At 40.6% G+C, this 130,356-nt stretch overlaps 4 protein-coding genes across 4 annotated transcripts in view; 2 read left to right on the forward strand and 2 right to left on the reverse strand.

Annotated features, from left to right (window-relative positions):
• Positions 1 to 12,341, reverse strand: part of IGSF11 (immunoglobulin superfamily member 11) — a 220,803-nt gene extending 208,462 nt beyond the window's left edge. Inside the window, exon 1 of the mRNA XM_010357444.2 lies at positions 12,088 to 12,341. The gene's annotated coding sequence lies outside the window, so the exon portion shown is untranslated. The remainder of the gene's footprint in view (positions 1 to 12,087) is intronic.
• Positions 12,342 to 12,464: 123 nt separating this feature from the next.
• On the forward strand, positions 12,465 to 17,693 carry TEX55 (testis expressed 55). The gene is made up of 4 exons (XM_010357475.1): positions 12,465 to 13,014; positions 13,111 to 14,003; positions 14,595 to 14,738; positions 17,625 to 17,693. The coding sequence occupies exons 1-4, from the start codon at positions 12,465 to 12,467 to the stop codon at positions 17,691 to 17,693; spliced, it is 1,656 nt and encodes a 551-aa protein (XP_010355777.1).
• A 33,600-nt stretch (positions 17,694 to 51,293) lies between these two features.
• On the forward strand, positions 51,294 to 83,397 carry UPK1B (uroplakin 1B). Its single transcript, XM_010357446.2, has 8 exons — positions 51,294 to 51,359; positions 64,347 to 64,434; positions 65,396 to 65,596; positions 67,846 to 67,920; positions 68,583 to 68,705; positions 71,781 to 71,960; positions 76,716 to 76,799; positions 82,166 to 83,397. The coding sequence occupies exons 2-8, from the start codon at positions 64,366 to 64,368 to the stop codon at positions 82,214 to 82,216; spliced, it is 783 nt and encodes a 260-aa protein (XP_010355748.1). The 5' UTR covers positions 51,294 to 51,359; positions 64,347 to 64,365; the 3' UTR covers positions 82,217 to 83,397.
• Positions 83,398 to 89,875: 6,478 nt separating this feature from the next.
• Positions 89,876 to 120,571, reverse strand: B4GALT4 (beta-1,4-galactosyltransferase 4). Its single transcript, XM_010357447.2, has 8 exons — positions 120,452 to 120,571; positions 115,802 to 116,018; positions 108,288 to 108,684; positions 105,240 to 105,472; positions 102,528 to 102,715; positions 97,094 to 97,216; positions 94,390 to 94,494; positions 89,876 to 90,812 (listed from the first exon to the last, which is right to left on the reverse strand). Exons 3-8 carry the CDS (start codon positions 108,538 to 108,540, stop codon positions 90,680 to 90,682), a joined length of 1,035 nt encoding a protein of 344 aa, XP_010355749.1. The 5' UTR covers positions 108,541 to 108,684; positions 115,802 to 116,018; positions 120,452 to 120,571; the 3' UTR covers positions 89,876 to 90,679.
• Between the last annotated feature and the right edge of the window lie 9,785 nt (positions 120,572 to 130,356).

A 130,356-nucleotide genomic window follows, 5' to 3' on the forward strand; every position in this document is an offset into this window, starting at 1 on the left:
ATACAGAAGCCTGGAAGAGCCACAACAACAAAAAGAGAATTTTAGACCAATATCCCTGATGAACATCAATGCGAAAGTCCTCAATAAAATACTGGCAAACCAAATCCAGCAGCACATCAAAAAGCTTATCCACCATGATCAAGTTGGCTTCATTCCTGGGATGCAAGACTGGTTCAACATATGCAAATCAGTAAATGTAATCCATCACATAAACAGAACCAAAACCACATGATTATCTCAGCAGATGCAGAAAAGGCCTTTGACAAAATTCAACAGCCCTTCATGCTAAAAACTCTCAATGAACTAGGTATTGATTGAACGTATCTCAAAATAATAAGAGCTATATATGACAACCCTACAGCCAATATCATACTGAATGGGCAAAAACTGGAAGCATTCCCTTTGAAAACTGGCACAAGACAAGGATGCCCTCTCTCACCACTCCTATTCAACATAGTATTGGAAGTTCTGGCCAGGGCAATCAGGCAAGATAAAGAAATAAAAGGTATTCAATTAGGAAAAGAGGAAGTCAAAGTGTCCCTGTTTGCAGATGACATGATTGTATATTTTGAAAACCCCATTGTCTCAGCCCAAAATCTCCTTAAGCTGATAAGAAACTTCAGCAAAGTCTCAGGATACAAAATTAACGTGCAAAAATCACAAGCATTCTTACATACCAATAACAGACAAACAGAGAGCCAAATCATGAGTGAACTCCCATTCACAATTGCTTCAAATAGAATAAAATACCTAGGAATCCATCTTACAAGTGATGTCAAGGACCTCTTCAAGGAGAACTATAAACCACTGCTCAAGGAAATAAAAGAGGACACAAACAAATGGAAGAACATTCCATGCTCATGGATAGGAAGAATCAATATAATGAAAATGGCCATACTGGCCAAGGTAATTTATAGATTCAATGCCATCCCCATTGAGCAAAATGACTTTCTTCACAGAATTGGAAAAAACTACTTTAAAGTCCATATGGAACCAAAAAAGAGCCCACATAGCCAAGACAATCCTAAGCCAAAAGAACAAAGCTGGAGGCATCACAGTACCTGACTTTAAACTATACTACAAGGCTACAGTAACCAAAGCAGCATGGTACTGGTACCAAAACATATAGACCAATGGAACAGAACAGAAGTCTCAGAAATAATACCACACATCTACAACCATCTGATCTTTGACAAACCTGACAAAAACAAGAAATGGGGAAAGGATTCCCTATTTAATAAATGGTGCTGGGAAAACTGGCTAACCATATGTAGAAAGCTGAAACTGCATCCCTTCCTTAAACCTTATAGAAAAATTAATTCAAGATGGATTAAAGACTCAAACATAAGATCTAAAAGCATAAAAACCCTAGAAGAAAACCTAGGGAATACCATTCAGGACATAGGCGTGGGCAAGGACTTCATGACTAAAACACCAAAAGCAATGGCAACCAAAGCCAAAATAGACAAGTGGGATCTAATTAAACTAAAGAACTTCTGCACAGCAGAAGAAACTACCATCAGAGTGAACAGGCAACCTACAGAATGGGAGAAAAATTTTGCAATCTACCCGTCTGACAAAGGGCTAATATCCAGAATCTACAAAGAACTCAAACAATTTTACAAGAAACAAACAAACAACCCCATCAAAAAGTGGGCAAATGATATGAACAGACACTTCACAAAAGAAGACATTTATGCAGTCAACAGACACATGAAAAAATGCTCATCATCACTGGTCACGAGAGAAATGCAAATCAAAACCACAATGAGATACCATCTCATGCAGGTTAGAATGGCAATCATTAAAAAGTCAGGAAACAACAGATGCTGGAGAGGATATGGAGAAATAGGAACATTTTTATACTGTTGGTGGGAGTGTAAATTAGTTCAATCATCATGGAAGACAGTGCAGCGATTCCTCAGGGATCTAGAACTAGAAATACCATTTGACCCAGTGATCCCATTACTGGGTATAGGCCCAAAGGATTATAAATCATGCTACTATGAAAGCACATACACATGTACATTTATTGCAGTACTATTCACAATAGTAAAGACTTGGAACCAACCCAAATGTCCATCAATAATAGACTAGATTAAGAAAATGTGGCACATATACACCATGGAATACTATGCAGCCATAAAGAAGGATGAGTTCATGTTCTTTGCAGGGAAGTGGATGAAGCTGGAAACCATCATTCTCAGCAAACTATCACAAGGACAGAAAACCAAACACATATTCTCACTCATAGGTGGGAACTGAACAATAAGAACACTGGACACAGGGCAAGGAACATCACACACCGGCATCTGTCATGGGCTTGGGGCCTGGGGTAGGGATAGCATTAGGACAAATATGTAATGTAAATGACGAGTTGATGGGTGCAGTGAACCAACATGGAACATGTATACCTATGTAACAAACCTGCACGTTGTGCACATGTACCCTAGTACTTGAAGTATAATAATTAAAAAGAAAAAGAAAAAAGAAAAAAGAAAAGAAAGAAGGAAGAGAAGACTAAAAAACAACCAGAAAATAAATAACAAAATGGCAGGAATAAGTCCTTACTCATCAATAATAATGTTGAATGTAAAGGGATTTAACTCCTCAATAAAAAAAGACATACAGTGGCTGAATGAATAAAAAGATAAACATGACCCAGTGATCTGTTGCCAATAAGAAACACACTTCACCTATGAAGGCACACATAGACTGAAAATAAAGGGATGGAAAAGGATATTCCATGTCCATGAAAATCAAACAAACAGCAGGAGTAGCTATATTTATATCAGACAAAATAGGTTTCAAGACAAATACTACAAAAAGAGACAAAGAAAGTCACTATATAAAGATAAAGGGATAAATTCAGCAAGAGTATATAACAATTATAAATACATATGCACCTAACATGGGAGCACTCAGATATATATTATTAGAGGTAAAGAGGGAAATAAACCCCAGTACATTAATAGCTGAAGATTTCAATACCTCACTTTCAGCACTGGACAGATCTAGATCTTCCAAACAGAAAATCAACAAAGAAACTTCAGATCTTTGTCTGCAGATCCAGATATAATCTTGTATCTGGAAAAACCTCGGGACTCCAAAAAGAAAAAAAAAAAAAACTATTAGAACTGATAAAGAAATTTAGTAAAGGTGCAAAATACAAAATCAACATATAAAAGTCAGTAGCATTTCTATACGCCAACAGCAAGCAATCCGAAAAAGAAATCAAGAAAGTAATGCCATTTACAATAACTAAAAATAAAATTAAATATCTAGGAATTAACTAAAGTGAAAGATCTCTATAATAAAAGCTATAAAACACTGATGAAAGAAATCGAGGAGGACAACAAAAAATGGAAAGATATTCCACGTTCATGGATTAAAAGAATCATTATTTTTTAAATGTCCATACTACCCAAAGCAATCTGTAGATGTAATGCAATCCCTATCAAAATACCAATGATTTTCTTCACAGAAATAAAAAAATCCTAAAATTATATGGAACAACAAAAGACCCAGAATAGCCAAAACTATCCTAAGCAAAAAGAAAAGTGGAGGAATCACATTACCGGTCTTCAAATTATACTACAGATCTGTAATAATAATAAAGATGGCATGATACTGGCATAAAAACAGACACATAGACCAGAGGAACAGAATAGAAAACCCAGAAGTAAATCTATACATCTACAATGAATTCATTTTTGACAAAGTTTCCAAGACCATACATTGGGGAAAGGACAGTCTCTTCAATAAATAATGCAGGGAAAACTGGATATCCATATGCAAGAGAATGAAACGACTCCTATCTCTCACCATATAAAAAAATCAAATCAAAATTAATTAAAGACAAATCTAAGACTGCAAACTATGAAACTACTAAAAGAAAACTTTGGGGAAACTCTCCACTACACTGGACTGAGCAGAGTTCTTAAGTAATACCCCACAGGCACAGGAAACCAAAGCAAAAATGGACAAATGGGATAACATCAAGTTAAAAAGCTTTTGCACAGCAAAAGAAACAATGAAGTGAAGAGACAACCCATAAAATGAGAGAAAATATTTTCAAACTACCCATCTGACAAGGGATTAATAACCAGAATATATAAGGCACTCAAACAACTCTACTGGAAAAAATCTGATAATCCAATTAAAAATGGACAAAAGATCCGAATACACATTTCTCAAAAGAAGACATACAAATGGCAAACAGGCATATGAAAAGGTACACGACATCATTGATCATCAGAGAAATGCAAATCAAAACTACAATGAGATGACATCTCACCCCATTTAAAACAGTTTTTCTCCATAAGACGGGCAACATTGAATGCTGGTGAGGATGTGAATAAAAGGGAACACTTGTAGACTGTTGGTAAGAATGTAAATTATTTTCACTATGGAGAAAAGTTTGGAGGTTCCTCAACAAGAAAAAAACTAAAAATTGAGCTACCATATGATCTACAATCCCATTGTTGGGTATATACCCAAAAGAAAGGAAATCAGTATACCAAAGAGATATCTTCACTCCCATGTTTATTGCTGCAGTATTCACAATAGCCAATATTTGGAAGCAACCTGAGTGTCCATCAACAGATTAATGGATTTTTTTAAATGTGATATATATATATATATACACACACACAACAGAGTAGTACTCAGCCATAAAAAAAGAATCGGGCCAGGTGCAGTAGTTCACGCCTGTAATCCTAACACTTGGGGAGGCCAAAGCAGGCAGATCACTTGAGTTCTAGAGTTCGAGACCAGCCTGGCCAACATGGTAAAATCCCATCTCTACTAAAAATACAAAAATTATCTAGGCATGGTGGCACATGCCTGTAATCCCATCTATGTGGGAGGCTGAGGCCCAAGAATCGCTTGAACCTAGGAGGCGGAGGTTACAGTGAGCTGAGATTGTACCACTGCACTCCAGCCTGGGCAACACAGCAAGACTCTGTCTTAAGAAAAAAAAAATGGGATCCTGTCATTTGCAGCAACTTGGATGGAACTGGAGATCATAATGTTAAGTGAAATAAACCAGGCACAGAAAGACAAATTTCACACGTTCTCGCTTATTTGTGGGAGCTAGAAATAAAAACAATTGAACTCATGGAGATAGAGAGTAGAAGGATGGTTAACAGAGGCTGGGAAGTGTAGTGAGGAATTGGGGGAAAGTGGGGATGGTTAAGGAGAACAAAAGCACAGAAGGAATGAATAAGACCTAGTACTTGCTAGCACAACAGGATTAGAATAGTAAAAAAATTAATTCTACATTTTAAATAAAAGAGTGTAATTGGATTGTTTAAGACACAAGGATAAATGCTTGAGGTAATAGATACCACATTTACCCTGATCTGATTATTACACATTGCATACTTGTATCAAAATATCTCATTTAACCCATAGATACATATACCTACTATGTAATCAAAACATATATATAAATAAAAATGAAAAAATAGGTTATACATTTCCAAATAAATAAAAACTGACATAATCACTATCAAACCATCCTGCCATATAAAATACTAAAATGAGTCCTTCAGGCCAAAATGAAAGCATACTTGATAGCAATTCAAATCCACGTAAAGAAATAAAGAGCACCAGTAAAGGTAAGTACTTAGGTATTTGATGTGGTTTGGCTGTGTCCCCACCCAAATCTCTTCTTGTAGCTCCCATAATTCCCACGTGTTGCAGGAGGGACCTGGTGGGAGATAATTGAATCAAGGGGGTGATCTTTTCCGTGCTGTTCTCATGAATAAGTCTCATGAAATCTGATGGTTTTAAAAACAGGAGTTTCCCTGCACAAGCTCTCTCTTTTTGCCTGCTGCCATCCATGTAAGACATGACTTGCTCTTCCTTGCCTTCTGCCATGAGTCTGAGACCTCCCCAGCCACAACTCTAAGTCCATTAAACCTCTTTATTTTGTAAACTGCCCAGTCTTGGGTATGTCTTTATCAGTAGTGTGAAAAATGGACTAATATAATATTACAAAAGACGTTATAAACACACTTCTCTATGTAACTCTTTCCTTCTCCTACCTGTTTTAAAAGATAACAGCATAAATCAATTATAATAGCTGTGTGAATGGGTTTATAATCTGTAAAGGTGTAATTTGTATGAAAATAATAATACAAAGAATGGTAAAGGGCACATAGATATACTGGAGCAAAGTTTTTATATAATACTGAAGTTATGTTAGCATAAATCCAAACAAGATTATTTTAAGATTAAATTAACTGTAATACCCAGATAAATCAGTAAGAAAATAACTCCAGAAACAGTAAAAAAAAACAGCAATTGAATTTAAAAGGTATGCTAGGAAATATCTATTTAACACAATGAAAGAAGGACTTGAGGAACAAAAAATATATGACATATATAAAATAAAATAAAACATGTATATCCTACTTATGAATCAAAAGGCAGAGATAGTCAGAATGGACCCTCCCCTGAAAAAAAAAATCCAACTATACCACTATGTCTGTACTGTCTACAAGAGACAAACTTTAGATCAAAAGACACAAATAGGTTGAAAGTAAAAAGGTTTTTTAAAATATGCCATGCATGAAGTAATCAAAGACAGCTGGAGTGGCTATACTACTATGACCCAAAATAGATTTTAGGACAAAAATTGTTACTAGAAAAAGTACATTTTATAATGATAAGAAGGTCAATCTATCAGGTATACATAATGATTATAAACACATATGGCCCTATCAACAGAACTCCAAAAATGTATGAAGCAAAAACTTCCAGAATTGAAGTGAGATATGGATAATTCAAGAATATAGATGGAGACGTCAATACTCCACTTTCAATAATAGAATGAACAACTAAGCAGAAGATCAACAAAGAAAGAGAAGACTTAACTAACACTATAAATCAACTAGACCTAACAGACTTCTAGAGAACATTCCACCCAACCCAGCAGAATACACATTCTTTTAAGTGCACATGAACATTCTCCAAGATAAACCACATGTTATACCATAAAACAAGCCTCAGTAAATTTTAAAAGATTAAAATCATACAAGGCCAAACACAGTGGCTCATGCTTATAATCCCAGCACTTTGGGAGGCCGAGGAAAGTGGATCACCTGAGGTCAGGAGTTCGAGACCAGCCTGGTCAACATGGTGAACACCAGTCTCTACCAAAAATACAAAAATTAGCCGGCCATGGTGGCACATGCCTGTAATCCTAGCTACTCGGGAGGCTGAGGCAGGATAATCGCTTGACCCAGGAGGCAGAGGTTGCAGTGAGCCGAGACCATGCCATTGCACTCCAGCCTGGGCCACAGGAGACTCTGTCTCATTAAAAAAACAAAAACAAACAAACAAAAAAAAGACAAAAAAAAAAAAACCATACAAAATATATTCTGCAATCACAATGAAATTAAAAGATAAATTGACAGAAAAAAATTTAGAAAAATCAGAAATATGTGGAAATTAAACAACACATTCCTAACTAACCAATGGATTAAAGAAAAAATCACAAAAGAAATTAGAAAATACTTTCAAAGTATTTTCTAAAGCATAAAAGTATAAATCCAAATGAAAACACAACATACTAAAACTTATGGGATACAGGAAAACAATGCTTAGAGGAAAATTTGTTGCTATAGAGGCCTATATTTTAAAAACAGCAAAGTCCCAAATCAATAACCTAATTTTCCACCTTAAAAAACTATAAAAAAGAGCAAACTATACCCACACCAAACAGAAGGAACGAAATAATAAAGATTAGAGAGACGTTAATATAATGGAGAATATAAATGAGAATATAAAAATGACAGAAAAATAATTTAAAGGTGTTTTTTTCAAAATATCAACAAAATTGATAAGCTTTTAACTAGGTTGACCACATTAAAAAAAGACTCAAATGACTAAAATAAGTAATGAAAAAAGGGACATTACAATATAGATTATCTACATTATCTAATATATATTTCTAATATCTATATGTCTAATATAGATATACATTATCTACACAAATGGGCACATTCTCAGGCTTAAATATCAAAACTACTGTGCTATCGTGTTTATTGCAGTATTATTGTGAATAAATAGCCAAGATATGGAAACAATCTAAGTATCCATCAACAAAACTCTGTCAGGATGGAAAAGTGGCTACAAAGAGAGCATTCCTCAAAAACATTGAAACGCAACCTGCTGGCATCTGGGTAAAAAGACTAAAATCATGGTTAAGTAATGGACATACTGAAAGCTTGGGAGGAAAAGCTGGGAGACAGATTATTTGAATAATTAGTTTATCAAAAAGTTTCTGCATGTATTGGACATCCAGAAAAGCACATGCATGCCCAGGGAATGATGCATGTAATATACAAACTGTCCAGACTTTACCTTTTGGTTTTTTATTATGAAGTATGCAAAGAAACAAGAAAGTATGGCTAGGAGAAATTAAAATAAACTGCTACTAAGGAAGCACAGATACTGGACCAAAACTTTAAATCAACTGTCTTAAAAATGTTCAAAGAGCTAGGGGAAGATAGGTCAACTGAAATTGTTCAGCCTGAAGAAAAGGAAGAAGAATGAAGAAAAATTTATAGAGCCTCAGAGACCTACAAGACACCCTTAAGTGTACCACTTATGCATGGTGGGAGCTCCAGAAAAAGAGGAGAGAGAAAGGGAAAGAAAAAATATTTAAAGAAGTAATGGCTGAAAATGTTACAAATTTGATAAAAGAAATGAATGTACACATTCAGGAAGCTCAATAAACTCCAAAAGAATAACATAAAAAGATCCACACTGATACATGACAGTAAAACTTTCAAAAGAGAAAGATATTTTGAAAGAGAAAATCTTGAAAGCAGCAAAAGAGAAGTGATTCCTCACATATAAAGATACTGAAGATGAACAGCCAATTTCTCAGCAGAATTCATGGAAGTGAGAAAGAAGTGAGACAACATACTTACAGTTGAAAAAAAATACCATCGACCAGAAATTCTACATTCAGCAAACTACCTTTCAGAAATAAAGAAGAAATTAAGACATTCCCAGATAAACAAATCCTAAGGAGTTCATCTAGAGTAGGCCTGCCATACAAGAAATTCCAAAAGGATATCCTCAAGTGGAAATGAAAGATACAATAACTTGAAGTCATATGACGAAATAAAAAAAATACTGGTTTTGGTATCTATATAGGTGATTTAATAGCCAGCATCATATGTTTGGTTTGAACCTCTTTTTATGAATGATTCAAATGATGGATGTATAAAATAATTACAATAAATCTATGTTAATAGGCCCACACTGTATAAAGATGCTATTTGTGACAACAATAACACACAAAAAAAGAGACAGACATGTATTATATAAGAGCAAGGTTTTGTACACCATTGAAGCTAGGATGGTTTTAATTCAAAATAGGCTGTTATAAGTTTAGGAGGCTAATTGTAATCCCTAACTAACCACTAAGACAATAACTAAAAATATATACACAGAAAAGGAATGAGAAATGAATCAACATGATACACTATAAAAAAAATCAACTCAACACAAAGGATGGTAGTAACGGAAGAACTGAGGAACAAAAAAGATATAACATATAAAAATAAATAGCAAAATGACGGAAGTTCTTCCATAGCAGTAATTACTTTAAATGTAGATGGATTAAGCTTTCCAACAAAAAGACAAAGATTGGCAGAATAGATTTTTTAAAATGTGATCCGACTATTTAGTGTGAGATTCTTTTTAGTTTCAAAGACATTAATAAGTTGCAAACACAACTATGGAAAAAGATATTCCATGCGAATAATAACCAAAAAAGAGCAAGAGCTGCTATACTAGTATCAGACAAAATAGACTTTAAGTCAAAAACTGTTATGAGGGATGAAGAAGTGCATTATACATTGATAAAAGTGTCAATTACACAAGAAGACTTTATTTCTTCTTGTTTTGTAATATTTATTTATAGAAAATAATTATTTGTAGAAAACAACAAGCTCAAATTTTGTGAAGCAAGCATTGACAAATTTGAAGGGAACGGCAGACAGTTCTACAATAATAGTTGGAGATTTTAATACCCCACCTTTTTTTTTCGTGAAATAGGGTGTCACTCTGTGGCCCAGGCTGAAGTGCAGTGGCACAATCACGGCTCAGACAGCCTCAACCTCCTGGTCTCAGGCAATCCTCCCACCTCAGCCCACCAGTAGCTGGGACCACAGGTGCATACCACCACACCCGGCTGATTTTTGTGTTTCCCACTTTCAGTAATGAGTAGAACACTAGACAGAAGAGCAGTAAGAAAGTATAGGACTTGAACAACACTATCAACCAATTAGACCTAACACCTATGAAGAACATTCCACCCAACAATAGCAAGTACACATGCTTTCCATGGAATATTCTCCAGGATAAACCCATGTTAGGCCACAAAACAAGCCTTAATGTATTTTAAAAGATTGAAACCATACAATGTATCTTCGCTGAACACAGCAGAATGAAGCTAGAAATCAACAAGAGAAGGAAAACTGGAAAATCATACATATTTGGAAATTAAACAACATACTTTTAAACAACCAATATATCAAAGAAAAAAATCACAGAGAAAATGAGAAAATATCTTCAGATGAATGAAAACATAACACCAAAAACTTGAGAGATGCAGCAAAAGGATCAGCTCAGAGGGAAATTTGTAACTACAAAACAGCTACATTAAAAAGAATAAAGATCTCAAATTAATAAATCATCATTTTGCAAAATATATACATACCTATAGATATAGACACATAGATTTGCATGGGGGTATTTCCAGAAGGATACACATCAAAATGTCAAGAAAGGTTATCTCTTGAGTGTTTGGGAATTTTTTTCTTTATGCTTTCTTTTTTATATTTCTACGATTATTACATTTTATTACATTTAAGTTATAAAATGGAAAAATAAATCTCCAAAACCAATAACCCTTTGAAGCTACAAGCCATAGCCCAAGAGCTATTTTACTCTAAATACAGTATCCAATTGTGTCATACGTTTTTAAATAAATAAGGTAGATAATTCATAAAGTTACATTCAACAAGCACTTCTTGAGCACCTGTTACGTTCTAGGCACTGTTACATAAATGACTTTACTTCAGAGTAGTGTGCTTAGATTCCCCTTTCCATTCCTAAGTATGGTGTCAAGTGTATCCACTCTCCCTGTCACACTTTGATCACAAGTATTTGAATTTGGATTTTAAGTTTCATTTCTAATTGTTTAATGCAGTTAAATCCTTACTAAAGGAATATCTGGCATCACACTACCAACCCTTGGCCTGCCTCAGTGATTTCAGGCTTTGCAAGGTCAAATATGTCTCATCAATCACCACCTCTGTACTGGCCTACTCCTGAAAGTAGACAGCCTACTGACTCTGAGGTGCATTCTTAAGGTTGATTGCAAAGGGGGAGGGCCAAATCTCAAAACCTAGGCCCCACTGGCCGACACCATCAAATACAAATTCTCCACTTGCTAAATATTCCTTCTGGTATCTTTCTCCACTTTCCTTACTCCCTTCCTTTCTGGAACTCTGGTTTGGCCTCCTTCTAACTCGCCTCTCTGCTGTAAGACCACTAGATGGTGCAGTTTTAGAACCCATTCTCACTGGATCTTCTCTCCTCTCTCTGGCTCTCCCGCCATAAATCACATGTCTAATTCAGCAAGAAAACACCTTGGGGCAGGAGTTTCCACTGCCAAGACAGCTATACGTATCCAAAGGGGATGGAAAACAACTGGTGACCTGTCCTTTGGATGGGGGAGAGGACGCTCCTGCAGGAATAAACTGCCAAGGGATGTGTTGAGGTGGAGAGCAAAACTCTTTTCTTTACACTCTTTTCTTGTGAGGGCAGATCCCTAAGATTGTAATAGCATGAGTGTTAGTAAGACTAAACTCTTCCTGGTACTATTGAAAACAGCATTACCTCTGTGATTAGAGACAAACTCAGTACCAAAGTGTGAATCTGAGTTATTGGCAATAGCAACAACCTCTGTTCAGGTTTGTGGTCCTCGTGCAGCTGGTTGTGTGTTCATCTGCTAACATTTGGAGGTGCGGTGGGGGATGTTAATCAGTGTAGCAGTACCTGAGAGAGGGCCTTTTTCTCACATACTGCCGAGAACCTCCGCGAACAAGGAAGAGGGTAAATCTCGAGGTGGCGATGCACGGAGCCCCGTGGCCTGGTCGCTCTGCGCGGGGAGGAGAAGCTCTAGCTGCCAGAGCCTGGGAATGGCCTCTTCTCAGGAGATGGCGTAGTCCCTGCGCTCGCCTGCGCCCTGCAGGGTCAGCTGACGGCCATCCCTCCACTTACAACAGCGGGGCGGCCACTCGCCCTGACGCGCGCAGAGACCCGAACAAAGCCCTTGGGAATCATGTGGCGTTTCTGAAGGGTCTCCTAGACGACCCAGCCCAGCTCCACCCACAGTGCCTGGCAACCTAGACCAGTCAGGGACGCGGCAGGAAATGGAAGAGCCTCCGCAAGAGGCTCTGGCTGAACCCTTGGAACGTGAAAGCCCAGCCGCTCCCTCAAGTGCTGGCCACACTAATGGCCAGGAAGAAGACGACCAGAAGAACCAGGCCGAAAGGAAGGCAGATAACCACACTGCTCACAGAATAGCTGATCAGACTGCCCTAAGAGTGCCTAGCCAGGCTGAGTCCAACATATTTAGCCAAACTACCAATGGAGTAGCTGAACAAAATGGGCGTAGTACACCTGGTCAGGCTGGCCACAGAGCATCCAACCCTGCTAATGTTTCTGACCTTAGAGCAGATGATCAGGTTGACCAAACACCATCTGAACAGACTGAAGGCAAGGCATCTAGCCAAGCTAATAATGTACAGTATGAACAGAGTGATGGTCAGGTGTCTGGCCTGACCGAGGAAAGAACTGTGGAACAGATTGAAAGAAGATTACCTAGCCAGGCTGAGAGAGTAACTTCTGGGCAGATTGATGGTAGACTGTCTATGCCATCTGACCAGAGAGGTTCCAGACAGACTGATCACAGAATGTCAGGCCAGTCTGAGAGAAGAACTTCTGAGCATTTTGGTGGTAGGTTATCTACACAGTCTAACCGAAGAGCTTCTGAACAGACTGACCACAAAATAGCAGGCCAGTCTGAGAGAAGAGCTTCCGAGCAGATGGACTGTAGAATATCTGACAAGGCTGAGGGAATAACTTCTGAGCAGATTACATACACGTTATCCAGACTATCTGAGAAAAGACCTTCTGTGCAGATTGATAGTGGGTTATCCGTACCATCTGACCGAAGTCCTTCTGTACAGATTGACAGTGGGTCATCCGTACCATCTGACCGAAGTCCTTCTGTACAGATTGACAATGGATCATCCGTACCATCTGACCAAAGACCTTCAGTACAGATTGACCGCAGAATGTCAGGCAAAGTTAGGAGAACTTCTGTGAAGACTGACTACAGATTGGCTAGCCTGGCTGACCAAGGAACTTCTGAGCAGATTGACCTCAGATCGCATGGCCTCGTTGACCACAAAACATCTGTAAAGACTCACCACCAAGTGTATGGCAAAGCCACTGAACTAGCTGAACACCAGACTATTGACCAAGCTCATAGTAATGCTGATCAACCTCCAGTTGACAAGGCTGACTACAATGAATCTGACCAGATTGACCACTTAGCAGACAGACAAGCTAATCACAAAGACCAACTGTCTTACTATGAAAGACGTGGCCAGTCTGAAGACAGGATATTTCCCCAGTTAGGCAACAGCAAGGAGGACAAAGAGGCTGACTACAGAGTACAACCCTGCAAATTTGAGAACAGCCAAGTAGACCTCAATTCCAAGCTTTCAGTTGAAATGGAAACTCAAAATGCAACCACTATCCCAGCCTACCACCCAGTTGATGCCAGATTCACCAGTAATTTCCAAGCAAAAGACCAAGCCCTTTTCCCAAGACTCCCCTCCATCTCATCCAAATTGAACCATATTAGTAGTCAAGAAAAAACTCAAGCCATAGTAACCAAATCTGTAAGTTAAATGGGCATTTCATACCTACCTGGGAGATCAGAGACCTAGATGGGGCCTGGAGAGTAGAAATAGGGGTACAATGGAAGGGCATATATTGCATCAAGGATAAAGAAAAAACCCACATGTTGTGGTATGCGTGACCCATAATTTCAGGAAGGGCAAAAGAAGGATAGGAAATAAAAGAGAAGTATTGCCTTCTCTACTACCCAAAGGCCTTTCAGGAAGGATTAAAAACCAGGATTCAGGAAACCTGCATTTTAAGTCCTGGTTCTGCAATTAACTCTGTGATATTAAGTCATTTTCCCTCTCTGGGCTTCTACCAGGAGACGGGAATTTGGAGTTGATTAGAGATCCCTGCAAAGGGAAAAGTATTTGAAGTTGATTGGCAATGCCTAGGGTACCTCCCAGGACATGAGGTGCATTATATTGCACCTGGAGACCTGGAGGATTATCCAAGTCTCTCTTAAAAATATGTCTTTTCTCCACCTCCTGGTGTTAAGATCTCATTGACATCAGATTTCACTGATAATGACAATTCCTAGGCCCTTCAGGTTTACTAAGGATTCTTTGGTGGGGGGATTTAAATTTCAGGATGAATTTTCAGAAATTGAGCAAGGAAAGAGTTATCATATACGCAATCAAACTTGTAGAAGGTTCCCTTCTATAGTTTATGAAGATCCTTATCAAGTTTCACTCCAATACATGGAAAAACACCACATTCTGCAAATATTCCAGGTAAACCTCTCAATTCCTCTCTTTAATTTTAAGTTTTTCAAGAGGTACAAGAAAGGGCGTATTCTGTAAAAAGGGATATATTCTAATTGAGAAGTTAATAAGTGCATTAACATGTAGTTACCATAAGTAGTAAATGATAAACACCAAATAGATGATACCATTGTATGAAGCCATTCAGAGGGATTATAGATCAGGTAGGTTGGTTGATAGAGAAAAACTTGGCCAAGGGTTAAAGAGCCAGTCTAGGAAGGAAGGACAAAATATTATCAATTGAAAAGAAGAGAAAAAGGCAATCCAGGCAGAAGTATTATACCATCACGTGTTGCTTAATAATGAGGATATGTTCTGAGAGTTCTGAAACATGCATCATTAGGTGATTTTGTCACTGTGTGAACATCGGTGTACTTACACAAATCTAGATGATATAGCCTACCACACACTTAGGCTATATGGTATAGCCTATTGCTCCTAGGCTACAAACTTGTATTGTACATTATTATAATGAATACTGTAGGCAATTGTAACACAATGGGAAGTATTTGTGTATCTAAACATAGAAAACATACAGTAAAATTACCATATGAGAGATAAAAATGGTACACCTCTATGGAGTACTTAACTATGTACGGAGCTTGCAGGCCTGGAAGTTGCTCTGAGCGAGTCAGTGAGTGAGTGTGTGGTGAGTTAGTGTAAAGGCCTTGGATATTGCTGTACAATACTGTAGACTTTAGAAACATTGGCTACACTAAATTTTTTTAACATATTTTTCTTCAAAACTAAATTAACCTTAGCTTACTGTAGCTTTTTAACTTTATAAACTTTTAAATTTTTTAATCTTCTGACTGTTTTGTAATAACACTTAGCTTAAAATATACGTTGTACAGCTATACAAAAATATTTTTCTTTACATTCTTATTCCGTAATCTTGGTTCTATTTTTTAAATTTTTTTTACTTTTATTTTTCTACTTTTTAAACATTTTTGATTTAAAACTAAGACACAAATACACACTAACCTATGCCTACAGGGTCAGGATCATCAATATCACTGTCTTCCACCTTCACAACTTGTCCCACTGGCAGGTCTTCAGAGGCAATAAATGCATGGAGCTGTCATCTCCAGTAATAACAATGCCTTCTCCTGCAATATCCCCTGAAAAACCTCCCTGCTGTTTTACAGTTAACTTTTTTTAAATAGGTAGACAGAGTACATTCTAAATAAATCACATAGCAAGTACATAAACCAGCAACACAGTCAATTTATTTTCAAGTATGATGTACTGTCATAACTTCATGTGCTATATTTGTATACGACTGGTAGCAAAGTAGGTTTGTTTACACCAGCATCACCACAGACACATGATTAATGTTTTGCACTATGGCGTTATGACAGCTATGACGTCACTAGACAATAGGAATTTTTCAGCTCCATTAAAATCTTATATATGGAACATGACTATACTTTCAAAAGATGACCAATCTCGTAACCATCTAAGAATCCACATGCTCTAGAGGGGAAAAGAAATACTTTAAAATTCCTTCTAATTCTTCAAATTACAAATCTCATTGACCTCAGTATGTGGTGCTGGAATTTGTGGTTAGAAAGGTGTAAAATAAGAATGTCTTACCTCAAATGAAAACCTTTAAACTGAAAATTTTTGAATGTAAAGAAGTAGAGCATAGAGGAAAGAGAACAGATTTTGTAATCTGTTAGCCCAAGGCTCAAATCCTAACTTTGTACTTCTTGTCTTTGTGATTTGGGAAAAATTACTTAACTTTTGTGAACCTAAGATTCCTCACATAAAATAAGGATAAGTGATGTCTACTTCATTAACCTTGGTCTATGCCTTTTCCTTTTTCAAATGTCTTTTTGTTGGAAGAGTACTAATGTCTGGGTTTCTGGCTTTAATTAAAGAACTACTAATTATTAAACTGAAGGATGAAACCTGTTGAGACTTCCATTGAGACAGTAGAGTTTTAATCATTTTATAATTTTCTTCACCTGTGAAGAAAAAATGCTTATGCATACAACATTGTTATACGAAAAAATAGTAATTAAATATATGTTCAACAGAAATAGATATAAAACACATAATGGAATGATGTTGGCGCCTTAGATAGACCTGAATATTTTATCCTGAAATCTGCCTGATTGTTATGCCCTGCAAGTGAGAATTGTGCTTACTTTATTATTATTTTTTAATTTATTCAATAACAACAAAAGTATGGAAGTGAATCTAAAGTTTTATATATACTTTTTCATAATATTATAATACTGAACATCATTTTTGCCATTTATAATCAAATGTCTCAGAAGGAAGTTTCTATGCAAAATTGTGCAGTGTTTTAAAATTTTTATTCAAAAAGTTTTTCTCATACTGTTCTGTTCTTCAAAGCAAATAATTTATTAATTTCTCAATCTAGCAAGATCACAATTCTCAAAACAAATATTTTCTTCCAAACTTTCTCACTATCTCTTTGATCTTGGAAACTAGTGAAAATATCAATTGCTATTTATACTAAATTTTTATTTCTCTAAATTTTACCTTAATTTGCCTAATTTTATTAGTAATAATAAAGTAAGCTGTTACTTAATTTCTTCAAAATACCATAGTGAGCCGGAAATAGTGGTGTGCACCTATAGTCCTAGCAACTCAGGATGCTGAGGCAGGAGGATTCCTTGAGCCCGGGAGTTTGAAGCTGTAGTGAGCTATGAACTATGATAGTACCACTGCATTCCATCTTGGGTGACAGAGTGAGAACCCATCTCTGAAAAAACAAAAGCTATGGTATGTGTTAGATTAGTGGGAGAGATAGCATCAAATATAACCTGACCACATAACTTTTGTGCAGAGCCATAATGTGTTGCCTTATGCTCTCTCTCTCAGCAGATTACTGAAAACTTAGTCTATGAAAAGCCAGAGGACCCCCTGAATTTTATGCTGTGCCAGGTATAGAATTGGAGAAAAAGAACAACCTTTTAATTCTCTTTATTGTAAAATACAGCACATATACAGCAAAGTGTATAGAACAAAGTACATACAACTCTGAATTCTTATGAAGTAAACATACCTTTAATTACCATTCATTTTAAAAAAATAAATAAAACATAACCAGCATCCCAGAAGCCCCCCTCCTTTCCCTCACAGTTATTACTTTCCACAAAAGGATTCTTTATGACCTTTATGGCAATGACCTCCTCACTTTTCTTTATAATTTTATCACTAAACCTGAATCATGAAACACTGATGTTTATATTTGTCAGCTTTTGAACTGTATATAAAGGGAACCGTATCATATGTAATCAATTGTACCTGGTTTCTTATGCTCAAAATTATGTCATTGGGATTGATCCATGCTGTTGTATGTGGCAATAGTTCATTCATTTTAATTGGCAGGGGTGTCCAATCTTTTGGCTTCCCTGCGCCACTTTGGAAGACAAATTGGGGCCACATGTAAAATACACTAACAATGATAGCTGATGAGCTGATGAGAAAAAAATAACGCAAAAACTCATAATATTTTAAGAAAGTTTATGAATTTTTGTTGGGTCTCATTCAAAGCTGTCCTGGACCACATGCAGCCCACAAACTGCAGGTTGGACAAGCCTGCTGTACAGTATTCATTGTGTAGAATACGATAATTTATCCTACCTTCAATGGGAATTCAGGTTGTTTCCAACTTGGAGTTATTACAAAAATTTTTGCTGTAAACCTTCTTGCACATGTCTTTTGGTAACACGTTTCTCTTGAGTGCATACCTTGAAGAGTAACTGCTGGATCATAGGGTATGTGTTTCCTCAGCTTTAGTAGATTATTTCAAACAATTTCCCAAAGTGATTATACCCATTTATGTTCCCACCAGTAGTGTGGAAGAGTTCCAGTTGTTCCACATCCTTACCAATGCTTACTACTATCAGTGTTTTTAGCATCAGCCATTTCAATAGGTGAAGAGTAACATATGATTGCAATTTCATTTTGCTTTTTCCTGATTACTAAGGCAGTTGCATATCTTTTCATTTGTTTATTGGCCATTTGGAAATACTTATTTTTCTATTGTATTGTTTGTCTTTTTCTTAATCATTGGTAACAATTTTCCATATATTCTGGTTATGACTTCTTTCTTAATTATGCTTGTTGCAGGTGTCTTTCCACTGTGTCTTCCCTTTATTTCTCTTAAATGTATCTGTGTGTGAACAGAAATTATTAATTTTAATATAGTCAAATTATTTTAAAAAATAATTTTCAGTGTCCTATTTTAGAAGCTTCCCCTTAGCCCAAGCTCTTGACGGGCTGGGTCGCTCAGACTGGAGTGCAGTGGCACGATCTTGGCTCACTGCAGCCTCCACCTCCCAGGTTCAAGGGATTATCCTGCCTCCCGAGTAGCTGGGACTACAGGCATGCGCCACCCCGCCCAGCTAAATTTTTTGTATTGTTAGTAGAGATAGGAATACACCATGTTGGTTAGGCTGGTCTTAAACTCCTGACCTCAAATGATCTGCCTGCCTCGGCCTCCCAAAGTGCTGGGATTACAGGCATGAGCCATAGCACCCAGTCGACCATAGTTTTCCGTAATATCTCATGAAAGTTTCTTTGTGGTTGGTCTTTTTAAAGAGCAGGGGGTGGGGGTTAGTTTTGTTTGTTTGTTGCCTTTCACATTTATATCCACAATTGGTCTGGAATTGATTTTGTGCAGGGTGTAAGGTGGGGTCGAGTTTCATTTTCTTCCAGTCAGATATCGAGTTGACCAAGTGCCTTTTAGTAAAACAACTATATCTTCCATATTGCTCTACTTGAATTATATAGTATATTTGTCCATCTTTGCTTCAAAACAAGACTGTCTTATTGCTTGTACAAAGTACAATTAAGCTTTTTGTTGATCTTATATCCAGCAACCTTACTAAACTCAAATTATTAATTCCAATAATGTATGTGTTTATTCTTTAGATGTTTCTACAGATATATGTAAATAGTAGCAGTTTTATTTTGGCCTTTACAATCCTTTTCCTTTTTTCCTCCTTGTTTTATTGCATGTATGATATATCTTCTCTTTGACTCTTCAGATCCAACTTCCTGTCTTCTCTACCACAAAAATACTAACTTGGAATTACCAAATCAACAGGCTCTCATTCCTTCTGACTTCCAATTGGGTTAAGCCAATGGAAAACCCTGGAAGATGATTATAAGGAGGAAACGAGGTGAAATCAGGTTTATTCTCCTGGCTTTCTCCCCTAAGAGGTCACCTTCATCTGTCTGTCTTAAGCTGTCTCACAGTATCTTATTTTATATGACTATTTTCTTCTGAATTCCAGCAATGTTCTCTCTCCTTGACCCTTCAACCCTAAAGTAAGTTCAACTGCTACTAGCTTTGGATTATTATATTGTCCCATGTGACTCCCCCTGCCTAATTCTTTTCAAATAGCCCATTTATAAATAAACTCTTATTGAATTCTATTATAAGTATGCCATCCATTTCCTGTTGGAATGCTGACTGATACAGTACACTGGTTAGGGATGTCCTGTTTAATTAATGCTGAATAGAAGTAGCTACAGTGGTTCAACTTACTTGCTTTTGTACTTTTCTCACTGATATATAATAGTTCCACATATTTTTAAGGTGCATGTGATATTTTCATACATATATACAATGTGTAATGATCAAATCAGATAATTGAAATATTTACTACCTAAAACATTTTTCTTTTTTTTTCTTTTGGGAACATTATAATTCTTCTCTTCTAGCTATTTTGAAATATACAATAAAATATTATTAACTATAGTTTTCTTACTGTACTAAATACTAGAACTTATTCCTTTTAACTGTACTTTGTACCCCATAACCAATTTCTCTACATCTTCCCTTCCCCTTTTCCCTTCCTAGCCTCTGGTAACCATGAATCTATTCTGCCTCCATGAGATCCACTTTTTTAGATCTCATATGAGTGAAAACATGCAATATTTGTCTTTCTGTGCCTGGCTTATTTCACTTAACATAAAGACCTCCAGTTCCATCCATGTTGCTGCAAATAACAGGACTTCCTTCTTTTTATGTCTGCATAGTATTCCGTTATATATATATGCCACATTTTCTTTATCCATTCATGTGTTGATAAACACTTAGGTTGATTCCTTACCTTGGATCTTTCGAATAGTGCTGTAGTAAACATGGGAGTGCAGATATCTCTTTAAAACACTGATTTCCTTTCCTTCGGAAATGATAGCCAGCAGTGGGATTGCTCGACTATATGGTAGTTCTGTTTTTACTTTTGTTTAGGAAACTTGATATGTTTTTCATAATGGCTGTAATACTTTACATTTACACCAATAGTGTGCAGTATTCCTCTTTCTTTGTATCTCCACCAGCACTTGGTTTGTTTGGTGGTTTGGTTTTTCTTTTTTTTTTTTTAGTTGTTTGTTTGTTTTTTGGTCTTTTTGATAATAGCCATTCTAACTGGGATGAGATGGCATCTCATTGTGGTTTTGATTTGCATTTCCCTGATGATTAGTAATGTTGAGCATTTTCCCATATACATCTTGACCATTTGTATATCTTATTTGGAGATACGTATATTCAGATCTTTTGCTTATTTTATGTTGTGTTATTTTTTGCTGAGTTGTCTGAGTTCCTCTAGTTATTAATCCTTTGTCAGATGAATAGTTTGCAAATATTTTTCCCACTTTGTAGGTTGTCTCTTAACTCATTTTGTTTGCTGTGTAGAGCAGCTTTTTTTAATAAGGCTAGATTACTTGAGATGACTTGATGTAATCTCATTTGTCTAGTTTTGCTTTTGTTGCCTGTACTTTTGAGGTCTTACCTAAAAATCTTCATTCAGATCAATGTCCTATTGCTTTTTTTCCAATGTTCTATTCTAGTATTTTCGAAGTTTCAGGTTTTACATTTAAGTCCGTAATCCATTTTGAGTTGATTTTTGTATATAGTGAAAGATAGGGATGCAGTTTTATTCTTCTGCATATGGACATCCTGTTTACCAAGCACCATTTATTAAAGAGTCTGTTCTTTCCCCCAATATATGTTATTGGCATCTTTGTCAAAAATTAGTTGACTGTAAGTGCATAGATATATTTCCGAGTTGTCCATTCTGTTCCATTAGTCTATGTATCTGTTTTTATGCCAGTACCATGCTGTTTTAGTTACTGTAGCTTTGTAGTATAATTTGAATTCATCTGCTGTGATACCTTCTAGTATTCTCTGATGGTTATTTGTATTTCTGTGGTGTCAGTGGTGGTATCCCCTTTATAATTTCTCATTGTGTTCATTTGAATCTTCTCTCTTTTCTTCTTTATTATTTTAACTAGCAGTCTATCTATTGATATTTTTTAAAAACCAGCTCCTGAATTCATTGATTTTTTTTTTTTTTTTTTTTTTTTTTTTTTTTTTTTTTTTGAGACGGAGTCTCGCTCTGTCGCCTGGGCTGGAGTGCAGTGGCCGGATCTCAGCTCACTGAAAGCTCCGCCTCCCGGGTTTATGCCATTCTCCTGCCTCAGCCTCCCAAGTAGCTGGGATTACAGGTGCCCGCCACCTCGCCCGGCTAGATTTTTGTATTTTTTAGTAGAGACGGGGTTTCACCGTGTTAGCCAGGATGGTCTCGATCTCCTGACCTCGTGATCTGCCCGTCTCGGCCTCCCAAAGTGCTGGGATTACAGGCTTGAGCCACTGTGCCTGGCCAAATTCATTGATTTTTTGAAGGATTTTTTTGTGTCTCTATCCCTTTCAGTTTCACTCTGAGCTTGGTAATTTCTTGTCTTCTGCTAGCTCTGGGGTTTGTTTGCTCTTAGTTCTCTAGTTCTTTAAGTTGTGATGTTAGGGTGACGATTTGAGACCTTTCTAGCTTTTTGATATTCATTTAGGGCTATACATTTCCCTCTTAACACTGCTTTAGCTATATCCCAGAAGTTCTGGTATGTTGTCTTTTTGTTCTCATTGGTTTCAAATAACTTCTTGATTTCTGCCTTAATTTCATTATTTACCCCAAAGTCATTCAGGACCAGGTTGTTCAATTTCCATGTAGTTGTGTGGTTTTGAGTGGGTTTCCTAATCTTGAGATCTAATTTGATTGGACTGCAGTCTGAGAGACTTTGTTATGATTTCACGTCTTTTACATTTGCTTTTAACTGTATTTTGTACCCCATAACCAATTTCTCTACATCTTCCCTTCCCCTTTTCCCTTCCTAGCCTCTGGTAACCATGAATCTATTCTGCCTCCATGAGATCCATGAGATTCACGTCTTTTACATTTGAGAAGTGTTTTACTTCCAATTATGTGATCAATTTTAGAGTAAGTGCCAAGTGGCACCAAAAAAATGTATATTCTGTGTTTTAAGGTGGAGAGTTCTGTAGATATCTGTCAGGTCCAGTTGGCCCAGAGCTGAGTTCTAGTCCTGAATATCTTTGTTAATTTTCTGTCTCAATGATACTGACAGTGGGGTATTAAAGTCTCCCACTATTGTTGTATGGGGCTCTAAGTCTCTTTGTAGGTCTTTAGTAACTTGTTTTATGAATCTGGGTGCTCCTGTATTGAGTGCATATGTATTTAGAAGAGTTAGCTCTTCCTGCTGAATCAAACCCTTTACCATTTTGTAATGCCCTTGTCTTTTTTGTCCTTTGTTGGTTTAAAGTCTATTTGGTCAGAAATTAGGATTGTAACCCCTGCTTTTTTCTGCTTTCCATTTCCTTTGTAAATTCTCCTCCATCTCTTAATTTTGAGCCTGTGTGTGTCTTTGCATGTGAGATGTCTCTTGAGTTCAGCACACCAATGGGTCTTGTCTTTTATCCTGCTTGCCATTCTGTGTCTTTTAATTGGGGCATTTAGCCCATTTACATTTAAGGTTAATATTGTTATGTGTGAATTTGGTCCTGTCATCATCATGCTGGCTAGTTAATTTTGCAGACTTGTTAACATAGTTGTTTCATAGTGTCATTGGTCTGTGTACTTTGGGGTATTTTTATAGTGGCTGGTAATGGTTTTTCCAAGTTTGTGCTGCGAGGTCTGCTGCTAGCCTGATTGGGTTCCCCCTGTAGGTTCCTGATCTCTCTCTCTGGCTGCCTTTAAGATTTTTTTCTTTTATGTTCATCTTGGTGAATCTGATGACTATGTGCCTTGGGGATGGTTGTCTTGTATGGTATCTCACAGGGGTTCTCTATTTTTCTTAAATTTGTATGTCCACCTCTGTGGTGAGATTGGGGAAATTTTTGTGAACTATATCCTCACTCTGTTTTCCAAGTTGTTTATTCTCTCTCTTTTTCTCTCAGGAATGCCAGTGAGTCATAGATTTGGCCCCTTCACAATCCCACTTTTTTTGGAGGTTTTATTCATTTTTTTAAATAAAAAAAAAACTTTTGTCAACTGAATTGATTCGAAAAACTGGTCTTCCAGCTCTGATATTCTTTCCTCACCTTGGTCAATTCTGCTGTTAATGATTCTAACCGTATTCGTCATTCTTGAAGTGAATTCTTTAATTCCATAAGTTCAATTTTGTTCTGTCTTAAAATGGTTATTTCATCTTTCAGTTCCTAAAATGAATCATTTTAGTGGATCCCTTGGGTTGGGTTTCAACTTTCTGCTGGATCTCAATGATCTTTCTTGCCATGCAGATTCTGAATTCTATGTCTGTCATTTCAGTCATTTCAATCTGGTTTAAAACCATTGCTGGGGGACTAGTCTGTTAATCTGGAGGTAAAGGGTCACTTTGGCTTTTGGAATTACCAGAGATTTTGCATTGATTCTTTCTCATGTGTGAGGGCTAGTGTTTCTTTAACTGTGATGGGAGTTGAGTATAGTCAGTTGGCTTCATTTCTGCTTGCTTTCAGAGGGCCAATGCTCTGTGCAGGATTTTTGTGGCTGGGTTTTTACTTTAGGTTTCACAGATGCTGTATACTGGCAAAATATTTTTAGTGTTATAATTTGGGCTGAAATCCAGTAGTGGTGCTTAAGAGTAGTAGCCAGCAGATAGGCTGTTAGCCCTCTGCTCTTTCATATTTTGACACATTCACAGTAGTGCTCTGCAGTAGAGGGGAGAGAGATGACCACTCCCCCTCAACTAGGTTCACTCCTGGAGTTTGGGGTAGCTGTCACCAATCACTAGCTCTGTACCTGCCTTTCCTTTGTTAGGTGTTCTGGACTGCAGGACTCCCTCAGGCATGGGGCCACAGCTGGCAGTCAGGCCATACCCTTCCCTAACTGGCCCTGTGGAGGGAGGCACACCTGCTCCCCCACCACCCTGAGAACCTGGGCGTCTCACCCCTTTCATTGTTCTGAGAGTTTCCCCTTGCTTGGGAGCTGCACAAATCAGTAAGTCTCACCTAGCTAGGAATAGCAGGGGTGAATGAAGTCACCTGGTCCATTATCCAGGCATATCCCGGGGGAACACTAGAGCTATGCCCACCCATAGAGTTCAGGCAGAGGTGTGGCCACTGTGTGGAAGCCCCAGCCAGGGAGTGTTGCACGTCTAGGAGCAGCAGTTGGGTGGAGTAATCTGGCCCACCATCCAGGTGCTTCCTGGGAGAACACATAGCTGCACTGCCCACAGAGTTTAGGCAGAGGCAGGTCTTCTCTGCTGGAAGCCCCAGCTAGCATGTTACACTTGCATAGGAGCAGCAGGGGTGGGTAGAGTAACCTGATCTGCTGTTTGGGTGCTTCCTGGAGAAAGGCAGGAACTGTGTCTCCTGCCAGAGTTCAGGCAGGTGTGGGACCACTGTGCTGGAAGCTGACACTGAACCTTATCTGGTGAGGGCGAGTGGAGCAATCTGACTACTCTCTGGCATCATGACTGTGGCCTTTATTGGGGCTATGGCAGCTTGCACCAGGCTGCTCCAGCACCCAAGGCCTGTGGGTGTCTCTGTGGACTTTAGTGTTGCTTCTGCAGAAACTCTAGATGGCTCTCAGTATCAGTCTAGAGGCCCTGTGGGAGTCATGGGTGTTCTTCCATTCCTAGGATTGCATAAGTCCCTGTGGGTAGTGTGGATCCCCTGGGGATTCTCACCCCTTCCCCTTATTGGGGAGCTTCTCTTGCCTCCAGGCCAGTCCCAGGTGACTGGCTGCTCAGCTTTGCTCTTCTCTGTTTTCTATGTCCTCTCACTCCCTTGATGGATCCCCATGTGGTTTCTTCAGTTCATTTTTTTTTTTTTACTTTCTATCTGTCTTCTATTTCCTATACTTTCCTTCATTTCTGGTGTATTTTCCTTTATTTGATTGAGCATAGTTAATTATTACAGCTGCTTTAAAGTGCTTGTCTAGAGCCAAGTGCAGTGGCTCATGCCTATAATCCTAGCACTTTGGGAGGCCAAGGTGGGCAGACCACTTGAGGCTAGGAGTTCAAAGTCAGCCTGGCCAACATGGTAAAACCCTGTCTCTACTAAAAATACAAAAAATTAGCCAGCTGTGGTGGTGGGCGCCTGTAGTCCCAACTACTCAGGAGGCTGAGGCAGGAGAATGGTGTGAACCTGGGAGGCGGAGGTTTCAGTGAGCTGAGATCGCGCCACTGCACTCCATCCTGGGTGACAGAGCAAGATTCTGTCTCAAAAAAAAAAAAAAAAATTAGCTGGGTGTGATGGCGTGCACCTGTAATCCCAGCTACTTCGGAGGCTGAGGCACTAGAATCACTTGAACCCAGGAGGCGGAGGTTCCAGTGAGCCAAGATTGCACCACTGCACTCTGGCCTGAGTGACAAAGTGAAACTCTGTCTCAAAAATAAAGTGCTTCTCTAGTAACCTCAACACCAGATCATCTGAGAGTTGGCATCTGTTGATTGTCTTTTTCATTTAAAGTGAATTTCTATGCTTTCTACAAGTAGAATAATTTTAGACAACCTGGGATATTATTATTATTATATTGCGTAGTCTGAGATTAGCTATAGTTTTCTGATGAACATTGATTTTTTTTTTAATGGCAGTTAATATGCTTAAATTCAAAGTGTAAGTTCTCTCTTGCCTCATGTAATTAACAGGTCATCACTCAGATCAATTCACATTACTTTGAATCTATCCTATGAGTACATGTTCTAGGGGTCAGCCTGAAGTTTATACTATTGGAGAATCTTTTTCTCCTTTCAGAATTCTCCCTCACTCTTCAGAAACTGTTCATATTTGGCCAGGCTACTTCCCCTGATTCTTCCATACAGAAAGATAGCAGGATTTCTTATCAGAGTTTTAGGCATTCTTACACTGCCACAGCTGTCTATGACTGTGATTTCTATTGGGTCAAAGCTGAAAAAATGAAGAACTCATTTTGGTCACTTGGTCCAAGTTTAGACTTTCCTTTAAAATATATCTGTCTTTGTTTAGGCTCCAGAGCCTTCAGGAAGTTATGTTTTGGTTTGGTTTGATTTTTGCATTGGTTTGTTTGTGGTAGGTGAGGTGGGTGTTGTATGTTGTCCATTGTATACAGCTGTTATCTGCAGGACTCATTTTTAAGTGCCTTTTCCTGTATTTAGGAAGCAGAACCTCCTTGCTAAAAAATAATGTATGCATTTAAAGTTTTATCACATAAATTTAATTATATATTTTCATTTAATTTAGTTCTAAATAGTTTCTAATATGTATTCTAATTTCTTCTTCAACTCATAGGTTTGGGGACATTATATTATTTGTACAAATTATTAGATATTGGATTTTGCAGTTATCTTTTGGTTTCTAAGTCAATTGCACTTTGCTTATAGAACATACTTTGTATAACATCAAATCTTTGAAATGTGTTTACTTGCTTTATGACACAGCAAAACCATATATTTATGGTTAATAGTTGTGAATAAATTTTTTGTAGTTTTAAAAAAAGGTTTATTCTACAATCATTGGTCAGTGTTCTGAATGTATCAATTAAGTCAGGCTTACTAAACATGTTATTCAAGTCTTCTAATATGATTGTGAATTTGTCTATCTCCCTGTAGTTCAGTCAGTTTTTGCTGTGTATATGTGCTTGGGGTTATGTTATTAAGTGCATATGAATGTAGAATTCTTATTTATTTCTGGCAAATTGAACTATTTATTACAAAGAGGTATATCACGTACTCTGACTACTTGGTTCAACATTATTGTGGCTCTACCAGATTTATTTTTGTTAACATGTAAATGGTATTATATTTTTCTATTCTTATTACTTTTAATTTTCCTCTGTTCTTAGGTTTCAGATATGTTTTCTATAAATAGTATATAGTTGAGTTTTTGCTTTTTATCATTAATACTCAAATCTGGTAAGTTTTTAACCATTTACAACCAATACAATTAAAGATATATTTGAGGTTAAATCTCTTGTTTTGCTATGTGCTATTTGTCCTACTTGGTATGTTTCTTTTTCTTTACTTTTAGCCTTCTTTTATCATTCCATTTTCCCTCTATTGGCTTAGAAGTTATCTACTTTTATTTTTTGTTGTTTTTTATTCGGGAAATTTTTTAAATTAGCAAACTTTATTTTTAGAGCAGTTTTAAATTTATAGAAAAATTGAGCAGAAAGAACAGTTTCCATACATCTCCTTACCCTTCCCTCATCTCCCACCACGAATTTCTCCTATTATTAACATTTTGCATTAGTGTGACACACCTGTTACAAATTGGTGAGCCAGTATTTGATATATTATTATTAACTAAAGACCATAGTTTACATTAGGGTTCTTTCTTTGTGTCGTACATTCTATGGGCTTTGACACATATATATGATCTACTGTGACATGGATCTACTGTGACAGGCTTATACAGAATGTGGTCACTGTTCTAATAATCCTCATGATATTTTATAATGGTTCCCATAGAGACTGTAACATATGTCCTTGATGCATCCAAGTGGAAGCTTGCACCTGGTTTCTCTTGACCTCACCCCATGTGATATGTGCTGTCTCCCTTTGCTGATTTGAATCTGTATTATTTCATTGCAATAAACCATGAATATAACAAAAAAAAGTACAAATTATTTGCACCAGCTAAATATATGGATTTCTGTATTTTGAATCTCTACATATTTTAGCCTAACAAAATATGGTAATTCCAAGTAAACCAAAATTGCAAGTGGAAAAAAATTGTTTTTCATTCTCCCTAGGTGCAGGAAATGATGAAAAACAGAGACAAAATGTGAAATCTACAAAGAATGAGCCTCTCTTCAGTATTGTTTACAATCATGTGTCAATACTATGTTCTGTTTTCCATCTGAAAAAAAATGGTTTTGAATAGACTTTGGTGGTGACTCTACCTGAATGTGTTCTTAATTTTTAAGTAAAAAATCTATAGGATATCTATGTAAACTTTACATAACAATTACAGATATCTCTGGATAATCATACAAAAATATACACATTATACATATGCATTCAATGATATTTCAATACTCATTCCCCTAAATCCCTGAATAATAAGTTCACAATCACAACTAGCAATTTATATGTACTTCTTATAAAGCATACAAATCTGTCTCCAAGCTATTTACAAAATGTGTAATCAGAAAATGTATGAAAAAGAATTTATGACAGCATTTTTTCTCTTAATGAAAGATTATTGTTGTAATATCTCTTTTTTATTTTTACTGTTTCTTCTTTAACCTTGTTTGTTATATTCTGCCATTAGTGGATGTGATTCTAATTTTTTCCCATGGATAGCTCACTTCTGATTTTTAATCTACAGCAAAACTCAAACATGTTATACTACTCCATACACACCTGTGGGTGAGGCAGAACATCACCTTCTCATTACCATTTCCCCTAAAGAGTATCTGCATTATGTGGAATGTATAACCAGTTCAACTGGTATTTTAATGCAAAAAACCTTAACTTGGTCTGTCTGGTATGAGTGTGTCTGCCTAAAGATCATAACTGAGATGATCATCTGATACTACTTTTGTGATATGAACCTTCCATTTAATTTCTATTTGAACATGACAGGAGACTTGATTTTTTATATTGTTTAGTTGATGAATTGGTATGGTCATATGATTGAATTACAATAAATTAAGCTTCTGTTTGAACAATCATGCACAAACTCTACTTTTTTATATCTTTCATTTCTTAAAATTACATAAAAATCATTTTATAATTTCAAAGTTTACTTGTTTTTTTTTTCAGTTGTCCACAAAATGTATGTGTACTCAAACTCAATAAATTGTTCTTATTCAAACAGATAAGGAGCTCTGTTGACTGTGGGCTGGCAAAACTAGGTGAAAGCTGATAAATTTGCAGTAAACCTGTGGGAAAAGTTTGAGTTACACACTAAGGTCCTACCAATTAGTTGGGTGAATAAAATAATCCAAAGATAAATGGACCAATAATATTTTAGTGATTAAAAACTCAAATGTTATCAACAACAAATGAAATTAATGATTAAATTTAGTTCACTAGTTTTCAATCCTAAGACCAGACAGTTTTGCTATGTTTCTTAAAGCAGAACATTTAGGACCCAACCACACCAGCCACTTTAGCCTTTCTTGTTGGCTTTCTGGGATGCCTTTCACAACTGTCATTTTTGACCTTTCAGAATGAGGCAATGGATCAGAGGGATGGGCTTGGTATGGTACAGCGAACCTGTCTGAAGATGTTTGTCTAAGAAGAAAAGGGAGAAAATGAAGATCAAGCTTCATATGCGATGACTCAGGCTCTCTACTGAAAGAGCTATCTAATATGGAAGCTCAATCAGCTAAAAGTGTATTCAGCGCTTAGTCCCTAAGTGGAATGAAGTAGTCCCAGGCCAGGAGTAAACACTAAAGAATCTGGGTGGAACTTACTGTCAAGCAGAAAAGAAAGAGGCGTCTCAGAACTGACCCTTTTGGAGTAAAACTGACAGAGGACATGGATGGCTATGTTGAATATAAAAGGAAAATAAATGTTTCAATGTCAGAGTAACTGGAGATCAAAACACATGACCTCCCTTGAAGGAATCCTTTAAAGAAGCTTATGAAAAACAGATTTTTTATACAGCTATGAAGTATGAGCGTCTCAAGTGTTGTTAGAGATGTTTATGAAAACACTTAGAATAGTAATGGGCATTGCTAGTCCTGATTATTTTAGTAATATTATTATCAACAATAGTAATATGGGATTTTACCCGAGCAATTCTGATTACCCTCACTCAAATAATTCCCCAGCTACCCTGATTTCCTCACGGTAAGAGCAAAGCTACTTGAGCAGTTTTCCTTCATCTTTCTCCTCCCTTCTTCCATTTAAAGAATAAATATGACACCATTAGTCATTTGAAAAATGTAAATCAAAACCACAATGAGAGATCACCTTACACTCACTATAATCAAAAAAACAATAAGTATCAGTGAGGATGTAGGGAAATTAGAATGCTCATATGCTGCTAGTGGAATGTAAAATGGTGCAGCCACTTTGGAAAACAATTTGGCAGTGCTTCAAAAAGTGAAAATTGTATTATTACATGACAGTAATTCTACACCTAGGTTGATAGGGTTTGGCATGTCCCCAGTCAAATGTCATCTTGAATTGTAGCTCCCATAATCCCAATGTGTTACAGGAGGGACCCAGTGGAAGGTGATTGAATCATGGGGGCAGGATTTTCCCATGCTGTTCTCATGATAGTGAATGAGTTTTCATGAGATTTGATGGTTTTATAAAGAGCAGTTCCCCTGCACATGCTCTCTTGCCTCCCACCATGTAAGACATGCCTTTGCTCCTCCTTCTCCTTCTGCCATGATTGTGAGGCTTTCCCAGCCATGTGGAACTATGAGTCCATTAAATCTTTTTCTTTATAAATTACTCCATCTCATGTATTTCTTCACAGCAGTATGAAAATTGACTAATACATAAGTATATACCTGAGAGAATTGAAAACATATGTCCACAAAAAATCTTGTTCACGAATGCTCATAGCAACATTCATAATAACCGAAAAGATGGAAACAACCCAAATATCCATCAACTGATTAATAGATTTTTTAATATAGTCTATACATACAATGGAATATTATTTAGCCTTAAAAAAAGAAGGAAATCTTGTCAATTGCTACATCATAGATGAACCTGGAGGACATTATGCTAAATGAAATAAACCAGTCACAAAAAGCAAATATTATATGATTCTACTTATATGAGATACCTAAAGTAGTCAAATTTACAGAAACAGAAAGTAGAAAGCTGATTACCAGGGACTAAGAGTAGGGCAAATAGGGAGCAATTTAATGGATTTACTTTCAGTTTTGCAAGATGAAAAAGTTGTGGAGATCTGTTGCACAACAATGTGAATATACTTAACACTACTGAACTGTACACTTTAAAATGGTTATAATGGCAAATCTTACTTTATGTGTTCTTACCACAGTCAAAAAAATTTTAGTTCAAAATGAAAAAATGTGACATATCTATACAATGGATTTTTATTCAGCCATAAATGTGGGGAAAAGAAAGAAAAATCAGACTGTTACTGTGTCTATATAGAAAGAAGTAGACATAAGAGACTCCATTTTGTTCTGTATTTGAGATGCTGTTAATCTGTGACCCTACCCCCCACCTTGTCCTTGCAAGAGACATGTGCTATGGTGACTCAAGGTTTAAGGGATTTTGGGCTGTGCAGGGTGTACTTTGTTAAACAAGTGCCTGAAAGCAGCTTGCTGGTTAAAAGTCATCACCACTCTCTTAATCTCAAGTACCCAGGGACACACACACTGCCAAAGATCGCAGGGACCTTTGCCTAGGAAAGCTAGGTATTGTCCAAGGTTTCTCCCCATGTGATAGTCTGAACTATGGCCTCGTGGGAAGGGAAAGACCTGATCATCCCCCAGCCTGACACCCGTGAAGGGTCTGTGCTGAGGAGGACTAGCACAAGAGGAAAGAAGGCCTCTTGGCGGTTGTTGGCAGTTGAGATAGAGAAAAGCATCTGTCTCCTGCCCGTCCCTGGGCAATGGAACATCTCGGTGTCCAATTGTATGTTCTGTTTACTGAGAAAGGAGAAAACTGCCTTAGGGCGAAAGGCGGGACTTGCAAGCGCAGTGCTGCTCTTTATGCACTAAAAAGGTTTATGGAGATGTTTACATATGCATATCAAGGCACAGCACTTTTCCTTAAACTTATTCATGTCACAGAGAACTTTATTCATATGTCTTACTGCTGACTTTCTCCCTATAATGATCCTATTATCCTGCCACTTCCCTTTCTTTAAGATGGTAAAGATAATTATCAATAAATACTAAGAGAACTCAGAGACCGGTGCCGGCGTGGGACCTCTGTATGCTGAGCGCCGGTCCCCTGGGCCCACTTTTTCTTTCTCTATACTTTGTCTCTGTGTCTCATTTCTTTTCTCAAGTCTCTTGTTCCACCTGACGAGAAATGTCCACAAGTGTGGAGGGGTAGGCCACCCCTTCACATAAAAAGGAATAAGGTACTGATACATAACTATGACTTTTATAAGCCTGGAAAACATTGTGTTAAATAAATGCAGCCAGACATAGAAAACCACTTGATTTCATTTCTACGAAATGTCCAGAATAAGAAAATCCACAGGGACATAAGTAGATAAGTGGTTGTCAGGGGTTCCAGTGAGCGGGTAATGGGGAATGACTGCTAATGGGCATGAGGTTTCTTTTGGGGGTGATGAAAATATTCTGGAATTAGGTAGTGGTAATGATTGTGTAACTCTGAATATTCTAAAAACCACTTAAATTGTACACTTCAAAAGGGTTAATTTTATGGTGTATGAATTATATATAAACAAAGCTAATTAAAAAAAAAGAAATGTGGAGGTTAATATTTTTAAGTTCCACCTTATAACAGGGAAGAAGAAACAACAAAAACCGAGTATCTTAACCTTCCGGGAGAATTATTCTCCTATTTCCCCTACTCTTTACAAATTCCCTTGTTTTATTCTTTGGTCTCTTGAATATGATTTCCTCCTAGTATTTCATGACTAGTAACTCATTCTCAGCTCTACTCACCTACTCTTCTCCACCTATCTTCTTTGCTCTTACGTATTTAACCACTTTAATAACTCTATTCAAACTCGTCTATTCTTGTGAATAAGTTATGAGTACATAAGTGTAATTATGTCTGTTAGTGTTTTCTGCTCACATGTGCCTAGATATATGTGTGTGTATAAGGATGTGGACAAGTGTGGTTTCAGGTGATTCTGTGCCTATGCTTCAATCTTCATGTCAATTTTTTGGTTGGAAACATTGTAAGGATAAAACTCAGAAAACTCTGTGTTTTTATTTGTAAGGATAAAACTCAGAGAACACTGTGTTTTTATAAGGGACAAACAATATGCTAATATTGCCAGTGTGCTAGTACCTTAGAGTCTCAGGCTATTTTCTTTTTATACTGTTGGCAGAATTTGTAACACTCTAATACCAGATGGAGAGTAGTACTGTGGCCTATTATTATGAACACCTAGGGGATTCCAATAGGCAGAATAAATTGTTTGCCTAATTCAGTATTTTAATTTTTTAAGAAAAAAGTCCTCCTCAAACTCCACTAAAACTTCAGTAAAGACTTACAAAAGGAAGTAAATTCACTGTAATACTCAAAGCAGAAGGGAAAGAGACCAGAGATTTTTATGATTTCTGATAACAGAAAGCAGATGGGATAGCAGTGACAGATAAACTAGAGCACAAGCCACTGCTCAGAATTCACAAGGGTAGCTAAGTGGAGGCAGAGCCTCAGAGGACTCCAAACTCAGTAGTGAAGGATACAGAGAAGTACGCTATGAGTATCTAAAGGACTGTTCTTTTCCAATGACCTTTACACTGTTTTAGTCACCTTCTACCAGAGCCACGGTTGGTCATCACCAAAACTGTTCCACTTATGAAATCACTCATCTAGACAGGCTATACTTCCAGAAATTGCACTGAACTTGGTGAATTTTATAGGGAATAAAAATGTGTCAAATTTTTATAATAAGAAAAAAATGGAGCTAATTGTCCAACCACACTTTGGTCAAATTGTGGCACACCCATGCAATTTAATTCTATCCATACAATAAATGTTTCTGTAATTGTTGCTTAATTATTTGGATGAATACAAGTTGATCTACTCCATATCATATAACAATATAACTCTACATACATAACAACATATTTACACATGTACACACAAAAAGATTCAAATGGGGAAAGAGACAAAATGAAAGGAATAAAAGAATAGAAAAAAATATAAAAATATGAAATCTTGAGTTGTGATGCTTTTTCTAAACATAATACCAAAGGCAGAAATCACTAAGAAAAATAATTACGTAAGTGACATGAAAAACAAACAAGAAACTATGGAAAAGGGGCTTCAAGATGGCTCGCTAGGTACATCTGGTACTCACCTCTTCCACAAGAAAAGAACCAAAACAGTGAGTGGAGAATCACACTTTTTGAAAATTGTCTAAGACAGTGGTCCCCAACCTTTTTGGCACCTGGGAAATGGTGCTATGGTTTTGCTGTGCCCCCACCTAAATCTCTTCTTGAATTGTAGTTTCCCATAATCCCTATGTGTCATGGGAGGAGCCCAGTGGGAGGTAACTGAATTATGGGGGTGGTTACCCCCATGGTGTTCTTGTGAGTTCTCACAAGATCTGATGGTTTTGTAAGGGGCTTTTCCCCCTTTCCTCAGCGTTTCTCCTTCCTGCCACCCTGTGAAGAAAGTGCCTTTCTTCCTTTTTGCCTTCTGCCATGATTGTAAGTTTCCTGAGCCTTCTAAGCCATGCAGAACTGTGAGTCAATTAAACCTCTTCTCTATAAATTACCCAGTCTTGGGTATTTCTTCATAGCACAATGAGAATTAACTAATACAACTGGTTTCATGGAAGACAATTTTCCATGGACTGGAGGAGGGAGATGGTTTCTAACTGAAACTGTTCCACCTCAGACAATCAGGCATTAGTTAGACTCTCATAAGGAGCATGCAATCTAGATCTTTCGCATGCACAGTTCACAGTAGGTGTCGTGCTCCTATGAGAATCTAATGCCACCACTGATCTGACAGGAGTCACAGCTCAGTCAGTAATCCTTACTCACTGCTGCTCACCTCCTGCTGTGTGGCCCAGTTGCTAACAGGCCACATACCAGTACCAGTCTGCTGCCTGGGGGTTAGGGACCCCTGGTCTAACAGAGAACACTGGAATCCAACAGAGAAGTGATAGGAAGCAACAAAGGAGAGGGAAGTGAGGCAGCCTGCTCTGCCAAGATCAGCTGGGAACCTGGAAAGGCTCCTCAATGTGGGGAATGGGTAACTGTGAGATCCCCAGTGGTCCACATTTCCACTGTGGACTCCTTCTATTCTAGCCATGGGAGAACCTTTTGACCATCACAGGCCCTGAAACCAACATAGAGAACTGCCTGGAGACCACACATTGCTCCAGAGAAGGAGTTCATGCTGAACTCCACAAACCTCCACATTCTATGAAGCTACAGATGGTGCCATTTTGAGAACCCAGCCTGCCCCCAACTAGACTACCCTGCTCTGGAGCTCAACAGGCCATGCTATCTCCACATCCCTGGAGCCCCAACTGAGATTCCCCAACTGTAGCAGATGCCACCAGGGCAGAGGCAGTAGCCATCAGCAGTGATCCCAACCTCCAACAGAGGAGCAACTGTGCACTTTCATGCATCCCAAGCACAAACTTCACTACCTGCAGCTGCTGCTACCACACGCTACTGCCGCTGGGGCTGAAGCATGACAGAAGCATGTGCCCCTCCAGCTGCCTGCCTATGGCTGCTCCCACTGAAAGCAATCATACCCTCCCCAGTAGAAAGGCAGTAGCACAATTGCTGCTGCCTCCACATGAGCATTCCAGTGGCAGCCTGGTTATCACTCCAACCAGAGCTACTACCAAGGAGCCTAAGGACATATCCAATTAGCCTGGCTCTACCTTTCAACCCCCAGTATCCAATCTTGCCATCTAGGGCCTGGGGATCAACCAGAACAGTTTAACACCTTTGGCACCTGAGCACTCCTCCCAGGAACCTGAGGCCAGAACCACCCAGCCTGTTGCTACCACCATAGCTAACACACACCTTCATGCACCACCTACAGGCCTATGGATGGGCCCACCCAACCCACTGCAATAACCACCAACACCAACACAGACCACTTGGGACTCAGAGGATTGTCCCATCACTGTTACTGCCATCACCATGCCACACCCACTTCCCGGGGATCAGAGAATCTGCCCACCTGCCCTGCCCATTTCTGCCATTCCTAAAGCTGTCTGGAAACCCAAAAATCAGCCTGCCGGGGCCTGCTAACACCAGTGCCAGTGTATGCTGCTCTGAGGCTCCAAAACAGGCATGCTTCACTTACTGCTGCCACCACTGGGGCCCAAAGACTGGCACACCTGATGTACTAGTCCTCAAAGAAATCATACAGAAGCTATACTACTGCACACAACCGGAACCAAAGCCAATACCATAAATCCATCTTCAGGAATAAGTCCTCTCCTATGAAAGCAAATTTTGAAAATTGAAAGAAGTGATATTACATCCAATGCACAGATATCAAGGTAATGATATAAGATGAAAGTAAGGAAATATAACAACTACAAAGGTACGTAATAATTCTCTAACAACAAATTTAAATCAAAAAGAAATTTATAAAATCCCGAAATTATTCAAAACATTGATACTAAAGAAGCTCAGTGAGATACAATAAAATACTGAAAAATAATGCAAATAAATCAGAAAGACAATTCAGGATATTAACGAGAAATACATTTAAGAGTATCATTAAAAGAACCAAATAGAAATTCTGGAAGTGAAGAATTTCTTTAATGAAATAAAAAATGCATTAAAAAGTTTCAATGATACACTAGATCAAGGAGAAGAAAAAAATCTCAGAATTTGAAGACAGGTCTTTTGTGATGACTCAGTAGACAAAAATAAAGAAAACAGAATAAAAAATAATGAGCAAAGCCCATGTGACACATGGGAGAATATAAATTGACAAAATACAGTAGTTTTGGGCATTTTGGAAGGTAAAGAGAAAACTAAAGGGTTAAAAGCCAATTTAAGAAAATAATAGATAAATATTTTCCAAGTCTAGTAGGAGATGTAGACATCCAGATACAGGAAACCCAGAGATCCATTGTATTGAATGGACACAATTCAATAAGGTCTGTTCCATGGGACATAATAGTCAAACTGTCAAGTCAAATACACAGACAGCATTCTAAAAACAGCAAGAGAAAAGGTGTCTAGTCACTTACAAAGGAATCCCCATCACACTAACAGTGGGTTTCTCAGCAGAAACCCTGTGCATGCTAGGAGAGAATATGGATGATATATATTCATGGTGCTGAAAGACAAAAAAAAAAAAAAAGAACAACTGCCAACCAAGGATACTACACCTAGCAAAGTTCTCCTTCATCAATGACAGAGAAATAGTCTTTCCCAGACAAAGAAAACCTGAGGGTATTCATCACCACTAGACTGGCACTGTAAGAAATGCTTAAGGGAGTCCTACACCTGGAAGTGAAAGGACAATATCTACCATCATGAAAACAAAGGAAAATGTAAAACCCACAGATAGAGCAAACACATAAACATGAAAAAGACTCAATTATATCACTACAGAAAAACCACCAAATCACAATAATAAACAATGAGAAAAAAGAATATGCAGAACAACCAGAAACCAATTAATAAAATGACAGGAATAAGCCTTCACATATCAATAATAAGCTTGAATATAAATGGATTAAACTTTCCACCTAAAAGATACAGATTGGCTGAATGAAAAAACATGGCTCAATTATATGCTGCCTACAAGAAACTCATCTCACCTATGAAGACCCATACAGACTGAAGTAAAGGAATGGAAAAAGATACCCCATGCAAATAAGAACAAAAAATGAGCAGGAGTAGCTAGACTTACATCAGATGAACCAGACTTTAAGTCAAAAACAGTAAAAAGGACAAAGATAGTCATTACATAATGACAACGGGATCAACTCAGTAAGAGGATATAACAATTCTAACCCTATATGCACTCAACAGCAGAGCACTCAGATATATACAGTAAATATTATTAGATCAAAGGGAGAGACAGACTTCAATACAATAATATTTGGAGACTTCATCACTCCACTCTCAACATGAGACAGATCATCTAGACAGAAAATCAACAAATGTCAAAACCTTGCTATTGTCAAAACATTGTTGAAGGCTGGGCATGGTGGCTCATGCCTATAATCCCAGCACTTTGGGAGGCCATGGCAGGTGGATCACTGGAGGCCAGGAGTCCAACACCATCCTGGGCAATATGGCAAAACTCTATCTCTATAAAAAATACAAAAATTAGCCAAGTATGGTGGTGCATACCTCTAATCCCAGGAGGCTGAGGCATGAGAATCACTTGAACTCAGGAGGCAGAGGTTGCAGCGAGCCAAAATCATGCCACTGCACTCCAGCCTGTGTGACAGAGCAAGACTCTCTTGGTGGGAGTGTAAACTACTACAATCACTAAGGAAAACAGTATGGAGATATCTAAAAAAAAAAAAAAAAAAAAAACTAAACTAAAAATAGAACTACCACATTGATTTGGTTTGGACGTTTGTCCCTCCCTAAATCTCAAGCTGAAATGTAACCCCTAATGTTGGAGGTGGGGCCTGGTGGGAGGTCTTTGGGTCATGAGGGAGGATCCCTCATGAATGGCTTTGTGCCCTCCTCATGGTAATAAATGAGTTCACACTCTGAATTAACATGAGATCTGGTTGTTTAAAAAAATGTGGCACTTCCCAACTCTCTCTTCCTCCCATTCTTACCTTTTGACACTGCATACTCTCTTCCACCATGATTGTAAGCTTCCTGAGCCACTCTCCAGAAGCAGATGCTGGAGCCATGTTTGTACAGCCTGCAGAACTGTGAGTCAATTAAATCATTTTTTTTTATAAATTACCCAGCCTCCAATAAATATTTCTTTATGGCAATGTAAAAACAGACATACTTTCCAGCAATCCCACTACAGGATATTTATCCAAAAGAAAAGATGTCAGTATATCAAAGGGGTACCTGCATGTGCATGTTTATTGCAGCAATTGTTCACAAAACCAAAGATATGAAATCAACCTCCATGTCCATCAACAAGATAAGTGGATAGAGAAAATGTGGTACATATACACAATGGAATACTTTCAGCCATAAAAAAGAATGAAAAATCATGTCATTTGCAGCAACACGGATGGTACTAGAGGAAATTAGGTTAAGTGAAGTAAATCAAGCACAGAAAGATGAATAGCACATGTTCTCATTCATATGTGGAAGCTAAAAAGGTCAATATCATGGAGTACAATGATAGATGCCAGAGGTTGAGAAGGGCAAGCAGGTGGGAGGAGGGGCTGAAGAGAGATCAGTTAATGGATACAACCATACAGTGAGATAAAAGTGTAAGTTCTAATGTTGAACAACAGAGTAGGTTTGATTATCTCAATTCCAGGACTTGACTCTTGGGCATTTCTGTACTTTCCCTGGGCCTGAGGGAGTCTACTGCCCTAAAGGGTGAGTCCCAAGCCAGGCATCATTCATAACACACTGACTTAAGAGACCCTAGGGCTTAAGGGAATACCAGCAGTAGTCTGGCAGTACTCTTTGTGGCCTGGGGAGGCAGTGACAATGGGGTGAGTCTCCTCTGCCTTTGGAAAGGGGAGGGAGGAGTGGGAAGGACTTTCTTGTGGTTTGAGGGCCAGCTCACCTGCAGTACAATAGAACACCAGATAGACTTCTAAGATTTTTGACTGTATTCCCTGAGTCCTGGACAGCACTTACAGACCCACCCAGAACCTGGGGGACCTCATTGCCCTGAAGGGAAGGACACAGGCCTGGCTGGCTTTGCCACCTGCTGACTGCAGAGCCCCAGGGGCTTGAGCAAACATAGGCAGTACCAAGGGAATGGTTATAGTAGGCCTTGGGTGAGAACCAGTGCAGTATCGGCTTTAGGTCTGATCCAGTGCAGTCATAGTAGTGGTGGCCACAGGGCTGTTTATGTCATGCACCCCAGCTTTAGGTGGCTCAGAACAGAGGGAGAGACTCTGTATGTATGGTAGAAAGTAAGGTAAGAGAACAGGAGCTTCTGCCTGATAATCCAGAGAATTCTCCTGGATCTGGTCCAAGACCAACCAACAAGGTGGTACCTCTAAAAGTCTACAAAAACTACAGGCTTGGGATGTCCCCTAAAGTAGATACAACCTAGATAAAAACTCCAGAGTCATTTAAATATCTGGAAAGCCTTCCCAAGAAGGATGGCTACAAATAAACTCAGACAGTGAAGACTACAATAAATACCTAACTCTTTAATGCCCAGACACCAAAGAACATTTACGAACATCAACACCATTCAGGAAAACATGACCTCACCAAATGAACTAAGGACCAATCTTGGAGAAACAGAGACATGTGAGCTTTCAGAGATTTCAAAATAGCTGTGTTGAGGAAACTCAAAGAAATTTAAGGTAACACAGAGAAGGAATTCGGAATTCTATCAGATAAATTTGACAAAGAGAATGAAATAATTTAAAAGGACCAACCAGGAATTCTGGAGCTGAAAAATGCAATTGGCACACTGAAGAATGCATCAGAGACCTTTAACAGCAGACTGGATCAAACAGAAGAAAGAATTACTGAGCTTGAAGACATGTTATTTGAAAATACAGTCAAAGGGACAAAAAAGAGTAAATAATATTGAAGCACACCTACAGCATCTAGAAAATTGCTTCAAAAGGGCAAATCTAAGATTTATTGGCCTTACAGAGGAAGTAGAGAAAGAGATAGGGGTAGAAAGTTTATTCAAAGGGATAGCAACAGAGAATTTTCCAAACCTAGAGAAAGATATCAATATCCAAGTACACAAAGATTATAGAATAACAAACAGATTTAACCCAAAGAAGACTACCTGACACATTTAATAATCAAACTCCCAAAGGTCAAGGATAAAGAAAGAATCCTAAAAGCAACAAGAGAAAAGAAACAAATAACATACAATGGAGCTCCAATAAGTCTGGCAGCAGACTTTTCAGTGGAAACCTTATAGGCCAGTGGAGAGTGGCATGATATATTTAAAGTGCTTCAGTATAAAAACTTTTACCCTAGAATAGTATATCCAGCAAAAATATCCTTCCAACATGAAGGAGAAATAAATACTTTCTTAGACAAACAAAAGCTAAGGTATTTAATCAATGCCAGGCCTGTCCTACAAGAAATGTTAAAGGGAGTACTTCAATCAGAAAGAAAAGGACGTTAATCAGCGATAAGTAATCACCATAAGGTACAAAACTCACTGGGATATTAAGCACACAGAAAAACTCAGAATATTAAATGCTGTAACTGTGCTGTGTAAACTACTCTTATCCTAAGTAGAAACAATAAACAATGAACCAATCAAAAATAATAACTACAGCAACCTTTAAGTTATAACTAGAAACAAAAAAAAAAAGTTAAAAAGTTGGGGGATGAAGTTAAGGCATAGAGTTTTTATTAGTTTTATTTTGCTTGTTTGTTTTTCATGCAAATAGTGTTGTTATCAGGTGAAAATAATGAGTTATAAGACAGTATTTGTAAGCTTCATGTAACCTCAAATCAAAAAAATACAATGGACACAAAAAAATAAAAAGCAAGAAACTAAATCATATCACCAGAGAAAATTACCTTCACCAGAGAAAGATAGGAAGGAAATAAAGAAGGAAGAAAAGACCAGAAAACATAACAAAATGGCAGGAGTAAGTCCTTACTTATCAATAATAACATTGAATGTAAATGGACTAAACTCTCTAATCAAAAGACATGGACAGGCTGAATAGATGAAAAAACAAGACCCATTGATCTTTTGCTTACCAGAAACACACTTTACCTATGAAAGACAAATACAGACTGAAAATAAGGAGATGGAAAAAGATATTCTATGGCAATGGAAACCAAAAAAGAGCAAGAGTCACTAAATTATATCAAACAAAATAGATTTCAAGACAAAACTATAAGAAGAGAAAAAATAAGGCCACTATATAATAATAAAGGAGTCAATTCAGCAAGAAGATATAACAATTTTAAATATATGCCCCCGAACACAGGAGCGCCTAGATATATGAAGGAAATATTCTTGGTAAAGAGAGAGAGAGAGGTCCCAATACAATAATAGCTGGAGACTTCAGCACCTCACTTTCAGCATTAGACAGATCTTCCAGACAGAAAATCAACAAAGAAACATTGGACTTAATCTGCACTATAGACCAAATGGATCTAATAGATGTTTATAGAACATTTCATTCAATGGCTGTAGAACATTTCATTCAATGGCTACAGAAAAAGAAATTCTTTTTCTCAGCACATGGATCATTCTAAAGGATAGACCATATGTTAGGTCACAAAACAAGTCTTAAAATGTTCAAAAAACTTGAAATAATATCAAGCATCTTCTCTGACCACAATGGAATAAAGTTAGAAATTAACAACAGAGGAATTTTGGAAACTATACAAATACATGGAAATTAAACAATATGCTCCTGTATGACCAGTAGGTCAATGAAGAAATTAAGAAGTAAATTGAAAAATATCTTGAAACAAATGATAATGGAAACACAAGATACCAAAACCTATAGGACATAGCAAAAGCAGTACTAAGAGGGAATTTTACACCTTTAAGTACCTACGTTGAAAAAGAAGAACAACTTCAAATGAACAATCTAACAGTTCATCTTAAAGAACTAGAAAAGCAAGAGCGAACCAAACTCAAAATTAGTAGAGGAAATAATAAAGTGCAGAAATAAGTGAAATTGAAATGAAAAAACAAAATACAAAAGATTAATGAAACGAAAGTTGGTTTTCTGAAATGTTAAACAAAATTGACAAACCTTTACCCAGGCTAACCAAAAAAAGAGAGAATGCACTAATAAAAAAAATCAGAAATGAAAAAGAAGACATTACAACCGATACTTGAGAAATTCAAAGGATCATTATCAGCTACAATAAGCAACTATTTGCCAATAAATTAGAAAATCTAGAAGAAATGGACAAATTACTAGATACATACAACCTACCAAATTGAACTGGGAAGAAATCCAAAACCTGAACAGACCAGTAACAAGTAATGAGATAGAAGCCATAATAAAAAGTCTCCCACTAAAGAAAAGCCTGGAACCTGATGGCTTCACTGCTGAATTCTACCAAACATTTAAAGAAGAATTAATACCAATTCTACTCAAACTATTCCAAAAAACAGATGAGAAAGGAATACTTCCAAATCCATTCTATGAGGCCAATATAACCCTGATACCAAAAGCAAATGAACAAACATCAAAAAAAGAAAAAGCTACAGGCCAATATCCTTGATGAATATTGATGCAAAAACCCTCAACAAGATACTAGCAAACCAATTTCAGTAGTACTATTAGAAAGATCATTCATCATGAGCAAGTGGGATTTATCCCTGGGATGCCAGGATGGCTCAATGTATGCAAATCAATTAATGTGATACATCATATCAACAGAATAAAGGATTAAAACCATATGATCATTTCAATTGATACCTAAAAAGCATTTGATAAAATTCAACATCCCTTCATGATAAAAAACCCACAAAAACAAACTGGGAATAGAAGAAACATACCTCAATGTAATAAAAGCCATATATGGCAGACCCGCAGCTAGTATACTGAATGGAGAAAAACTGAAAGCCTTTCCTCTAAGATCTGGAACATGACAAGGATGCCCGTTGTCACCACTGTTATTCAACATAGTACTGGAAGTCCTAGCTAGAGCAATTAGACAGGAGAAAGATATAAAGGGCATCCAAACTGGAAAGGAAGAAGTCAAATCAACCTTATTTGGAGATGGTATCATGTTTGGAAAAACCTAAAGACTCCACAGAAAAACTATTAAAATGGATAAATTTAGTGAAGTTGCAGGATACAAAATTAACATACAAAAATCAGTAGCATTTCTATATGCCAACAGTGAACAATGTGAAAAATAAATTAAAAAGTAATCTAATTTACAATAGCCACAACTAAAATTAAATACCAAGGAATTAACCAAAAACGTAAAAGATCTCTATAATGAAAATTATAAAACAAGGCTGAAAGAAATTGAAAATGACACCAATAAATGGAAAAGCGTTTCATGTTCATGGATTATAAGATCAATATTGTTAAAAATGTTCACACTACCCAAAGCAATCTACAGATACAATGCAATTTCTATCAAAATACTAATGACGTTCTTCACAGGAATAGAAAAACAATCCTAAAATTTATATGGAACCACAAAAGACCCTAAATAGCCAAAGCCATCCTAAGCAAAAAGAACAAAACTGAAGGAATCACTTTATCTGACTTCAAACTATACTACAGAGCTATAGTGACCACAACAGCATGGTACTGACATGAAAACAGACACATAGACCAATGGAACAGAATAGAGAACCCAGAAACAAATCTACACACCTACAGTGAACTCATTTTTGACAAAGGTGTCAAGAATGTACACTGCGGAAAAAATAGTCTCTTCAATAAATGGTGCTGGGAAAACTAGATATCCATATAGAGAAGAATGAAACTAGACCCCTATCTATCACCACATGCAGAAAATAAAATCAAAATGGACCAAAACTTAAACTAAGACCTCAAACTATGAAACTACTATAAGAAAATATTGGGGAATATCTCCAGGATATTGGTCTGGGCAAAGATTTCTTGAGCAATACCCCACAAGCACAGAGAACCAAAGCAAACATGGACAGTGGGATCAAGTTAAAAAGCTTCTGCCCAGCAAAGGATACAATCAACAAAGTAACAAGACAACCTACAGAATGAAACAAAAATATTTGCAAAGTACCCATCTGACAAGGGATTAATAACCAGAATATATAAGGAGCTCAAACAACTCTACAGGAAAAAGTCTAACAATCTGATCATGAAATGGGCAAAAGATTTGAATAGACATTTCTCAAAAGAAGACATACAAATGGCAAACAGGTATATGAAAAGGTGATCAACATCATTGATCATCAGAGAAATGTAAATCAAAACTACAAAGAGATATCATTTCACCCCAGTTAAAATGTCTTATATCCAAAAGAGAGTCAATAACTAATGTTGGCAAGGATGTAAAGAGAACCCTTGTAGACTGTTGGTGGGAATATAAATTAGTACAACCACTGTGGAGAACAGTTTGATGATTCCTCAGAAAATGAAATATTGAACTACCATATGACCCAGCAACCCACTGCTGGGTATATATTTAAAAGAAAGGAAATCAGTATATCAAAGAGATATCTGCACTGCTATGTTTGTCGAAGCACTGTTTATAAAAGCTAAGATTTGGAAGTAACTTAAGTGTCTATCGACAGATGAATGGATAAAGAATAGGTGGGTTGGGCACAGTGGCTCATGCCTGTTATTCCAGCACTTTGGGAGGCCAAGGTGGGTGGATCACCTGAGGTCAGGTGTTGGAGACCAGCCTGGCCAACATGGTGAAACCCCATCTCTACCAAAAATACAAAAATTAGCTGGGTGTGGTGGTGCACACCTGTAATCCCAGCTACATGGGAGGTTCTTTTTTTTTTTGAGACGGAATCTCGCTCTGTCGCCCGGGCTGGAGTGCAGTGGCTGGATCTCAGCTCACTGCAAGCTCCGCCTCCCGGGTTTACGCCATTCTCCTGCCTCAGGCTCCCGAGTAGCTGGGACTACAGGCGCCCGCCACCTCGCCTGTCTAGTTTTTTTTGTATTTTTTAGTAGAGACGGGGTTTCACGGTGTTAGCCAGGACGGTCTCGATCTCCTGACCTCGTGATCCACCCGTCTCGGCCTCCCAAAGTGCTGGGATTACAGGCTTGAGCCACCGCGCCCGGCCATGGGAGGTTCTTAATCCAATCTATCATTAAAAAGTCAGGAAACAACAGGTGCTGGAGAGGATATGGAGAAATACGAACACTTTTACACTGTTGGTGGGACTGTAAACTAGTTCAACCATTGTGGAGGACAGTGTGGCAATTCCTCAGGGATCTAGAACTAGAAATACCATTTGACCCAGCAATCCCATCACTGGGTATATACCCAAAGGATTATAAGTCATGCTACTATAAAGACACACGCACACATATGTTTATTGTGGCACTATTCACAATAGCAAAGACTTGGAACCAATCCAAATGTCCATCAATGATAGACTGGATTAAGAAAACGTGGCACATATACACCATGGAATACTATGCAGCCATAAAAAGGATGAATTCATGTCCTTTGTAGGGACATGGATGAAGCTGGAAACCATCATTCTCAGCAAACTATTGCAAGGACAGGAAACCAAACACCACATGTTCTCACTCATAGGTGGGAATTGAACAATGAGAACACTTGGACACAGAACGGGGAACATCACACACCGAGGCCTGTTGTGGGGTGGGGGGGACAGGGGAGGGATAGCATTAGGAGAAATACCTAATGTAAATGATGAGTTAATAAGTGCAGCACACCAACATGGCATATGTATACATACGTAAAAAACCTGCACGTTGTGAACATGTACCCTAGAACTTAAAGTATAATAAAAAAGAAAAGAAAAGAAAAGGAAAAGTGTCCACCAAATTTGGCAAAGTAGAGGTTGTTCATAACTTGATAAGCAGTTTCAATGGATTGGTGAGAATGGAGGCAAGATTGAATTTGATTGAAGTTTAGAGTGTCCAATAGGTAAAAACAAACCAGTTGCTTAGGAAAGTGTAATTCTTCCAGACACTATGACCAAAAATGTTTTCCCTTGGGGCCTCTTATGCCCAGAATGTAAGGTTGTACACAACATCTTCAACAACATCTCTACAATAAACACGATGTTTTATAGAGTAGCCCGTTAATATTGGACATCAGAGATATCATAGAGGGCTTTCTTCATTGGGTGAAAATGTGAGCTAAATGATTATGTTATTGGTATATAGCTATTACATATAATAATTCCATATAATTACCATATATGCCTATTGAAATGAACTAAAAGGATTTAGTTCAATGCAAGAGTCTATTAATATTGGGATATCTCTTTCCCGGAAAAGGCCTAGACATACTTTAAGAAGTCATCTTGTAGTGGTCATAACCTAAACATACGAACTAAGTTAAGTATTTATCATCTCTAGGAGCTGAAGGAAATATGGGAGTGTCAATTATAGTTGAGTGAAAAAAATAGCTGTGTAAGAGAGAAGACACATTAAAGATCAAAACCCTAAATATATACACATTTCGGGAAAATTGTCAAGGAAACCACACCAAAAATTTGTCAAGACCAACTGGAGAAAAGGCCCTAAAGAATTGCACGGACCAGGACACTTCAGGTACATAGGTTGCTGGTTTGATTCAGCTGTTTTCAATATAGAAGCTGAGACATGATCAGTAACCTGCTTTCCTCCACAGGGAGCCTGAGTGCTCAGGCAGACTTACTCTCCAGCCAATAAGAAGCAGAAGATGGCTTCTTACATATCCCAGGAAAATATTCTACTCTCTATTAACCTCATTGAGCAATTAATAGACAAAAAATCATATTTGTGATTTTAAATTTTAATACCATTTTAAAAGTTACACAGATCATGTAACTGCACTCTAACAGTAAGAGTGCAGACTGTAAGGACAGGTTGATTGCAGTCTTCACCTTTAAATGGCTCTATAACAGTGAGCAGTTAGCATCCTTAGCCTTCAGTTCTCTGATCTGTGAAATGGGAGGATAATAGCATATACCTGAAAGGGATATTGTGAAGAGTAAATCTGGCAGTACCTGGGACTGTTACTATATGTTAAAAATATTCTAGACAACATCATGTTTTAAGAAGTATTTTTCCTGAAATTGGTAACTAGAGAAAGCAAAAGGCATTAAATAACCTACTTTCTAAACTTCCAGTAGGGAGGCAACCTCTTTCTCACCCAGTTTGCACTACAACTCCCTCCCTCGCCATAGGAAAGTCAATTTGAAGTGAGGGGTCTGTTAGGGAATGCAGAGAAGACAAACATTCCAGTGGTTCCTTGCCCCAAAGATGACAGAGGAAAGCCTTATGAGGATTGAAAAGTTTCAGTGTGTATATAGGACCAATTCTTTTAGTCCAGTTAAATATCACGAGTCACCAGGCCTGCTAACTTGCGTTGGAACTACCACAGAGAAGGAAAAACTTCGGAGGGTGATGGTGCAGTGGTATGGCCTGACAGACAGGGGGTAAGAATACCACCTTTACTTCTAGGTTCCTAAGATGTGCAGAAGGTAGAACCCAGCCACTTGAGAGCTGGGGTCCTGGAGGGTAGGTGAGATTGAAGGACAAAGACTGACTGCAAACCAATGAAAGAGGCAGAGCACCCTCTGGGGCTTAGGGGAACTGGTGGGGTTCAGTAGGCCTCTCCTCGGTCAGCCCTATGCACTGGCCCCTGTCTACACTGCTGCTGCTGGTGGTGAACTAGACAGTGGGGATGACCCACAGAAAGGGATACAGTCTCTCTCTGGCCACTCACACAGGACATCATTTCCCTCTCAAATGAATATATACAGGGAATTGGGGGGTAATAAAGACCTCACCTTCTCCCCAAAACTACCAGAGTCTCTAGTTTGAATTGCGGCGATAGGAGGAAAATATCTAAGTGTTTCTAACAGAACTGAGATATTAGTAATGGGAATTCACTGATGAGCTTGGAATGAGGTTAAGGTGTGGTTAAGGGAGCCACTTAGCCAGAGAGAAAGAGGGATTAGCAGAAGAGAGTTAGAAATCAATTAACTGGAAAAATAAGCCTGTCATACATTACAGATTCGACATTCCTCATCTATTCAGTTGCAGTTATTATCCGAAAACTCATCTTCCTTTTCCTAGCTAGTCTCTTGTCTCTTGTTATTGGGTTTGTGGTCACATTATCTATTTTGAAGATTTTCAAATCTTTTTGTTTTCTCCCCATATAATCATGGTAATGGAATATAAAATGCCTAAGACATGAATAGAAATTCATATGTCCTTGTTTGCTTCCTTGCTACTTTATCACAAATCTTTCCAGGACAGCACACATTTTTAATAACTTATATGTTCTTATAATTATAATATAGATCCTTTGTAAATATATGAACTGCAAAAATAGAAGACTGTAAAAGTCACCCGTATTTTACCATCCAGATATACTCTGGTTAATGTTTGCTGTATATTACTCCTAACTTTTTAAGTCATAGGTAAACTTTCTTAAAAATTAAAATGTGTCAGATCACACAAACTATTTTGTAAACCGCTTTTTCATTTTCAGCCTCTAGAATAGTGCCTGGCACATCCTAAGTTTTCAATAAATATTTGTTAAGTAAATAACTGAACTTATTTCCATGACATTAAATGTTTATCTGTGGTGTCATTTTTAACCATTGCACAGAATTCCATTGTGTGAAATATGATAATTTATCTAATCAGGCCCTTAAGAGCTGCAGAGGAATAAGGCATTGTGATGGACACAGAGGTGCTCCATGCAGTCTCCCTTCAAGGGGGAGCTTGCCCTGCTGCTGGGAGTACTTGCAACCTCCAGCCTCCAGTTATCAGCCCCTTTCAGGACTTGCCTCAGCTGCAGAAAGCTGCCTTCCCAGGGCAACCCACATTGAAGGGCAGATGATAGAGGAGCCCAGTGGCAGAGCTATATTGACAGGCCATCTTCCTCCAGAGTTTCCCAAGGGGGACTCCTTCAGACTGTCCCACCTATATTGCAGCTCAACTTCTTTCTCTGCCCAATCCTGTTTCTTCCCTGACCCTGCCATGGGTGTTAATCTCAGGACACTCCCTAATAAATATATTGAACACTAAATTTTTTCTCAAAGTCTGCTCCTGAACAATCTAACCTGAGACAGAGATGATGCTGACCCTTGAGGAACTCCCAAGTCTATTGATTAAAGCACTCAGTAAATTCTAACATTACTGCTGTTACCAACTCCTAACTCAGGTTAAACAAGCTATGGTGCATGTATACTATGATAGGTTATGCAGCCATTAAAATAATGCTCTGGGTGCCCATGTATAACACATGATGGCTCCAGAAGTCAGAGAAGAAGGAAAAAAGAAAGGAAGGGAAGAGAAAGGAAAGGAAAGGGAGGAAAGAAGAGGGGAGGCAAGAATTGGACATCAGATAATCACTTGAGCCCTCTCTCTTTGCCTGAATTTTTCACAATCTGTTTCTTTCCACATCTCTTGCTCCTTATTGGTCTTTGGTCTACCTACAGTATGAGCATTACTTGGGCAATGACTGTCTCCATGAATTTGGCATATGCAAGGGTTATAGAAACTAAAACTGGACATGGCCCTGCACAGGTAAGCACATATCAGTATCTCTGTCAGCGGTCAGGACTAACAAGCCTTCAACACACAAAAGCAGGAGTAAGGATCAAATTACACTAATAGAATCAAATCAAAATAAAAGCCCTGAGTTTGTATTCCAGTAAAGTCCAGACCTAGGAGGGATCCAGGAAAGCAATGAGTGTGGCTGTCAAGGTGCTTCCATCTGTCAGAGTCACACATTCCAAAGCAGCAGAAATCTACTGACAGCCTCCGGTTACTCCCCCGTCTCAGCGAGGCAGGGCAGGCAGCGGCAAGCTCAGCCCATGTGAGGTGCCTCTTGCCAATCACAGACCACCCTTCCCTGGTCCTGGAGGTTCAAAGAATTGCAGGAGGGTAGAAAAGCACCAGGGGCTGGTGCAGACTGCGGAGCGGGCGGCACCCTGTGTGCAGAAAGAGGAGTCGCTGTGAGTAGACTGCTTTCCCTCTACGGGGAATCCCCGGGGCTCAAGGGTTGGGTTGCTCTCCTGGGAGGGAAGCTAGTGGTCTGGGAGCGAAAGGGGAAGAAGTTAGATACCTGATTCATAAAGTCTGTCATTTTTTTCTTCGTAATTTAGGGTATTGTGACTGTCCTGTTCTCTTTTACTTTGAACCGTTCAAACTGCTTTCTTACCTTTGATATAAGTCTTGTTCTCATTAAAGTTCTGGAGATATTACGCAGCCATCCTGCTTTTAACCTGAAATATCCCCAAAGAAAGAACAAGAAAATCCAAGCACCTGAGAAACCCTGTATCTCCTGATTAAATCGCACATAGACAGACACATTTGTAGACCCCCAATTTCCTTGTGGAGTCAGAAAAGCAGTAGAAAATTTAACGAAATAGTTTGTGTCATTTCTTAATAATCTGTTCAGGCTAGCAGAGAGAAAGTTTCTTGGTCTTCTTGTCAGAAATCATTTGGTCCTGCCAACTTGTAATGAAATGTGTGAGGCAATTTACTCCCAGTTATTCTCTGCAAACACTTCTGCTTATTAAATGTGTCAGTTGAAGTAAGTCAACAAAGTAGCTTTATCTATGCAATGTTATTTTTACATAATTTGTTTTTACTCCTTACCAATTCTCTGTTCCACAAGGATCTGCAGGACATAAAGATATTTTTTGATCTAATGACATTTTCATACAAAACACAAATTTAAGTTTCAAATAATGCTAGTATTATTTTATGTTTGCATTTGTTTATAAACCTTAAACTCCACTTCTAACTAGTTTTAAAGATTTTTAAACCATTTAAGAATTTGTAGCCAGTTGCAGTGGCACATGCCTCCAGTTCCAGCTATTTGGGAAGCTGAGGCCATGGGATGAGGAGTTCTAGTCTAGGCTGGGCAACATAGTGAGATCCTGTCTCTAAAAAAATAGAAATACATTTTTAAAGAAGTTTTGTCAACTTGATTGTCTGCTTTTAATGAAAGACAATGTTTCTTGACTATTTCTTGCCTGAGTTGCTAAGCACAACAGGAAATAACTTGCTAGGTTTTATAGATATATATATACTTTGAGTATAAATAAAATTTAGGTTACATAGTTTTCAGACTCTGTGAAGAAGTGGATTTTCTTTTTATTTACCTTCTCAGTGAGGAGAAAAATTTCTTACTTTGCCTTCGCTCCAACAGATTGTTTTGCTTTCTGCTATAAAATAGTCTTTAAAATCAACTCACCTATTTTTTTTTAACTGCTGGGAAGAATCATAGACTTTTACATTCAAAGGGGACCTTAGACATCATTTAATCAAGGAGAAAAAAAAAAGAAACTCAGAACTGCTTTTTTTTTTTTTTTTTTTTTTTTTTTTTGAGACGGAGTCACTCTGACTCCCAGGCTGGAGAGCAGTGGTGCGATCTCAGCTCACTACAAGCTCTGCCTCACGGGTTCACACCATTCTCCTGCCTCAGCCTCCCAAGTAGCTGGGACTACAGGTGCCTGCCACCACGCCCGGCTAATTTTTTGCATTTTTTAGTAGAGACAGGGTTTCACTGTGTTAGCCAGGATGGTCTGGATCTCCTGACCTCGTGATCCACCTGCCTCAGCCTCCCAAAGTGCTGGGATTACAGGTGTGAGCCACAGCGCCTGGCCAAAACTCAGAACTTTTTGACTTCTCCTGCTTACATTCTTAACCATAGTAAACACCAGTCAGGCTTTAAATATGCTCTGGAATTTGGGCCTGATAGCCATGCAGGCTGCCCACAGACTTGATGGGCCACCATTTGCCAACTGGGACAGAGACCACATTGGTGAGGGGGCACCGTCATCACATACCGCCCTCCCCGCCTCGTCCCCCCGCCCCAAGGATTCTCCATGGTATTCCTTTCCTGGAGCTGGGCATCCCTCTGGCAATGCCCACACCTGAGGCCTTCATGCAGCTGAGTGCTCCTGAGCCATTGCTTACAGCTAGTCCCTGATTTCCAATGGATGGATGACTCCCATCATACTGGGAGCACCAGGAATCAAGAGCAGTGCTGTCCAGTAAAACTTTCTGTGATGAGGGAAATGTTCTAGGCAATAGACACTAACCACACGTATCTAGGGAGTGCTTGAGATGTGGTTGGAGCAACTGAGGAACTGGTTTTTACTTTTATTTGAATTCATTTGACTTTAAATAACCGCACGCAACTACTAACTACTATATTAGTGAACACAGGTTTTGAGCTTTAAAGCAAGAAAAACTTATGGGCACTGTGAGCCGTGGGTGACGGCCCTGGGAGAACGCTCCTCTTTTTGTTATTTCCAGGGACTTATCCTACCTTAAGTTGAAGGAGACCAGCAATTGTTGTGACCTACAGTCTCCACACCCATCTTTACTCTGAGCCACGCAAAGTGTCTGTTCTTGTCCTGAGTTTCAGGGTCAGGGCTGAGGTAATAGCATATTGTGTTTCTTCATTTCTTCCTCTCCTATTTTTCCTTTTCTTTTTTTCTCCTTTGTTAATTCAAATTTCTCTAGCATGAACTAGAGTTTGAGGTGTGGTTTGTGTGTTCTCTGGTGCAACAAACTTCGGTGAGGAAAAGAGGTAATGAACTTGAAAAATGATCTCATGCTTACTGAGCGAGTCACACTTCTTTTTCTTCTGCTTTGCAAATTGGTTTGTTTAGTGAGCAATTGTTTTTAGACCTTGTCAATGTGTCTGGAAACATCAACACTATGGGTATGATTAATTTTTATAAGAAAACAAACTGAATGAAAGCACAAGAAAGAAAAAATAGGAAATATAATTCTAGCTTTTAAAAAATCTGTACTCTTTAAAGCAAAGGAACTCCCAGGGTGTTGAGCAATTTGAGTAAATCATCATCGTACCAGGCCACAGGGCAGTTTTCCCACAGGGCGGGGTGCATAGGGGCTATTCCTTTACATGGAAAATATTTCTAGGTGAGTTGCGTACTTTCAGTCTGGGGCGTTCCATCTCTAACGTGGGCAGTTGCTGCTCTGCCCTCTGCCTTCCACCACTTTCCACTTGTTAAATTTATCTCATCCCATTGGTTTCCTTCCCACCCCTGCCAGATAAGTAATCCAATATATGTGAGGGAGGCATTGTTTTAGAATAATGTGGGGACGGTTCAGAAGACCACATATTTAAAACAGCTTCTACAAACTGTGGGCTAAAAAAGAAGGCAGGAAGGAGGACACATCATATCATTAGAAGTCAGTCTAGCCACAGAGACAGACCCAAACCCCCAAATCTTAAGTTACAAGGTTTGTCTTTTTAGGCTCTACCCTGTCCTTGGGTCTCTTTCCTTCTCATGGTGTCTTCCCTCACCCTTTGAAAATTAAATAAGAGAAGGGAGCTGATAAATGAGGCATTAATATGGATGGCTCATGAAACTCAACATGCCTCTTTTATATGAGCTTGTATTTTAATCAGGAATGAAGGAGTGAGTCTCAAGTTGTGGCATTCAGAAGTTAGGGTAAATGGTGAGGAAGCCTTTGAATGAAGGAAGAGGAGAGAAGGCTTTCTCCCTGCCAGCTTTGTTTATGTGGCTCCCTTTCTGGCTTACCTTGTAGTGAGTCTCATGGGTAGGCTCACGGGTGGGAGGCCAAGAGTTTCTCTTAATTTAAAGAGACAAAAAAGGGAAGTGGATCTCCCTGCCTTAAAAAGAATAACGATTAGTGACAAACCCAATAGAAGGCTGGGTTAAGAGTTATGAAACCTGGACTTGAATCTTAACTCTTTTAATAACACGGCATGATCGTGAACAAGTCGCTTCCTCTCTGTGAGCCTTAAACTCCTCACCTGTACAAAGCCTCCAAGTTTGCAGCCGGAACTGATGTATCATGCTATGAACAGGCACCTGGCCAATAACTCTCCTAGGATAAATGACACTTTAATTTCTCTCAAATTACATATCTTCTAAGACAAACAAAAACTTCCAAAAGTGTAGTCATTGACTTCTAAGTGTGACACCCATCAATTAATTTAAAAGTTTTTAATTTTGCTTTTTAATGCAATTCTTTGTCAAATTGGTTTTTTGATAGCAATCCATTTTTGTGGGTTCAGAATATCTTATTAAACAAACTTGAGTGAAGAAAAGACGTAACAACATACCAGACTATATTGCTGTGACAGAGGCTAGTATGGAAGAAAAGCCATAAACACATATCCACAATGGTTTGAGCTTCCTTGGAGAGCTAGTTGCTAAAGGCAGAGAGAGGGATATAGGGAAGGAAGGATAATTCTGGGAAGTTGAGGAGAGAAGAAGGTTTTTCAGTTGGGCTTCAGAAGATAGTAAAGAGTTCGATAAGCAGAAATGGGAAATGGGATTCCAAAGACAGGGACACCCTAAGCATAGCATGGTGGCATGACCAAGGGGGGTGGGCAGTGAAAAATGGCAGGCAGGCCATTTGGAACCTGGACGAGTACTGCCTTGAATACAGGCTGAGGAGTTTGTACTTTATCTCTTAGGTGGTCCAACCCCTCTTCCACTGGCTGAATGGAGAATAAAATAGTTGACTCTGGCCAAATACTATAGACTGGTCTTTCACAATGGAACAGGAGCAAATCTGGATTCAAAGAAACTGGTCAGCAACAGAGAGTGGGTGGACAAGTGATGCACCTGGCAATAGGAAGTAAGAAGCAGCTGGTGCTGGGGTCATGAGTGTAGAGGGAATGACCTAGGGCTCTCCTTTAAATTTAGGCTACAGGGAACCTTTGAAGGGTTTTAAGCAGCGGGGGAGATATAAATTCAGAGCTGTGTTTTAGGACAATGGATCTCAAGATTGGCTAACTGGCTGGCACTTGGAAGCCATGTTTATCTTTGTGGAATACCAGAACCTTTTGGTCTACTAAATTTAAAATAAGTAAGTAGATCATTTTGGCCTAAATTCATACCAAAAACTAGATTCTAGCATAGACAGGTGGTAGCAGCATCCACAATTTAAGAAAAATGTATAAGAGGAAAATGTTTAAAATGACAAATTTTGATAGTAATTCTTCCTCAAATTAGGAAATGACTGGAATCATTCAATATTGGCATTAAAACATGTTGTTCCGGTAAATGGAACATCTGTGCTTTGGAGGATCATTTGAGAACCTCTGCTTGAGAAAGTTCACCATGGAAGCTCTGTATGGAATGGAAACAGAAAATGTTTAATTCATCTGATCCAGAAGTTAGGGGCTGGCAGTGGGAATTGGTAAAATGGTATCAGGAGACATCAGAAAATGATCATATGTGCTTCTATCAAAAATATACATCAATCCCAATTGGGATGGTGTGTTACTCAGGGTTCTTACAGAGATAGAACCAAAAGGAGATACATAAAGAGAGAGGCAACATATGGTGGCTCACACCTATAATCCCCACACTTTGGAAGGCAGTTCCACACTTTGAGGACAGGAGTTCAAGACCAGCCTGGGCAACATGGTAAAACCCCTTCTCTACAAAATATTTAAAAATTAGCCAGACATTGTGCATGCACCTGTGGTCCTAGCTACTTGAGAGGCTAAAGCCGGAGGATCACTTGAGCCTAGGAAGTCAAGGCTGCAGTGAGATATGATTGTGCCCCTGCACTCCTGGGTGACACACCAAGACCCTGTTGAGAGGTTGAGAGAGAGACAGAGAGAGAGAGAGATTAATTCTAAGGAATTAACCTATGTGATGTGATTGTGGGGGCTGACAAGTCCAAAATCTATACAGCAGGTGGGCAACCTGAAAATTTGGGGAAGAGTTGATGTTGCAGTCTTTTTTTTTTTTTGAGACAGAGTCTCGCTCTGTTCACCCAGGCTGGTGTGCAGTGGTACAATCTCGGCTCACTGCAAACTCCGCCTCCCAGGTTCACCCCATTCTCCTGCCTCAACCTCCCAAGTAGCTGGGACTACAGGCTCCTGCCACCACGGTTGGCTAATTTTTTGTATTTTTAGTAGATCGGGGTTTCACCGTGTTAGCCAGGATGGTCTGGACCTCCCGACCTCATGATCCACCCGCGTTGGCCTCCCAAAGTGGTGGGATTACAGGCGTGAGCCACCATGCCCAGCATTTTATTATTTATTTATTTATTTATTTATTTATTTATTTATTTATATTTTTGAGATGGAGTTTTGCTCTTATTGCCCAGGCTGGAGTGCAATGGCACAATCTTGGCTCACTGCAACCTCTGCCTCCCCTGTTCAAGCGATTCTCCTGCCTCAGCCTCCTGAGTAGCTGGGATTACAGGCATGCGCCACCACGCCCAGCTAATTTTGTATTTTTGGTAGAGACGGGATTTCTCCGTGTTGGTCAGGCTAGTTTCAAACTACCAACCTCAGGTGATCTGCCTGCCTCAGCCTCCCAAGGTGCTAGGATTACAGGCGTGAGCCACCGTGCCTGGCCTGATGTTGCAGTCTTAAAGCTAAAATCTGCATACTGAAAACCCAGACAGAGTTTCTATGTTACAGTCCTCTTAGGGCAGAAATGCTGCTTATTCAGGAAACATCAGTTTTTGCTCTTAACGTTTTCAGTTGATTGGAGGGGGCCAGCCACGTTATGGAAGGTAATCTGCTTTACTCAAAGTCTACTGATTTAAATGTTAATCACATCTAAAAAATATCTTCACAGCAATATCTAGACTGATATCTAACCAAACAACTGAACACCATATCCCAGCCAAGTTGATACACAAAATCAACCAGCACAAGGTGTTCATTACAATACTTCTTTATCACGCAGGCAGAGACAAAACTCAAGAAGTTATTAACAAAGGCAAAAGTACTACCAGGACCTACAGAACACCACAGTTTATATTCTGTGTGTAGAGAAGTCACCATTTGTCCTTCCCTTTTGTTCTTCCTCCGTGCCTATCCTCTCTGGAAAGGTCAACAAATTCTTAATGTCTTTTTTTTTTGTTTTAATATCCATTAGTGTGGAACTGCATCAAAGCTTTTCTTTTTTAACCTAAAAAAAAGTGCATTACTCTACCCCTTTGCACAGGCATTTATTAGTCTTCAAAGAACCCTAAACATCAGCCAGGCCTCATCTTTTCCTTTTGTAGAAATTATGTCACCTTTCCTCTAAGCATGCCAGGAAAGCAGCTCTTCCTAAAGATCCATCCAGCTAACGCACTATAAAAGTAAACTCACTTTCCTCAGTTTTCCAGGACTTTTCTAGACGTCTTCCATTGAATGGGGGGCAGGGGGAGTCTTTGACACAGACTTTGACACAGTCTTTGACACTGACTAAGGTCAGCTTACACGTTGTGACCAGAGTTTTTCAACTTCACTCTTGAGTGTCCTCTTACTTCTTGGGTAACTGCTTTCTGAGCTCAGTAATTTGCCTATTTCTTTCTTTTCTTTCAGTTCTAGAATAGCAGTTTTCAATTGCCCTGGGGCTAGCTATGTGTTTAGGAGGTTTAAAGCTGGTGACAAGATGCTCTGTGAGCCCAGGATTCCTACTCTTGTTTCAGCCAGAGAAGTATCATTCTGATCTAGTTTCATATATTAGAGTTCCCTATTGAAATCATATTTCCCTATTGCCTTTGAAAATGTTTCTCTGGATCAAAAAGATAATAATAATAAATCACTGGTTTTAGGTACCTTCACCAACCACTGGGCTATTAGCTCTAGTCTGTCTCCTTTATAAGACAAAAATAAGCAAAATGAGTATTGGGTAACTAATATTGTATTAAAACTTAACACATATTCTCATTTAATTTTCGTAGTAACCCTTGAAGTTAAGTATTACCATACTCATTTGAAGATAAAGCTCGAGAGACTAAGTAATTTCTTGGGGCCGCAAAACTAGTAAGTGGTAGAGCTGAGATTCAAACCTAGGTCTATCCAAAGCCCACATTCATTTCACTTCACCATATTCTCTAACTTGCTCTTCAACAAAGCTCTAGGCAAATTATTAATCTGCACACTCATTTATTCAAATAAACATTTATTTATTTACTTTATCCTTTTATTTAGCAAAATAATTGAGTGTACCTACTATATGTCAGGTACTATGCCACTTTGGACCTAGAAAGACAAATAAAACAGGGTCCCAAATACCTCCTCCTACTTTGGAGACTCTTGCAATAAAGTGAAGGATGCCCTCCACAGGTTGGCAATGGGAGGAAAGAATGCAAAAGGGCAGCAGAGCAGAATCCTCTCTGAGTAATGTCTGTGTCAGGGAGAAAGTGGTCCCAGGACAAGGACAACCTCAGGGGCCATCTCTGTATCACCTCGCAGTCTGGGGCAGAGGCCTCAGAGCTGGCCAAAGCCAGAAGGATGAGGCCCAATGGTGAGTGTTAACTGTTCAGGAATGCTAATGGCATGCAAGGCGGGCCCCTCCCATGTGGATGTGCAGCTTGGTACCTGACTCTGGCCTCACCCCAAGCACAACTAGGAAGTGTTTTTCCTTTTCTCTCATGAATTCATCTATGAAAATAATAAGAAGTACAAATGGGTATCTTTGTGTAAGGCCTCCCAATCCCTCAAGCAGAGCAGGCCCTGTGCAGTGAACAGAGAGAAGGTGGAAGGAAGGCTGCTTCTCCTCAATCTAAGAGCCCTTGGCCTGTGACCAGTCACTGTTAAAACCTCCCTTTTATCCCCCTGGGGTCACTGATGCAGAAAACAAAATCATAACCCAATACCCTCCCTTCCTAAATATCCTCTGATTATAATTAATAGTTTCTTACGTGTGTAAACAATCTTAGTGCTTACCTATTACCTTTGTATCTTTTATCTCATTTAGTGATCACAGCAACCCCATCTAACAAGTTGTAGTCTACTAATTTTATAAATCAGGAATTAGACACAAAGGAAAATAATTGTCCAACTTTACACAGTAATGATAATGACAACACAAAGCTGGGACTTGAACTCCGGCATTCTGATGCCAAGTCCAGTGTGGTCACCATTATACTGCAGACATTAGACTATGCTGTGAGCCACTGGAAGCCTACACTTGGCTCCCTCTTGACATTTGTGGCCATTTGGGGGATGCAGCAAATGTTTTAGGTCCTCTAGACACCAACCTAGTCTAAAATACAAGTGGCCAAGTAGAAGCTATGAAATGCTAACCTCTCATTGACTTGTACATTGCACCTTTTACTTCTTAGAATTCTGGTCTTGGGGGCAGGTGGATGAGCTGTAGATTTTTGATACATCTAGACAGGTTTTCTGGAAAAGCATACGGGGGGAGCACCGAGTTTGGGGGAAGCATGCAAATATGAGCATCATATCAAGGGGTTAAAGAGACAAGAAGCTGGAGATGTGAGTGAAGAAAGGCCTAGTGTTTCTGACCTTTGCAAAGGTAGAGTCTCCTGAGCAGGGAAATGTATCTGTTCTCTCCGCTCCAGGTGTTTCTATTTCCACTGAAAGCATTTGCTATGTAGCAGGACTTGTAAACTGTAGAGTGTTTAGCAAATGATCTGGGGCCAGGCAGACCTGTGTTTCAGTCTCATTCAGTCTCAGCTTCTGCACTTTTTAGCAATGTGGCCTTGGGCAAATTAATCTCTCCAAGCTTCTTTTTTTGTGTGTGGAGACGGAGTTTTGCTCTATTGCCCAGTGCAGGGGCCCAATCACGGCTCACCACAATTTCCACCTCCCAGGTTCAAGCGATTCTTCTGCCTCAGCCTCCCGATTAGCTGGGATTACAGGCATCTGCCACCATGCCCGGCTAATTTTTGTATTTTTAGTAAAGACAGGGTTTTGCCATGTTGGCCAGGCTGGTCTTGAACTCCTGACCTCAGGTGATCTGCCCACCTCAGCCTCCCAAAAGGCCGGGATTACAGGCGTGAGCCACCGCGCCCCGCCCCTTTTCTTTATACAAACAATGACAAGACAACAGATTCTCCCCCTAGATCCTTCGGAAGAAACACAGCCCTGATTTTAGCCTGGTAAGACTCATTTTAGACCTCTGCCCTCCAGAATTGTAAGATACATTTCTGCTGTTTTAAGCCACGAAGTTCATGGTCATTTGTTTTGGCAGCAATAGGAAATGCAGACCTGAAATACCCATCTCTCAGGTCTGTTGAGAAGATGAATATCAAATGCCTAACATAGTGCCGAGAGCATTGTAAGTACCCAATAAATGGCAGTTTTCATCACTATTTCCTTATCTTGGAAGATAAGAGTAGCTAAATTATCATGTGCCATTAATACCAAAGGTCTAAGGGAGAAGAAGAGAACGCATAGTGAAAAAGGAGAACATTTTAGTGGCCAACAAATTCAGAGTATCTTGCCCACCGATATATCCCCCCACCTTCCAAAACCCAACCCACAGCTGGGCTGCCTCCCTGGCATTTTCTGTCATGTCCTTGCCTAGGTTTCTTCAATTTATGCTTTTCTTTTTGCTCAGAGCAAGTTTCTACCTGTCTTCCTTCTTTTCTCCCACTTTTATCTGCATTTTCCACCCTAATTCTGACTCCTGCAGTTCTCCCACAGAATATTCATTTGCTCTTTCCCCTTTGTAAGGACTAAACTCTGTATGGCAGAGTCATCTCTGGAAAAGTCTGTAAGTCACGGGGCATAATTGAGTCACCCAGACCACCTCCCTTGATCAGGGCCCCTGCAGTTCCTTTCGGGACCAGTAAAGCCCCTCAGTAGTGCCTATCTAACTCTGTCCTTCTCCACAGCCTTCCTTGTCCCCTTGATGTGCACGGTCATTTTTGCTTTGAACCCATGCTGTAATCACACTTTAAACTCCTTGAGGTCAGGCACAGTGGCTCACGCCTGTAATCCCAGCACTTTAGGAGGCCAAGGCAGGAAGATCACAAGGTCAGGAGCTCGAGACCAGCCTGGCCAATATGGTGAAACCCCATCTCTACTAAAAACACACACACACACACAAAAAGCTGGGTGTGGTGGTGGGCGCCTGTAGTCCCAGCTACTAGGGAGGCTGAGGCAGGAGAATAGCTTGAACCTGAGAGGTGGAGGTTGCAGTGAGCCAAGATCACGCCACTGCATTCCAGCCTGGGTTACAGAGTGAGACTCCGTCTCAAAAGATAATAATAAAAATAAAAATAAACTAGTTAAAAGAAGAAATTGTCTTCTTTCACATGGTACATAATCAGCACAAGTTGATATCGGTGCTGAATTGAATTTGGCCTCTATTGATTTCTGCCCTTTCCTCTCTATGCTTCTGTTATCTGAACGCCTACCTTTCACAGTCTATTTACTGTTGTCTCTAGTTTAGATACTAACCCAACTGGTCAGGAATAATGTCTGTACATACCAGTAATGAACTTTACAATGTGACTCAACCAGGTACATGAGTAAGTAAGTCTCCGCCTTGGCGGAGTTTGTGCAGTCTAACACGCAACAATAACTGGCAAGAATGAATGAAATTTCTAAGCAGAAAGAAATGAATGGCATTTCTAAGCAGAAACTACACAGAGACCCAATGGCCCAGATTCTTCCATGTCTCCAGCAAACATGAATTGAGTACCCACTGTGTGTCAAATTCTGAGCCAAAAATGCTCATAAATTTTAACTCAAATTGTCACAGCTACCCAGGAAACAGATAAAGGAAAATATTTACAGATGTCTAAACTTACTTGGAAGGTTGTTAATACTTATAGTGTAACAACGAGGTTAAAATTAGCAAGGCTTGAGACACATGGAAGGTTTGCCTCCCACTGCTACCGTACGAAACTAGGACTTTGGCCAAATTGACTGGTTTGCTCTCTTGTGGGCACCTTGCTCTTCTATCTCTACTCCCTAGCTTTCCCTTTCTCTTTACCTGGAATGTCACCCACCCCCACCTCACTCCCACACATATCCACCTCCACTCTATGTATCAAACCATACACATCCTGCAAGACTTACGTCTTCCCGCCTCAGGACTCCCACGATATTTAGTCTCATACATGTAGTATAATTATGCGGGAATGCATCTTAGTTTCCCTACTAACACAAAAAATCCTAGAATACAATAATCTCCCTTACATATCTTTGTATGCCTCAAAATGCATATTGAACCATTTAATACATTTTTTATTTACAGCAGGAATGCATGAATTGATGAATTAAATGTTGAGAGCTGTAGATCGCTTTTCTCAAGGTGCTTCAAGTGCAGAAGCCCAAGTGATTGACCCACACGCTTACCTTTGTGCTCCTTTCAGAAAACCCTCAGGGAGGTGAAAGACCCATGTTCAGCTGTGTATGGCACCAAAGTCTATAAATAGTTTCTGGGAGTCATTGTGGGCTGTGGTGAAGCGCATGGACTCTAGAGTATCTGGAGTCCACACACATCAAGGTCTCTAGCCTAGCTCTGCCACTTACTGGTTGTGTGACCCCAGGGAACTTAATTGACCAATTTAAGCTTTAGTTTCCTCATCTGCAAAATGGAGCCTCCTCACCTTTCTTCTTTTTCTACCTAATTAAGTTATGAGAATTAGATGCGTGCATGCAGAGCACCTGGTAGAGTGGCACACACCTGGTACAAGGAAGTAAATGCTAGTCCCCGTTTTTCACTTCCCCTCATATACAACAGGGCACTTTTCTATTTGCCAACTATTTCTTTGAAGATAATAAAATATTCAGAAAATGATATTTTTAAAAGCAACCTACAGTCCACATGGGAACCAACCACTAACTCTGGCCATGAGTTTACCCTTTGGGTTTCCACTTGTCATGGCCAAGGGCAGTGAGGGCTATGCCAGTGACCCTCAGTGTGCTTTGGCCCTGCCCAATCACCACCTCAGGTCCACCCCTTGTGCTTTCCACCTTGCGGGGCTCAGTCTACCACTCAGAAGGATGCATTCTGCACACTCCTTGCCTGAAAGAACTCCTGAAAGGCACTGACCAGGCTCTGGAAGGCTATATTCTTTTCCTTCTCTATAAAAGTTATGTGATTACTAAGCTCAATAATCAAATGTCCTTCATTGCTAAAGGATTATATGGCTTTGGTTTGGTTCATTTGGGAACAAGGAGGCAATATGCAATGGCATGGATTACTCATGTTACGGAAACTGCAGCAGTTATTTGGTAATGCTTTCAACTGTGCCTTCAGCTTGTGGGAAATCCTGAAGATGGCCAAAGACGACTCCACTGTTCGTTGCTTCCAGGGCCTGCTGATTTTTGGAAATGTGATTATTGGTGTAAGTAATGCTTATTTCTCAGGAAATTCTGCTCTTCCTGTAATCATAACTCTAGATTAATCAAAAGTAAGAGTTTAAAGGAAAATAATGCTGTAATTACTGGCTTCCTATATTTTTGCTTCATTTTAAGAAATATGTTAGTAAATATGCTAGCTAGAATTTAACCATATGTCAAAAGATCATGGTTGAAAAAATAGATATTTCCCTCCCAACTTGAAAATATAAGTATCTAAAAGGAGTCATGTCAACCACAGTCAGTGTCTAAACACCCTGACTACAAACACACTTCAGTGTTTCTTTTCTATGTCACCTTGGTTTGATTTCCATGGGACTCTGCTGTTAAGGTTTTTTGGGACAGATGTTTGCATCTTCTTGTTCTTATACAGAGGCTAGTACCAGGGTGTAAGAATAATACAGAGGCCACACTGTGTGGGTCTGATGGCATAGAAGAACATTTGTTTTGGAGTCCAGAGCTCTTGGCCCAGCTCTCCCCTGACTCCCCATATGACTCTAGCCATCACCTTTCAAGGCTGAGATTCCTCATCTATAAAATGTGGGTGTTGGCAAAGATAAGCAGCAAGGTTCCTCCCAGCTGTCATTGATAAATATGACCAGGACCAGCTCAAATATTACAACCCAGAAGTGTGGATCATGTCATGGGGGCAGGGGGAGATCATTCTCATACCAGAAAGCATTGTTTGAGTGATTCATGCCCCAAGGACATTGTGGATGGTCTAAAATTGTGTGGGTCTGTTTCTAAATAGACAGAATAACATGTGAAGGGATGTATGCAACCAGTTAGTAGGATGGAAGTAGTTGTTTGATTTTGTGGCAATGGGGAGTTTAGATTAGTTGCATAAAGTCTGTGCAGGAAAGGGAGCCAGTCTCCTACCTTCCCCGCCCTCCACCCCCTTTCCCAAAGCTGCACTCCTGATGGAGCCTACCCTTCATTTGCCCCCAGTGTTGTGGCATTGCCCTGACCGCGGAGTGCATCTTCTTTGTATCTGACCAACACAGCCTCTACCCACTGCTTGAAGCCACTGACAATGATGACATCTATGGGGCTGCCTGGATCGGCATATTTGTGGGCATCTGCCTCTTCTGCCTGTCCGTTCTTGGCATTGTAGGCATCATGAAGTCCAGCAGGAAAATTCTTCTGGCGGTAAGACCTCAAATTTCTCTGGAGTTGTCTCCCTGAGCCAATTTTAATGGATTCTTTCTTCTTTACTGAGCAATGCTTTGGCTTTCGGTGGGGAGCAGCAAGTACCAGATGAGGGGTGAGGAGAGAAACACTTTCCCTGCAGTGAAATTGTCCACATGGAGGCAAAGATGCCCTCCACTATTCCAAGTCCAGAAGACTCCAGTACAGAGAAGCCAAAGAGGAGACACCTGGGGGTGGCCTGATGAGTATTTTCCATATTGTGCTTCTACAGCTGGTGTCTGCGTACACCCACGTACAACTAGGAGCTATACAGGCCAAAGGAGAGACACAGTGAGAATTCATTCGTTAGATTTTTTCTCTTGGCAGTAAGTTGTTCAAAACATTTTGATATTAATTAGGCATTAATATATTGGGATATAAAATATAAAATATGCATACATTTTTAAAAGAAAGTATGTTTTCAAAGATTTTTGAGCTCAAGGTTGATGATTCTGTATCATAGCCTATAGTCCCCACATTATCATCCAATCTGCTTTTCAGGGACCCCAGAAAACCTTGATAAGCACCACTGTAGAGTTAGCCTTCAGCTCATACCTGCCTGTGGAGGCTTTACCTCTGTGCATCAAGGAGAGGCTTCTGCCCCAAACCATAGACAGCAAGACCATGCCCTGCCTTTGCAGATGAAAGCAAATTTGCAGGCAGCAGAGCTGAGAAACCTCAGTGTTAGGCCTGGACCCCTACTCTCTGCCCCAATACTTAGGGCAGCAGTTTCACACTATGATGGAACACGCCTCCAATGCCCCACCCCTGAAATAAACCTTTTATTCAAATGCTGCAGGACCTCAGTTCCCCCTTTATAGACTCAGTCCAGCAACGTAAGGTGCTTTTTAGTTCACTCTTTCTTTGAACTAACCATTGTCCTGGTTCCAGCAGAATACAGAACATTTACATTCTCTGGTTCCTTAGTGTGGGTAAGTTCCAGGGCAGAAGTACCCACTTCTGGTGGGTGGGGAAAGGAATACAGGAAAAAGGGAGAGGAGACACAGGTGTTCCTAAAGACAAATTCGCTTGCATCCCAGCCTCACTTTGGGCCATCCATGTGCGTGCCTGACAGCCAGGAGAAGTGAGCTGGGGAGGCAAAGGGGCTAAAGGAGGAAACTCCTCACTGTGTGCCTCCTATCTGGAGTGTCTTTATGAGCAGCCAGCAAAGCTCTTGGCAAGGAGCAAGGCAGCAGCTAATACAGGAAAAAAATGTTCTGGGGCCTCTCAAGGTGTTCCTGCTGTTGACTGCAGCCAGAGCTTTATTCTGGGCTAGGTAATGAGGGCGGCAGAGGGTCCTGCTCGGAGAGCCTCCCATACCCAAAGAGGACAGTTTTCCCTGCCTGCCCTGCTGACACTGACCACAGTGCCCCTTCTCCCAAGAGTGTGTGCAAGGCTGAGGAAGGCAAAAATGGAACTCTTGCAAACAGTCCCCATCCCAGATTCAGAGGTCATTTGGTGTTTAGATATTTTCCAGCCAGAAATTTTCCAGTACTGTCATGTGAAGACATCACGTGCACATGCACCCATGTGCCCACGCACCCATGTGCCCATGACCACGCACACACACACACACCACCACTACCACACACAGCAAGTGCCACTTCACTAACCTGAGCCAATGTACTTTGAGTGCAGGTGCATGTGAAAGAACACCCGGCAAGTCGCTGTGCACTTGGAGGCTGCCTCTCCTCTGATGAGACTGGATGCTTGTTAGGAAGGACCCTAGATGTTCAACATGATCCAGTTCATCTTTTTCTGAACTCTGTGATTCTAAATTCTCAGCAAATTGTAAAGAAAATTTCTCCAAAATTCCAAAATCAAAGTGGATTTATGAGGCCCTATATTGTATGTGATACACTAAGACTCTCCTGGCAGGCACTGAGCATGCACATGCATGTAAATGCACACACACACACACACCAGTTCATTCTCTTGTACTTGTTTTTCCCAGTTAAAATAGAAACTCAGAGAACTGGACTGAGGAAGCTCTGTATTCAATGGCTATTTGTTCTCTGGAGAAAGGGAGAGAAATGAGCTGACTAGCACCAAGCCCCAATCCAAGCCACTGATCAATGAGGGTTTGTTGAATAACTACATGAATGATTACATGATTATAGGATGAATTTGCTGAAAAATCATAATTATTTGGGCAAGTCGCTCTTTGACAGGTACATGTAATTATTTTATCTCATTTGTTTCCTTTCCAGTATTTCATTCTGATGTTTATAGTATATGCCTTTGAAGTGGCATCTTGTATCACAGCAGCAACACAACGAGATTTTGTGAGTACAACCTCAAAAAGCAAAATGATAATATGAATTATCATTATTATAACAACCAACATGTATTAACCCCTTACTGTGTGCCCAGGCAATCCAATATGCATGGTAATAATACATATATCACTTCACTTAATCCTTATAAATCTATGAAATAGGCATTATCACTTGTCATTTTAGAAAAGAAAAAAATGAGACAGAAAGGTAAAGTGACTTGCCTAAAGTGACATAGTTGGCAACTGAAAGAGCAAGAATTCTGAACTCAAACAGCCTGACTCCGAGGGCCCAAGTTTGTAATCCCCCGTGGGTTTCACCATTCTGCCATGGCCATGGGCCTTCCAATGGGAGGATCTCTATTCTACCTCAGCTAAGACTTGCTCTCGATTCTGTGTATTTCTTTCTCTCACATTCTCTGTTGCCCTAGCCTAAGGCACCCTACAATATGTGTTCCCCTGGCCTCATAGTGATTTCTTTTAACACGGGAGTCTCTTCTCTGCATGGCGACTTATGCCAACCTCAGCCAGCTGTACTTGGTGTCTCTGAGTACAGTTTTGCTCCAGGAGAGAATGCTCAGTGTCCCCAGGAACTGACAGAGAAAAATATTTTCCTCTCCTTGAAAATTAGTGTGCTAACTCTCCCTCTTGTGTTGCCTCTTCTTACTATAGTTCACACCCAACCTCTTCCTGAAGCAGATGCTAGAGAGGTACCAAAACAACAGCCCTCCAAACAATGATGACCAGTGGAAAAACAATGGAGTCACCAAAACCTGGGACAGGCTCATGCTCCAGGTAAGACCTGGGGTCTTGGGGAGATGCCATTTTTATTTACTGGTGGGAGTGGGTGTCGTACACATGACTCAGTGGGACGCTATATTTTATTCCAAGCCATGATGATTAGCTTACATTCGTTGGAATGATTTTGTCAAGAAATTTAGATTAATCATATACTCTCCCTCTTAGAACTCGGGTATCATTTACATTAAAAGAAAAATATTTTCTCTGCCCCACAGTGAACTTGAGTGATAATTACTGCCTGTTCCGCCTTTTTGGCACCTCTTCACAACCACTGTGAGCTCGTCTTCCCAAGGACCAGGCACTATGTCTTGATTTGATCACCCAATTTTCTCCAACTGGCAATCATAGTTTATGTCCATGTTTATCTCCAATGCCATCAAAAGTCCAAGTCTTCCAGAATATCCATCATCACCCCCACATTGCCCTCTGTACACAAATTGTTATCCTCTACATAACTACCAATCTGACCCAGCTTCCTCACTGGCCCCTGCTCCTACTCCACACCCCATCACCAACTTTTTACAGTCTATCATCAGCAAACTCCCTTATAGCCATCACTCCTTCTATGAACTCTTTAGTATCTTTTTCTTGCTTCATTGGAAATTTGGCTATCTCCTGGGAGTACTGCCTGCGCTTCATTTTCCTCCCATATCCATGTACCATAGGACCTGGAAATTGGCTAGGCTCCTTCTTGCTCCCCTTGGCTGCCATACTATTTGCTTCCTCGATCTACATCACCCTTTATCCCTCCTTGTCATTACTTACCAGCCTCCCTACCCCCAGTTGTTCTCCTGCCTTCGTTAGGGATTTCAATATCTCACTCACTGTCTACCTCTTCAGTCATACTCCTGACATCCCACCTAGAAACTTCAGCAGCCACGTGGATGACTCCACAACATCTGGTCTCACAATTCCTTGTCCTACCCCGTTTCAAAGATTTTGTCTTCCACCCTACCTCCACCCTCTTCCATGACCGTAGCCAGCATGCCATCACCAATAACTGTGCCACTAAGAACATTCTACTCTCTGACCACTAATTTCTATTATTTATTTCATTTATTCTAATATCTCAATTCTAATAATTTTACCCCATTAGGACCTCCAATTAATTGACCACTTTTTAACTTTCTATCACCCCTTTCATGTTTTCTCTTTGCTCTTTGCCTAACCCATATTCAAGTCCAGCCCCATAGCCATTCCTTCCCTACCCTTCTCTGTTGGTCACTCTTTCCTAACCAAGCCCACTGAGTAGAATACAGCTTTTTGCTCACTCTTCGTTTATACTCTAAGAGTTAAACATTGCTGAGAAAAGTCACACAACTGTGATAATTTCAATTTAAACTTGTGACCACAGAGTTCAAATGGGCAGATAATATTTCCTAGTATATTTTCCCAGAAAATTCACTTGTCACTATTTCACATGTTCTTCCTTCATGCCTGCCACATCGCTCCTCACCCTCCCTCTCAGCTGATGACCTGACCTCATATGTTTTTAAGAATATAGAAGCAATTAGACAAGAACCAGCTCATCTTTCTCATCAAATCTACATTGATCTACACCTGTGCATTTTGCCTTCTCTCTTGTTATGACACATGGGCTGTCCTTTGTCTAGCTCTTTTGCTTCTGTTCTGCATTCCATCTCCTTTGCCCCGACAGTCTTCCCTGCTCTGATCTGCCTCATCAGTTTCTCCCTTTCATCAGCCTACATGGATATCTTAAATTGTCCATCTTATAAAAAGACTCCCTTGTCCAACATTCACCCACTCTTCTGTTCTACTACTCTTTTGTTTTATTCCACAGCAAATCTCAGAAGAGACGCCTACACTTGTGGTCCCCATTTTCATCCCCCTCATCTGCTTTCATCCAACTACAATTGGCCTCTGGCCCCACCACTCAACAAAAACAACCCTGGTCATCATTACCAATTACCTCCATCCTGCCAAATCCAATGGCCAAGTTTCTGTCCTCATCTTCTTTGACATCTTATCAGCATTTGTCTCACTGGCTACTCCCGCTTAGTCTCCTCTGCTGGGCTGTCACTCTTTACCCAAATCTGAAGCTTGGAGCACTGCAGAGCTCAATTCTGGATGCTTAACTCTTCTCTGTCTCCACTTAAATCCTAGTTTGAAATAAGCCTGGCTTAGACTTAACCATTTTTTCCCAGAATGCAGAGTAATTCTTTTTCTTAGTTAGATATTTCCCATAATATAGTGACAAAATTGTACATCCTTTAAAGATGGTTGATTTATCATCAAGCTTACTTAAATATATTCATTCTAAAAGTTCCAAGATACCCATAGTTTTAACTTCCTCCCTTTTGAAGGATTTTAGCAGAATTGATAATAAAGAAGGAAAGCTATATGAATTGTGTTTTGTCCTGTATTCTCAATTCTATCCAGAGTGTAAGGGATGTATTAATTGATCTCCCTTCCCTATGTGGAGACAGCTGTGTGTCACCAGGTTATTTTTTTCACTTTATTTTCTCCCATTATAAAAATAATACCTAATTACTCTTAAAAAAGTTTAAATGCACAGAAAAGCAAAACAAGAACAATTACTCATAACTTCATCACTAAAATTTTTAATTTTACAATTCTCAATTTGCTCATACATCAGAATAATTATTCCTCTCTCACATTGTTATATCAAGATATTAGTACAGTATCAATCATAATTAACATTTATTAAGAGTTTACCATAAGCCAGGCACTGTATTGCGCACATTAAGTAAATTAACTCATTTAATCCTTAAAAAAACTCTATGAGATAGGTACTATATTCCAATTTTACAGTTAAGGAAACTGAGGCTTAGAGAGTTTAAGTAACATATCAATGGCTACAGGGCTCACTAATGACTAGTAAAGTAATAAGTGTAAACATTATTTTACAAACTGTAAACTGTAAGTTGTAAGTTATCAACACCTTCAGCTGTCATTTGGGGACTTCTTAGTAAATGTAAGATATGGTACACGTTCCGTATCTTCTTTCTCTATAAAATTTCAGTTGCTACATTAATGGCTCTAGTAGGGACCACGAAAGAGAATTTTGTATCTCTTATCTGCTGACAGGACAACTGCTGTGGCGTAAATGGTCCATCAGACTGGCAAAAATACACGTCTGCCTTCCGGACTGAGAATAATGATGCTGACTATCCCTGGCCTCGTCAGTGCTGTGTTATGAACAATCTTAAAGAACCTCTCAACCTGGAGGCTTGTAAACTAGGCGTGCCTGGTTTTTATCACAATCAGGTGAGTCCTCTCTCCTCCCAAGACTTGCCAGGAGGTTCTGCTGCTCTTTATGAGGAAAATATTGGTCAACTGTAGGAAATAGTCTTTCAGTAAGGAATTCTACATTCTTTTCCCTAAACCTCATGTTAACTATTTCCTTCTCTGTTAATAAACTGCAAATGCTATACTGGGACTGATGGGGCAAGTCAACTGTAGGAAATAGTCTTTCAGTAAGGAATTCTACATTCTTTTCCCTAAACCTCATGTTAACTATTTCCTTCTCTGTTAATAAACTGCAAATGCTATACTGGGACTGATGGGGCAAATTTACATTCTAATAAAAGTAACAGAACATGAGAATTGCAATAGCGGAATCCAACTTCGTTTAAATAAAGACAATTTGTACAATGTATAGAATTGCTATTTCAAGAAATATTTACATTAAACAAAGTTTTCCTCTAGTTTTGCAAAATGTAAATTGGAAGGGATGATGTGCAAAAAGAATGTTTTGCCAATTCCAAAGCAATGACTATTGCTGAGGATAAATGTAGTAATTACACATCCACATTCCTTATTCAATGGTAAAGTAGTACAGTCTTAATAAACATTAGGTTGGTGATTTGGATGGAAGGTAGTTTAAATACATACAGTTTTTGAAAAAGTTTCCAGGCTGATGAGGATAATGTGATTACAATCATGAAAACAAACATTTATTGAATACTTACTAAATGCCAAACACTGTTTCAAGTGCCACGCATATACTATCTCCTTTAATGCTCAGTAGTAGGTGCCAGTAGGATCCGTGCTTTACAGATGAAGAACTTAGATATAGAGATGCTAATAAATACCTTGCCGAGGCCACACAACTAGTAAATGTCCATCTTTTCAAAAAACCCTCTGGCTTTTGAAACACGAGTTTTCTGGCTTCAAGCACAGACTCTAAGCCAATGAAGACTTACTAATATTCCCCAAAAGTCCTGGTGAGAATCCCCATATACTTGTAGTCAGCATCTGCTGACACTGTACACTGAAACGCTGTGCTCTGCTCAGGAAAGCTTTCTTTAAGGAAAGCTAGTTGTGTACCAGCTCATTAAATAATTGAGAAATGTCAGGCTCTTTTGTTTGGGAGTAGAACAAACTGCACTTTCAGATTGAGGGACATGGCACTGTTGATCACCACATACCTGGCAGGGTGACTGGACTGGAACTGGATGCATTATTCCAGAAAAGGGCATGGGAGTGATCTAGATTATTTTGCAGCAGTGTCCAAAGCAACCCTCACTGAGCTTGACTGCAATATTGTCTGGCACTGTTTTAATCAATTATATTCAGATTGTTATTAAAAATTAAATTTGCTGCTTATAATCATGCTGTGCAATATAATTATTCTCAGGACTATAAAAGGCTTTTGATATTTCAACATTGGAACTGGCTCATGCAAGTTGGATTGTAATTGTGTACAATTGATTGATTGTAATTGTGTACAAACTGTATTACCTCTTTGAAAGGGAAGAAAATAAGACATTTGTCTTCATATAACCAGTTTATTTCATAGTTACACATTTTTTTCCTAGCACATATAATATTGTAGTTATGAGGACAAACCTGAAGCAACTTACTTTTCTCAAGTTTAGATACATGAGAAATTGAGGAAAAGATACAATGAACTCTTTTCCTCTATCTTGGGACCTCCACACCCATTTTGACAATGCTTCTAACATGTTCCCTTGCAGTTCCCTGGCCTCATCTGTTCTAACAACTCCACCTCCACTGCCTCCCAACTACAAATTCGTCATCACTCAGCCCTACTCCTCCACCAAATTCCTGAATTCTGAAATTCCTCTTTTTGTTCCTGACATCCTGTGCTCCCTGTTTCTCAACCTCACTCATTCTCCTCCTTTGACATCATCTCTTATCTATTAATCCTTTCTGATACTCCTTAGCCCAGCCTCCCAGATTCCCACACACCACCATTCTCCCTGGCCCATAGGTCTTGCTAAGTCCCCTCTTGCCGTCCTTTCCCACCAAGCAAAAGGTGCCACCCCAAGACCTGGTATACTTTATTTCTATTATTGCATTCACCACCTGGAACTATATTTGTTCCCAAGTCTATTTTTTCTGAGTCTCCTTGAGGACTGTGTATTTTTCGATTCTACAGATTTGATATTTTTAGTACTTAGCATAATGCCTGGCACAAGGCAAGCACCAATGTTTGATAGATGGGTGAATAAAGAAGTGAATAATGAATGGTTTTCCTTTTCTTTTCTTTGTTTTTTCTGAGACGGAGTCTGTCTCGCTCTGTCGCCAGGCTGAAATGCAGTGGCACGACCTTGGCTCACTGCAACTTCCACCTCCCAGGTTCAAGCGATTCTCCTGCCGCAGCCTCCCAAGTAGCTGGGACTACAGGTGCACACAACCACACCCAGATAATTTTTGTGTTTTTAGTAGAGATAGGGTTTCACCATGTTGGCCAGGATGGTCTCGATCTCTTGACCTTGTGATCCGCCCACCTCAGCCTCCCAAAGTGCTGGGATTAAAGGCATGAGCCACCGTGCCTGGCCTGGTATTTGTTTTGTTTGGTTTTGTTTTGTTTGAGAGACAGGGTCTCACTCTGTCACCCAAGCTGAAGTGCCATGCCACAATCACAGCTTATTGCAACCTGGAACTCCTGGGCACGAGTGATCCTCCCTTCCACCTCAGCCTCCCAACTAACTGGGACTCCAGGCATGTACCACCAGACCTGGCTAATTTTATTTTTTGTAGAGATGAGGTCTCACTGTGCTGCCCATGCTTCACTTTTTCACATCCATATTGTAGGTTTTCAGGATCTACAATGCACAAAGGTGCTGCTACAGCTGTGAAGACTAATGAAATTAGGGAAGTCACTATAAGCTTGGTAATAGTAGAAATTAACTAGAATTTCACACAGCATGTCAGATGCAAATATATATATTCTATGTTATGGTTTATGTGACTCAGAAATGCTATATGCAAATTGTCATCACTATACCCCAAAAATGTTATGATGAAATGAAGGAAAATCAAGTAAAGAACCACTAAATTGACTAGCATCACGAAAAGGCACTAAATGAGAAGAGGTGAAAAAAATGGGGCTTCTGTCTGTGAGCTTCATGAAGGCAAGGCCTACTTCTGTTTGCCACAGCTAAATGCCCAGCCAGTACTTGGTACCTGGCATAAGAAGGCTCTTATATATATATAATTAAATGAATGCCCACCTCCTGGGATTGTTGGGAGGACTCAGGAGTAGCAGATATGGGAGTGTTCTGTGAACCATCAAGTGTGTTGCAAGTTATACTGTTGTAAACATTACTTAATGTTCCATTCATTCTATAAATGTTTATTAGGTGTCTACTATGTGCCAGGCACTTATTCTAGGTTCTAGAAATTCAACAATGAACAACATAAAATCTCTGCCGTCATGGAACTTGCATTCTAGCATGGGAGACAGAAAATAAACATGTTACCAAACAAATACATGATAAAATTCCAGGCCCAAAAAGGCCATGAGCAGAAATAAAGCAGGGTGAATACAGAGTAGGATGGAGAAAGGGTCTTTTTCTCTGCCACTGTCAGGAAAGGCTTTGTTGAGATGATATTTGCAGAGGTCTGAATTAAGTGAGAAAATGAGACCCTGGAAGACTGGGGAGGAAAGTTCTACATGAACGGAGCTGTGAGTGCAAAGGCCCTTAAGTGGGAGCAGGCCCAGCTTTTTGAAGGAGCACAAAGGAGATCAGTAGGACAAGGCCAGAATGAGTGAAGGATGAGTAGAAGGATGGAGGTAGATTTTTTGTGGCTGGAACCCCCCACCCCCACCCTCACACACAAATTATAGGGAAGGATCCTTCTTAGGAAAAACAATAAAAATATGCATACAAAAGTAGGCACAGGGCCTTGAAAGGGTTTTTCAAGTAAGGGGCCCTGAAGCTTAAGCTCATTCGCTTTATAGAGAAACCTCCTCTAGTAGTGGAAGATGGGGTGAGAGGCGGGGCCGCATGGTCCATGGAACCAGCCCTGGTTATAGAATTTCCTAGGCATTCCCTTTGGTTCCCAGAGCTTTGGTAGAGGCTGCTCAGATGGCAGCTCTAGCCTTACACGTGTGTATCACTCCAGAACTTAGCACAGTGACTAGGATAGAGCGTGCCACGTATAAATACTTACTGGTTTGTAGCATGCATGAATGAATGATTTGGTGAATAAAAAAATTATTCTTTTGCATGCTCACTGTGACCCTTCAAGGTCTCATCAGAATCCAGTAACATTGAAATATAACATCAAATGAGAATTCAGGGAGCATAATGCAGGGGTTCCTTTAATGATTATTAAAAATGGCAACAGGGGATCTCTGGTTTTCATGGACAGAAGCATTTTTATTTAAAAACAAACAAATCAAAAAGTAACTGCCTCCAAATCAATCACCAATAAAACCTTTGGGGAGGGAAAAATTGAATTAAGATTTTTGAATTTATTGTCCACGTATTCAGTATAGAAAGAGTGTTATGCTAAAATAGCAGTACTTTGTAGTGAGATTAAGTGATAAAGACACAAATAAATGTGATGTAGAATCATTGTTCAACAGTATTGTTTGTGTTCCCTCAGTAAAGCACTGGCTGTCCCCAGAGATGTGGAAATAGCCTGGGTATATATGAAATCAGACTCTTGGGCAGTATTGATTCCAAGAGGAACCTGCTTTCCCATCAACCTCTTCTTTGCTTTCTGGTTCTTCTCACACTAATGCGGAATTGCCTACTCCTTCAGGGCTGCTATGAACTGATCTCTGGACCAATGAACCAACATGCCTGGGGGGTTGCCTGGTTTGGATTTGCCATTCTCTGCTGGACTGTGAGTATTTCCCAGTACATATTTTATCTCTGAGAAGATGATAATAGGGAGAGACCTTGAGAGTGCCACTGGTTACCTCAACCACACTAGAAAGTCTAGAAACAAAACCTCAGGCCTGAAGGCTAGTCAGGAAACTTCTGGCACTGGAGGAAGGACAGTGGGTTCCCTTGAGAGGCAAGGAGTTAACTTCCCCTACCAGGGAAAGGCTGTGCCCTGCCCACCAGCTCCTTCTTCCGGCTGACTGATGCGCAGGTGCCTTTAGAAGGCTGGAGAGCCTCTTTCCCTTGCCAGAGTTCTTAGTGAACTGCTCCTCCCGGTCTCCAGATCTTATTAATTCATTTCATCCACATATCAAAGACTGTCACCTATCTAGATGGCCCCTGCCTGACACTAATAAGCCCAGATCCTTCCAAAGAGCTGCCTCTGACAGATTCATCCTTTCCTACTGCCCACTTTATCTGACGCGTATGCAGCAAGAGGTTGGAGCAGTGGTTCTCAGCCCCGGCTACACATTAAAACCCTGTGGGGAAACGTTTTTTAAAAAATTGCTTGGACCCCAACCTCTGAGACTTTGATTTAGTTGACCTGGGGGTTGAGCCAAGGCATTTTTTATTTCCCTCAGATGATCTGCTGTCAGGATTGAGAACCATTGCCTCAGAGAAGCAGTCACAAACTTTTGATTTCAGAACCCCCTTACGCTCTCAAAAATTATTGAGGACTCCAAAAGGCTTTTCTCTATGTGGCCTATATCTATTGGCACTTACCCCTTTGGAAATTAACATAGAAAAATTTTAAATGTTTATTTATTTTAAAATAATAAGCCCATTAAAAATTATCACAACATATTTTTGTGGAAAATAACTATTTTTTTTTTTTTTTAGTTTTTCAACATTTTATTATGAAAATGTTCAAACATACATAAACCTTAGAAGGAAAATAACTATTTTATAATAGTTACTTTTTTGTAAATCTCTTCAATGACTAGCTAAATAGAAGACTGCTAGATTCTCATATTTGCGCCTTCATTCAATCTGTTGTAATATGTTGCCTCGGTTGAATGATTTGAAGAAAATACATTCTAATTGAAAAAAATAGTGTTTTAATAATATTCACAATTATCTGAACTTGTGAAGTGCAATCTGAAGATAATTGTGAATGTGAAGAAAATTGTGAATATTCTTCAATGCTACACAAAACTCCACAAGTAGTAGTTCCATTTCATTTCTTTTCTTTTTTTGAGTCAGAGTCTCACTCTGTCACCCATGATGGAGTTCAGTGGCACAATCATAGCTCACTGTAGCCTCCAACTCCTGGACTCAAGTAATCGTCCTGCCTTGGCCTCCCCAGTAACTGGGACTACAGGTGCACACCATTGTGCCTAGGGCTTGCTTTGTTGCCTAGGTTGGTCTTGAACTCCTGGCCTCAAGCAATCCTCCCACCCTGGCCTCCCAAAGCACTGGGATTATGGTCATGAGCACTGCACCCAGCCCACAAGTAGTAGCTTCTTAAAGATCAGGTGCAATTTGGAATCTGAAATTCTGTTAATGAGCTTTTCATACTGTTATGTTCAAAATACATTACATTGGTTTGTCTTGCACTTTGCATATATCTTTCAGTCATTTATAACTCTATAACATCATAGATTGCTTATTTGGAAAAAATATTAGTTCATTGTGTTATGTAGATCTTCCAAATGTTAACTGATTTATTTATGCAATATCCAAAAAATCACATGTGGCATTGATATTGTCACATCAGAAAATACCTTAAGCAATGGGATGCTATCAAGTTCATGGTGACAGCTACAAGTTTTTCAGGGTTCTGATTTTTGCTTGAAAGCTCAAATTTATCATCAGCAATGAATATTGTCAGTTGTTTTCCTTGAAGTGACAGGCTCACTTTGTAAATTTTCAAGAAAATATCTGCCACTTGTCTAAGTCTGAACAACCATAGCTTGTCTGTTCGTCATTTTTTCAAGTAAAAGTGGTGTTTCCTTTAAAAAAAAAAATTCAGTACACAACACAATCATGCAAGTGCTTTTAAGACAACCATATTACACTATGCAACAGACTCCTTTATCAATGAATACTTCCTTTACTGTCATGCAGAATATTTAAAAAGATGTGTACTCAAAGACCAAAATGTAATAAAATTAGTAGTTCTTACTGCTTCATTGAGGACAATCTCAAGTGAAACTGGCTTTTCAAATGTTTTTATTTTTTGGCTGGGCGCAGTGGCTCACGCCTGTAATCCCAGCACTTTGGGAGGCCGAGGCGGGCGGATCACGAGGTCAGGAGATCGAGACCATCCTGGCTAACATGGTGAAACCCCATTTCTACTAAAAATACAAAAAAATTAGCCGGGCATGGTGGCAGGCACCTGTAGTCCCAGCTACTCGGGAGGCTGAGGCAGAAGAATGTCGTGAACCTGGGAGGCGGAGCTTGCAGTGAACCGAGATCGAGCCACTGCACTCCAGCCTGGGTGACAGAGCAAGACTCCATATCAAAAAAAAAAAAAAAAAAAAGTTTATTTTTTTTTACTGCAAATGCATAGCAGTGAAGACACAATGACCACTAACACAGTTTAGTGACTCTGCCTTGATTCTTGCTGTTACTCCAGCAGTTTTACTTTCTACTGCTTTTACACCATCAGTGCAAATAGGAAAACAGTGAAAAGGCAAATAAGTTCTCATTATTATTCAGATAGTCTTACATAATGGGCTCCTGAACCACCCTTCAGGTGTTTACTATGTGTATTAGTCCATTTTCACAGTCCTATGAAGAAATACCCAAAACCATGTACTTTATAAAGAAAAAGAAGTTTAACGGACTCATAGTTCCACATGGCTGGGGAGGCCTCACAATCATGGCAGAAGGCGAAGGAGGAGCAAAGGCATGTCTTACATGACAGCAGGCAACAGAGCGTGTGCAGGGGAACTGCCCTTTATAAAACCATCAGATCTCACAACACTTATTCACTGTCAGGATAACAGCATGGAAAAAACCCACTCCCATGATTCAATTATCTCCCATCAGGTCCCTCCCATGGCACATGGAGATTATGGAAGCTACAATTCAAGATGAGATTTGATTGGGGACATAGCTGAACCATAACACTATGCTTTAAGAAATGTTGGCCTTTGGGAGGCTGAGGTGGGTGGATCACGAGGTCAAGAGATCAAGACCATCCTGGCCAACATGGTGAAACCCATCTTTACTCAAAATACAAAAGTTAGCTGGGTGTGGTGGCATGCACCTGTAATCCCAGCTACTCGGGAGGCTGAGGCAGGAGAATCACTTGAACCCAGGACACGGAGGTTGCAGTGAGCTGAGAGCATGCCACTGCACTCCGGCCTGGTGACAGAGCAAGACTCTTATCTCAAAAAAAAAAAAAAAAAAAAAAAAAAAAAAAAGAGAAAAAGAGAAAGAAATGCTGGCTTAGGGGGTGATAAATTGAGTGAGGCAGGAAGGAGAGGGAAATCAACTCCTTCAAGGGGTCTTTCATGATCCCTGAACCCAACCTGTTAGGAGCTCTCACAAGATGCTGTGCACACCTCTATGATGGAACGTGTCCATGATGACGTATTTGACTGCAAAAAGCTGAGAACCAGCTGTTCTTTGTAACCCCAGTGCCAAGCACAGCATGTAATAAGAGCTCAATCATTTGTTGAATGAATGAAAGGTAACAGTGAAGTTTCTATTTGTGCCATATTAGCAGGAAGAGTGGGATAATGTTTAAAGGCTTTGAGTATCTCAGAACTCCAAACCAGTTGTAACCCTTGATTTTCCACAAGTATCAAATAAACTCTGTATCTAGTTAATTCCCTCTTGAAATTCAAAAGAGGGAAGGGAAGGGAATTAAATGATTAAATGTATTGAGAGCTGCTATAAACAAGGCGTCATGTCAAATATTTTCAATATTAAATCCCCACAACAGTAGCTAAGCAGGTAGCCAGTCTCCCGTCTTACAAGGAACAGAGAAATTCAGTGGGGCTCTCAAGAATTGTGCTTAATGAGAGCTTTTAAGCATGCTCGTTTCACTGTTGCTTGCAAGGGGCTTTTTCTTAGTGATTAACTAGATAAACTCTGAAGCTGACTGCCTGGATTTGAATCCCAGCTCCACCACCTACTAGTTCTATGACCTTGGATAAGTTACTTCTCTGTGCCTCCATTTCTCCATAGGGTTTTGGAAGCATTAACTTCAGTTACATGGGTAACACTTAGAACAGTGCTCGATGCATAATAAGGTATTCTAATAAACATTAGATCCTGTTATTTTTTCATTATCTCATTCACTGCTCTAGCTCTGGGGTAGGTAGAGATGTTACATTTATTTTATAAATGTAGAAACTGGAGCTCAGGAAATTTAAATGACTTGGCTAAAGTTACCCAGGAGTAAGTGCCAGATCTAAAACAGAGCCCAAATAAACTAAAATAAAACTCAGCCCTTGCCTAAGTCAGGTATCTTCAGTTCTGTGGCTTTCTTCAGAGGCAGCCATTCCAGGTCACAAGCATTTTAGGAAAAAAGAGAAGTTCCCTGGGAGAAGTTTAATACTAGAAGCAAGGAATGCTTACCCCAAAATGGTACATACTAGAAACAGGAAGGCATTGGAGGATAAGTGGCCTTGATGGCAAAAAAAAGTTTAGCACAGACGAAAAGGGCAACCCCAGAAGATAAGGAGTCTAGGATGAGAACTGGGATGAGAATGTGGGGAACAGAGAAGCTGCCTGAGTGGCAGGTGATAAGTGATGCTTTGGAGCAGGATGGATTTGGTGTCACATCTGGCCCAGTGATGTTGCTTATAACGAGATTACTTTTAAAAATCTGTTGTCTAACAAAGACATGGAACCAACCCAAATGCCCATCAGCAATAGACTGGATAAAGAAAATGTGGTCCATACACACTAGAATACTATGCAGCCATAAAATGGAATGAGATCACGTCCTTTGCAGGGACATGGATGAAGCTGGAAGTCACCATCCTCAGCAAACTAACACAGGAACAGAAAACCAAACACCGCATGTTCTCACTCATAAGTGGGAGGTGAACAATGAGAACGTATGGGCACAGGAAGGGGAACAACACATACCAGGGCCTGTTGAGGGGTGATGGGTGAGGAGAAGGGACCTTAGAGGATGGGTCAATAAGTGCAGCAAACCACCATGGCACACGTATACCTGTGTAACAAACCTGCACGTTCTGCACATGTATCCCATTTTGTTTTTTTTTTTAAAGAATAAAGAAAAACAAACAAAAATATCTGTTGTCACCTAAGCCTGAATGAACCTAACATCATTTTTTTCCAAGAATGAGGTGTTTGTAAAACAATCCCTTATTTATTTTTCCTTGTTTTTTTCTATTCCAGTTTTGGGTTCTCCTGGGTACCATGTTCTACTGGAGCAGAATTGAATATTAAGCATAAAGGATTGCCACCATACCTCTTTCCCCAAGTGACTCTGGATGTGGTGCTGGAACCAGCTCTCTCCTAATATTCCCAGTTTGTGCCCCACACTAACATGTGTGTCTTACATTGCCAAGTCAGATGGTACGGACTTCCTTTAGGATCTCAGGCTCCTGCAGTTCCCATGACTCCTACTTTTCATCCTAGTCTAGGATTCTGCAACATTTATATAGACTGTTGAAAAGAGAATTTGAAAAACGCATAATAACTACTTCCATCCCTGCTTATTTTTAATCTGGGAAAATAAATGCATTAGAAGGAACCTGTGTTATCACACTAACCCAGAGCTGCATTTGGCTAGCAATCTGCCCGTATCTCTTACCGTTATCTAAAAGAAGCTTCCAAGGCTTCTATTCATCTCAGTGTTGTCAGGGGAACAGAGAAGCCAGGAAAACATTACTGAAATATACCTTTTGCATTTCTTTCTAGAGTAGCTCCCATGTACGGAGATAGGTGATTCTCTTCATGCCACCTTCAGATCCTTTTATTCTCCAGAATAATTCTTAACAGTGGTTCAAATTTTCTTTCATACCTTGCAGAGTGGTACGTGTTTAGTAGCCTCAGTTCTCCGGTAATTATAAGTGTGGGCTGGGCGTGGTGGCTCTTGCCTGTAATCCCAGCACTTTGGGAGGCCGAGGCGGGCAGATCACCTCAGGTCAGGAGTTCAACACCAGCCTGGCCAACATGGTGAAACTCCATCTCTACAAAAATACAAAAATTAGCCAGGCATGATGGCAGGTGCCTGTAATTCTAGCTACTTGGGAGGCTGATGCAGGAGAATCACTTGAACCCGGAAGAGAGAGGTTGCAGTGAGCCGAGATCGCACCACTGCACTCCAGCCTGGATGAAAGAGCCAGACTGTGTCTCCAAACGAACAAAAGAAAGTGTGGGGACTTCTGTGGACAGACAAGGTGCCTGTTATATATTTACTCAGACTTTGCCCTGAATGGTCTCAGCTTGAGACCATTTCAAACTGGAGAGAAGCAAGCCAGCCAATAGAATGGGATGATTTACAGGGATTTCTGTTTACTGTCAAAATATTTCTCATCTGAACTGTTTCCATTTGTGGTCCTGAAGGAAATTCTTATAACTCAACATTTGTCTAGTCTTATAAATAAAGAGGGCTTTAAAATCTGTTCACTTTCATTTTTACCAATGTCGTATATGAGTCTAACAAAATAGTTTTCCAACAGAAAAGCCTAAAGCCTGGGAATTAAAGTGGAGGAGGTAGAAACTGCAGACACAGGGTGTGGCTTCCTGCTGGATGCTGGCAAACCCCGCCATACAGTTGAACGGTGGGAACTTCTATGCTCACTTTTACTTTTCGCTCCTGCTACACTTACCCCAGAAGCAGTGATGAAACTAAGGCTCTTCAAATCCTTTTCCTCTTGCAATTGGAAGCAGTGGAAACCTCACCAATGCTAACTGCAGAACTGTGTGTCCTTCATGAAGAAAACATACCTGTCACCTTGGCGTCCTGCTCCCAGCTGACTCAGACGCAGGCAGCACCCCCATCCCATGTCCCCACCAGGTACCTGTGAGTGAGGCTGAGCGGTGGGGCAGCAGAGGGACAAGGATTGGAGGGGACTTGCCTTGGTTGTAAAGCAGGTGCAAGAGCCCAATCCCTGATTCCCAGGAGAGGGAACCAAAGGTCCATGTCCTGACAGCACAGCCAGCTCTCCTCTCCTTGACCCCCTTGTCTCTCCTGAATGAAGATCATGGGATATCGAGATAAATGACACCTGTGCTTGGCTGAAAAGGTTCTCTCTGTGGTCCTTGAGAAGATGGAAGGAGAGGGAAGGAACTTTCTCTGGGCAAAGTTTGAAACAGCTGTGCTCTCATCTCCCTCCCCACACTCTCCCCTGTGTATTCTGGTGCCTTTTGCCTCCACCACTCACTGGGCTTTCCAGTGCCCTCATCTCCCCACTGCCTAAGCAATTCCTGTCCCAAACCCACTCCCAGCTTCCCTTGCAGGGCTTCATGCTCCAAGATTCTCTCTACATGCAAAATTCCCATCTTATGATTGGATCTCGGCTAGGTCAGGGGAAGGCCTTTTTGGAAACCAATTCATACTAAGGAGTGGGTGACAACTCATCTCCACTCTCTCAATCTCTATGACATGTTCTTGATAACTGAGGTTGATCTCTAGTTGGTGGATTCCAGCACAGCAGTGGCAGCGTGAAAGACCCATTGTGGGACAAGATGGCCCACCTGCTGCTCCTTCAATCTTACCCCCTGACTTCCTTACCAAGCAATAACTAAAAGAGAAAGGGCCTTCAGTGAGCTCCTGCCCCCTGCCCCCTCTCCAGGTAGCTTCCTTCCTGGAGCCTCAGCCTCCTCCTTTATAGAAGGTGCAAAGTCTGCTGTAAATGGAGGTAGGCTCTGCTCCTTCCAAAAAAAAATGAGGTCCTAAACACAGGCACCCACTATGTCCTGGGGCTCCAACACTTAAGGAGGACACACTTTTCAGCTAAGACAGAAACGAGGTCTGAGGATCACCCTGCAGAGTCCGGCCATTCAGGACTCCTGCGCTTCCCTCTACAGGGCTCTCCTGTTTTGACCTCAGGACAGTTTCTGTTCTGCCCAATTCCTGCTCCCATCTCCCTCCACCTTCCCTGGAGTCCCAGCCTTGCCCCTCTTCCTTCTGGCTCCAGGGACTGGAAGTGGTCCCAAGCCAATGCTCAGGCAGGCCCAGGCTCAGCCCCAGCCCCAGCCCCAGCAAACCAGGGAGGCAAAGAAGAGCCAGGCGGCTTGGCTCTAGGGACCTGGCAGCTTGCTGAGCATGAGACAGGCCCAGACACAACTCTCTTGTGAAGTTTCCTTCTTCAACAGTTGGCCTGCTTATCAGGTGGGCAAAAAATAATTACTACCTAACACCAAAAATGTGTCAGGCTAATTTGCGCAAGTTTTACTTGATTGCAACACCAGGCAGGTCATCATGCTCTCTTGGCTGGCCATTTCCCTCCCTAGATTGCTCCACAGGCTCCTGGCAGGCAAACAGTTTGTCATTTAATGTTTACAAGCCCACTGCTCCTACTTGTCAGCTTTGGAGCTTTTCTTTGTCTACATCAGCTGGAATAAACAGGAACTGCTTCTATTTTAAGTAAAAGATCAGATATTTTCTGGCTACGCATAAAGAAAAGGAATACTAGTCATGTGAACTTGAAAATCTAATCTCCTCTCAATCTCACACCCCCACCCCAACCAATCTGACAACCTGTGTTGTGGTTGAGGAATTAGAAACTAAGCTGGTTTCTCCTTTCTATTGATGGAACAATTTCCTTTCTCCTTCTGGGTCTAGTATTTCCTCTAATGCCTCTTCCAGTTCCTTCTCAGCTTGTACAAGTGAGACCGAATCAAAGAAGAACCCCAAAGGAGGGTAGCTATAGACTATTGTGTTTGCTATTGTATTATAAGGCTCAAGTGGCCAGATCCCATGAAGGGATCCAGAAACATTGCAGAGAAACGCAGCCTTGCCGAGAAACACAGAGATCCCATATCCTTCTTCAACCAACCCTTCCCCCAGCACACCCTCCCACTCCACATTGTTAAGACACAAATAGCCAAATCCTGGAGTTTGGAGAAATGGTACTGTCATGCCCTACTATCTAGAGGTTTCTACCCTGAGTTCCTCTTGAAAAAAGAACAGAGCAACAGAAGCTGGTGAGGCACTCACAATTAGGCTCAACTATTCTCCCGTTAGAAATAAACAATCTCACAGAATACCAGCCTCATAGGGTCACTCTGAGACCATGATAAAATAAGGCAAGCCAAGGCCACTGCATAATTTTGTCTACGCACAAAAACAAGGTCACTGTGCCACCCACAAAAAACCAAACACCTGCTTTCTTGGCTAAAATTAGTGACTTCTATGTCTTCCCAATTACAGCTTTATTCTCTTGCTAGTCTCCCTCCCAACAAATAAAACTTACTGAAATACACAACCATGGACTTGCCCCTGCTTTCTGATAATATCCAACACAGCAAACCCTTTCTTGGACCCTCCCCAAATGACCCAACCAAAGCCCAAATGCTGTAATAGTTCTAACTTCCTTCTACTGAGTTGCTTCGTGGATCCCCCATGGGGGATCTGCAATGTTTCTGGATCCCTTCATGGGATCTGGCCACTGCAACGATTGCAACTAGTCACAATCCCAATTTTTTTCCAAATAGAGCTCTTGAATTTATTCCTCCACTGAAATTTTGTACCCTTTGATCAACTCTAACCCAATTAATTTATCTGCAATGTGTTCCGGGGGGGGGGGGGGGGGGTTGGCTGAAAGACATTGACACTCTCCAAGTTAGTTTTCCCATCCTTATTTCCTCAAGGAAATAAGGTTTATTTATTCCTCCCTGGTGTAGGTATATTTACTTATTTATCACCATGAAGTGGTTAAGAACATGAACTTTGGAGTCAAAGTACTTGGCTCCAAATCCCAGCTCTCTGACAAGTCACTTAGCTTCTTGGAGCCTGCTTCAGAGAAACTGGTCTCTCCTCCCACAGGACTGGGAGGATTCAGTAAGATACGTAAAGTGTGCATCATCCTATAAGAAAGGCCAATCAGGAAGTTATATCAGGGAAACTGATACAGAGCAAGCACTTAGTTTATTATGTCCCACCCTTCACCAACCTCTGCTCCAAGCCCCCACATCTCTCTCTCATTCTCTCTTTCTCTCTCTCTCTCTCTCTCTCTTTCTCTCTCTCACACACATATACTCCACACATGGGCACACAAGGTTTGATAATTTTATTTAAATCTTAAAAATTATCAGTGGAACAATGGAGCCTTTACCTGTACAGGTGTACTTCCTAGGGGTGGAGTATATTTTTAGAATGATCATGCCCTCTCAGCAGGTATAAGATGGTTATGCATATACAAAAAAATCAACGATGGTAGAAATAGCATAAAATATGGAAGGCACTAAGGATAGAGGGTTTTTTAAGTTATAGAATGTGATTGGTGAAAAGGAACTTATGAAATGTACCTGAATATGCTTCATCTTGCAGAATATGTTAATGGTTTTTGGTAGGGACTGCATATATGAATAGGATTGGGGAAAGTGAATTTCAAGTCTGGGAGAAAATGCCTTTTATCTCACTCAAGTCCATTCACAGAGAATTTTGGGGCTCCCAGGAAATCTATCCATTGGGGCTTGAGTGGAAGTGACGGGGGTAAGGGCAGAAAAACTAGGGAGGGAGTTGGGGACAAAGTTCTGAGAGCAGCTGAGAACAGGAATGCACTTTTCAGGGTCCAGCCCATACTAACCCTCTGCAGGAATTCCGACAAGGACATACATTCAGGAAAATTACTGCAAAGAATAAGAGAAGCCAAGAAGGCGGCAATATGGTGTAATGGTCTTGAAAGTCAGATGGCCTCAGTTTGGCTCTGACTCTGCCATTTGCTGCCTGTCAGACTCCTGGCAAGTCACTCTCCTGGCTGGGACCTCTACTTACTCGTCTGCCCTCTTAGCTCAAGAGTCAGAAGCATCGGCCAGGCACAGTGGCTCACGCCTGCAGTCCCAGCATTTTGGGAGGCCAAGGCAGGCAGATCACCTGAGGTCAGGAGTTCGAGACCAGCCCGGCCAACATGGTGAAACTCCATCTCTACTAAAAATACAAAAATTAGCAGAGCATGGTGAGGCATGCCTGTAGTCCCAGCTACTTGAGAGGCTGAGGCAGGAGAATCACTTGAACCCGGCAGGTGGAGGCTACAGTGAGCCAAGATTGTGCCACTGCACTCCAGCCTTGGTGACAGAGTGAGACTCTGTCTCAAAAAAAAAAGAAAAAAAAAAAAAAAAAAAAAAAGTCAGCAGCATCAATAAAGTGTGTGTAAAGATATCACAAACTGTAAAGCACTATAGAAATGAATGCCAGTATAGGTGAGGAAAAAAAAAAATCAATAAAAACTTCAAAGTAACACACTCTTTGTGTTAGGCAGTTGTGATATCCAAATAGCCTGCCCCCATATAATCCTTAGAAATTATAGTAGGCATAGCTATCTCTACAATATTTAAAACGGTAGGCCTCTTTGTGGCAACTATGAAAAAATGTATAGGGCAGGAACTGGAGGAAGCCAGTTCCTTTGAAGCCTAACCCCCTGCCCAGCGGAGAGGCAAGAGCATGGAGGGAGGCAGCAGTGAATGGGCAAGCAGCTTCATGCCCCATGTCACCAGTTTTTGACGCTCCAGTGCAGGGAAAGTGCCACAGTGGCAGTGTCAAGGTCTTAAAAATCTATCTTCCATCTCAAGAAGTTTCATAACAAGTCATTTAAGGGACTTTTAGATTATCTTGGTTGGAAGAATTACCTGAAGAAAAGTAAAAGGCATCGTTTGGTCATTTCCAACACTGAAAAACTGCAGATGTCAAAAAAAAAAAAACAGAATTTCTGCATGGTACTAGCTATGTTCCATTTCCATTGAGTAAGAAATTGAGTTCTCAAATACAGATCGTCAAATTCCTTGCACACACCATTCTCTTCCATTGCCCTTCCCAACCATGATGAGGGAGGGACCTACAACCTCTCAATTACCATCTGTTAATATGGTCATGGTCAAGCAAATTGGGACAGAGCTCTAGAGAAAGGTTCTATAGAAAAGAGAAGGGACAGTGAGGGGGAGATTTACTCAGTACACTCAATACAGCCCCATTAGCAACTCTCCCAAGAAAGAAGCTCCTTTACAAAGCTTGAGCAAAAAACATGAAAACCCTGAGTATTTCTCTGCTAAGTAAAGAAAAACCATGGCCAGGCACTGTGGCTCACACCTGTAATCCCAGCACTTTGGGCACCCCAGGCAGGTGGATTGATTTTGAGCTCTAGAGTTCAAGACAAGCCTGGGCAACACGGTGAGACCCCAACTCTACTAAAAAGACAAAAAAATAGCTGGGAGTGGTGGTGAGCGCCTATGGCCCCAGCTATTCGGGAGGCTGAGGTGGGAGGATTGTCACTTGGGCCTGGGGAGTGGAGGCTGCAGGAAGCCGAGACTGCACCTCCACACTCCAGCCTGGGTGACAGAGCAAGACCCTGTTGCCAAAAAAAAAAAAAAAAAAAAAAAAAGGAAAAGAAAAAAAAAACACTTTTGCTCTTTTGCTCCCTGTGCTGAGTTAAAAGCTAAACCAAAACCAAGCCAGCCCTAGGTAAACCTGTCATGTCTATAAAGTGTATTGCCCTTTCAAATTCTCTTTCCCCATTTGGGTGGTGATAACTCTTTGTTTTTTCTTAGCACCAAACCTTCCTACTCCCTCTCCCTGCTTGGGAAGGATTAGATATTATTTAAACTTCCTGGCTGGCACTCATTCATGTTAAAGTTTAACTGTTGAGGTGTCTTACAATAATCATGGATTGAGAACCCCCAGAGCTTGTGTGATAAGCATAATGCATTCATGGAGGTGCCCCGGGAGTGAGACACAGATGGGCCTATCCTAAGACTGGAGCTGGTTCCACAAGGAGGTCACACATGAGACGAACAAGAGAGAGGGACAGAAGGATGGGAGACAGAGGGAGTGGAGGGCTTTGTTTCATTTGTTCTGTTTTTAACCTCTTTAGAATTATGGATACTGAAATGAATATATCTGTAGGCCTCAAAGATAAAAAAACACGAAGGAACACTCAAAGTTTTTTCACATTTTACTACAGAGGTATTTGATAGACGTACTGATTATCAGTTAATATGTAAACTTGTAAACTGCTAATTCATATCCTACTTGTACAAAATCATTTTACAAAAACTCTAAAAACTAATAGATAATGTGTCTCTGGTGGGCATCACTGGAAGGCATACCTGGGCAGGTGCCTCCCCTGCAGGCTATCAGCAGCTGAAACCAGCTCAGCTGCTGCTGCCTCTGCAGGAGATACTCTGCCCTCCTGCTACCTCTTCATTCCCAAGTTCACTGCATCTTGATTCGTCACGTTTTCTCCCCTCTTTTGTGGCCTTCTTCTCACCTGGGACCCACCACCTCACAGACGATTGTACAGGATAAATGAATAACAGTATTGTATCTTCGTACCTTTCTACACTGGACAAGAACAACTTTGGTTCTCTCAGACATTCAGCAATCTTATTTCCTGTGGCCTTTTATCCCATTACATATCACTTCAAATTTAAATAAATCTCCTTCAACCAGAGTCCTCAAATCGCATTCATTTTATCCTGTGAGTCATCGTTTTATATAAAGTCCTTCAAGTATCCATATTACAATAGTTAACCCTCATGATCAAAACGACTAAGAAAGCTGTCTTGTTACAACTGTTTTATACTCCACATCACCAGGAGCTCTGCTAAGAAAATACAAAAAGGAAAAATTCAGCCCAACAATGAGCTGAAACAGGTTCTTAATGTGTGCTACTATTGGAAGTCTCTAGGCCAAAATTATTGCAACCAAAGAATCAGTTCTTCCAAACATCACCAAAAGATCCAGGATCATGTACCAGACCAGAAATCCACTGTGATGTTGACATACAAAGGGTTGTGTTCCACGGATACTAATTTATAAGAACAACTACTCAACCCATCTGTTCTCCAGACTCGTGACACTTGGTGTAAGAGCTTCATCCTAAAGATAAAAAGAACAAATGTGAATGATAAGACAAGAATTTAATGTATGTCTCCACTGCATTTTGCCTTGCCCCGAAATTTGGCAAACATATTTTTGTAAATTATTGTACCTGTTGTGTTTCCTATTATTACAAAGTTTGTTTTCCCCATTGAAGGTGACAGACGTGATAGCCATGTATTCATGTGTCAGACTACATGTGAGAACCCAGGGACCCATGATGAAAAGGGTCACTGCACTCAGTGAGCCTCTAGTCTACAGGACAGAAGGATGTGCAAGGAACACAGATACAACAGGATATGTGCCATCCACTGCTAACTGATCCTCAGCTGAGCTTCAGGGGATCTCTGAATCTTCCTGTGTTATAAGGAAAGTTTGTGTCTGTAGGTGGGTACATAGCTTTCACAAGCCTCCAAAAATTTTGGAATGTATGTAGATGAGGATGAATGAAGGGCGACCTAACCTAATGAGGAAGTCTGGCGAGGCGTCAGGGAGAAGGGAAATTTCAGTAAGGTTAAAACAGAGAAATTCAACAAGTGAAGAAGGTGAAGGAAAGAGCACTCCAAGCAGAGAGACCACCCTGGGCAAGATGCACAGACACGCAAAAGAGCAGGATGCATTTAAAGAAGTCACTAGTGTGGCCAGAGCCATGGAATCTGGGAAGACAAGCGGGCAGTGAACTGAATAGGTTCTACTTGCGCAGCAGTGAAAACAATAAATGCTGGTTACCCATGACAATAGGGATGGGGATCAGATGCATCACGTTCAGCTAAATAAAGTCAGACAAGAATAAATGCAGTGTGATTTCATTTACATAAAGTTGAAAAACATGCAAAACTAAGCAATCTTTTGTTTAGGGATACAAACATATGGGAAAACAAGAAAACCAAGAAACAGCAGAAATAACTATCATTATCACAAATACTTATCACAAAAATTCAGAGAGGTGTTACCTGGGTAGGTGGATAGGGGAGATGCAAAGGGGGAGACTACAGGATTAGGAGGGACCACACAGGTCATGCACTCAGAGTGGGGGTGGGAGATACCAGCAGTGCTCATGGCATCAAGAATCTTCACACTTTTCATACAATTTAGGAGCACTCTTGTATCTATTCAATAATTAATTTTTTAATATAAAGAGAAAAATGCACACCTATGGACAATGACTAGAAAAACGTAGAAAATAGAAACAGCTATTTTGTTGGAGTGGTTGACTCTACCAAAAGGGCAAAAAGTCATTTAATAATGCTTTAAAATATAAACTTTAGGCCAGGCGTGGTAGCTCATGCTGTAATCCTAGAACTTTGGGAGGCTGAGGCAGGAGGATTGCTTGAGCCCAGGAGTTTGAGACCAGCCTTTGGCAACACAATGGGACCCTATCTTTACAAAAAATTAAAAAAATTAGCCAAGCATGGTGACACATGCCTGTGGTCCCAGCTACCTGGGAGGCTGAGCTGGGAGGATTGCTTGAGCCTGGGAGGTTGAGGCTGCAGTGAGCCATGGTCACGCCACTGCACTCCAGCTTAGGTAACAAACAGAGTGAAACCCTGCCTTGAAAAAAACAAATAAACTTTAACAGGACTCTTTAATATCAGGCTGAAAGCACTTTAATATTGCTTTAAAATGTAGACTATAACAAAAGCACAAAAAGCCCCTTAATACTGTTTGAAAATTTAAGGGGAAAAATCAGAATAAAGAAATACAGATTCTTCAATCAAAGCCTCATAAGAACTGGCTTATCTGCCAGGATTCCTTGGGGAATAGGCCAATTCCCAAGGCATGAAAAGTACAAGAAGAACCTAGAACATCTCGTCACGGCAGAGCAGAGGGAGGGAAGCTCTCGAGGACTACTGGGATTCCGGACCCAGCTTGAAGAAGATCCCATTGGCCAAAGATGAGACAATATGAGTACCAAAAAGTACAAGAACTACATCCTGAAGGATGCTAGGAAACACCAAGTCATCAGTGCTTGACTCTTGCAAGTATTTAATCAGTGCTTGACTCTTTCTCTTTATTTTGCCTTTCCTATAAAAACAATACCCCAGAGTACCCAAATACATGAGAAGAGAAAGTACTTTGCAGAACAATCTAATAAATGCAGAAGGAACAACAGAATTAGAATATTACAATTTTGCAACTCCTAATTAAATAATACATTTAGAAATCCAGCATCAACAACTGCTGAAGTCATTAGGCAAAAAACTGATGGGGAATCTCACAATGCATAGGTTAGACTGGCGATATCGAAACTCACAGATCAATCCTAACATCCCAAAATGACACAACCAGACATTACATCCTCCTGCTGTGACACTGGAGGAAGTACACAACACCATAGATGAAAATTCTTGCCCACAAATAGTATTCAGATTCTGTTCAAGTCTCCAGAAATGAAGAGAAATCCCAGTATGACGGTTAATACTGAGTGTCAACTTGATTGGATTGAAGGATGCGAAGTATTGTTCCTGGATGTATCTGTGAGGGTGTTGCCAAAGGAGATTAACACTTGAGTCAGTGGACTGGGAGAGGCAGATCTACCCTCCATGTGGGTGGGCACCATCTAATCAACTGCTAGCGTGGCTAAAATAAAGCAGGCAGAAGAAGGTGGGAGAAGCCGACTTGCTGAGTCTTCTGGCCTTCATCTTTCTCCTGGGCTTCCTGCCCCTGAACATCAGATGCCAAGTTCTTCAGCTTTAGGACTCTTGGACCTACACCAGTGGTTTGCCAGGGGCTCTTGGGCCTTTGGCCACAGACTAAAGGCTGCCCTGTCGGCTTCCCTGCTTTTGAGGTTTTGGGACTTGGACTGGCTTCCTTGTTCCTCAGCTTGCAGAAGGCCTATTGTGGACTTCACCTGGGGATGGTGTGAGTCAATACTCCTTAATAAACTCCCCTTCATATATACATCTATCCTATTAGTTCTGTCCCTCTAGAGAACCCTGACTAATACACCCAGTTTATGAGAAAACAGAAGTCAGGAGGACATATTAAGTTATGCTACCAGGATGCAATTGGAAAAATCCATAATGCGAGGAATTCTATTGGACAAATAATCTGGCTTGTTCCACAAATAAATATCAAGGAACACATAAAGAAGGGGAGAGGGAACCTACAGATTAAAAGAGATCATTCAAATGCCATGTGGACCTTGTTTAGACACTGATCTGACCAACTGGTTTTAAAAATAAAAAAGCTTTTAACACTGACTAGACATTTGATGACATTAAGGAGATATTGTTCATTTTATTCTAGGTATGATAATGGTATTGTGATTCCTTTTGTAAAACCGCTTATATTTTAAGATACTGAAGCAGTTACACATGAAATGCCATGACATCTGTGACACGTTTCTAAATCCAGTGGGGTAAGAAAAAAACTGAGGGAAAGAAGAGAGGCCATGAATTGAGAACTGTGGACGTGAGGGTTCAGTGCACCACTTTCTCTCCTTTTGTGTTTGTTTGAAAATTTGCAAATCTTTTAACACAATGAACTGGCTCAAATCGGATCAAATTCAACATAGTCCTTATTGACAGAACACACTAGGGAGGTAGCCTGCCAGGCAGGTGAAGCCAGGACTTACCGTTCCGCGTTCACCTCATTGCCTTTGTCTCTGGTGTGGAAGACCATTGTATATTTACCCACTTCAGGCAGGGGCCGGGATATTTTCATTCTATGGAGCTCAACCCTAGAACAATAACAGAGATTTTTTTAAAATCCATCCTATTCATCTACCAGTAGGCAAATAAAAAGCATCATTTGCGAAAATTTATACACACACACAGAGTGTCACAAACAGCTTGACTACTGGGGTATTAAAAAAAGAGAAACTTCTAAAATTTTCAATTTCTTATAATGGTGGAACTTCAGGTGATAAGCCCACAAAAGAATGAGATTTAACACTTATTACTGGGGTACAAAGGAGATGCGTTAATTTATACTTAGTCATTTTCAAAAGAAAAAAAAAAACTGATAAAGTAGTTATTTCAAAACATCCTGAAGAATAGGAGAATTAAGTCTGTTAGGATCGGCCGGGCGCGGTGGCTCAAGCCTGTAATCCCAGCACTTTGGGAGGCCGAGACGGGCGGATCACGAGGTCAGGAGATCGAGACCATCCTGGCTAACACGGTGAAACCCCGTCTCTACTAAAAAAATACAAAAACTAGCCGGGCGAAGTGGCGGGCGCCTGTAGTCCCAGCTACTCGGGAGGCTGAGGCAAGAGAATGGCGTAAACCCGGGAGGCGGAGCTTGCAGTGAGCTGAGATCCGGCCACTGCACTCCAGCCTGGGCGACAGAGCGAGACTCTGCCTCAAAAAAAAAAAAAAAAAAAAAAAAAAAAAAAGTCTGTTAGGATCCCCAATTTACTTAGAGTTGCCTTCTTTTAACAAAGAAAGGAATGGCCATTTATGGTCACAAGCTTTAAAGCTACAATCCTAGGTTCAAATCTGGACTCTGTTATTTACAACCTCAGTAAGTCAGTTCACTATTCCAAAGTCTCAGTTCCCTCATCTGTAAAATGACAATGGTGACAGGGAGTTGATTTCAAAGATTCAAATGATATAATCTGCATGGAACATGCTTGTACTCTGTAATGTATCATATGTATTATATAAGTACAAAGAAGGGTAGTGCCTGTTGCACAGGCGAATAAGTAAGCAGTAAATCTCAACCAACTTTCATATTCAAATCATCTTAGCTTATCCACCACATTAGTCAAAAACCATTCTGAAGGCCATGATGGTCTTTTCAAATTAAAGCAAAATTGGAGACTCCCCTCTACTTTGAAGCTGTAGCATAGCAGGAAAGAAGACAGTGAAGATATGTGATCAGGGCAAAATTCTACTAATCACCCCAGTGAAGTAGATTTGGGGAAGATAATGGGGATTGTTTATCATTAGCCTTTGCTACTGTTGTCCTGAAATGTAGCAGGTACCCTCTGTCCAGTTCCTAAATCATGACCACATAGGCTGCTGATGGGCTGGGCTGCGAAGAGCTGTTGCCCATCACTACAGGCATTTCTGTAGAGCCCTTGGTCAGGGAAATGCACTCCCTCCTGCTAGAAACATTCCAGAGGCTCTCAGGCTAGACATGGGAACAAGACCAGCATGGAGCTCCTGGGTTCTTTATCATGAGGCAAGAAAAAAATTTCTGACAGTCACATATCTAATAATTCAGAACCCCAGGTTAGAAATTTCCTTTCCAGCCAGGCATGGTGGCTCACACCCGTAATCCCAAGACTTTGGGAGGCCAAGGCAGGCAGATCACCTGAGGTCAGGAGTTCGAGACCAGCCTGGCCAATATGGTGAAACGTGGCCTTTACTAAAAATACAAAAAAAATTGCCAGACACGGCAGCACACGCCTGTAGTCCCAGCTACTAGGGAGGCTGAGGCTGGAGAATCACTTGAACCCAGGAGGTGGAGATTGAGGTGAGTCAAGATCGCATCACTGCACTCCAGCCTGGGTGACAGAGTGAGACTCTGTCTCAAAAAAAAAAAAGAAATTTCTTTTCCAAGAGGCAACAGCAAGAGGGAAGGGAGCCTCCTGACACCCAGATGGCCCTTGTGATGACAAGTCTAAAGATACCAGCCCAAGCTCGTGAATAATCACTTATTTCTGCAAGGCAGGGATAACTATAACTATCTGGCCCCCAAATCCAAGTTCAGGGGAAGAAGCTGTGGGTGGAGGCCAGACTTATTCCCTTTGAGCCCCTCAGAGCAGAAAGCACTCCAAGACAACTGAGGGTAATGCCAACAGCCCAGAGTCAGGCCTGGGGTCAGGCCACCTGCAGTCCCCACAGTGTGCAGGGCTGTCTAAAGCTTGAGGAGAGGACCTCTTTGCCTGCTTCAACATGTGCAGCTCGCCAGAGGCTGCTGGCACTCCCTGCGGGGGACACTGGGAACTGTGTGTGAGGACCCCCTGAGGTCTGACAGAAAGCATGAAGCTCTTAACAACCCGGTCTCCAAACTGCAGTTCGGCAGACATCTTGCAGTTTGAGGTTTCTCACCCACTGGTGTCTCAGTAAGTCTTTCCCACTGACAAGTCTATGAGGCCTCCACCAACACTTCTGAACCCCAAATGCCCCCAGGCCAGGAGTAAACTGTCACTGGCACAGAATAATGTGGGCCATCCTGCCTTCCCTCCACCCCCTGCACCCTTCAAGCCCAAATCTGCAGCCTAGTGACCTGCTGGACTGGCATCTAAAGGAATAAATATAAATGCAGGTCTCCGGAGCCACAGATCTCCAGATCGCAGAGCCCCGTGAAGGGGACCTTTCTGTGTTGTTCACCTGAGTCTGAGGTCATCGTCTTCGCCTCCCCATCCCCAGTAGTTGTTAGAGAATCCATTCACCTTGAAAAACTGCTCTCTGCTTAGGGCAGTAACACCCCCAAAATATCCACTGTAACGTAACCTGGAGCAAAAGAGATGAGAGAAATGGTAAGAATATTAGCACCACAAGTCTCTGATTTCAGGGCTGGCATTCTAGGAACACCTGGGAGACCATGTACTTCCAGCCACCCCCTCCTGCTTCTCCTGCTTGACACCCACCTCCCAGTGCTCCTGGCCTTCCCTGTCTTGTCTTTTTTCCTCTATCTAGACAAACGTTCACCTCTGCTCACTGAGCAAGGTGCCACCCAGCTGTTAGTGGTGGTGTTTGTGTGTAGAGGCCTACAGAGATACCTGTCAATGTGAACCACACCGTCAGATATTGATAACAGAATTCATCTCATGTGCCAATCCAAGGAATGGTAACAGTTGCCAAGGGCACTGGGTTAAGAAGGATTCTGAGGCTGCATCCGGGTTCTGCATGAATGTGTGTCATGATGAATGTACCTTTTTTTCACTTTCACTTTTGCAAGGGAGGGTTGAAGGCAGGAGACAGCTCCTGCACACACACTGCATGCACACACTCTGTATGCAAATCTCCACTTCTCAGCCTGCATCTCCAGCTCAGAGTCTGTTCCCTGGATAACCCAACACATGTCAACCCCCCTGAAGATTCTGGCCTGTCAACCAGATAGAGTCTAGGTAGTGCTTTCCATGAAAATAGGCTGTACAGAACAAGAATTAGGTTTTGAAAGGAAGGACAATGAATCATGCTTCAGATAAGCTGATTTTTAGATACACCTGGGGCTTTGCCAGTTGGCAAAAGGATACAGGCTCCAAGGTCACAAGAGAGGAGTGACTATAGATATGGCTTTGGAAATAAGCTGTTATCATGTAGTACCTGAAGGCACAGGTCGAGAAATCTCCAACAATCTAGTTGGTGAGAAGAGTACAAAGGGTAGACCCAAGGGGCTCAGCTCTGTGGAACCCTAGGAATACCGAAAACAAAAACAGGCAAGAGGAGAAAGATCAGGAGGTAAAAGTAAGAGAGCACCTCCCAGCCTCCCAGTTACACAGGACTCTTATTATCAGTGAACAAATTTGTAAATCTCAGAAATAAAGGTATCCCTTAAATATAACATTTCAACAATCCAGAAATGCAAGTTAAGGTAGCTTAACAACTTGGATGTTACTAAATAAAAAATGTGAATATCTAGAGAATTTTAACTTTAACTTCAGGTCAAACTGTTCCAGGACCGATAAAATATTTATGATTTTCTAGATAAAAAGAAAAATCGAAAGGAAAGATCAATAAACATGTAGACACTGGCCAATGAACAAGTGGCATCCCAAAAGCTAATCTGTAGTTCAGATGTTTCTTTCTATGTTCTGAGAAAAGACTGGGGACTCTGTTTAACCCATAAGAGAAACAGATTTACTTATATGCCCCCAACTTAAAATTCTGGGAAACTGTATTTTTGCAGCCTATAATAAAAAAAAAAAAAAAAAAAAAAAAAAGGAAATAAAGTGCATAGAAGGTAAATACCACTGACCAAGACATCTACTAGCAGTGTCTCATTACCATGGTTATCAGAATGCATTTTATAGAGGGGAGAGATTCTTAGCTGCCTGAACAGGACATGGTGATAAGGCAGGCATAACCTGCTGATACCAACAAGCAATCAGCATGAGAACCAGGGCGATGATGTGGTAGCTTATCACAACCAATATCCACCCCATGCAAGATGGCTGGCTAAACACGGGAATGTGGAAGCCCTGCCCTCAGAGTTTATAACCTAACAAAAGAGGTGAACATTATCAGGGTTCTGAGGAGAGAGGTGTCACTACATCAGGAGGAAGGCACCTGGAAGGATTCAAATAGGCAGAAAAATGGGGGATTTCCTGGTGACCATAACTCTGTGAGGCAAAGCACAGGAGGGAGAAAGGCACAGGCTGCCCGAGGACCACTTGGAGAGGGGTGAGCTGGAGTGGGGAGGGACAGAAGAAGGCAAGTCAGCAAGAAGGGTTAAAGAATTGTTTCTCCACGCCTGTAATCCCAGCACTGTGGGAGGCCGAAGCGGGTGGATCAAGAGGTCAGGAGATCAAGACCATCCTGGCTAACACCGCGAAACCCTGTCTCCACTAAAAATACAAAAAATTAGCTGGGCATGGTGGCACGTGCCTACAGTACCAGCTACTCGGGAGGCTGAGGCAGAAGAATCGCTTGAACCCGGGAGGCGGAGGTTCCAATGAGCTGAGATCGTGCCATTGCACTCCAGCCTGGGCAACAGAGTGAGACTCTGTCTAAAAAAAAAAAAAAAAAAAAGAACTGTTTATTGTCAGATGGCAATAATCTGACAATAATAAGATTATTGTCAGATGGCAATAATCTCTGTGTTTATTGATCTTTGCTTTTGGATTTTCTTCTTACCCGTAAAAGCATAAATATTTAATTGGCCCTGGAACCGTTTTATTTATTTTTTAAAGTGCTGTAAGGCCCAAGGGTGGGGAAAACGTAGTCATAAAATAACAATAGACTTCCTTGTAGGAAGGAGGCAGGTAACGAAGGAGTTCTTGCCAGTAAAATTTGCCACCGGCTGGTCCACAGCTTCATCACTGACCCCACAGTCAGTGAGAAACAAGATTTGTTTCTGGCTTCATCAGAGTCTGAGACACTTAGGGCAACTTACTTTAACTTCTTCACTCTGCATGTGTGTAAGGAGAAAACTTTTTCTGCACTTGTACTCATGGGGCTGGTGTGACAGTGATGAGGCATGTGCTGACTTAAGCTCTGTGGCACGGGGGCACACAGTTGCCAGCACGGGGCAGACACTCAGCTGCTTGGAAATGAACTTGCCTGCCACAGGGACTTTGCTCAGAGCAACAAAAGCAAGTAGTCCAGGAGGAGGGCAACTTCTACCTACATTACTTATACATACCTCTCTCCAGCCACAAAAGATGAGGCTGCTTACATGATACATACAAAAAAGAGAAAATCATAAATGATAAACCAGGACTCTAGAAACATTTAAATCAGAACAGAAAATTAAGATGGGAAATACATTAGAACTCTGATCTGCAAATAAGATTCTTTTCAATTTCTAAAAGAGGGCCATGGATTTGGCTCAGAACCTCTCGATCAAAACATTCAATTACCTGAATCATATAAAGAAAACCTGTCAGTTACTCAACAAAGGCTTTCTGATACCTAGTTATAAAAGAAACATCTGGCCAGTTAGAATGGCAAGTTAGAAACAGCAAGAGTCATACATGCGCTGTATCTCAGAGTGAGCAGCATCTGATGAAATCCATGACTGTGACACCAAAGCATGAGTGAAAATCAATTCCTGGCAGGATGACCAAGAGCTCAGTCTTCTTACGGTTCGACTTAATAGAAAGATAAAATCTAGAATCCCAGCAAAAAAACCTGTCCTTAAGCAATCCTCTGTGATTGCTTAGAAATGAATGGTGCAACCAGGTGTTTAAAAAAATCTGGGCAATGGGAAGTTTAAGATTATCATCTATGGCAAGTGTCTGAGGTATAGGTGTTCTGTGTTGTAAATAGTGACATCTTACTACAGAAAAAGTGAACAGATAGTGACATGCTTCTGAAAAAACCAAGTTGCCCAGCCATGATGTGCTGTTTTCCTCAATGCAGAAGTGACTCAAAGAAACCAGAAAACAAAACCCCTAGATAATAAGATTAGATCCAAAGATCAAGTTTCCCCAAAGAGAAAAATCGTGGGATTCTCTCCCTGCCCTCTGGATCCACAGCCCCCACCCTAACTCAGACATGTAGCATCTCTCCCCTCAGTTTTCCCCTCTTCCCTTGCTTCATCCAATACATTCAAAATCAGCTGAACCAAGCTTTCTCCTGTCCTTCCCCAGCTGTAACATGTGTCAACAGTTCCCCAGCCCCTGTCACAGCAAATTCGAACTCTATCAGACTAAACAAGGCCTGCGTCATCTGGCCCCTGCCTAACTTCAGTTCTTGCCTCTCCTTGCAGACATTCCTTCCAAAGTACCAGTGAACTACCTGCATTTCCCCAAAAACTGTGCCATGCTCTCTGGCATGTCTTGGAACTCTGCTGAGAAGCTCTTGTTGGTTCCACAAGATTAAGGTACCACCTTACCTGGGGAACAGCTTTAAACCCTTCCCTTCAATGTGTTTCTTAAAGGCACTGTGCCCTCACCCACCACAGTTTGTTGTAGGTGTTTATGTCCTGCAGCTTACACAAGGCTTGGGTTTAAAGTCAGTACCTGAGGCAACAGTCACTTATATTAATGTTACTTAAGAATTCTCTTTAATTGCCCAATGTGAGGGAGCAACATGGAAGCCCAGAACAAATGAGGTATCAAGAGACTCACTTTCCACTTCACACTCACGTAGAGTATATACTGGTGGAATCTCCAGCACTATTTGATAGTTTCACAGTTCTCTCTCTCCTTCTGCCTTCCTCTTCCTCTCTTCATTTGTCCCTCTCTCTCCTCCTTACCAAATGCTTATAATTTTATTTGCAGAAATGCAAAATTAACACAACTCCACTGTAGCTACCTGTCCTTCCCACACTGACACTCAACAGGGAGCTCTGTGAGGGCAGGTGCTCTGCCTTATTCAAAGTGGTCTCATGGCCTCCACCACAGTCAGCACCACAGATATGAGCACCCATGAACAGCAGGGCTTAGGGAAAGCTGACAGGTAAGTGTGCACACAAATGAGGGAATATAGTGTTTCATTTGCAGAGAAACATTCTGGGTCACTATTTCCCCTTGATTGTGCTTGAATAGGAGCTGGTGTAATCAAATAAGGCTGAAAAGCAGCTACACCCTTCTTAGAGGTGGAAGGGATAGGGAATGAAGAGACAGATGATGGCATCTGGCACTTCTCACAGTGGCTTTGAGAGAAACGGACTTGTCCTGGGTGTCCTGGCTCCTGAGAAGACTACTCAGAGGCTATGCCCTCCCCATGCTCTAGAAAGAGGCCACAGTCTGGAAAGTGATATCTCAACAGAGGTCTCACTCAGGGACACCAGCTTGTTGCCTCCTAGAGGGGGAGTCGGTATAGACAAATAAGTTACTTGCATTCCAGTCAGTGTGGGAAAGCTTGCAAAAGTCCCCGACAGGGGCGCTGTGGGTGAGGCTGGCCACCACCTGCAATGCTTGGATGTTTCTCTCCAATGCTTTCCCTTGTCTTGGTGATCCTCTGCCAAAGTTGTTGTAGGGTTTTTTCCTCATTACATTCTCTCACTTCTGTTTTGCACTTTAAGTGATGTATATATCATGGAACATTCTTCCTGTTTCTCATTTTCTTAAGACACTCTGGATGCTTGTTCCACCCAGTCTTGATCACAATAGTTGAGCTTCTTGACCTAAGCCACCCTCAGCAGACCACCTACCTGTACCCAGTGCTGTTCCTGCCAACCACCAGATGCTTGGGATGCTCCTCACACTTGTAAAGGTTAAAGTCATTCTCAGGTACCAGGTCCACGTCATGGAATATAAAGCAGTCCCAATTTTCTTCCTTGAGAGCTTCTAGATAGCCCACATTCAAGAGTTTGGCTCGATTAAACTTTTTACCTTCAGCCTAGAGATATGAAAATTAAAACTTGAAAAGCTCCTGAGATAAAGTTTCATATTGTTCCCCTCTTACTTAGGATTCAGGAGGTGATATTATTCTTGTTAACGCACAAGACTATACTTGTGACATAGAGATCTGACAGAGAAGATGCAATGGCAATAAAAGACCATTTGATTTTTTTCTTTGTGCTTCACACATATTTATATTCCAGAACTTAGAAACATTCCTTGAAATCTGAAGAGCTGTTGTTTAATGATAGAGAGTTCCAGTTTTGCAAGATTAAGTTCTGGAGATTGATTTCATAAATACACTTCATATATTTATGCAACCAATATATTGCATAATTATGCATAGATACATTGCATGTAAATATTCTTAACATTACTAAACTGTACACTCAATACTGGTTAAGACAGTAAAAATAAATAAAAGTTTTAAAAAAAGGTTAAGATGGTAAATTTTCATTGTGTGTTTTACCACAGTTTAAAATTTTTTAAATGCAGCTTTAAAATACAAATAACTCAAATAATCAATAATAATGTATTGTACACTTAAAATGTATTAAGAGTACAGATCTCATGTTAAGTATTCTTACCACAGTTAACAAAAATAATTTTCACTTAAAATTTTACAAATACCTCTATGTCTTCTGTATAAAACTATAAAACCTTTCTTCTATACTAGTCATGTCGATTAGTATTAGTGATTCACAGTTCAACCCCAGGTAATCCCAATCTTACCCTCTGTTATGAATTTACACTAAGCTTCTAAGAGACTTAGTTAACAGCCTGCCAGAAAGGATCAAGAAATCTCGACCTATAAAAAGAGAAGGTTATTGCTAACATTTCTAAGCTACTTTAAAGTTTCTTAGAAATCCCTGTAAGAGAATCCTGTTATAATGCTACTGGTAGAGGCTAATCCTCCCAGTGGCCTTATGGAGAGAGATTCGTCACTGGGTAATAAAAGAACACAGTTCGACCTGTGATATGATTGAAGCTGTAATAAAAATTAAATAACTTTTTCATGGCTGCTTCGTTCAAATTCCATCAGAATGAATTCCAGTTAAGTGGTTTATCATAAAAGTACAAGTATTTATCAGAAGTTACCACAATGTTTTCCTGATAAGAATAACACAAAGCAGACATATTTTTCTCTTTCTCTTTGTTTTTAATTTGAGATGGAATCTTGCTCTGTTGCCCAGACTGGAGTACAGTGGTATGATCTCAGCTCACTACAGCCTTCACCTCCTGGGTTCAAGTGATTCTCCTGCCTCAGCCTACCCGGGTAGCTGGGACTACAGGCATGTGCCACCATACCCAGCTAATTTTTTTTTTCATATTTTTAGTAGAGACAGGGTTTCACCATGCTGGCCAGACTGGTCTCAAACTCCTAACCTCAAGTGATCCACCCACCTCAGCCTCCCAAAGTGCTGAGATTACAGGCATGAGCCACCAGGCCAGGCCCAAAGCAGACATGTTTTTCTATTCATAAAAATAGTACTATACCTTGTGGGTTACCGTCCTGAGCAAAAACTCAGAATCAAATAAATCATACCTATGACCAACAACCTTAAAAACAAAAATAGCTATAAAACAATATAATAGTAACATTTTGTTCCAAGTACTAAAATACAGACATAGATGTGCTATATAAGCACACTGATTTTCAAGAGCCCCAGTTTATCACCAAGTCTATACTGAAGAGCTGGTCCTCTGAGTTGTCCAAAGTTTTACCTAAAAGAAATATTACCAGTTCTAACAGTAGTCATGATTTTGCTGACATTCTTAGAATTTGTAAGAAGTTGAGGGGGAATTATTTGGATGGCCAAGGATAATTGTGAAAAGTTTAGACACTGATGTTTAAACTGATGTCTTAGTTTTTTTTCAATAAACTTTAACGCCAAATAGAGGTATCTTTAATCACCCACTCCACTGACCTCAGAGGTAAGCTCTTTAAAAGTAGCCGATGATTATGCTGTGCTCCTACCAAATCATGCTTCTGGAAGCCAAATAAGTGAATCCAGAAAGTGAAAATCAAACATAACATGTTTCACATAATAAATAGTGGCAAAGTTCAGGACAGAAATGTGGGGGCAGCCATAGCTACTGATACAAAATATTCTTTCAAATCCTCTGTCTAGATCCCCATTGAGTAGCTATGGTCGATAATGACAAGACAATTCCAGAATCTCATCATGTAGTGCACGTCACGCACAGAAAGAAACAGAAGGGGCCAGGAAGCCTCCGGGGAAATCTGAAGGCAGTCATTGGCTAACATGGAAGGGTTCACAAAACAGGCTTCCTCCAGAGGTTCCTTTAAGGGCAGTAAAATTTCCCAGAACTTGAACCCATAACTCCACATTCTGAGACAATAATTTCCTCTACTCCTTTCAAGGATAAATGAGGTAAGAGAACTCTTTTTTGATGATAGTCTGATGTTCCTTTTACCCAACATAGACAAAGAGTCACATGGCCAAGTCTGGCAGACAGAGAAGGGTCTAGGGCAGACCCTGGTCTGCCCCCACGCTCACCTGGTGGATGACGTAGATGCCATAATCCAGCTGCTGCCTCTGCAGGAAGGGATGCAGATGTTCCAGCAGGTACATCAGGTGTTTCTCTCTGTTCCGGTGGGGAATGAGGATGGCGACCCTCTGTAAAGCTTTACATTCTTCAGGGCGATACCGGCCTCTGGACACCTTGGGATTTTCTGCCTGTACCTCTTCCAAAGTGAGATCTGGTTTGAAAATGAGCTTGCTCTGGCCTCCTACAATGAACATAGAACACAGACAATAACAGTAGCTACTTCAAAAAGTGTTGAGGTTTACACGAGCTAATATGCATAGAAATAACACTGCCCAGTTCACAGTGAGCGCTACAAAGGTCAGCTTTTATTATGATTACTTTAAAGGCTCATTTAGTCATGACGATAGCCAGAGCATCATGTCACTAAGGTTACTGGCTGCAAAAGCAAGAGGTGGATTTATAATATAAGCACTTCCTTGTGGCTGGTAATCAACTTGCTCTATGATCCATCTGTAAGAAGGAATATCCTGGTGAACCCTGGTAAGAGCAAAGGTCAGGGCTAGACAGAGTAACTTCAACTTTGGGCTATCCTCTTTTCCTTCTCCCAATTCCAGAAGGATGGGAAAATCTCTTAAATGTCAACAGCATTCCACAGAATCAAGCTCCTGGACAAGGCACTCTTCCTACCCCTTCCCTAAACTCTGGAACTACCCTGGTTCCCTGTAAGCAAAGCACTAAAAAGAAGTAGAAACCAGTCTGCCTCCCTAACCCAGCTGTAACAGGTATGTGTGGCACTGCAACAACTCTCCCATTTTGCCACCACAACAGACGTTTCCAATCCAGCACAGCATTTGCTCAGTGTCTGGAAGCAATCCAAACAGACGAAGCCCAAAGCCATCCACAGGAGGAAACAGCTCAGGTTTTTTGTGGTTGTTGTTGTTTTCTAAATTCCACGTATACTGGTCAGGCTGTAAAATCTCAAGATGCTTGCAAATTGAGCTATCCCCTTCTGAGTAAAGCAGTCATAAGCCCTTCCTGTGCATAAGTCTCTATGCCTTGTTCCATGTAATCATCCCCTACGCTGGTCACGGCTGCTTAGACCAGGCTCACGTATCTAATGACACCTTGGGGCTCTGCCCAACAGCAGGTAAGGTAAGCAACTTCTTCAGGCCACCCAAAGAGAATAATTGGCCTACAAGAGCCTTCCTGAAGGGTCTGCAGGCAAGACACAGCAGTCAGTAATGCCCTAAAAACAAAGAGTAAGGAATGGAGTTACACAGATGACAAGTACTACAGCTGATGCTGGGCTATCGAGCTACCAGAGAAAATGGGGTAGCTGTTGAGACGGTCTCCCGTGTGGCCTGTTCACAACTCCCATCATTAACCTGACCGTGTCTCCGTTCTTGCACCCTCAAAGAGCCTCATGCAACAGGTCTAATATAAACTAGTCCCCCGGCTTACCTTCTCATTGTCATAGCTTTTTACATGCCCTAATCTAGTATCTGCTTCCATTTACCCTCTATTAGTCTCCCTATCACTCCCCCTACTCCAACATCTTCTCAAGATCTGCCCCTCCTTGGGTCACAATGGCCCATTTTAAGTCATCACCAACCACATCACCTTTAGTCTAGTACTTGCCCAATAATGCATCACTGCCCCTCTATTCCTTATGAATGAGTTCACTGTTTAAATATACTGTGAACATTTTAAGCAAGGGGAATAATCAGCCATATCTGCATTTTACTGACTCATTTTTACATCTCAACTTGTACTATCTGTGAAGGAACACACAATCAGGAATAACACTTTGGCTCTTCCACAAGTAAAGAGAAGCAGCATGCCAATATGAATACGATACAGGACTGTGACTTAACTAGGAAAGGGGTGCACAGACTGAACGTTTGTGTCCCCAAAAAGTCCTATGTTGAATCCCTAATCTCCACTGTGGGGCCTCTGGAAAGTAACTAGGTTTAGATGAGATCATCATAAGGGTGTAGCTGCCATGTGGGATTAAAGCCCTTATAAAAAGAGCAAGAGACATGGGATCGATCTATCTCTGTCTTTCTCTCTCCCTCTCTCTTTCCCTTTCCCCCTGCGTGTATGTGTGCACGCACACACCAAGGAAAGGCATGTGAGGACAACATCCAGTAAGAGGGCCCTCACCAAGAAACTGACCATGCTGGCACCCTGATCTTAAGACTAATTTACTGTTTAATATAAGCTGAGAGGCAAGACATAAAAGGTGAACCAAAATATACAACATATTTAAGAAATAAACTACTAAAGACCATATTGAAAAACTTACCTCGTCTGTCCCTTGACTCCATAGTTTTGGCCAAAGGAATACAACAGATGTGACCCCAGTGAAGCTTGAATGTGCTTGCATTTCTCCTCTCACGCTCTGGTGCTCTGCCAATGCCATGAGGAGAACATACCCAGGCTAGCCCACTAGTTTCAGCAGGAGAACAGGAGGCACATGGGGCAGAGCCACCAGTCTAGATCAATGGACCCTATCAATGTGTGCTGCTGAGACTTTTGTGGCTGGATAATAAAAGTGGGTCTGTTCCTATGGCGGAATACTATATGTCAAGGAAAATGGACAAACCATAGCCACACGCAACCAAAAGAATAGATCTCACAAAAATAATGTTGAGCAACAGAAGCCAAACACAAAAGAGTACACAACATATGCTTCCAATTTGTAAAGTTCAAAAATAGGAAAAATCTAATGTGTAGAGTTAGAATCTTGAAGCCAGAATGGCGACTGAAAGAAGCATGGGAATTCCTATGGTTCCAGCAAGATTCCATTTCTTACTTTACAAGCCAGTTAGACAAGTATGTTCATTTTCTGAAACTTAACCAAGTGGTACACTTCTGAGTTTTGTACTTTCTTGTACATGTCACAGTTATTTTATTTGAACTGACAGTTTTTGTGACACAGGAGATATATATATTTATGGGGTACATGAGATGTTTTGATACAAAGCAAGTACCTGTTATTTTTAAATAAAAAAAAAATGCATACTACTTAATCAAAGGAAAAAGAGAACACTTACTGAGGTAAGGAGACACAGAAGGGCAGTTGTCAAGTTCTGCGTTCTTCGTGGATGCTTCATTAGTCAGAGTTTTTCCCTTCCCCAAAATGAGGGTCTTATGGAAATTAGCCACAATCTCCTTTGCTTTAGGAATCTCTAGAATGGCACCCACGAAGTAGTTACTGGTGGCCCACCCAACCACTGTCAGGCACAAAGTCAGAAGCAACAGTAATCGGAATTTGTAGGAAAGGTGGAAAGTCAGGTTGAAGCCCATTTTTTTATTACGTGAATAATATGTATCTCTCTGCTTCACTGCGGGCAAGAAAGCTTCAAGTTGAACTTTTCCAATCTGATTGCGAACTTGATGACAACTGAGGATACAATGCCTGCTTTTGCTCAGTAGTTCTGCTCCAACAATCTAAAACGCAATCACAAAAGACACGTTGTTTCAAATGAAAATTCTATCCTGAAATGATTCACTCCAGCACAAACTGAAAACCCATCCCCGATGGACCTTGACTAACCGTAATGGTAGGTCTCCCACTTAGGGTTTAGAGATCCGAAAACCAGAGGTTTTAGAGGTTCTAAGCATCGATACATCACAGAAGCACTCTCTAGGTTATCGGTCAAGCTGCCTGTCACCCAAGAAGGGAAGCCATTTCCAGATGTTGGACAGAACAAATAGGCAAAAGAGACAAGGGAGACTGCAAATGCCCTAAGACCTGAGCTGGGCACAGCCTAAGATACAGCCCTAATGGTTCTCTGCCTCAGCTGCCCCTTCCTGGCACAATTTTAAGGGAGGATTTAAAAAATGTGAAGCCTTGTTACAGAAGCACATTTTGACCCAAAGAGAAAATGAAAAGGGAAAAAAGTCCTTCTTCCCTGTGAGAGCCAGAAAAACACAGTCCTCAACAACAGGGAATGAATGCTATATTCTCAAAGAGGCACTGGCACAGGCCACATTGCAGTGGGGGCCAGAAAGAAGTCTGTCAAGAAACATAGAGAATCCCCAACAGGAGGTCAACAATCTATCTGTAAGAATAACAAAACTACAGCATAGTGTTTCAGATCAGGAGTTTGGACTTAGACAGAAACTATAGTTCTACTACATAACAGCTACATAACCTTGGGCCAGTCATTTAACCAAGCCTCAGTTTCCTTATCTGTAAAATGGGGATAAAAATAGTATCTACCTAGAAAAGTTATTGTGGGGCTTAGATGACTTAATTTATTAATATATAAAGTGTTATCCCACCTTGGCCAACAAGCAGACACACTGAAACACCACTTTCTGTACTGTATTTCTCACTGTCAGCTGACAAATTGCCACTCTGATTTCATACTTCAGCGGCATGAGATGGGATAATATGAATTCACCTCGAAGAGGGGGCTATGCCCTTAATTATTGACAAAAATCATGTTTTTAAGATCACCAAGCTGAGGGCCCACCCTGGACCACAGAAAATACACTAAAGTGGTAAAGGCTACCTGACAAGGATCCCTGGGTTGCCGCCAGCAACATCCGCTATATCCTCTCTGTGTGGACAAATCACGTCTCTCCTCAAATTCTAAACATGTTCTCAGAAGAAGACAGAAAATGCTAAAGCTAAGGCATAATCTCCATAGACAAATATATTCTCAATTAAACAAATAAAATGGAGACCAAAATATTTTCTATGCTAAATAATCACACGGAAACACTTATGATTAAATCTTAAATGACAAAAAGAAAAACAGAAAATAAACCCTATATCTGTGCTATGATTACAACTAAAGACATACAACTAAGGAAAGTCTAGAAAGAAATATACTCAAAAGCTAATAATAATTATATTAGGAGAATGGGATTAGCTAGGGGTGGTTTTTTTCTCTTTTCTTTTTAGAATTTTTAATGATATAGTTTTTATATTATCATATATATTTTTGTCATATATTGTCATATTTACATATATTTTACATGTATCATTTTAGATACTCTTACAATGAAAACAAAGTGAATTTTTTTAATGGTGAATACAGAGGCAGTAAGTAACTGTAAAAAACAACCACCACCTCAGAAACTCTCAAGATAGTGTCACACTTACTAAAGGATACAATTCCAAAAATTTAGTTTCAGGTTAGTTTGAAGGAAACCTAGAAACTATTTCTCTCTAAACACAATGCTATAGATGAAATGGGAGGTTAGGTTCTTGGGGAATGTTTGACTCAGGAAGCAAATAAACAGTATGGCCTGTGTTCAGGGTCCTGTGAAGGTATCACAGGAAGTCAATGCTGAAGGCAGTAACAATTAATAAAAAAGGGCAATTTATGTGTGCATTTACTCTGTGCCATGCAGTGGGGTAAAATCACTTGTATTAACCTATTTAATTCTCATTTAATCATATGATATAAGAATTACTAGTCTCCTCATCTTACAGGTAAGAAAAGGAAAGGAAGGTTTGGACAGATTTAAGTACCTTGCCAAAGCCCAAACAACTAGTAAGTGGTAGCATGGGCTCTCAGCCTAGGTGCTCAGCTCCACATCCTTCACATCGATATTTCCTCTTTTCTCCCCTTGGTGCCTGGGTCGTCCCAACACAAACCCTTGAATATTCAGGTTCCCTTGGGGGCCTTCTACCTCTCTCCCACATCTACCTTCCCTTTCCTAGGGCCTGTCTGTTCAAATGCCTTCCTAGAGGTTTATTCTTTTCCCACCTGCTGACAGTAAGTCATCAGGTTCCTGAGGCCAATCAGACAACCTCTTGCAGACTTAATTGTAGGAGGTTTAAATGCTACGATTGGCAATTTTTAAAATAAAGATCTCAATCTTAGAAAATTCAGACTGGGAACATTGCTTTTCTTTATTTTTTATTTTTATTTTTATTTTTTGAGACGGGGCCTCACTCTGTTGCCCAGGCTGGAGTGCCGTGGCGCAATCTCAGCTCACTGCAACCTCCACCTCCTGGGTTCAAGCAATTCTAGTGCCTCAGCCTCCCAAGCAGCTGGGATTACAGGTGTGCACCACTACGCTTGGCTAATTTTTGTATTTTTAGTAGAGCTGAGGTTTCACCATGTTGACCAGGCTGGTCTTGAACTCCTGGCCTCAAGTGATCCATCTACCTTGGCCTCCCAAAGTGCTGGGATTACAGGCATGAGCCATTGCACCCAGCCCTGGGAGCATTGCTTTTCTAAGAACTATTTTCAGAGGAAGAGTCCCCTGGAAGAAAGAATCGCAGAGTGGAAGGAGGTTATGACCATAAAATTACTGCAGTGTTGAAATCAGAAAAGATCTTGAAGAACACACATCGACCTCCCTCATTCTACAGAGGGGTAAGAGATTTAAAAACCTACACAAGGCAGGGGATACATGGGAAATCTCTGTACTTTCTGCTCAGTTTGGTTGAGAATCTAAAACTGTCCTAAAAAATACAGCTGAACCTTGAACAACATGGGTCTGAACTGCACGGCTCCACTTACACTCAGATTTTTTTCAAGCAAATGCGGACTAAAAATACAATATTCCCGAGATGCAAAACCTGTTATACAGAGGGCCAACTTTTCCAATATGTGGGTTCCTCAGGGCTCACTACAGTACTTGAGCACACATGGATGTGGGTAGATCCAAGGATCCTGAAGCCAATCCCTTCCATATACTGAGGGATGACTATAACTTAAAAAAACAAAAACAGAAACACCTACCCAAGAACGAAATAGCTGTGAATATTCATAAACTAGTATTGCTCAACTGCAGCTTATGGACTCTGTTCAAAGGTAAGACATTTATTCTAAAAGCAAGGAGCCTGGCCGGGCGCGGTGGCTCATGCCTGTAATCCCAGCACTTTGGGAGGCCGAGATGGGCAGATCGCGAGGTCAGGAGATCGAGACCATCCTGGCTAACATGGTGAAACCCCATCTCTACTAAAAATACAAAAAAGTAGCCAGCCTGGTGGCGGGCGCCTGTAGTCTCAGCTACTAGGGAGGCTGAGGTAGGAGAATGGCGTGAACCCAGAAGGCGGAGCTTGCAGTGAGCCGAGATCGCGCCACTGCAGTCCAGCCTGGGGGACAGAGCGAGACATCGTCTCAAAAAAAAAAAAAAAAAAAAAAAAGCAAGGAGCCATTATTAATAATTACTTAAGTATTAGTTAGGCCTTTATTACTAATCCTGCTTTTGAGACAACATCTGACCCAGTTAAAAATACTTACTTACCTATCTTTCTAAGTCTAAGTGCTCTTCCAAAAACTGTACAGAGAGCCAGCATAAGGAAGTTCAGGGGTAAGATTTCCTTAGCTCCTGTGAGTAAACATCTGAAGTGTGAAGGGTCTGTCATCTGTCTGTCCATCTATGTTTCAAGAGAGACCAGCCAAGTGACTGGAGGCAACCCCTCTCAGTGTGTGCCCCAGCGATAAAATGATGAAAAATACTTATCTCACAAAATTGCTCTAAGAATTTAATGAGATGATGCACCCAAGTACACTGGCACACCTCGTACATTTCCAGGACACAAGCTTTTTTCTTTTTTTTCTTTTTTGAGATGGAGTCTACCTCTTGCTGCCTGGCTGGAGTGCACTGGTGTGATCTCAGCTCATTGCAACCTCCACCTCCCAGGTTGAAGAGATTCTCCTGCCTCAGCCTCCCAAGTAGCTGGGATTACAGGCTTGCGCCACCATACCCAGCTAATTTTTTTTTTAATTTTAGTAGAGACAGGGTTTCACCATGTTGGCCAGGCTGATCTCAAACTCCTGACCTCAAATGATCCACCCACCTCAGCCTCCCAAAGTGCTGGGATTACAGGTGTGAGCCACCGTGCCTGGCCAGGAACACACGTATTTATTGGCTCTAATTACCAATCACGTTCAGATGTTATCAGAATATTGCCCAAGATAATGTTATCTCTGGAATTAATGAGATGATTTTTACTTTCTAACTCTGTAATTTCCATTTTTTCTTTTAATGAGTATGTAATATTTTTATAATCAGAAAAACATAATGACTTTTTAAAGAAAGTTATTTTTAGGGGAAGTGACTCCCGACTGGTGTTTGTGAAAGTGCCATCATATTGGATTTATTTACACTAATGTTTAAATAATTGAGAGACCTTTAATTGTCACAAGAGTCTCAGAGTTTTCTTTTTCAGTCATGGCTGTCTTGAAGTGGCAAGGGAATCATCATGACTATTGAGAACAAATTCAGGCAACATGAAAGAAGTTATTTAGGGCAAGATCTACCACTCTTTCCCTTTCTAGAAGTCTGCCCTGTAGTTAAAAATGATCATGTTCTCATATTTGGTTTTCTTCCACTCGATTCAACCAGTCTTTTCTGAGTACCTGCTATTTTCAAGCAAAGGGGATATGATATAAAGAGAATGAAAGCCCAGTCTTTGTACTCAGAGTTTATTTCTATCTTTTTCTAGATCTCAATGTCTGTAATTTCCTGTCAAATACGAGAACGACTCCATCCCAAAGTGGGAGAACAGATGAAATAAGATGGATAAAATACTGAGAAGTCTTGAAGAGGCCGGGCGCGGTGGCTCAAGCCTGTAATCCCAGCACTTTGGGAGGCCGAGACGGGCGGATCACGAGGTCAGGAGATCGAGACCATCCTGGCTAACATGGTGAAACCCCGTCTCTACTAAAAAATACAAAAAAAAAACTAGCCGGGCCAGGTGGCGGGCGCCTGTAGTCCCAGCTACTCGGGAGGCTGAGGCAGGAGAATGGCATAAACCTGGGAGGCGGAGCTTGCAGTGAGCTGAGATCTAGCCACTGCACTCCAGCCTGGGCCACAGAGGGAAACTCCGTCTCAAAAAAAAAAAAAAAAAAAAAGTCTTGAAGATAGGTGATAGGTACCTGAGAGTCCATTTTCTTTCTCTCTACTTTTGTGTATGCTTGAAATTTCCCATAATAGTTTTTAAAATCTGGCAAGGAAGATAAGCTATAACAAAGGAAGGGCAATGTAAGTGCTAAGTATCATTCTTGGAGAATCTCTAACCACACACATCTTTACTCCACCAAAGTGGGTGGGGAGGACACCATGTATCACTCTATAAGTATTTACTAAGCATTTGCACCAAGGAGAAAGGGGATGTTCATTTGGCAGCTAAGAACACCAAAATCAGCATTCCAATGTCTCTGAACCTATCAGGTAATTTTGCAGACACAGGGCATGTGAGTGGGCTTGATGTTATCCCACGCACATGATCCTGATGCCTTGGGGCTCCGTGGGGCAACACCAGAAGAAAGACTGATTATTTTGCTACTCTTTTGAGTCCTGCAGAGTTCCTAGGAGTTTACCTTTTACACATGCATTGCCCCACCTTCCTTAGGCCTTGGTATTCATTATCCCAATTACAACTCCTTTAGGAGGCTTCTGAATGATCACTGGCCAGATTCTAAAGGGGCAGTGGTTCCCTGGGCAGGGTAAGGAATGGGATAAAAATGATGACAGCCATTTACATGTACAAGTCATTTAAACCCAAAGATTAAGCTCCTAATGGCCCAACCTACAAGCATTTGAGCAATACAAAAAAAAAAAAAAAAAGATGGCAGTGTATTTTAACCCATAGGATAAAGTGAATATCACTAGTCTATACTGATAAAAATGATCAAACAAATAAATGAATAGCAGAGAAGGGGCGGCTCTTTTCTTACGCAAATTAAAACTAGTAAGAAAGTGAGAGATGGAAAAAAAAATCACCCTCGGCAAACACCACTTAATAACTGTTGCAGACAAGGTTCACCAATGGATGCTAAACTAATAGGCAAAAATCTGAGGATAAACAGTATAGTCTCAAAGTATGTCCCCCAAGGTAATTCTTAACTACAAAGGGAAAGACAGTAACTTTGTAGTGGAGAAACCCAATCGCTCACCACAAGTTCATTCCACAATATACCTAACTGGTACTCTTCAAAAGAATCAAAATCATGAAAGACAAGGAAAAAGTGAGGAACTATTTCAGATTGGAGGAGACTAAGGAGAAAGAAAAACTAAATAACATGCAGGATCCTTGATAAAATATAGTGGGAAGAAAAAAAAAAACAGACATTAGTAGGAAAATTGTTGAACTTTAAATAAAGTTTGTAGTTTAGTTAATAGTATTGATCAATGTAGTATGGTTATGTAATGGGTTAATATTAGGGGAAGCTAGGTGAACTCTCGGTACCATTTTTACAACTTTTCTGTAAGTCTAAAGTTAACTAAAAATAAAGAGTCAGAGACTAGGTATAACCCAAGTCAACAAATGCTAGTAAATTAACTTACTTCTCAAGGAGTATCATTGTTTTTGTATTTCTAGTGCCTCAAACCAACCTGACACACAGCAGGTACTCAATTTAGTAACAAATGATGGACTAGGATATACTAGTTGAAATACATAAGGACACATCATAATTCCAGGCTACTGCTAAAAGGAATGAAACATAAAGAAGGTGGGAAATAAAGATTAATCAAATGAGTGCAAAATTCCATCTAAGGAGGATTTTAAAAACTAAAAAGGCTCACCCTGATACTAGCTCCCTTCAGTTCACTAATATCAACACTTTTCTAAGGGTAGGGTCCTCACCTTTAATAAACGGCACTTTTGGTCACGTCCACTGCCTTCCGCTCCTCTGCCTCTAAAAGTGCTACTTCTCCTTGCCTTGGGGAGGAAGTGTTGCGTGGCCTGCCTCTTCCTTCATGAAGCCACAAAGTGCCACTGTGTGAGTTCCATGGCACACTGGAACACAGTGTACCCGCCTCTGAGCAAGACCGTGGAAATCCACACTTGAAGCCAGGTGGTCCTGCAACACCCAAACGACCAAAGTTATTTTATGTAGTATATGTTATGCAGCGTAATACAGAATTCACCAGAATTTCTGATGGGAAGTTTCAACAGAAGTTCATTGTGTACTCATATGTTACTTTCAGCTGTTCCTAAGAAATCAACAGTGGAGTCAGTAGGAGTTTACTTTCTGCAGTCATTAGGGGCACCTCACCCTAAACCTTCTTAAAAAGGTTTAGGCCGGGCGCGGTGGCTCAAGCCTGTAATCCCAGCACTTTGGGAGGCCGAAACGGGCGGATCACGAGGTCAGGAGATCGAGACCATCCTGGCTAACACGGTGAAACCCCGTCTCTACTAAAAAATACAAAAAACTAGCCGGGCGAGGTGGCGGGCGCCTGTAGTCCCAGCTACTCGGAGGCTGAGGCAGGAGAATGGCGTAAACCCGGGAGGCGGAGCTTGCAGTGAGCTGAGAACCGGCCACTGCACTCCAGCCCTGGCGACAGAGCGAGACTCCGTCTCAAAAAAAAAAAAAAAAAAAAAAAAGTTTAAAAAGCTCTGAGATCATGGGTATAACAGGGCTCTGAAGTCACAAAGAGCTGAGTTCAAATTCTTGTTATCAGATGCATGAATGGCTTTTGACAAGTAACCTAAATGTTTTGAGTCTCTTTGGCCATTTATTTAAAAAGCATTTCTCCACATCTGGTTCCAAGAGTGCCTTTATCAAATACATAAGGGAATGTGTTAAAACTGCAGATTCCTGGGCCCCACTCCAAAGCCAACAGGTCAGAACAACAGCCTCTGGGACTCAGAAAAATGAAATTTTAACAAGCTCCCCAAATGATTCTTATCTGCATTAAGGTTTGAGAACCACCAATATAGGAGAATGGACCTGGAATGCAATAGATCTTTCAGATATGTTAATTTTCTCTCTGGTTAGGAAGAGCAGTAAGAAGATACGTCAAAATGAGATTTTAAAAATGCATTTGAAAGGTTTTTAATTCCATCATTTAGAAACTTATTCTAAGAAAACAATCAGAGAGGTACACCACGATATTCAAACCAACATTGCTAAAATAACCAAAAATTGAAGAGTCTAAATATTAATAGCGATCTGATTTAATTAATTATAATATATCCATATGATGGCATATATACTTCCATTAAAATGTTTACAATAACTACATGGAAAAGTGCTCATAATAGCTAAGTAGAAAAAAGATATAAAGATGTATATAAAATATAGGCTGGGTGTGATGACTCATGTCTGTAATCCCAGCACTTTGGAAGGCAGAGGTGGATCACTTGAGGCCAGGAGTTTGAGACCAACCTGGCCAACATGTTGAAATCCCTTCTCTACTAAAAGTACAAAAATTAGCTGGGCATGGTGGCGCATGCCTGTAGTTCCAGCAACTTGGGAGGCTGAGGAAGGAGGATCACCTGAACTGGGGACACGGAGGCTGCAGTGAGCCAAGATCATGCCACTGCACTCCAGCCTGGGCATCAGAGCGAGACCCTGTCTCTAAAAGAAGAAGTATATAAAATATAATACCAATTATACAATACGTGTGTGTGCATACCTTTTACATACAAAATGACAGAGTCACTGGTGGTCATCTCTTAATTATAGGATTAGGGAAAAACTTTTATTTCTTCTGTATCTTCTAATTTTTCTAAAATGGAGTTTTCATCAACAGAAACAATGCTGTTTTCTGATAAAATGACTACATAGTTTTCCTTTAAAATACAGTAGTCCTTGGTTTCACTTTCTGCGGTTTCAGTTAACCGCGATAAAATACAGTAAGATATTTTGAGAAACAGATGACATTCATATAACTTTTATCACAGCATATTGTAATAACTGTTCTATTATTAGATATTATTCATCTCTTACTGTGCCTAACTTATAAGTTATGCTTTATTATAAATATGTACATATATAGAGGAAAAAACAGTGTATATAAGGTTAGGCACTATCTATGGTTTCAGGCATCCACTGTCAGTCTTGCAACATATCCCTCAAGAATAAGGGGGATGACTGCACATTAAAATTTAAAGATAACATCACAGTCAGGAATTATAACTTTTAGTTACATAAGTTTGACAATTCATTCATATAACCTTTAAGAAAACCTGTTCTAAATAGGCCAAAAAGCCCCAATCTCAAAGAAAAACTTCAGAGGCTGTTAGTTATCTTCAGTGCCAGAGAACCCTGTGGTCTCTGTTTGAAATGCCTATTCCCAGGCTCCAGCCCCAGAGATTTTTATTTCAAAGGCCTGAAGTGGGATCAAGAAATTGATAGTTTTGCCTGGGTCCATGACTCACACCTGTAATCCCAGCACTTTGGGAGGCCGAGGCAAATGAATCACTTGGGGTCAGGAGTTCCAGACCAGCCTGGCCATCATGGTGAAACCCCACCTACCAAAAACACAAAAATTAACTGGGAGTAGTGCCCTGGGCCTGTAGTCCCAGCTACTTGGGAGGCTGAGGTGGGAGAATTGCTTGAACCTGGGAGGTGTAGGTTGCAGTGAGCTGAAATCGTGCCACTGTACTCCAGCCTGGGCCACAGAGCCAGACTCCGTCTCAAAAAAAAAAAAAAAAAAAAAAAGTATATTTTTAACAAGAACCTAGGTAACTCTGACACATGCAGCCAGGTTTTAGAAACCACTATTCATTGATGGCTTAAAACAAAGAATAGAAAACCATCACTGACTTGCTTTGGATGTTTCCACTGAATAAAACATCTTCAAAGAGAAGGTTAGTTCCCAAAACATGTGCAAGCATTTCTGGAAAAGGCAGGCATTACTATTAGCTCGGCTTAAAGTAGATACTAAATACTTATTATATTAAGTGGCATATAAACTATAATCACAGAGCTGATTTTATTGCCCTCTCTACCCACTTCCCCTTAGATTATGTAGTCAGACAGTTCAATTCAGGTCAGTACTTCTTCACAATGTATGTTTTCTTTTTTTCTTTTTTTCTTTTTTTTGAGACGAAGTCTCGCTCTGTCGCCCGGGCTGGAGTGCAGTGGCCGGATTTCAGCTCAGTGCAAGCTCCGCCTCCCGGGTTTACGCCATTCTCCTGCCTCAGCCTCCTGAGTAGCTGGGACTACAGGCGCCCGCCACCTCGCCCGGCTAGTTTTTTGTATTTTTTAGTAGAGACGGGGTTTCACCATGTTATCCAGGATGGTCTCGATCTCCTGACCTCGTGATCCGCCCGTCTCGGCCTCCCAAAGTGCTGGGATTACAGGCCTGAGCCACCGCGCCCGGCCACAATGTATGTTTTCAATCCGATCAAAGCTATAGGTAGACGAAACTTATTGCAGTTTCATGGGGTTTACAATTTCCATAAAGAACAAACTGCTCTAGAAGACAAAATTCCAAAAACTTCTGAACTATATCCAATCAAGCGTTATCTCCTCCTCCAAGAGAGACCTTCCAGCACTCTCCATCTGGGTCTCGGGAATAGCTTTCCGCATCCTCTTCTGAATCCCAATTTCTCAATCTGGACCCTGAATCCTATTCATCCTGATCTCTCCTTGATTTTCTAGGATCTTCAAGGTGTTATTTTCCTTTCTTTAAAATTAAAAAAAAAAAAAAAAAAAAAAAAAAAAGCCACGACTCCCCTCCACGCTCAAATTACCATCTTCTCATTCCTCCTCTTCATCACCAAAGGGCTGAGGAGGTCTACCAGTGCCCTCACCACCTCCACGTCCCCATCCCTCACCCACTCTGGAACACTTTGCAACAGGATGCACACCCACCCTCTGTTGATAACTACTCTCCTAAGGCTACCAACCCACAGGCCTTTTCTCGGTCCAGAGCCCCTGGACTTGTCTGGTTTTTTTCAAACCAAGAGTTAACAGCCCTTATCTAATGGAAGACAGAACATCAAGAAATACAGATCAACAGACACTGGATGGCTGTCTCCGAAGCCCTTTATAATCCAGGTGAGCAGGCCCTTCGGAGAAAGCTCAAAGGTTGCCGGCCCCTCGCAAGACTGGGGCTGGGGTCAGCTGATCAGTTTCCCCGTTGAAACGCTGGAGAAAGAGGGTTTCCAGGAAGAAGGGGCTTTTTCAGGTTGATGCACCCAGCGGAGAGGTGCTGGGGGCGACCCCGGAATCGTGCCCTGGGTTATGAGTGAGCCTTGGATCTTTTCCTACCTGGCAGCAAGCACCTCGCCTGGCTCCCGGCTCGCAGCAGAGGCGGGGCCGCGCGGGATGCCAGCACCTGAGCCGGTGCCTCCCGCCAGGCTCGGCCTCCGCAGGCCCCCGGCCCGGCCCACCGCTCCAGCTGAGGAGGGACGGCCCACGGAGGCCGCGCCATCCCCACGGCCGCCCCGCCCCAGCCCCGGGACCGACCCCGGCCGTCGCCCGGCCACCCTCGCACGGCGCCAGTGTCCAGGGAACTGCATTTCCCGAGCTCCGGCGGAGCCAGGGCCGCGTGTACTCACCCCAGACGCGGCCGCGGCGAGCTAGTACCGCCCAGGGAAACGAGAGGCCGCGGAAAGCGGCTTGGGGACCGCCCCGGCCGCCCGGGAGGCGGCTCCTGACTACGAGCTCCGCCTCCCGCCGGGCCTTGGCCCGAGGGGCTGGCCCGCCCGGCTCTGCACGCGCCTGGCGCTCCACCCCTGCCAAATCGACCACACCAGGGGCTGGAAGGAGCACCGGCAGGGAAACGGAGTGTTGACGCCTCGGCCTCTGGGTGGCTTTAAAACCCTGTGCCAGTAGTAGACCAGGTGCTGGGCGCTTCCCAAATTACATCCCTTTAAATACTCACAAAGCAGTAGGAAAGAGATAGGGACCCTTCCATTTTACAGAGTAAGAAACTGAGGCTTTAGAGAGCCTAATAAACTTGCTTTAATCACCCCGCGAGATTTCACTCCTCTCAACTGCAAAAGTAATAATAATATTGTTCCCATGTTGCAGGTCTACTTAGAATATTAAATGAATATATTTTTTAAAATCCTTATTTCTTCAAAGGTATTATTACAGAAGGCCAAGACAATTACATTTATACTAAAGATTTGAGTGAAAAATTATGGTAGGCTCTGTGTAGGCAGTCGGGATAGCTAGATTCTCCAAGACAGCCTCCCACTGCACTCACGGGAAAGTAGTAGATTCTCCAAGAACCACCCATCCACTCCACCCAAAAAGGAACAAACCATAGCTAGAGAGCCAGTGCTGGGCTCATGAAGTTCATAGCAGGAAATCTGAGGCTATACTGAGGCCACATAGGCCCAATGTAGACCCTTGGAAGCTGGAAAAGAGGGCCACCTAGTGGCAGTTGAGCATAGGTCAGTGAAATAGGTCAGCACTGCTCCTGAAGAAGGTCCAGTGTGAAACTTACTTATTTGTGTTCCCTTTGTAACATGCTGTAAGGTTGTATAACCACATTTAGGTAAAAAGGACATTACTGAATTTAATCTAGTGACATTATACAATAAGTTACTTGTACCCACATAGATAGTCCCCAAGTCTTCAGTATGTGATGCCTGGAAGCATAATATACCTTTTGCAAGAATCACTCAGCTTTTCTATATTTGGTAGCTGGTAGGTTATTAATTGGAAAAGTTAGGCTATTGCTTTCAGTAAGTGTAGGAAAGCAAGTAGCAGTGATATCTACAAAATCAAAGATAGATTTCCAATCTGCTTTTGAGGTTTTAGGGTGGCTTTCATTGGAACACAGAGAGGCACTGGCATTAATAAAATTGTTTCCTAGGGTAGTGTTTTTTTTTTTTTTGGCATCAGTCCAGAAACCCAACAGTTGCTTTGGTGTTTCTTGTTAGAGCATGAGCCTTAGCTAAAGCCATCTGTAAATTATGGTCCCATGGATTTCCCAGCAGAAAATAAGGGGAAAATAGAAAAAAAAGGATAAGATATTCATGATAGCAGAGAAGTCTTGATCCACGATCTTGAGAAAGCTGTCCATGTCTAGGATGCCATCTGCTTCTGGGGAGAAACTTCCCTACTTTAAGGTCTCCATAGGTGTATAGTTCCAAGAGTTCGAAAGGGCTCTTTTGAGTCGCAAGGTATGGACTCAAGACTCAAGGCCCTAAAGTTCTACTGTGGGTGGTAAGAGAAGAACATGATATAATGTCTGCTAATGGGGTACAAGAGCAGTTTTTCTCAGATGGGATGTTATTTCCAGAAGACTCAATCTCTGAGTTCTAGATTGTGAAAAGTTGGTCGTACTCAGTGTATCACAAAAGGCCTTCAGCTGGTGAAAATACACTTTGGTATAATGGATTAAAGCTTTGCAGTATTTAGTTATAGCAAAGCTTATAAGAGCAGGAGATACAGGAGATTCTATTATTAAGGATATGGGTCTTCCCAGAACTAGATTTTGTCTACTCCATGATGAGTAATGGAGTACAGAGTTTTTAATAATGGAAGATTTAAGGACTCAGGAAGAACCAGGTGGCCATATGGGGCCTCCATGAGTCCACACTTAGCAATAAATTTACATCCTTTTAAATATGTTTTGGTTTGTCTGTTCTAAGATGGCAGATAGTAGGCAGTGCTAGTGTGCCTCTCCCACTTGGAAGGACAGAACAGTGTGCAGCAATTAACACTGTGAACTTTTTATTCCAGGAACCACTGCAGGAAGTTAGCAGGAAACCAAAAGAATTCGCAGATCCTATGAAAGAAGGAACATACCACAGCAAACTCTGTGAGACAGGCAAAAAACCGTGAATTCTCAGTGTAGGAGAAGGGGAGAGCCTGCCTCTGAACACACATTCCTACTGAGGAATCTGAAAATCCACATCATGGGAGAAGGCTTTAACCTTACCTAGAGCTGGGATGGACTTAGGGAGAAGCACAAAATATAAAAGTAGAAGCAGCAGCAGGAAGAGCCTTGGAGGCATTCTCAGTCTCCAACTTGAGGCCAGGGAAGGCATCCCTGACTATATCTCACAGGGGCCCTCAGAGAAGGCAGCCACCAAACTTAGGAAGGAGTCACAGAGTGAAAGAAGCTGCCAACTGAATTTTTTGGTAATTTCAAGTGGGCATGAACACCATTGAACAGAATCTGGGGGTGGGTGGACAAATGGAAACTAATGCAGATACAAGGGCAGAAACTGGGCACCCAGCATTGCAGGCAGATGGGAGGGGTGTGACCTGAAAGCCATGCTTTCTTTCTCAGCAGGAAAGCTCATGGCCCAGGGCAGGTCTGAGTTCTGCACACCAGCTGTCTGAATCTAAACTCAGTGCTGTTAGTGAGGCACCATGGGAGCAAGACTGGCCTCGCCAACTCTGTGGGAGCTGGATGAGGACTTTCACTCTGAGCTAATCCCCACTCCCCTTGCAAACTCTACTGCACAGCAGAGGGAGCCATACTCCCCTCTAGAACATAACCCCATTGGCCTGAGAACCACCCCTCCTATCCCCCAGAGGGGCCACAGCAGGCCTTGCCCGGGGAAAATCTGAACTCAGGCCCGCCCAACCCTGCCCCTACCTGATGGTATTTCTCTACCTGCCCTGTAGCTTAACACAAAAGACATAAACTCTTGAGAGCTTTATGGCCCTGCGCATTGCCTGGGAAACCAGAATACTTCCCCTAGACAACTGAGACCAAGCTCAAATGTTGCTACTACTACCACAACTGGTGCTCTCTTGCAAGTGTCCCCTCCTGGCTGGAAGTCAACCAACTCAGGCCATTACAGTAACTCTTGGCAGAATAACACTGCTGACAGGAAGGAGAAAACAACAGCTAACACCACTCCTTTCTACACCCTGGCTAACCAGAGATCCTGAGTCTGTCCACATGATAACTTCACCACTAGCATAACCAGCATTCAAGAAAGCCAGCATACTGAGCCTATCTACAACCAAGAAATCTCACAGACTACATCACTCCCCTGCCACCTGCATCAGAACAGGTGTTGGTATGCATGCTGGGAAACCTGAAGACCGATTACATCACAGGACTCTTTGCAGACATTTCCCAGCACCAGCCCAGAGCCTAGCTGGGTGGCTAGACCCAGAAGAGGAATAACAATCACTTCAGTCTGGCTCTCAGGAAGCCCCATTCCTAGGGGAAGAGGGAGAGCACCACATCAAGGGATCACCCCATGGGACAAAAGAATCCGAAAACCAACCCGTGAGTTCCAGATCTTTCTGCTGGTGGGAAGTTTCTCACAGCAGAGACACAATTGCAGTGCTGGGTACAGTAGGGAAAGTCTGCACCTATACCCCAACAGGCAAGTGGCCTCTGTGATCATGACGGGCCTTGGAGAAGGGATCCTTTTTCCCCCTGGCACTCCACTGCAGACACAGCTGAAGCTTCCTCCACAGGAATGCAGCATGGAGGCAGCTATAGACAGCCTTGCTGGAACAAACCAGAGTTAGCACAGCCCCACAGAAGAAGCACCCCCCAGATTCAAGCCTGCACAAGAGGTAGGGTCACAATTCCTCCCTACTTGAAACATCAACATTCCTATAGATGAAAAGAGGTGCCTGACTGATCCAAATAGCTGAAACAATGGGACAGGAATGAGACTGTGAGGTGAATAGCTTGCTGGCCTAAGAGGGGAGCTGAGGTAGCTCCTACTCCTCACCATGATAAAACCTCAGGACATCGAATGGCGAACTCCCCCAGCTATCCTCATCAAGGCTGGGGCCTGAGCCCACCATTGGGATTATATCTATTCACCTGCTTTAGCTACAACTAGTACCTACCCAAGAATACCTCCCCTATTGGCCTGAAGCCTGAATCATCAACTCAGTAAATGAAATACTGGGGAAAAAAATAAACAAATAAATATAGACCACAAGAGAATGAGATAAGCTTCAAGAGATCCCTGCCATTCCAGCTTCATAGGAGACAGTGAACTTGCCCACAAACCAAGTACATAATTCCTACAACCAGCATCAGGAAAGCCATCACACAAAGACTTTCTGTAACTAAGGAACTCATACAGAGTTCACCCCTACAAGCACCAAGAATCAAATTAGGCTGAAATAAATATTAAGGTCTAATCCTTAAGAGGGAAAAAATAAATTAAAAAAACACAATTCAATCAAAAATAAATTCAAGAACAATTCGAAGAAATAGTCTACCAAAAGAAACCAGAAAAGTAATTCTGATAATATGACAAAACAGGGCTCTGTAATACCCCCAAAATATCACACTACCTCCCCAACAATGGATCCAAACAAACAAAAAATCTCTGAATTGCTGATAAAGAATTCAGAGGGTTGATAATTAAGCCACTCAAGGAGAAGCCAGAGAAAGATGAAAACCAACTTAAAGAAATGTAAAAAACAATATAGGATATGAATGAAAAATTTTCAGAGAAATAGATATCATAATGAAAAAGCAATCACAACTCCTGGAAATGAAAGACACACTTAGAGAAATACAAAATACAGGGGAAAGTTTCAACAATAGACTAGAACAAGTAGAAGAAAGAACTTTAGAGCTCAAAGACAAGGCTTTCAAATTAACCCAATCAGACAAAAAATAAAATAAAAAAGAATTTTAAAAACTGAACAAAGCCTTCAAAAAATATAGGATTATATTAAATGGCCAAAGCTAAGAATAATTGTTATTCCTGAGGAAGAGAAATCTAAAAGTTTGGAAATCTTATTTGAGGGGATAATTGAGGAAAACTTCAAAGGCCTTGCTATATATCTAGACATCCAAATACAAGAAGCTCAAAGTACTCCTGGGAAATTCACTGCAAAGAGACCACCACCAAGGCACATAGTCATCAGGTTATCTAAAATCAAGACAAAGAAAAGAATCTTAAAAGCTGTGAGACTGGCCGGGTATGGTGGTGCACATCTGTAATCCCAGAAGTTTGGGAGGCCAAGGTGGGAGGATCACCTGAGGTCAGGAGTTTGAGACCAGCCTGGTCAAATGGTGAAACCCCATCTCTACTAAAAATACAAAAATTAACCAGGCATGGTGGCACATGCCTGTAATTCCAGCTGCTTGGGAAGCTGAGGCAGGAGAATTGCTTGAATGTGGGAGGCAGAGGTTGCAGTGAACTGAAATTATGCCATTGCACTCCAGCCTGGGCAACAAGAGTGAAACACCATCTCAGAAAAAAAAAAAAAATCTGTGAGACAAAAGCATGGGGTAACCTATAAAGGAAAACCTATTGATTAACAGCAGATTTCTCAAAAGAAACTTGAGAAGCTAGACAGTATTGGGGTCCTATCTTTAGCCTCCTTAAAGAAAATAATTATCCACCAAGAATTTTGTATCCAACAAAACTAAGCTTAATCAATGAAACAGAGATAAAGTTTTTTTCAGACAAATGCTGAGAGAATTTGCCATTACCAAACCAGAACTACGAGAAATGCTAAAAAGAAGTTTTAATCTTAAAATACAATGTTTAAATACACCAATATAGAACCTCCTTAAAGCATAGAGCTCACAAGGACTATAACACAATAAGACAATAAAAAAAAGGTATTTAGGCAACAGCTAAAATGATGAATAGAGCAGTACCTCACATCTCAATACTAACGTTGAATGTAATGGCCTAAATGCTCCACTTAAAAGATATAGCATGGCAAAATGGATAAAAATCCACCAACCAAGTATCTACTGTTTACAGGAGACTCACTTAACACATAAGGACTCACATAAACTTAAGGTAAAAGGGTGGAAAAAGATATTTCACGCAAATGGAAATCAAAAGCAAGCAGGACTAGCTATTCTTATATCAGACAAAACAGATTTCAAAGCAACAGCAGTAAAAATAGGCAAAGAAGGACGTTATATAACAATAAAAGAATTAGTCCAACAGGAAGATATTACAATTCTAAATATATATGCACCTGACACTGGAGCTCCCAAATTTATAAAACAATGACTACTAGACCTAAGAAATGGGATAGACAGTAACACAATAATAATGGGGGACTTCAATACTCCACTGACAGCACTAGACAGGTCATCAAGACAGAAATTCAACAAAGAAACAATGGACTTAAACTATACTCTAGAACAAATGAACTTAACAGATATTTACAGAACATTCGGCCCAACAACTCCAGAATATACAATACCTTTTTCTCATCAGCACATAGAATATTCTCCAAGACAGTCCATATAATAGGCCATGAAACAAGTCTCAATAAATTTAGGAAAACTGAAATCATGTCAAGCATATCCACAGACCATAATGGAATAAAACTGGAAATTAACTCCAAAAGGATTCCTCAAAACTAGAAAACCACCTGGAAATTAAATAACCTGTTCTTGAATGATCTTTGGGTAACAATGAAATACTGAGAAGGCTCACTTTTCTTAAGTAATTGAAGACCTAATAAAAGATAACATGAGGCACAAGAAATTATCTTGATAAAACCCAAGTCTTTGTTTCCTAAACTGATTACTTAAGAGGTAAAAATATCTTTACATTATCAGACTAATAATACTCCAGGAAAATGTGATTTTAATCAAGAATACTAAATTATAGTTTTGCATCAGTGTACTATAAATGCTAAAGCTAATTTTAGTACAGTCTTTTAAATAAATTCATCCAATCTCAGCCAGCTATGAAAGAAAGATAAGATTTATTTCCCTGACCTTTTTTTAAATCAGGTTTTCTCCCTTCCATTTTTTTCTCTCATGCTGGAACAAGCAGTCATTCTACTTCAGTACAGAATTAATTACTCCTTTTTCCTTTAACAGAAAACACACTCTCATGCCATAGAACTTTCCTTATCAAAAATGCGTTTTGTTTTTTCTATATTTGCATACAGAATTGTTTCCCTTGTGATTTCTAGTTTTCATTACACATATTAATTAGAATTTTAATCCTTAGTAATTGTGAGCAAGCATTCTGTAACACTATTTTATAACTTTTAGAAATGTGCTTCTTCATAGTATAATTGTTCATGTCTACTAACAAATTCAAATATATTTAACTTCTCTATAACCATACTAAAACAAGATGCCAAAAGCATATAAAGTTAAGCCTATATTCAGCAATTAGAATTTCAGCATTTTATCTTATTTGAAATGATCTAAATATTCAATAAATACCCATTACTTAGCCTAGCAAAACTCCATTAAGTGTAAGTTACCTAAAAGACTTTATAATATGTCTATTAAAACAAATCTAGCCATCATTGAGTTATTTCCCTGTTAGTACATGTATGTTAGGCAGTCATCACAAAGGTAAGAACCTAAAAGTTAAATATGTGATTTTGTTTGTTTGTTTTACTGCTGTGCTTGATATATATGGAGTAATGGACATTGAATTTCCATTTGGACATTTGTTCGTAGACTGAACTCAAAGTTCTATATTCTTAAACATCTGGGTTAGTTCCTATACTTCTAAGAGTTTTAGGAATACTTAATTTATATTGGTGCTTATTATTATTTAAGCAAATTAAATTATAATTAATTTAATAATATTGTTTCTTTAATTTAATTAATAAATGTGATACATTTTTAAATTTTAATAACTTTAATAATAAATCATTTGTAGCAATACCATCTGGAGGTAGAAAAATATTACACATACATACACATAAAGACTTACATAAACATACAGGCAGAAGCAGATCTGACAGGTTTTCTTCTGAAATTTTAGCCATGTGGCACGTATAGCAATACAAAAGTCACTAGTTTATAAAAGAATATTTAGATCACAAAAAACTATGTTTCCAGCCAATGGAGCAAGATTATCCACATCGACGGCGAAAACTTTTTACTAACATTTGTGAAAGGAAAAAGACTTCTAACATTTTTTTATTCAGTAATTTTCAGATTTCCCTTTTTTCTTATTTTGCTTTTTCTTCTTTCCCCAGAGTCATCTCTCCTAAATTTGCATTTTCAAAGGGAGGGCTCTCAGGTAAGATGAGGCAGAAAATTGTCATCTCGGCCAGGCGCAGTGGCTCACACCTGTAATCCCAGCACTTTGGGAGGCCAAGGCAGGCAGATCACAAGGTCAGGAGTTTGAGACCAGCCTGGCCAACATGGCAAAACCCCGTCTCTATTAAAAATACAAAAATTAGGCCAGGCGCGGTGGCTCAAGCCTGTAATCCCAGCACTTTGGGAGGCCGAGACGGGCGGATCACAAGGTCAGGAGATCGAGACCATCCTGGCGAACACAGTGAAACCCCGTCTCTACTAAAAATACAAAAATCTAGCCGGGCGAGGTGGCGGGCGCCTGTAGTCCCAGCTACTTGGGAGGCTGAGGCAGGAGAATGGCGGGAACCCAGGAGGCGGAGCTTGCAGTGAGCCGAGATCCGGCCACTGCACTCCAGCCTGGGCGACAGAGCAAGACTCCGCCTCAAAAAAAAAAAAAAAAAAAAAAAAAATACAAAAATTAGCCAGGCATGGTGCCGGGCACCTATAATCCCAGCTACTCAGTAGGCTGAGGCAGGAGAATCGCTTGAACCTGGGAGGCGGAGGTTGCAGGGAGCCGAGATCGTGCCATTGGGCTGCAGCCTAGGCAACAAGAGCAAGACTCGGCCTCAAAAAAAAAAAAAAGAAAAGAAAATTGACATCTCAAAGGCACATGCTTCAGGCTGAAAACCATCATTTTCCAAAACAAAGAAAGGTGAAGAGTACCTTAAACAAAGGTAAGGCTTGTTATGTACATTTAGACCAGATTCCTTCCCCATTAAAAGAGTTTCCGATGATTCAGTCCTCTTTCTCCTGGTACAGAAAGAGAGACAAACTTAAAAACTGAAATTTCTTTTATAGATGTAAATTTATCTTACAAAAGAGTCTCAGAATAACCAGCTGAATGCCAGAATGAGTATTTTGGAGACCAATCCAGCTAGATAGGCAGCTTCTCAGCTTCTGTTTTCCAACTAGATTACTGAGTCAGATTGGTTCATTCTTTTTTTCTCTTTGTAAGATTCAATAACAGATCAGTCAGTTTTTGTATTTTTTTGTTTTTATTTTTGTTTTGTTTTTCAGAAAATGCTTTAGGGATGAATTCTAAGAGATCATCTGCTATTTTCCTAGTTTCTTTGGTCCATCCCTAAAAGAAACAGGAATTGAATTGAATCTTTGATATCTTCCTTGGGTACCTCTCATTTGGCCTCAGCCCTCCATTTATGGGCTTCTTCAGGTCCCCATGTCATGTGTATTAATTAGTAAAGATCAAGGAGTCCTGGATGAGATGCTCCGGTTAGAATTCTAAATTTCTTAGCAAATTTCTGGGAGTTTTCCTTTGAGAGAAATATTTCAATATTGCTCAGAACTCAAGATTTTGAACAAGGGCTAAAGGTGGTTAAAGCAGTAGACATGGCTGATCTGAGGACCTACATTTATAAGGCATTTTTCTAGCTTTCTTTTTTCCTTTGGAATGAGAAGTTAACTGAGTGAAAAGTTTAGATGGTTCAGAGTATGCTGAGGGAAATAAAGAGAAAGGTAGAG

Source organism: Rhinopithecus roxellana, chromosome 1, assembly GCF_007565055.1.
Source record: "Rhinopithecus roxellana isolate Shanxi Qingling chromosome 1, ASM756505v1, whole genome shotgun sequence".
NCBI classification, from domain to species: Eukaryota; Metazoa; Chordata; class Mammalia; order Primates; family Cercopithecidae; genus Rhinopithecus; species Rhinopithecus roxellana.

Bases quoted from the DNA above. Each gene is read 5' to 3' on its own strand.
- TEX55 (XM_010357475.1), top strand. From the start codon at position 12,465: ATGGAAGAGCCTCCGCAAGAGGCTCTGGCTGAACCCTTGGAACGTGAA. The intron at 14,004-14,594 runs GTAAGTTAAATG...TTTAAATTTCAG, and splicing joins AAGCCATAGTAACCAAATCT to GATGAATTTTCAGAAATTGA. The intron at 14,739-17,624 runs GTAAACCTCTCA...TCTCTCTCTCAG, and splicing joins ACATTCTGCAAATATTCCAG to CAGATTACTGAAAACTTAGT.
- UPK1B (XM_010357446.2), top strand. From the start codon at position 64,366: ATGGCCAAAGACGACTCCACTGTTCGTTGCTTCCAGGGCCTGCTGATT. The intron at 65,597-67,845 runs GTAAGACCTCAA...TTTCCTTTCCAG, and splicing joins GCAGGAAAATTCTTCTGGCG to TATTTCATTCTGATGTTTAT. The intron at 67,921-68,582 runs GTGAGTACAACC...TTCTTACTATAG, and splicing joins CAGCAACACAACGAGATTTT to TTCACACCCAACCTCTTCCT.
- B4GALT4 (XM_010357447.2), bottom strand. From the start codon at position 108,540: ATGGGCTTCAACCTGACTTTCCACCTTTCCTACAAATTCCGATTACTG. The intron at 102,716-105,239 runs GTGAGCGTGGGG...TCATATCTCTAG, and splicing joins GCATCTACGTCATCCACCAG to GCTGAAGGTAAAAAGTTTAA. The intron at 97,217-102,527 runs GTAGGTGGTCTG...CTTTTGCTCCAG, and splicing joins AGGAACAGCACTGGGTACAG to GTTACGTTACAGTGGATATT.